At 37.3% G+C, this 107838-nt stretch overlaps 2 protein-coding genes across 3 annotated transcripts; both read left to right on the top strand.

The window, feature by feature from the left end:
• Positions 1 to 14479: 14479 nt before the first annotated feature.
• LOC127852764 (E3 ubiquitin-protein ligase HACE1-like) lies at positions 14480 to 78286 on the top strand. Of its 2 annotated transcripts, none has more exons than XM_052386724.1 (26): positions 14480 to 14652; positions 17956 to 18010; positions 18548 to 18637; positions 19719 to 19823; positions 22903 to 22978; positions 24191 to 24268; positions 24991 to 25044; positions 25442 to 25524; positions 30560 to 30824; positions 36974 to 37086; positions 37774 to 37903; positions 40247 to 40412; positions 40710 to 40839; positions 41435 to 41500; positions 43850 to 43937; positions 44976 to 45087; positions 46638 to 46735; positions 47512 to 47599; positions 59523 to 59672; positions 60149 to 60210; positions 70688 to 70822; positions 71673 to 71804; positions 73620 to 73715; positions 75767 to 75837; positions 76460 to 76573; positions 77188 to 78286. In XM_052386724.1, the coding sequence occupies exons 1-26, from the start codon at positions 14580 to 14582 to the stop codon at positions 77288 to 77290; spliced, it is 2733 nt and encodes a 910-aa protein (XP_052242684.1). In that variant the 5' UTR covers positions 14480 to 14579; the 3' UTR covers positions 77291 to 78286. The 2 variants fall into 2 exon arrangements, with proteins under 2 accessions (XP_052242684.1, XP_052242685.1); XM_052386725.1 differs by lacking the exon at positions 14480 to 14652 and adding an exon at positions 15255 to 15289.
• A 5661-nt stretch (positions 78287 to 83947) lies between these two features.
• LOC127853015 (frizzled-4-like) lies at positions 83948 to 97923 on the top strand. Its single transcript, XM_052387132.1, has one exon. The coding sequence runs from the start codon at positions 84298 to 84300 to the stop codon at positions 86014 to 86016; it is 1719 nt and encodes a 572-aa protein (XP_052243092.1). The 5' UTR covers positions 83948 to 84297; the 3' UTR covers positions 86017 to 97923.
• The last annotated feature ends 9915 nt before the right edge of the window (positions 97924 to 107838 follow it).

Below are 107838 nucleotides of genomic sequence, written 5' to 3'. Positions count from 1 at the left end.
GATCCACCTATGGACCTCTCTGTTTGTCAAGTTGTATGTGTTAATTAAGTAAGTATACCTATGTGTTTATGATCCACCTAAATACTTTTGTGTTAGTCAAGTTTTACGATCCATCAATAGACCTATGCCAACAGACAAAGGCAGAAAAACCTAAAGCCACCTTTTGGTTTAAAGCAAACACAATCTTGATATAAAATATTCTGGGACAACATTCAACATTCAACTTGTACAAAAATAATTATGTAAGAATTATTCTGGAAATTATCTGTGGATATAAATGGCAGAAGATTTGATCCCATACTGACTGGAGACAATAGCATTAATTTGCCACCCTGGGGCTGAATTGCTATTTCCAAACTTTGCTGGATGTTAACGTCAGCTAAATATAGATATTTCTATAGTCTCTATGACAACTCTGACATCATGGTCACAATTAAAGCTCCAGCATCGATATTGGTACAAATGAAGTTGAATTTATTGACTTAAAAATTCTATACAAATAAATATGGTAAGTTCTTTGTGAAAAGTTTAAGTAAACACCAGGGAGAGAGGGGGGGGGGGGGGGGCTATTACAATAATCTGTTAAATAACAAAGCTATAGACATATGTGTAAGTCAAGTTTGATGATCCACCTATGGACCTATGTGTTAGTCAAGTTTTATGATTCACCTATAGACCTATGTGTTAGTCCAGTTTCATGATCCACCTATGGACCTCTCTGTTTGTCAAGTTGTATGTGTTAATTAAGTAAGTATACCTATGTGTTTATGATCCACCTAAATACTTTTGTGTTAGTCAAGTTTTACGATCCATCAATAGACCTATGCCAACAGACAAAGGCAGAAAAACCTAAAGCCACCTTTTGGTTTAAAGCAAACACAATCTTGATATAAAATATTCTGGGACAACATTCAACATTCAACTTGTACAAAAATAATTATGTAAGAATTATTCTGGAAATTATCTGTGGATATAAATGGCAGAAGATTTGATCCCATACTGACTGGAGACAATAGCATTAATTTGCCACCCTGGGGCTGAATTGCTATTTCCAAACTTTGCTGGATGTTAACGTCAGCTAAATATAGATATTTCTATGGTCTCTATGACAACTCTGACATCATGGTCACAATTAAAGCTCCAGCATCGATATTGGTACAAATGAAGTTGAATTTATTGACTTAAAAATTCTATACAAATAAATATGGTAAGTTCTTTGTGAAAAGTTTAAGTAAACACCAGGGAGAGAGGGGGGGGGTACTTCTGCCTGGAATTGTATCAATCTCTATTCAAGTCCCTGAATAAATAAAAGCGCTGATGGCACTGAATTTGTTCGCTGTTGTATAATCTTAGACGCAACTCAGTTTTCAATATTATGTTATAGCTTTTTATATCGCAAGTTTGAAATGACCACAACCAATTCAAATTTATAAAGAGTGTGTCTTAAAGCACAGGTTGAGATGTGTTGTTTTTTTCCAAATAATTGATACAGCCAATCAGTGTGCACAGGCTAATCTTATTTGACATGCATTAAGCCCCATTTTCCCTGCATGCAGCCAATATGTACAGATTTCAATGATAAACACTAGACTGGCCAACTTTGTCTTACAAGCTGTTAAATACTTTTGAATACATACACACTATGTGGTGTACCAGTGGGAACTATAAACAGGCAGATGCGGTGGTTAGAGCAGACGCTCCTAAGCATTCGTCGTCTGCTTAATTTTAATGCAGTTATCCATACAGGCAGTCACCGGTTCCGGTTCCTAGTGTAGTTAAGCCCATACTGATTTGCAAAATTGCCTCTACAACGCTCACAAATAACAAACAGCCAGTAATTTAAGCACTCAGTGTTCAACCGGATTGCTGAAATTGGTCAATATGTATTCAATATGAAAGTAATGAATGAGTGCAGCAGCGCAATTGCAACTCCACAGGGGATTTGTTAAATAAAGCATGCACGAGATTTTTAAATAAAGCCAAATATATCAAATAATCTGGATACAACTGCATTAACATACAGACATGGGAAAATCAATATGGGTACAGACGAAGTTGAATGCATTGACCTGCAAATTCTCTCTCTATATATGGAAAATTAAATGTGAAGAGTGACCATTGATAAGAATTTAGTAAACATTAGGGGGAGGCTGGATTTCTGCCTGGAATTAAATCAATCTTTATCTAGTCCCTGAATAAATAGCTAGTAAATTAAACACTCAGTGTTCAAACAGACTGCTTAAATTGGTCAATATGTATTCAATAGGGAAGAAATTAATGAATACAGCAGCACAATTACAACTCCACTGGAGATTTGTTTAAATATGCATAAAATACTTAATTTTTTAATAAGACCACAGTTTGAAAAAATAGGAATTGCAACTATCATTAATCATGTTAATGGAATAATGACTATGTTGACAGCCTAGCGACACGTGTTGATTGCTAGTTGCCACACGTTCGAAGAATTGTACCAAAGACAACAAGTAATTGCTCTTCCAAGGGATCGGAATCAAGAGTCAAACCATTTTAAATTGTTTTCGAAATTGAACATTTAACATGTAAAAGTATAAAGTTTTAAACAAGCCGTCATTCAAGCAGTGGTAGCGTGGCCTCGATTTAATGCATTGCATTCCAACCCGCAAGGTATCAGGGTCATTTCGTAACCAGTAAAATAATCGTTATATAATATAGACGCGATCGCGTGAACTAGGTGAACTGGAATTTTCTTTAGACCAGAAATATGTTAAATGAAGATATTCAGCCATATAGTTATGGTATGTCAATAATAGATTCTTAATATGTTTTCAACAATACCATGATAAATATTATTTTTGATTAATTTAACAAGAATTATTCCACCATATTGACTTATGTATTTAGCATGAGCTCGATACTCTCGATACTGTTAATAATCAAATCAAATAGCAATGCCTGACAAAACACTGAATTTGTTCGAGTAAATATTTAAAATATGTACGGATACTTCGCATGGCGCCGGTTGACTCATATGTTTTAATTTCACTTCCATTCTTCTTTTGGTTTTCTGTTTTGTACCTTAGATATAATAGGTCAGCGTTTTTTTTTCCTTCTTTAACTAGTACCGGGGAACGGTAACTTTCCCAAAGCCTACCTGAGGCTTCCCAATTTTAGCACGGGACCTTTCCCAATCTCGATATCTACTGTTCCAAACGATTCTAGGTGCCGTTCCCAACCGCCAGTGCCTTTTATTTTCGCTGGAAATATCTTTTGAAATCGTCAAGCCTTTCATTTTCGGCCATTTATTTTTGCCGGACATTGTTGCGTAGAAAGTAAACAAAACTTTTCAAAGGGGCGCAACTCTAACCACTGTGTACATAACAGCGGCGAGTGATCAATTTTTCCAGTGAAAGAATTCCATCGTAAAGACCAGTCTTCCTTACATCAATAAACTTTCTCAACACTAATTTTTGTTGACATTAAAAAAAAAACATAACCGTATTGAGTTAAATGCGCATATTACTTAAGATCTATGTATAGTTATTTAAGTGTCAAATCCGGACAGAAACTATTCGGATACAGATATAAAGAAATAAAAGTTTAACATAAAATATAAAATAATGAGACATGGGTGTAAAATACTATAGTTATTTACAACATATACATTAGCATTTTATGGCAGATGATCTTAATATCTTATTTGATGATTTAAAATAAATCTAAACAAAATATAAGACTTACCTTTGAAAATAGTTGTTAAAGCATTCCACTCTAAAAACTCATTTTGGTTATGTGTGACTATTCTCACTGTCTATTGTTAAAAGATTTCAAACCAGTACAAGTTCCATTGTTGTTGTTTTTGTTTTGTTTTTAAGTTTTAAATTTAACTCACATGAAACATTGCAGGGCGTTTAAGACTTTTAAGAGCTAAAACAAAATTATTAATATTTTTTATGCAACCTCAGTGCTTATGCCTAGCACTGGAAGATATTTTTTTCCATTGACAGGCACATTCCTACTAAGTGGCAATAACACAATTTTCACATGACATAATACCATAGTCAAAATATCATCACTAGTAGTTTTTCTGTTAAAACATAGAGCTTAAAATGCTTTGTAATGCAGAATATAGCCCTTAATGATAGATAACATGCATTTTAAAGGTGTCCAATTCATCAATTTTGCGACTCGAATTTTTCCCAATTCATTGATTTCGCGACTCTTTTTTATCCCAATTGTCAAGGTACAGGTTCCTTTCCGCTTTGGGGAAAAAAAACGCTTTAGGTTTATGACCAGCAATATGCACTAATGTAAAATAATCGCAAAAACTCCGCTTAACATCCCGTAGTGCGTGTGATGCAGCTAAGAACTGCACAGAAAAAGACATTTGCTATCTTTGATCTCACTGGCATGAAAAGTAGGGTGGTTGTAAAGAGAAAATTTTAGCCCATGTTTTCTTGTCCAATGACAGATGTAAATATAGTTAATATACACTTAACCAGGGGCGTAGCTGGGCATACGCAAATTCACACGTGCGTACGCTGTTTGGAAAAATTACAAAATTAAAGTGATCGAAAAATGAAATAAAATGTGATGCCTAACCCAGGTTAGGCATTTTTTCTATGCGAGAGATGTGTTTTCATATCGAAAACATTTAAACAGTCTGAAAGTTTGCATTCGACTTCATAGAATACGCATGATTTAGCTACCATTTTCGAGGTCATGTTTCTTTTGGTGGTGACTATCCAAAACACTATTATCGACTGCGCTTTATTGTTGATTTCTACTATGTATCTGAATGAATTGTTTACAAAGCAGGCAATTTTAAGAATGGCTGCTAATTTGACGGCGCCCCAGTACAGAGATGTTTTCTACGAAAACTTAGACCAGCCAACATCCAATACAGTCGTTCTGCTTCAATTTATGGCGGACGAAGCCACTGATGCTGCCACTATGGAGCAAATGGCTCTCTGCCTTCGATTTTACGATGCAGAGAAAGCATGTCTCCAGTAGGAGTTCGTTGGGTTTGCAGAGTGCAAGTCTACCAACGGCAAAGCTCTGGCTAATGCCTTCCTCGAGAACCTTCAAGCTCTTGGAGTAAACATTCAGAAAATGCGCGGCCAAGGTTATGATGATGTGTCGAACATGTCCGGGAAGCAGAAGGGGGTCCAGGCTCTTATCCAAGCCATCGTCGCCAGATCTGTATACACTCACTGCAAGGCGTGCTGGTTAAATCTCGCCATTATACACGCCTCTGACTCGATGTATGTTAAGAACATGATGGCAACTGTCCTAACAATAGTTTTTGCCTTTGACTACTCTGCCAAACGGCTTTTGCGGTTCTATGAGAACTTGGAAACTGACGCCGTGGGCACAGAACAGATGGGTAGAAGAAAAAAATTGCAATGTCTTCACGTTCTGTTATGCATGCCACTATTGACAGCAACAGCGGAAGGGTCTTTTTGTACAATGAGACGGGTGAAGACATACCTCCATAGCACCATGGGAACGGAGCGCACGTTTGGTTTTGCTCTGTTGAATATAAACAGAGAGCAAGAGATCGATCTGGAAGAGGTCGTTGACGTATTTGTTAGACAAAAGGAGCGCCGTTGTCGCTTTTATTTTGTGTGTAATGTAATGCATGTAATACAGAAGACCTTGCATTAATTAGAATGTATACAGTTTACGTATATTGTTTTTTACAAGTATTTTACTATAGGTAGAGAATACAAGACAAGATGTAAGTGACTAGAGTTATAGAGTAAATATGATAGACATAGTTGCTATCTAAAAGAAGGATATTTTGCATAATTATGCCTCTTTATTTGTGTTTTAACAATACAAATTAAGCTTTAGTTACTTTCATCCAAAAGTGTTATGTCCTATGTTATACCATACCATATCATGGTTTTATTTAGACATACATTAAATGATATACCCCGACAAAATTCTGGAATACAAATCTTAAAGGAAAATCACATGTTTTAAAATTGAACACAAATGGTATCAAATTTTGACCATTTTTTGCACTATGATATTGTCTGAAACCTCTCAAGAATGCACGTACGGCTATGTAGAGATAAAAAAAAATACGGGGGAGCATGCCCCCGGACCCCCTAGCATGTCGTTTGGGTACACAGAAAATCAGTCCAGCTACGCCCCTGTTAACAATTGTCATTCATAGACTAGGATGTGCTATATCTCGCCAGCATTAATCCATTTATGTCTAGTTGTCTCTCCCATCCTTTTGAATTAGATCAATTAATTTCCAAAATTAGGGATGTCTAGTATATTTATTTCTATATTTAGAATATTTCTTACAGAAATTTCTTTAAGCAAACAGCGCAGACCCTGATGAGACACCGCATCATGCGGCGTCTTATCAGAGACTGCGCTGTTTGCCAAGGCCTTTTTTCTAGACGCTAGTCATAAATGGGTTAACCTTGCAGTGACCTGTTTGCATGAACATATTTAAATACAGTTATGATTAATCATTTCTTTCAGTACTAAAAGTAAATCAATTGAAGGGGCCCTGACAAAGTATAATTGTATGGCCTTCTTAAATTTGGTATAAACTTGCAGGAACAAAACTGAATGCAAATAGTAAACAATCCAAGCCCATAATTTTAGCTAATTTAGTTCATTAATGCCAGGTCAATATAGTGGAAGTAAATTATCAAAAACATCCCATTTCTACATTACAGCACAGAGGTTAATATTTTTTAAACATAAGGACATATGCATTTAATATTTTCCAAAGTGCATATGGTCATGTTTGTGGCTTTAAAATGAATGGAAATTAATCCTTTAACAATAGCTGAGTAGGTTTTTTTTTACATTAAGGCGCTAAAACCAGATCTTTTTCTGGGTATGAAAAGTGGACAGATAAGCCATTGCAAATATTACACTGCTGCCAGGAGTAACCCGTGTGTTTCCATATTCAAGTCACATATAACTATGTATTAATTTATTGACTAATGTACAGCTGGTAAGCTGACAAGCTTTAAAGAATTAAACAATCTTATATGTGTCCAACCTATGTTTTTAGAGCTATGAATGGCTCTCATATTGAATTGTATTTATATTGTCCCAAATAAGTTTAACCCTTTGCATGCTGGAAATTTGTCGTCTGCTAAAATGTCGTCTGCTGAATTTCTAAAATTAGCATTTTCTTCGATTTTTTTCAAAGAATACCATTAGAATAGCAACAGTTTGGATCCTGTCTGATGAGTTCTGTGGTGTCTCATATGGATCCAAACTGTTTGCAAAGGCCTTTAAAATTCGGTTCCAGCACTGAAAGAGTTAATTGTCCTAAGTTTGTATATTTTCTGGCATGTATCAACAAAAAACAGCTAGCTGTTATTTGAATATATCTATAATAAGAGACGCTCCCACAAATATCGATCATACTAAAATTAATTAATTTGCAATATTGTCCAATTATCCCTTGTGGATGTCATGTGTTTTGTGGTTTCACCTTTTTATACAGTAAGCACATGGTGATGTTTGTGATGTCAGATAAATGGAAAATATAATTATATTACATAACCAGGAGAGGCTTTCATTAAACTTATCTTGGCACATCCCAGATTTATCCTTAGTTATCACTCCCCTTAGATCATTGACAGCAAGGTTCAACAGCATGTGTAACAGCAATGAAGTAAGTGCAGTAAGTGCAAAATAGAATAATACTAGTCTAGTGTGAACTAAATGTTTAGAATCAACAAACGTATGTGCTGAATTAATAAAAAAGAAACAAGACAATTTTATTATGAAGAAGACTCCCACTATGACTTCAAAATGCTGAATCTGCAAAATGAAAATAATTGCATACTTTTTGAAAGATATACATTAAAAATGACTATTGAAAAAAGATACCAAAGCATTTTAAATCTTAAGAGTGATTAAATGATAATTAATCTCGGACATTAAAACATCTGTTTGTTTACATTTCTCAGGTTATCCGCTTGCCATAATGCATGTTAGAGTTCTCGGAGCTTTCCATGTATGTGTATTGTTAAAACGTAAATGGGCTGTGCTCTGTGAGAAAGGGGTTTAATGCATGTGCGTTAAGTGTCGTCCCAGATTAGCCTGTGCAGTCTGCACATGCTAATCAGGGACAACACTTTCCGCCTAAACTAGATTTTTGCTAACAAAAGACACAAAATATCATAAAAGCGTAAAGTGTTGTCCCTGATTAGCCTCTGCAGACTGCACAGGCTAATCCTGGATGACACTTTACGCACTTGCAGACTGCACAGGCTAATCCTGGATGACACTTTACGCACTTGCAGACTGCACAGGCTAATCCTGCACGACACTTTACGCACATGCAGACTGCACAGGCTAATCCTGGACGACACTTTACGCACATGCAGACTGCACAGGCTAATCTGGGACGACACCTTACGCACTTGCATTAAAACCCCTTTTTATAGAGTAGGCTCAAATGTAAAGGAAACGCCATCAAAAATATTTCCAGAGACAATCGTCAAAGCTTTCAATTGAAATATAATGAAAAATGAAAAAAAAATAAAAGGCTTGCATATTTTTTCCACTTTTTATATTGCCCTAGAGATTTATTCATATTTTGTGGATTGTGAAAAAGTGCAAACATTATTTTTGTAAACACAATATATCAATAAATTTCTAAAAAGATTCAGCGCCTTGTATTAACACCATGCAACACTGCAGCAGGCTTTCCTTACTCAGGGAAATAATGAACATGAAATATGTCATTACTAACAGGAAAAAATGAAAATGAAATATGTCATTACTGACAGGAAAATAATGAAAATGAAATATGTCATTACTGACAGGAAAATAATGAAAATGAAATATGTCATTACTGACAGGAAAATAATGAAAATGAAATATGTCTTTACTGAGAGGAAAATAATGAACATGAAATATGTCATTACTGACAGGAAAATAATGAAAATGAAATATGTCATAACTGACAGGAAAATAATGAAAATGAAATATGTCATTACTGACAGGAAAATAGAATTGCAGTGTCTGCAACAAAACATAGTTTTATCTTTGTGGTCTGCTGTTTCTTTGGGTATATGTGTGTAATGTCAAGTCTGGTGTAATAAGATGGAAATATTGATGATGTTAAAAATGGGCAGAAATAACTGTTGTTTGAATTATCATGTTAATTTACCCATGATTCTGTCTTCTTGTTCTGTGGATAACACAGCTCTACCAGTAGTTAAGAAATGCTATCACCAACTGCAACCTGAAAAAACATATATAAATATCATATACATGTAAGTAAAAAAATTAAGAACAAAAATATGGGGAAAGGTTCAGTAAATTGTTGATGCGATGGTGAATGAAAATTGACCAGAGAAGCTCTTCAAGCTAATAATTGTATTTCCTACAATAAAAAAGTTGTTGTTGTATTTTTATGTCCATTGTGTCATTGTTGTAATTGTTTTTTTGTTTTTTTTTGTGGGTTGGGGGATATAGGAAAGAAAAAAGTTTAATTTGTGAATAAACACCAACAGTAATTTAATTTTTCTCAAACCAAGAAATTGCTTAAAGTGATGAATGTTGAATATGTACATGTTGTATTTAATAATGTTCACATTTGGTGGTTTGGTCTTTCTGATTGGGAATTTTATGGTCAAAAGTTCTTCTTTTTTTTTAGAACAGCAGCTAAAAATTTAGGCTACTTTATAGTTTCTTAATGTCAATCGTTTTATAAAAAAAAATCTTATGGCAACTCATATTTTTACCAGGGAGTCCATATTTGTGTATTTTTTTTTCAAATATTTTTCAAAAGAATTCTTCACTCTAATGTGAATTTTAAGATAAATAACAGTTTAAATTATACATTTTCCAGCTAATATATTAGGCCAAATGGCTACTAAAGAGCACCTTATAATGGTCATTTTACAAAATGCTAAACCAACATGGACATGCTCTCATTCTCTCCATACACAATGTTACTACTTGGTCAGTTCAGCTGTCTCTTTAGTTGACATACCCTAAAAAAGTTATCTCAATGTAAATCTGAACTAAGACCTGGATCTTTTTATTCCTCAGCTATGTTTTTTTTTCCCCAAAAATACAAAAAAATAATTCTAGTTTTCTTTAAAATGAGGGCATAAAGCTATTAGCATAAGGAAATCATTTTCATATTCAATCACCATTAAATAATTACGTGGAACACAAATCATGCAACATAATTTGTGTGCTCTTTAAAACATAAGAACTTCAGACTCAATGTACATGGTTACCGGTACTGACAAAATAAAGGCTGAACTTGCTGGGTAGTAATGCTATAAGAGGATAAAAACAAAAGATTCATTATATCTGTCCTGCTATTTTCCAGAAAAGCAGCTTATAGCTCGTTTGATACTTGGACCGAAATCAATAGTCATTTACGTCATCATTCCTGTTCAATAACTGTCTTATACCAGCCATGGCCAGCCACCAACAATGACATAAAATGAAGATCTATAAACCTGTACAGAAGTCTTCGATTTGAATCCTAGGCTTTTGTTGTAGCATTCTCTGCCACTCATTTTGAAACTAGAAATCGAAAAGCAAACGTCCACATAGAATAGCGAAATAGAATTTTACAACCAAAGAAAACAAAGAACAGAGCATTGGGGAATTCCTGTAATAACAAATGAAGGCTTGGAAAGTACTAGAAAAGACTGATCAATACAGTAAGGAAGCACAGTCAACTTAGTTGGACTCAATACTCAATCAACCTCTTAAAGCCACAGGTATTCTGCGCGTGGACAAGTAACTTTTACACTATCAATATGTAAAAAAACAACATTTTTCATCATTTTGACCAACAACAAAAATCAAAATGAAGAAAAATGTTGTTTTATGACGTATTGATAGTGTTAAAGTGACTTAGCCAACCTTTTGGAAGGTTACACCAGGACAGTTTAAATAGGAAAATTATAATTCAAAAATATAGTACACTAGTAACATTCATAAATATAATTAGATTTTGTTCCGCCAGTGTTTTTGCAAAAAAAAGGAAAAGTATGCCCCTAAAAATATTTTTAAAGCGGGTATATACGATTTTGTCAAATATTTATGAATTTATATAAAATGTGTAAAAAACTAATTATATATATATTTCAATATAAATTAAAATAAAAGTTAAGAAGAACATGTGTCGAAAAATGCGAAATAAGCCAGATATTTAATTCCCAAATTGAAAACGGCTGTACAGCCGAATTCGCCAGCATGTATATCATACATGTACAATGTGAATCTAAACTTAGTTTAACGGTTTATTTGAATTTCTGCAATGAATTCTATTCATACGACACACGAACACTAACTCCAATCCTTATACAAAGACGAATGCTTCGGTTATTGTAGGAAAATATGTTAGTCACAATCGGCTCGGGCCGCTAATTTGTCTTTGCTGCATTTTATGAAATTCGGCTTTAATGTATAATTTTCTTGTCTATTTTGTGTAATTGTAACATATTTTATCAATATATTACAAATAAACACATATTAAAAATTGTATATACCCGCTTTAATGCTAGATTAAAAATACATACGTTAATAAGTTAGACAATACGCTACAAAACACTATCATGAATGCTACCTAGGTTACAAACTGTTACATTTATGTCCACTTTACAAGCCCTTTGTAATTTTTATACCTAATTATTATCCAGTGCATAATTTTCTAAGACCTTGAACATTCTACAATGTACTCAGTATCCTCAAATAAAATGGGTTCTTGATGAGATTAATGTGTAAACCTGTCATCACAGAAACCAGTTGAAAAAAACATACATAGCCCACAGGAATAAATACTTATTTAGTGCAATTTTAATTATGATTTACCGTTAAATGATTTTTAACTGAATTTAATATTTTTAGATTGTGTCATTTCGTGATGTTTTAATTTCAAATTGGTATAGCTTATTTAATGAATATTCAATCATGGAATTGTGGATCATGTGAATACAATTCGCATGATACATAATAAATGTATGAATTTATGATTTTATTTACAGATATTTTTTCATTTCTTCACATTTAAAATTTCAACAAAACACATTGATAAATAATAAGAGACATTACAGTTAGAACAGCTTGTGAAAATGTGTTGGTTTTTTTACTTAATGTATGTGATTTGTTCTAAAAGGGGATTTGAACATACAATATCATAGGAAAATGTATTACTGTGAATATAAAGAAAGACATGGTGAATTTAAGAAAAAGGTTGCACACTTATTGCTTTAACATACACACACTCTGCAATTAAATTTGTCTACAATAACTACTGGTGGGGCCGAAATTAAATGCAGAAAACTTGTACCATGGGAATTTATTCTTTGACTGTGCAAGTAATTTTCCAATACACTGATGTTGGACATGGTGACTTGCCTTTGGTTAACCAATGAAAACTCTTCAAACATGATCAATCAATATTTCACAACTCAAGTTGTAAAGGAATAAAAGCAATAAAACTGACTTAAAAAAGACATTTTATGACACAAAACATCAATGAAATTACCGGTACTTATTGCTTTTTTCTGACTTGATACATGTTTGAGCTGGAACCATGTTGTGAAACAGAGTTTACATTGTATTTTGTTGACATGAACGTATATGTATTGATAAAATAAGGCATATTTGTTTGATGTTAAAGATGTTAACCAGCAAAATACATGTAGGTAGGGCTTACCACCTGTATTATAATGATAATACCGTAATTACTCTATGTTTTCGGACACTCTAAGTTTTTCGGACACCCCTTTTTTTAGCAAAAGTAATTATTTTTCGTGACTCTTAATTTTCGGACACATGAGTTTTCGTCAATAATTAATGTCTCTAAGTTTTCGGACAGTATATTTTACAGTGCTAATTTACCAAATTTCGGTCCTGTTTTGGATATCTAATGACACTTTGATCATGGAGTTTTACAACCAGATTAACAACGTAAAACATGGCAGGTGCATGCCTGAGAGCAACGGACCATTACATTTGCGTTATTGGTAAATAAACAATGGTTTCGCCCGATAGCATAAGCGTTATGACAATTATCAGGGGTAGTGCCAATTAACAGTTCAATTATCTACCGCAATGTAGATGACAATATCAATATACGCTCTGTGCGCAATGGTACTACCCCTTCTCAGTAAAATAACTGTAACAAATACTAAACTCTTCAAAGTGTGATGCACCCTATTGCAAGTTTTACGAACAATGGAAGGTGTTAGACAACAACTATCAGAAATGAACAAACAAAAATTTCATAGTTTGCTTTTTTTATTGCGTTAATTACAGGTTCATACTAGCGAGTTTTGGTACATCACATGCTCATATTTGAACTTGTTGGTCAAAGAACAACATTGTAATAACTTTCTGTCAAATAAATTGAGCATGTAAAATTATTTAAAATGCAGTGCAAACATATATAACTGTAATTTATACTACACGGCATGGTATTTCACAAGTGCATGCTATTACCGGTAGTCGTTGACACAATTGACGCTATTTTCGAACACTTCAATTTTCGACTCTCAGTTTTCGGACACCTGTATTTTGTGAATATTTTTCGTATCTAAGTTTTCACACAAGAATTTTTTTAATTATTTTTAAGTGTCCGAAAACATAGAGTAATTACGGTTATCAAGGGTCTGTGGGTTCACTTCTCTTAATTTAATGTTATATGTACAAGGATTGATATTGAAATAAGTTCTATGGCCATTCTCCCTGCAAATATTGTTCTTGTTGAGTATGCAGGGTTTTTTCCCACCATTTTGGGAAAGTGGCCGAGTCCTTTTGGATTGGGAAAAATCGCGTTGTTTTCACTCATATTGTGAAATAAGTGTTTATGATTTTTTGCTACTAATTACTCTACAATTGAGACAAGTGATTTTAATAATATATTTACTTAAGTTCAACTTATAGAGCTTGACTTGAGATGAATTAAATGTTTATTCTGAATAAAAAAAATATATTTGTTTTTTTGGAAACCTTCAATTGGGAGATTTTAATAACCATTTGGGAAACATAAATTATACTTTTTTCCATTGGGAATGGGTCTCCCAACTGGACCAAAATTTGATTTACCCCCCCCCCCCCCCCCACGCACTAAGAATGATATTGATTGTGGTAGATCGTCATAAATGGAAACTTTATTTAAAAAATAAGTCCTCAATAAAAATGTTAAAAAACTTAGATCATTTAAACTCAGAAATCAATCCGAAATAAAGCATCCGAAATACCGACAAATCATACATTTACGCATGGCCTGCTCTGTAAGTGTTATTCTAAAACGCCATTTGAATGATTCATATTCTAAAATGCATAGTTATTTACATGAATTTATCTTTAGCGTTGTTAATGCAGTTATCAGTCTTCTAAACAGGAATGGAAAGCTCGCTGATACGGACGCTCTTTTAAAGAACGTTTACATCCATTAGTGGAATGTAACCATTGTTGTATATGTTTACAGTACTTTAGCTGAGTTACCTCCCATTGCGTTACAACTTCCACCAAAAAATTAGATTTATTATGAGCTATTTCAAGCTATTATTCATGTTAGATTTCGATTTCACATAATGCCAAGACACATCTTTGATATTCTTTGACACATGTCCATGATGGCATTTATTCAACGACTAGCAAGAAGTCTTCGATCAGCTCGATCAGTTCAGTTGCCGGATGGTAAACTTAATTTTTGTATTATGGTGGACGAACCAGTTATCGAACACTGAAGAAATGACGTTAAATTACCTAAAAATTGAAACACTTAAAATGACAAAAAACATTTTGTTTTAACAAATGACCAACAGTTCAATCATTGAATGATTTATCTGTAAAGTTTTCGGGCAAACTACCTTCAAGGATTCATAACAATGATTTCCTGGTTATTGTCACCTCTAGCAGACAAAACAAAACAAAATGGCGGCCGATGTAAACGTGACCTATTACCCGACACTTCATAAATACTACTCCAGTATATACAAAGTCACATGACTATCACGTGACCCAGACTCGGCGAAAAAATCTGCGTCTGCTGCAATCAAAATTGCAAACGGAAATATGCTTTTTGGTGTGTAAATGCACATTTTGATAAATGCATTCAAAAAGTAATAGCAAAAAACACATAAAACGGTGTAAATTTCAATAAATGCATTCCTTTAACCTGTTTTCAGCACATTTGTTTCAAGCTAAGTAGGCAAGTAGGTCATGGACTTCATGTGGTACCATTAGTTTATCAATGTGACTTCATGCGCACTTTTGCTCATGTGCATACATAACCGAAACAAAACGTCCGATAATAGGTGCTGTTCGATAACAGGTACTTACAGGATAATCCTAAATGCCTGATTGTCTTCTTTTTCTATCAAGTCCACATTATTGATATCAGAAAGAACAGTTGACAATTTCTGATTCGGGTTTTCTATCGAATACAAGATTGAATGACTGAAATGGGGACAGTCTTCCTGTACAAATAAGCACTGAACTAATAAACATATTTTAAATGTTCGAAAAGAGCCTAAGCAGGGTTCAAAATTAACACTCCCAAAATGCCAGTGAAAAATACCGATTGCGAGTTAAGTTTTAAGCCACTAGTATTTTTGTGCGAGTAAAGAAATAGTAAAAATATATATATCTAAATGCGCTCGACGTCAACAATGCTAAACCGTAGGTCAATATATAGAAAGCCGAATACCCGTATGCGGTAGCGCGCACCTTGTATGTAGACAGGTATACTTGTAATACAGATACGCGGATTGTATTGGTACAAAGAACGTGAAACAGTCGACAATTCACACGTGTTCATTGGACTTGAACAGACGCGGTTTTGAAGCAAAAAAAAAACTAGTTTCTTTATGCCCACAGACGAAAATAACAAATGAAAGATGTAGCAAAGTTTACCGTTGAGTTAAAACAAAAACGGAAATTTAATCCTTGTACGAAAACAGCGAAAAAGTGGGAAAAAGAACTTAATATAAAACTAAAACTTGTAATCGATGAAGATGATCACGTAAATCAAATGTTCTACTAGGATTGTGTGCAGTTCATGATTGACCAGACGTCATTGCTATGTAATATATCGAAAAGTACTTACAGTTAATACATAAACAATTCATTTCATTGGTGTAATTGAGCTACTAATAATTATATGGCTTGCATTGAAAAAAAAACGCTGTATACCCGTCAAGTACAATAAGTATTTTGTAGAAGTGCCCACTCAACAAAGGAGCTATTTTTTTTCAATAATCGAAAATCCAGCAAAATTTCAAGAAAGTTTTTTATTTTGTGAGTTGGTATTAAAGCTGCTCACAATATTTTGCAAGTAGAAAAAAAAGTTAAATTCGAGCCCTGCTAAGCACTTTCTATATGGTATGTTCATAATTAGCTATTGAGCCGTGGATCCTTTTTGAGTTATGGTTTTAGAGATCGTTTGCAAGTACAACATTCCCACATGATGCAGTTTGTAACAGAAAATAAAGTTTTGACACCATGGTTTTGATGATAAAAATGCAACAAAAATAGGTAAGTATTGTAATTCATCATAACTCGACACGTTCGTATCAAATACATACAATATTTCTTCCTTTATGTTTTGTTCATATAGTGTTTCTAAGTAGCACAAAATCAATAACATATGAGTATTTTCTATGCTACATCGTCTCGTCTGTTGACATTTGTTTCAACAGAAATTAATCTCCCCTGTAATGTCAGTTTTGAAGCTATTTATAGCATGCACATCTTGAAATTGGAACAGCCAATTAGAATCCACGACTGAAGAAGAACTGTGGTCTGTATTTTCAAAATGGGGGTTCGACACTAGTATCATAACAATCGATTAGTTTGATGTTTATAAACATTTAAAAAAAAGCAACAAATATAAAGATCGAAGGTTAATAATTATGTTTATAATGATTCATAGTCATATATTTAGAAAATATTTCGGATGTAACATTTTAATGAAAATAAACCATGACTCAATAGGAATATAGCATATTTGAATAAATGTATTTTTACACTGCTATGTGATATATCTTTGAACAATTCTACTTTGAATTTTCAAAAATGCACTGTTACGCTATGCCCGCGATCTTTTGAAAATCCAAGATCTATGTTGGTGTTAGAGCCACAATAAAACTAGGGTACCATAGAACTGCAAATCTAACATAGAATTTTATTATTCTGCATGCTTAATATGGAATGTTTTATAGTAGGCAACGATAAAAATCTATAGTGTTACGCACAAAACTATCATTAGCAGATGAAAGCACAAGTACTGTTTCCATGAGAGAAAACTTCTGTGCTTAGGCCTTATATATGGACTCTGTATGACATTTGACAATGATATTTACATTTTCAAACAGAAGAAGCCCAGCTTTACACAACAACAATCTCTTTTTTGAAGTGATACTTATGCAGTAATTTATATAGAAAAATGTGAAAAAAACACACATAGATACTACTCACCAGTTTATTTTTATTGGCCAGTCTTTTTACAAGTTGTATGGGACCACCATTAGCAGAAGGGTGGCAGATAGATGGGTTGTTGGGCGGACACTGTTTCTGCTCCCTTAGTCATACAGTTTTCATTGAATCTTGCTAAACTTTCAGGAAATGTTTGTTTACATTAACTAGGGGCCAACTTTACAAAATGTAATAATTAGTCGATTGGCACCATGCTATTCAGAGCCTGTTCTTTGGTTATACAAATTATAAATTTGTGGTTTCATCTCATGTATTCATAAAGTTTTCACATAGTATTCACACTAAATTCTGCAAAAGTTGTTTGATATAAATTAGAGACCATGTTTGAAAACTAGGCACCTCAGAGTTATTGCCTTATCTTAATACAAAAAAACGCAGATTTTATCCCTTTTTTATGGGCTTACATATATGTCGATGACCCTTGTATTCATAAATATTTTATTATATTGAATACTAAACAAGTAAAAACTAATAAAAAATACAGTAATGATTTTCCTCCTATAGATGAGGATGCTGCCTATTCCATGCTGATGTCCCTGGTGATTGCTGATAGACACAAGTGAGTTGATAGCAATTAAAAAGAAAATTTATTGTAGTTGTGGATGTGCTGCCTTCTATATTATTAAAAAAAGATAAAAGCTTGTGATATTTTATAATTAAATTTGGTAAGCAAAGAAATGCCTCTAACTCTTAATCAAACACTTAAGTATGGACTATATGAACAAGTATTATTTTTGTCAATTTTTTTTCGTTTTAATTGGTATTGATGAATGTCATGTATCTGTTTTTTCAGCATTAATTTAATTATGCATACAGAGTATCTATATTAACAGTCATAAAATAAATTGTTTGTTGATAAAAAGAGCTGATTCTAAATTGAAGTGCAATACTTCACAAATTTCTTAATATTAATTTCATTTAAATAGAAATACATATGTGTATGACCTCAAAGCTTAAATGATAAATTGAAGTTATGCTACTATACATGTTGTAAGATAGTAAGATACAGATATGACATGTCTTATCTGGACATCATGTACTGTATATTCTTTTAATTGAATTGTATCTTATCTTACTGCATTTATCGTTAATACAGGACGTTGTCAGAGCTGATTTCGAATTCAGAATTTGACATTAATCACAAAACAGACCGTGGTCACAACACCTTGCTTCATCAGGCAGCAAAGTAAGTTCACATTTTTATTTCTTATGTTTTGTTTGTTCATGTACATATTTTGAGTCAAAGACTGGACATATTTGAAGTTGTTTGGTGGTTATACACAGTTTTTGTTGTGTAGTAAATTATAAATAGACCATGCTCTGTGAAAAAGGGGTTTAATTCATCTGCGTAAAGTGACGTCCCAGATAAGCCTGTGCAGTCTGCACAGGCTAATCAGGGACGACACTTTTATGGTATTTTTCATTTTAAAAAAGTCTCTTTACAGCAAAAATTCAGTTAAGGTGGAAAGTGTCATCCCTGATTAGCCTGTGCAGACTGCACCGGCTAATCTGGGACGACATTTACGCAGATGAAATAAACCCCTTTTTCACAGAGCACGGCCCAAATAGTGTAAAGCTCAAGCATTATATCAGTATTTTTAGTGATTCTTTATGCAAGTAATCCTTTTGAAGCCTGATGTGATTATCAGATATTATTTCCATTAATATTATAAAGCAGTCATAATATTCAAATGTGCATAAAGTGTCTTCCCAGATTAGTCTGCGTCTTTTCTTAACAAAAATCCGGTCCATGCTGAAAAATGTTGTACCTGACAGGGCCCTCAATCCATTTTAGGGGAAGCGGGTCGCTACCCATAGCAGGGGGAATTTTCGCGGCGTTTCCGTTTTGGGGGGATTTTTTACTTACTCTCTGATTATAACATTTGTACATGTTTGCACTATATTCATTGCTTTTTTCATAATTTAGTATGTTTGACAAGATTAAATTAAAATAGAACTGTGATATAATAATCATGAGACACATCTATCTATAAACATTAATTTTTTATTTTTTTTTTTGTTTTTTTTAGGGGGAATTTTTCCCCAAAAAAGGGGAAAAAAGTATACTTTCAGGGGGAGGAATGCGGCCGAATTTCGGCCGTGGATTTGACAGATTGAGGGCCCTGCCTGATTAGGCAGCCAAGTAAGGACTGCACAGGCTAATCTGGGATGACTATGCACATGCATTAAGCCCTGTTTTCCCAGGATGCTGCGCAGATCTCATATTTAAAATGTATTTCTGAGGGTATGTGTGTAAACTGTTCCAGCATGGGTGCATATGAATGTCTGTGTGTTCTCATCAAGAAAGGCGCAGATGTCAATGCACAGGACACCTCTGGAAACACCGCACTACACCGGGCGGCAAAAAATGGGTAAAGAAGCTCTCAGGTGTTTGAAGACTTTCCAGTGTACACATAATTCAGATAACTTTTTTGTTTTTTTAATTGCTCTTCGTGTTTTATTGACCCCTCTCTAGAAAGTGGAAGAAGGTGCTAATAGGAATGACCTTTGTCTGCAGTTGAGAAAAATGTGCGTTTTCATTTCACGTCTCCTATTTACTTCTCAAGGATTTTCAGGACAATTATATATAAGTTTCAAGGTTAGTGAAATCATGTGCAGAATTCATATTTGAAGGTGAAACATTTAAGCCTTTAAGTTTGTCTGCTCCATATATATAATATGCCTGTTTTTCATAACTTGACTCAAATGTTAAGTTCATTGCGATATGTTAAAGGGACCTTTTCTCAGATTCTGGCATGTTTTGAAGTTTGTCATTAAATGCTTGAAATTGATAAATGTAAACATTGGAACTAAAGAGTTCCAGTAAAAAGCAAAAAGCAAATTAAAGAAAGAAAAAGTATTCCACACCTGCGCTCAAACCACTGACCCTTGGAGTAAAAATCTAGCGCTTAAACCACTCAGCCATCCGTGCTAACATAATGTTATATGAAATTTATTCCTAATATAAAATATCCTCATGATGTCACAAACTCTAACATTAACATCAGAACTTTCCAAATTATACCATCGTTTCGCGTTTGTAATGCTTTATAATTTTTATGCCCCCCTTCAAAGAAGAGGGGGTATAGTGCTTCGCACATATCGGTCTGTCGGTCGGTCCGTCCACCAGGTGGTTTCCGGATGATAACTCAAGAACACTTGGGCCTAGGATCATGAAACTTCATAGGTACATTGATCATGACTCGCAGATGACCCCTATTGATTTTGAGGTCACTAGGTCAAAGGTCAAGGTCACAGTGACCCGAAATAGTAAAATGGTTTCCGGATGATAACTCAAGAACGCTTAGGCCTAGGATCATGAAACTTGATAGGTAGATTGATCATGACTCGCAGATTACCCCTCTTGATTTTCAGGTCACTAGGTCAAAGGTCAAGGTCACAGTGACCCGAAATAGTAAAATGGTTTCCGGATGATAACTCAAGAACGCTTATGCCTAGGATCATGAAATTTCATAGGTACATTGATCATGACTCGCAGATGACCCCTATTGATTTTCAGGTCACTAGGTCAAAGGTCAAGGTCACAGTGACCCGAAATAGTAAAATGGTTTCCGGATGAAAACTCAAGAACGATAATGCCTAGGATCATGAAACTTCGTAGGTAGATTGATAATGGCTGGCAGATGACCCCTATTGATTTTCAGGTCACTAGGTCAAAGGTCAAGGTCCTGTGACCCGAAATATTAAAATGGTTTCCGGATGATAGCTCAAGAACGCTCCTTTGAAGAAGAGGGGGTATATTGCTTTGCACATGTCGGTCTGTCGGACGGTCCGTCCACCAGGTGGTTTCCGGATGATTACTCAAGAACGCTTGGACCTAGGATCATGAAACTTCATAGGTACATTGATTATGACTCGCAGATGACCCCTATAGATTTTGAGGTCACTAGGTCAAAGGTCAAGGTCACGGTGACCCGAAATAGTAAAATGGTTTCCAGATGATAACTCAAAAACGCTAAGGCTTAGGATCATGAAACTTGATAGATAGATTGATCATGACTCGCAGATGACCCCTATTGATTTTCAGGTCACTAGGTCAAAGGTCAAGGTCACAGTGATCCGAAATAGTAAAATGGTTTCTGGAAGATAACTCAAGAACGCTTATGCCTAGGATCATGAAACTTCATAGGAACATTGATCATGACTCCAGATGACCCCTATTGATTTTCAGGTCACTAGGTCAAAGGTCAAGGTCACAGTGACCCGAAATAGTAACATGGTTTTCGGATGAAAACTCAAGAACGTTATGCCTAGGATCATGAAACTTCGTAGGTAGATTGATAATGGCTGGCAGATGACCCCTATTGATTTTCAGGTCACTAGGTCAAAGGTCAAGGTCACTGTGACCCGAAATATTAAAATGGTTTCCGGATGATAACTCAAGAACGCCGATGGCTAGGATCATGAAACTTCATAGGTACATTGATCATGACTGGCAGATGACCCCTATTGAATTTCAGGTCACTAGGTCAAAGGTCAAGGTCACAGTGACAAAAAACATATTCACACAATGGCTGTCACTACAACGGAGAGCCCATATGGGGGGCATGCATGTTTTACAAACAGCCCTTGTCAGGTTTTTAAATTGTCAAAGGATGCATATAATGAATATAATAGAGCATGATAAGCATTCAATATTACTGTTTCCTAGCAAATAAAATAACTATAGCGAAAATTTGCAAATCCGACACTCTCTTTTTTCAATTTTGTCAATTTATCCAGTCATGAAAAGGTCCCTTAAAAAAGGCATAAACCTGTCATGCTACCTGGCAGTTAAGGTCAAATGTGAAGGTTGATTGTCTGAGCCTGTATCATATTGGTCATTTTATATCTCCTATACTCTTGAACCCGTACCCACTCAGAAATGCGCTTTGACGCATTTGAAGTCTTTTAGAAAATCAAATTAAATTTAAGTCCTTTCTTAATATAATCAAGTTTGAAAGGCTTCATTTCCACCCCTAAGATACTGATGAGTAGCAAACAGCATTACAACCTGAACAGACTGAGTTACTAGGAGGATGTTCTGGTTTTATGCTGTTTGCACATAGCCATTTTTACTTTGCTTCTGACTGGGAAAAGGTTAAAGGATTTTCATGAAACTTGTGAGGTCACACCTGCTGGTCAAAAGATAATTAAATGGGTTATAGCTAACCATGGTAATATAGTGTCAACCTCTTCACGAAGCTATAGAATTTTTTATTTTTTTTAACTGTCAATGGTGTGACTTATACAATGTCATTTTGATTGTAAATCCCATAAAATGGCATCAATTATAACAGATTTTTGTTAGAGGTGATACATATTGGATTGACCATTTAAAACTACTGCTTTGTCCATACTTGTATGAAAAATGTTTGATGCTGATTAAAATTAGTTTATTGTGACTGAATTAGCATTTATCAATTAAAATGTAGATGTTTCTGCATTCAGGCACAAGAAAATTATAGTGAAGCTCTTGGAGAATAAAGCAGACATCAACATACAGAACAACGAAGGGTTTACCATGGTTTGTGTAGCAAATTATTAATGATGAAATGTTTTTTTGTTTTGTTGTAAATGTTTTGCTGCTCCGAACAGTATTTCAGTCAATTAAAAAACTCACACTTGTCCTGGGTCAGCTGGTTTATAAGTACTAATATAATTTGGAACATATGATGGTCAAATCTTAATTACCAGTGTTTTTAAATAACAATACAGCATTAATATGAAAATATTTTATAATTGTTTGTGTGTACTGTATATTTTTAGCTCACCTGAGCACAACGTGCTCGTGGTGAGCTTTTGTAATCGCCTTTTGTCTGTCGTGCGTCGTCCTTTGTCCGTTGTGCGGCGTATACATTTGCCTTGTTAACTCTCTAGAGGCCACATTTATTTCCAATCTTCATGAGATTTGGTCAGAAGATTGGTCTCAATGATATCTTGGATGAGTTCGAAAATGGTTATGTTTGCTTGAAAAACATGGCTGCCAAGGGGCGGGGCATTTTTCCTTATTTGGCTATAGTAAAATCTTGTTAACACTCTAGAGGCCACATTTATTGTCCGATCTTCATGAAACTTGGTCTGAAGATACATCCCAATAATATCTTGGACGAGTTCGAAAATGATGCCAGTTGGTTGAAAAACATGGCCGCCAGGGGGCGGGGCATTTTTCCTTATATGGCTATAGTAAAACTTTGTTAACACTCTAGAGGCCACATTTATTTTCGATCTTCATGAAACTTGGTCAGAAGATTTGTCCCAATAATATCTTGTTATCTCAGGTGAGAAAGTTTGGGCCTTTCAGGCCCTTTTGTTATGTCATTTATCATTACTGATTGAATAGGAAAGGCTACTGACCTAATTTGGAAAAATGCGGTAAGCTTGTCACCTTAGCTTAGCCAGTGCAAAAAGATGATTCTGTACGAGCTTAGATAGAGTCACAAACTGTTAAGCTCTTACTTAAGCATTGTTGGTCTTCACCACTGACTGTAAACTTAACTCTTTCAGTGCTGGAACTGAATTTTAAAGGCCTTTGCAAACAGTTTGGATCCAGATGAGACGCCACAGAACGTGATGTCTCATCAGTATCCAAACTGTTTGCTATTCTGATAGTATTCTTTGAAAAAAAATCGAAGAAAATGCTAATTTTAGAAATTCAGCAGACGACATTTTAACAGACGACAAATTTCCCAGCATGCAAAGTGTTAACATTGATGCTGATGCCCCAATATGTTGTCAGGTTCACTGGCTGGCAGCCAATGGGAGACATCAGGTGCTGGAGGAGATTGCCAGTCTCATTGGTAACCTGGATATAGAGGTACGCTGCTGATGGTCTTCTGGAATTTTACCCTTTCAGCGCTGGAACCGAATTTCGAAGGCCTTTGCAAACAGTTTGGATCCAGATGAGATGCTAAAGAACGTGACATCTCATCAGCATCCAAACTGTTTGCTATTCTGATTATATTCTTTGAAAAAAATCGAAGAAAATGCTAATTTTAGAAATTCAGCCGACAACATTTTAGCAGATGACTAATTTCCCAGCATGCAAGGGGTTAAATAAATATAAGAAAAATTTTAACAGCATTAGCATAGTTCCACAACTACAATTTTTTTTCATATTATCTAATAACAAGGCTCAATTGTTAACATTAAACCAATCAAAATCAAAGCTGAAATGTAACAAATGTTCTCATTGGTCAATATTTTACATGAACATTGAGACAAAGTTTGAAATGTTGTTTAGTTGTAGGACCAGGTGCTGTGTTAAAAGCAATGAAAGTGTTCCAAACGTTGTTATTGCTGCATTTTTACAAATCTGTATTCATAGCATCAAGATACAGGTGCCATTACCAGCTATTTACTGTCCAATGAATATGACTCATTGAATTTGATGTACAAATGTATATTTTGTGACTTGGACCATTTTTTCTTCAGTGTAAAGCAGTTTATTTTCACCAGAAGTTTGTATAAGAATTAACTTTGTCAAAAAAGATGTCGAATTAAATTCACAATTTAATGACCTTCATTATTTCATTGCAGGACACTCAAGGTCAGACTGCCCTGCATGTTGCAGCCCAAAATGGGCACATTCCAGTAAGATTATACATCACTATTGTATCAATAAATTGTTTCCAGTTTCCATATTCTTTTTCATTCAACTGTTTCATCTGTAGATTGAAAAAATAAATATTTGTATCTGTTATCATTTGCATTTTAACGACCTGCATCAAAACCACCTGTCTCTTTTACTTATTTCTTTAGTGTAATTTGTAAAAAAGTTGATCCTATTTGAATATGAGTTAAGTAGTATCTATATACCATTTGCTTTGAAGAAGAGATGTGGTATGAAGGAATTGTGTATCCATTTATCTGTCTGCACATCTACACAAACTTTTTTTTTTGTCTTACAAATGATTGTTGCAATTTTCAAAGTGCAACATTCCTACTTGCATGCATTGACCCTTATTATATAAATTTGTATATTTTTCAGACAGTTGAGTTTCTACTTAATAACAAAGCAGACATCAACAAAGAGACAAGCTATGGGTGGACGCCACTCCATTTTGCAATAAGGTCTGAAACATCTGGGAACAAAATTTTATATTTGAAACATAAATAATTGAATATCAAGGCTCTTTATACTATACTGTGAAACCATTTATTTTCGCCATTATGAAATTTCATAGTTAAAAAAAGAAGACTTTTTTGTCCGCACATGAATTGGAATTTTGACGAAATAAGGAATATGCCTTGGCCATTTTCACATTGGTTTGTTATATTCGTCAATGATAAATCACGGTAGGGAGATGGTGTTAGTTTTAAGTCACTTGCAGGAGGTGAGCAAGTGTTTAACATGCCAATTTACCGTTTGCATGCTGGGAAATTTGTCGTCTGCTAAAATGTCGTCTGCTGAATCTCTAAAATTAGCATTTTCTTTGAATTTTTTTCCAAAGAATACTGTCAGAATAGCAAACAGTTCGGATCCTGATGAGACGCCACGTGCTGTGGCGTCTCATCTTGATCCAAACTGTTTGCAAAGGCCTTCAAAATTCGATTCCAGCACTGAAAGAGTTAACTAGTCCATAGTTATGGTAAGCGGATGAGTGGGACTGAATGACCCTTAAGCAGTGAATGACGCAACAAAGCCAATATCCCATTAGTCTTATTCAATTACAATTGTAGCCAAACTGACGAAAATCGTACTGTTATCTGTGCCAATTGGAGAAAGTGATAATATTATGGGTTGTAATTAGTGAAAATAAATACCGTAAAAGCGCAGAAACTATTTTATCCCAATTTTACAGCGAATTCGGTTGATAAAGCCCCGTTGATTTAATTTCTGCTATAAACAACAGCACAAAATGACGTATTTTTTTTGACAAAATTATGTCATAAATTCAGCGAAATTATCCAGTTAAACTAATTTTATTTATATAAAAAGGTTTATTGAATAAAAAGTGGGATAAATAGAATAATAGATTAGTGTTGATTTTAGATCAGGTTTATCATGTTCGGCACAAAAACGAAAAAGCACTCGCCAAGGCTCGCGCTTTTTGTTTTCTAAACCTCACATGATAAACCTAATCCATAATCAACACTAACCTATTATTCTCTATTCAATCAGGTGTTGATCACTCATCGGCATCTTTTATTTACGTCCATTGTCTTTGATCCGCCGCGTGTTGGCTGTTTACCTGCAAAATTCCTGAAAAACACTACACACAGTTGGTAGTGAAGTTGTTAACAATAAGCTCTTATCCGTACTTCTCTACCTGGACGAAGTCAACGCTATCGATACAGCTTTACTGGATAAGCGTTTTACAGGAAATGTCAAATGCCAGTTTAGAATATAGAATCATGTACTCCCATTTGTGTATTAACCAAATTTATCTAGATTGTGAAAAAAGATGCAGGATGTATGCGTTGGATATTAATGTCTTTCATACTTAAGGTAATTCAGTCTTTTTTACAATTGAATGATTTGTTACAAATTTAAATTCATCAATCGATCTACTCAAGAAATATACAAAAATTATTGCCTGGTGATTAATAATTGTTGAACAGAATATGTGGTATTGAAGTTATATCTTTTTAGCTCACCTGATTGCTCAGGTGAGCTTTTGTGACCGGTCTTTGTCCGTCGTATGTCCATCCCTCCGTAAACATTTGCTTGTAAAACTCTAGAGGCCACATTTCTTGTCCCATCTTCATGAAACTTGGTCAGAAGCTTTGATCCAATGAAATCTCGGCCAAGTTCGAAACTGGGTTATGCCTGGTCAAAAACTAGGTCACTAGGTCAAAAAAAAGTAAAACCTTGTAAACACTGTAGAAGTCACATTTCATTCCCAATCTTCAAGTTTCTTTGTCAAAATGTTTGTCTTAATGATATCTTGGTTGAGTTCAAAAGTGGTTCCGCTCCGTTGAAAAAACATGGCCGCCAGTGGGAGGGGCAGTTTTCCTTATTTGGCTATAGAGAAACCTTGTAAACACTCTAGAAGTCACAATTTTTGCCCAATCATCATGAAAGTTGGTCAAAACATTGGTTCAATTGATGTGTCAGATGAGTTCGAAAATGGTCGAGATCGGTGAAAAAACATGGCCGCCAGTGGGCGGGGCATTTTTCTCCATATGTATTTAGTGGCAGTTTTCCCTTTTTGACTATAGAGAAACCTTGTAAACACTCTAGAAGTCACAATTTTTGCCCAATCATCATGAAATGTGATCAAAACATTGGTTTTATTGATATCTCGGACGAGTTTGAAAATGGTGGGGATCTGTGAAAAAACATGGCCACCAGTGGGCGGGGCATTTTTCTCTATATGTATATAGTGAAAACATGTGAATACAGTAAAAGTCACATTTTTGGCCCAATTTTCATTTAGTTTGCTCAGAACATTTGTTTCCTTGATATGAGAGTTAAGTTCAAAAATGGTTCCGGTCAGTTGAATAACATGGCTGCTGGGAGGGGGGCAGTTTTCTCATTATGCCCCCCCCCCCCCCCCCATTTCGAAGAAGAGGGGGTATATTGTTTTGCTCATGTCGGTCCGTCCGTCCACCAGATGGTTTCCGGATGATTACTCAAGAGCGCTTATGCCAAGGATCATGAAACTTCATAGGTACATTGATCATGACTCGCAGATGACCCCTATTGATTTTCAGGTCACTAGGTCAAAGGTCATGGTCACAATGATCCGAAATAGTAAAATGGTTTTGGGATGATAACTCAAGAACGCTTATGCCTAGGATCATGAAACTTCATAGATACATTGATCATGACATGCAGATGACCCCTATTGATTTTCAGGTCACTAGGTCAAAGGTCAAGGTCACGATGACCTGAAATAGTAAAATGGTTTCCAGGTTGATAACTTAAAAACGCTTAAGTCTAGGATCATGAAACTTCATAGGTACATTGATCATGACTCGCAGATGACCCCTATTCATTTTCAGGTCACTAGGTCAAAGGTCAAGGTCACGGTGACCCGAAATAGTAAAATGGTTTCCAGATGATAACTCAAGAACGCTTATTCCTAGGATCATGAAACTTCATAGGTACATTGATCATGACTCGCAGATGACCCCTATTTATTTTTAGGTCACTAGGTCAAAGGTCAAGGTCACAATGACCCGAAATAGTAAAATGGTTTCTGGATGATAACTCAACAACGCTTATGCTTAGGATCATGAAACTTCATAGATACATTGATCATGACTTGCGGATGACGCCTATTGATTTTCAGGTCACTAGGTCAAAGGTCAAGGTCACGGTGACCCATAATAGTAAAATGGTTTCCAGATAATAACTCAAGAACGCTAATGCCTAGGATCATGAAACTTCATAGGTACATTTATCATGACTCGCAGATGACCCCTATTGATTTTCAGGTCACTAGGTCAAGGTCACGATGACCTGAAATAGTAAAATGGTTTCCAGGTTGATAACTCAAGAACACTTAAGTCTAGGATCATGAAACTTCATAGGTACATTGATCATGACTCGCAGATGACCCCTATTTATTTTCAGGTCACTAGGTCAAAGGTCAAGGTCACGGTGACCCGTAATAGTAAAATGGTTTCCAGATGATTACTCAAGAACGCTTATGCCTAGGATCATGAAACTTCATAGGTACATTTATCATGACTCGCAGATGACCCCTATTGATTTTCAGGTCACTAGGTCAAGGTCACGATGACCCGAAATAGTAAAATGGTTTCCGGATGATAACTCAAGAACGCTTATGCCTAGGATCATGAAACTTCATAGATACATTGATCATGACTCGCGGATGACCCCTAATGATTTTCAGGTCACTAGGTCAAAGGTCAAGGTCACAGTGACCCAAAGCAGTAAAATGGTTTCCGGATGATAACTCAAGAACGCATATGCCTAGGATCATGAAACTTCATAGATACATTGATCATGACTCTCAGATAACCCCTATTTATTTTCAGGTCACTAGGTCAAAGGTCAAGGTCACGATGACCCGAAATAGTAAAATGGTTTCCAGATGATAACTTAAGAACGCTAGGCCTAGGATCATGAAACTTCATAGGTACATTGATCATGACTCGCAGATGACCCCTATTGATTTTCAGGTCACCAGGTCAAAGCTCAAGGTCACGGCGACCCAAAATAGTGAAATGGTTTCCATATGATAACTCAAGATTGCTTATGCCTAGGATCATGAAATGTCATAGGTACATTGATCATGACTTGAAGATGACCCCAATTGATTTTCAGGTCACTAGGTCAAAGGTCAAGGTCACAGTGACCTGAAATCGTAAAATGGTTTCTGGATGATAACTCAGAACGCTTATGCCTAGGATCATGAAACTTCATAGGTACAATGATCATGACTTGCAGATGACCCCTATTGATTTTCAGGTCACTAGGTCAAAGGTCAAGGTCACATTGACCTGAAATTGTAAAATGTATGTGTGGATGATAACTCAAGAACACTTATGCCTAGGATCATGAAACTTCATTGGTACAATGATCATGACTCGCAGATGACCCCTATTGATTTTCAGGTCACTAGGTCAAAGGTCAAGGTCACTGTGACCTGAAATAGTAAAATGGTTTCTGGATGATAACTCAAGAACGCTTATGCCTAGGTTCATGAAACTTCATAGGTATATTGATCATGACTCGCAGATGACCCCTATTGATTATGAGGTCACTAGGTCAAAGGTCAAGGTCACAGTGCCAAAAAAAGTATTCACACAATGGCTGTCAAGGTCACGCCGACTCATCTTAGAAAAATGGTTTCCGGATGATAACTCAAGAATGCTTACGCCTAGGATCATGAAACTTCATAGGTACATTGATCATGACTCGCAGATGAAATAATGATGAAACTTGACCAGGATGTTTGTCTGGACAGTATCTAGGTCAAGTTTTACATTTGGTAAAGATTGAATGAACCGACTCCTCTCAGGTGAGCGAACTAGGGCCATCTTGGCCCTCTTGTTATATTTATTGCTGGCTATACTTTGTACAGGTACTTAAAAAAGTAGTCACATTGCTAAACTGTTTAAGATTATATCACAATTGTGTTTTGATTTTCACACGTTGGGTATCTTGACATTTGTTAATTTTGCAATTCAGTCACGGCCAGCATGACACAGTAAAGTACCTGCTGGTTAGAGGAATCCGTCTGTTAACAAGGAGTAAAGCTAGTCCCCAGAATCCACGCCCAACAGTGCACTCAAGGAATTCAGAGGCTAGGAACCACCTACATGCTAAGACGCCACTGGAGCTGTGTGTGGAGGGGGGCTATTCTGAGACAGTAGACTTGTTACTGAAGCATTGTCCTGTGATGTATCCACAATTAATAGAAATAGTGACCTCCAGTACAATCAGTGAAATTGTGGTAAATCGTTATCTGACTTTTATTAGAATTGTATGCTCTTGTGGTATTAAATAGATTTTCAAAATTTGATAAATCTTGTTTTTTTTGTCAAATTTGATTATTTTGTGGAATTTAATACTATTTAACAATAAGTTTATTCAATGTTGATACATTTTTAGCTCACCTGATTGCTCAGGTGAGCTTTTGTGACTGGTCTTTGTCCGTCGTCCATCCGTCCATCCACATTTGTTCGTAAACACTCGAGAGGCCACATTTACTGTCCGATCTTCATGAAACTTGTTTTAATGATTTGTTGGTTGAGTTCAAAAGTGGTTCCAGTCCGTTGAAAAACATGGCCGCCAGTGGGTGGGGCAGTTTTCCTTATTTGGCTATAGAGAAACCTTGTAAACACTCTAGAAGTCACAATTTTTGCCCAATCATCATGAAAGTTGGTCAAAACATTGGTTTATTGATATCTCGGACGAGTTCGAAAATGGTCCAGATCAGTGAAAAAACATGGCCGCCAGTGGGCGGGGCATTTTTCTCTATATGTATATAGTGAAAACATGTGAACACTCTAGAAGTCACATTTTTGGTCCAATTTTCATGAAATTTGGTCAGAACATTTGTTTCCTTGATATTAAAGTTTTGTTCCAAAATGGTTCAGGTCAGTTAATTAATATGGCTGCCATGGAGGAGGGCAGTTTTTCTTATTTGGCTATAGAGAAACCTTGTAAACACTCCAGAAGTCACAATTTTTGCCCAATCATTATGGAAGTTGGTCAAAACATTAGTTGCATTTATATATCGGACGAGTTCGAAAATGGTCCAGATCGGTGGAAAAACATGGCCGCCAGTGGGCAGGGCAGTTTTTCTCTATATGTATATAGTGAAAATATGTGAACACTCTAGAAGTCACATTTTTGGCCCAATTTTCATGAAATTTTGTCAGAACATTTGTTTCTTTGATATGAGAGTTGTGTTTGAAAATGGTTCCGGTCAGTTGAAAAACATGGCTGCTGGGTGGGGGGCAGTTTTCCATATTTGGCTATAGAGGAACCTTGTAAACACTCTAGATATCACAATTTTTACCCAATCTTCATGAAAGTTGGTCAAAACAATGGTGTTATTGATATCTTGGACGTGTTCGAAAATGGTCCAGATCAGTGGAAAAACATGGCCACCAGTTGGCGGGGCATTTTTCCCTATATGTATATAGTGAAAACATGTGAACACTCTAGAAGTCACATTTTTGGCCCAATTTTCATGAAATTTGGTCAGAACATTTGTTTCCTTGATATGAGAGTTGAGTTTGAAAATGGTTCCGTTCAGTTGAATAACATGGCTGCCGGGGGGGGGCAGTTTTCCTTATTTGGCTATATAGAAACCTTGTAAACACTCTAGAAGTCACAATTTTTGCCCAATCATCATGAAAGTTGGTCAAAAATTAACATTGGTTTTATTGATATCTCGGACGAGTTCGAAAATGGTCCAGATTGGTGAAAAAACATGGCCACCAGTGGGCGTGGCATTTTTCTCTATATGTATGTAGTGAAAACATGTGAACACTCTAGAAGTCACATTTTTGGCCCAATCTTCATGAAATTTTGTCAGAACATTTGTTTCCTTGATATGAGAGTTGAGTTCAAAAATGGTTCCGTTCAGTTGAATAACATGGCTGCCTGGGGGGGCAGTTTTTTTATATTTTTATAGTAAAAAAAGCTTGTGAATACTCTAGAAATCACAATTTTTGCCCAATCATCATGAAACTTGGTACAAAGATTGGTTTTATATATATCACATAATTAATGCCATAATTATTGCCCTTACATTTTCCAAATTTTCATTATATTATACAAACTCCTTGTAAACACTCAAGAGGTCACAACTTTTTTTCAGATTTTATGAATCTTGGTCATAATATTTATTTTTGTAAGCAAAGTTTGATGTTTGGTAAGGGGGGGTCAACTCAAAATATAGGTCACCAAGTTTAATCTTACAAAAACAAAAACACTCCATATGCCAGAGTTTTGGTTCAATAATGATGAAACTTGACCAGGATGTTTGTCTGGACAATATCTAGGTCAATTTTGACGTATGGTAAAGATTGAATGAACCGACTCCTCTCAGGTGAGCGAACTAGGGCCATCTTGGCCCTCTTGTTTTTAATCAAAGCGGCACATTAGGGGGGCATTGTGTTTCTGACAAACACATCTCTTGTTGTTTTTAGCTCGACTATTACATATTAAATATATATAGTGGAGCTATCCTACTCACCCCGGCGTCGGCGTGAGCGTCTGCGTTAGCGTTAGAGTGCAAATGTTAAAGTTTGCGTACTACTCCAAATATTTTCTTTGTCCCATGACATATTGCTTTCATATTTTGCATACTTGTTTACCAACATGACCCCAACCTATAAACAAGAGCATACAACTGTATCAAGCATTTTGACAGAATTATTGCCACTTTAATACTTAGAATATGCATATTATTGATAAATCTATGTTAAACTTTGCGTACTACCCTATATATTTCCTATATCTTTTGACATATTGCTTTTATATTTTGCATACTTGTTTACCAACATGACCCCAACCTATAAACAAGAGCAGACCACTGTATCAAGCATTTTGACATAATTATGGCCCCTTTTACACTTACATAATTGAACATTTTGCATAAATTTCCATAACTTCTTTATTTATGATCACATTTTATTATTACTTTGACAAAACAACACTTACCTGAATACCACAATGGATTTCACCCAAACAATACCCCACGCCCCTACCCAGAATCCCTTCCCCCCGACCTCCCCCAGCATCTAATAAATTACCACAACCCACATTATACCCCCCTCTCACCCCCCCTCCGCTATCCCCTCTTCCAACCTCCCCCCCCCCCCCCCCCAATTTTTTTTAACATTATCTCATAAATTACCCCCTCCCACATTATACCGCCCTCTCACCCCCCTACCCCCCCCCCAAAACCTCCCCCCCCCCCAATTTTTTATATATATTTTTTTAACATCATCTTATAAATTACCCCACCCCACATTATACCCCACTCTCACCCCCCCCCCCCCCTACCCCTCAACCCCCAATTTTTATGCCCCCCTTCGAAGAAGAGGGGTATATTGCTTTGCTCATGTCGGTCGGTCTGTCTGTCGGTCCGTCCACCAGCACCCGATTGTATAAACGCTGGTAAAGTTACCGCTCAGTAGCATTCAAACCTTGGTAAGTTTGCGGTTATTCAGGTATAGTAACCCTAAAGGTAACTCGATTGTATAAACACGATATACCGCAAAGTAACCTAAACGCGCATAGTAGAATTTAACCACCGGTAACTTTAACCAAAACATTCCCACAATGCATTTTCTAATGACGTAATTTTCGCGCGAAGTGTCACGCTTATAAACAGCGACATGTATTTTTTTATCAAATTGATTTACAAATGAATTCACAATAAAATAAAGTGTAAATTTTAACTATGAGTTCATCAAAATGACCAGGGACGAATTGATAATGATGTCGGGATTTGCATCATTTAGCGGAATCCCTGGTGCTTCCAAACTGCAAGAGAGTGCTTACAAAGACGTCTATTCTTCTAGTTGTTCTAGATGTAACATAAAAATTATACATGGTCGTCGTAACATGCTAGACTTTTCTTCTAATTTGGCTTATGTTTACATAAACTTACTTACTTTCTTGTACAATAAGGGAATTTACCATAGACAAATAAAACATTGTTCAAGTTTAAATATATCTTTGTATGCGGAAATCTGCAAATGCAACCGAGTTCACCAACGGCTATTATTTGTGTCGTGTTCTGAGAAAACTGGGCATGATGCATGTGCGTAAAGTGTCGTCCCAGATTAGCTTGTTAAGATCGCACAGGCTAATCAGGGACGACACTTTCCGCTAAAAAATGATTTTTGCTAAGAAGGGACTTCATTTAACAAAAAATGTCATAAAAGCGGAAAGTGTCGTCCCTGATTAGCCTGTGCGAACTGCACAAGCTAATATGGGACGACACTTTAAGCACATGCATTATGCCCATTTTTCTCAGAACACGACACATTTGATAAACTGCTCCGGTTCATTTTAACAGCAGTAATGCACATAGAGTACATGACGTAGCGTGTGACGAAGAAGAAAGTTTATTGAGTTCTCATTTGAATATAATGATATGATGGCATAAGGGTCTTTATTTAACTATGCTAAAATAATTATCAAAGACCCTAGATGCAAACTCGTCAATTATTGAATTAAATGGATCATTTATGGATTTTAAAGGACTATTAAAGGTAAGATACTAGTTCGAACATGTTTTGTTTTTTGTTTGTACTTTTGTTGTTCCCTGTTCTCGGAGAAATGATTTTAACATGGGCGCCATTGATGCATTGGATCACACACGGCATACCCATAACAGAATATAAGAAACACGTTCTGTGCATCCTTAAATTCGTCGTCCGAAGTCGGAAATCGTATAGCCCTGTAAATTAAGTCAAATAAAGTGTCAGTCGCTGCAATTTGTTGTTTACTCGTCGAAATTGTGAAGGTCGTCGATGGTTCGCTTTTATAATGTCGCGCGCCGCGGCCATTTTGTGTAAGTTACTCCTCGGTTACTTGTACTTACCCACCTAGGGAAGCAGGGTATGTTTTAACTGGGTTTTAACCGATCGGTATAACTAACCAAATTTTATACAAACGCTTACCGACCAGTAACCAACATGTTACCGACTTTTAACCGCCGGTATGTGGTTAACCGCCGGTTTAACTGTTTATACAATCGGGTGCTGGTGGTTGTCAGACGATAACTCAAGAACGCTTGGGCCTAGGATCATGAAACTTCATAGGTACATTGATCATGACTCGCAGATGACCCCTATTGATTTTGAGGTCACTTGGTCAAAGGTCAAGGTCACGGTGACCAGAAATAGTAAAATGGTTTTTGAATGATAACTCAAGAACGCATATGCCTAGGATCATGAAACTTCATGGGTAGATTGATCATGACTTGCAGATGACCCCTATTGATTTTGAGGTCACTAGGTCAAAGGTCAAGGTCACGGTGACCCGAAATAGTAAAATGGTTTCCGGATGATAACTCAAGAAGGCATACGCCTAGGATCATGAAACTTCATGGGTAGATTGATCATGACTCGCAGATGACCCCTATTGATTTTGAGGTCACTAGGTCAAAGGTCAAGGTCACGGTGACCCGAAATAGTAAAATGGTTTTCGGATGATAACTCAAGAACGCATATGCCTAGGATCATGAAACTTCATAGGTAGATTGATCATGACTTGCAGATTACCCCTATTGATTTTGAGGTCACAAGGTCAAAGGTCAAGGTCACGGTGACCCGAAATAGTAAAATGATTTTCGGATGATAACTCAAGAACGCTTTTTCCTAGGATCATGACACTTCATAGGTACATTGATCGTGACCCGCATATGACCCCTATTGATTTTCAGGTCACTAGGTCAAAGGTCAAGGTCACAGTGACAAAAATCGTATTCACACAATGGCTGCCACTACAACGGACAGCCCATATGGGGGGCATGCATGTTTTACAAATAGCCCTTGTTATTTTTTCCTTTTTTTATTTTTGAAAGATCGTCTAATAAATTATTGAATATGAACAATTTCCCCATGATGGCTTACGTTATACTGTCAAGCACTCAAATAGTCGAGCGCGCTGTCCTCTGACAGCTCTTGTTATAATTTCATACTTCTGTCAAACTTTATATTTTCGACAAAGTTTATTGTTTCTTTTATATTTGATTTTTTCTTTCTCATTCTTTTATATTTGTTTTTTCTTTCTCATTCTGTATACAAATCCTGTTAAAATATTACAGTTTCTCCCCCAAAATTGCAATTTTGTACACCGGTTGAAGCTAAATAATTGAAAACCCCTACAATTATACTGGGACATGCTCCGAGTTCACTCTTTTCCATTTAGAATTAATTGGTATAATTGGTCAAAACATGTTACTAAATAAATGCTTATGATGAAATTATGTGCTAACTAAGGTAAATATAATTATATTATATAGTATATATTGATTGATACAAATTAAACAAAAACAGGCTATGTGATCAATCTTATAATCTTCATGAAAAATTAAGGACATATGTCATAAATTATGCCTGATTATTGCAGGTATCACGGCTATTGGGGCACCTGTGTAATAAAAAAGGGCAACCAGACATGACAGAAAAGCTGCTTCGAAGCATAGCCGCTGCCGTGTCACATTTAGGCCACACAATTTTGAGGTAATATCATTATGGATTAATCTTTTGGAAATGAGAAATTCATTTTCTTGGTCTACATTTCTTCTATAATTGTAGTGTGAAATTGATAGTGGGTAGCAGATTTTATATTTTTATGTCCCCCAGTCTATACTGGGGGACATATTGTTTTTGCCCTGCCTGTTTGTTGGTTTGTTTGTTGGTTTGTTTGCGTCAAACTTAAACATTGGCCATTACTTTTGCAATATTGAAGAAAGCACTTGATATTTGGCAGGCATGTGTATCTCATGGAGCTTCACATTTTGAGTGGTGAAAGGTCAAGGTCATCCTTCAAGGTCAAAGGTCAAATAAATGATGGGGGGGGACATAGTGTTTCACAAACACATTTTGTTATGTTTTTTATGTTTATGTATATCTCACTTCCACTCTTTAAGTTCCTTACACACATGTTAATGGCCTTTTTACAATAGGATACAAAGTTTAAATAAGGTAAGCATGATGTATATAAACTTACTTTGAGTCCAATTTACTCCATTCCTTGGTGTCTATCAAATGTTCTTTATTTCTTTATTTCAAAATCATACCGTTTTTTTTAATTATTTTATTTCAAACTGCATTATGCATTTGTAACTTAACCTTAATATGAAATCTTAAGTCAAATTGGGCCTTGCATTTAAATTGATTGCATAAAATAAAACTAATTGTTTATAGTGCCTCGTATGAATCCAAGATGGAGGAATCGCACCTGCTACGCTGTGTGACAATCCTCTCTAATCTGCAGACGGCCATTGCAAATTCTTCTTTTGGCTTGAATGAAGATGGGCTGAGGCAAGCTTTAGAGGTAATGCATTTTGTTTAATGTTCTGCTATACAATAAGGTTGAAAAAGTACATCAAAGTGTTGTTTTTTAAGAAAAAGTAGTCTAGCAACTAGAATGATATGATATGCATCATGCAAAAATAGGTTTTATGCCATATGCGGCCATCATAGCACCAGACCATCCTGAGCATTTCCCCAGTCTGGTTGAGAGCTATCCTGTCACCATAAGTCACTAAAGGTTCTGTGGTCTCATTAGCAGACAGGGTAGTCCCGGACATGAGTGCGGATTTGCAGGCTGCTTTGGAGCAGCTTTTGTCTCATATGGCTTCAGGCCCATTTTTGAATTACACGGGTCATATGGAAACAGGAAACTCTAGTAGTAAATGTGGTTTTACGTATTTTGATATTAAGTTTAAAATAAAGTCACTTAGGCCAAAAAAAAGGTCCGTTACTGGTCTCCTTGGGGAAAAAAACAGGGAATTTTTTTTGGGGGGGGGGGCTTTCGGGTTCTAGAACGGAAGGCTAGTAAAGCTTATAATAAAGCTTTGTCATGTTAAAATATGTGACTGTGACATAGAATCCAACAAAAACAAACAACACAGTGCTTATTACAATTTTATGGAAAGTGTCACACCATTTTAGAGACAAAAGTATGGTATACCTCTCTTATTTATGACTTATTATGCTACCCCAAAATTTTTGGGGGAGCATATAGTCGAGGCTTCATCTGTCCGTGTGTCAGGCCGTCGGTGCACAATTTTTGTCTGGGCTATTTCTCAGCAATTAATGACCGGAATTCAATTAAACTTTATGGGAAGCTTCACTACCAACGGGAGATGTGCATATTATCAGCCGGTTATGGTCGGATGAATTCTCACAGAGTTATGGCCCTTTGAAATTTTCTATAAACTGTACATATAGTGCAATTCTTTTTCCTCTAACTTCTAACTGGAATTCAATGAAGCTTTATGGGAAGCTTAACTACCTTGAGGAGATGCGCATGTTATTTGTGGGTTCTGGTTAGATGATTTATTTAGAGAGTTATGGCCCTTTGAAATTTTTAAGTTGCTACACCATCCATTGTATTATTTTGTCCAAAGTTATGCCCCTCAAGATGTTTCCTTTTATCTGAATATAAACATGTATAGTGCAATATTGTGACAAAGAAAAACTTTGGGGAGCATCACCCATCTCCGACGGTTTCTTGTTCTTTGACAGCCAATAGTGTCATTAGAAATAACAAATACGTTTGATATAAATGTTGATTGTTTATAAAAAAATTACCTTCCACCTCAAAAAATTATTTTTCTCTGCCATCAACTTTCGTGGAACACCTAATCTTACACTCCGGGGATTTTGAGCTAGCGGCACCATCATTCGTATTAGCAGTATGGAATTCCTTGAAAATGTCGGCTATGAATTTGTGGTTTGCAATGGGAGTGAATAAGTTTCTGCCTTTTTGGTGCGAGCATGGTATAATAGTTAAAGCCAAAATCGAGGAGGCTAGCAATTGTTGCATGGGCACAGCCATTTTGTCAAATAATAGCACAATGAAAGCACAATGAAGCAGAAAGTTATGCAAAATGAACAAAAATGAACATTTTTATGTCCCCCACCACTATAGTGGGGGACATATTGTTTTTGCCCTGTCTGTTGGTTGGTTGGTCTGTTGGTTGGTTTGCACCAACTGTAACATTTGCAATAACTTTTGCAATATTGAAGATAGCAACTTGATATTTGGCATGCATGTGTATCTCATGGAGCTGCACATTTTGAGTGATGAAAGGTCAAGGTCATCCTTCAAGGTCAAAGGTAAAAAGAAGAGTCAAAGCGGCGCAGAAGGGGACATAGTGTTTCTGACAAACACATTTCTTGTTTATTTATTTTTTTGGCGACCGCAATAAAAAGTTGAGGGTCGGAGCCGATTCGGGAGACACGATCGGGCGACCGGAAACGGACCTAATTTTTTTGGCATTTAGGTTCTGTGGTCTAATAAGTAGACAGGGTAGCCCCCGAGTGCGGATTTGCAGGCTGCTTTGGAGCAACTTTTGTCGCATATGGCTTCAGGCCCATTTCCAAATGACACGGGTCATATGGAAACAGGAAACTTTAGTAGTAAATATGGTTTTTTTCGTATTTTAATACTAAGTTCAGAATAAATTTGCAGTTGAAAAACAATAAGTATATAATATAGCTGATAATCATATAAGCCTTTTACTTAGAAAACTGGGCTTAATGCATGTGCGTAAAGTGTTGTCCCAGATTAGCCTGTTCAGTCCACACAGGCTAATCTGGGACGAAACTACGCACATGCATTAAGCCCTGTTTTCCCTGAAGGAGGCTCAGTTGACCACCACTGTTGCAGCCCCTGTCCCAGCTATGGCAGTTACTAAGGGACTGGATGGCCATACTTGGTGTGGAGTATGAGAACCAGGGGGACTCCTGTCTGATAGAGAACTTGAGGTTGAGAAGTAGCACATCGTCTGAACCTAGTCCTGGCATCCATGACAACAATGATGGACATACAGAGGGTATGGATGTTGTAATGCGTTTTTCTTTTACCTAATTGTAATTGATAATAGTTCCCGCAATACTATCTTCTGAGTCTATGAAAGAAATGGCAAGTAACAGTCCCAGTTAAAGAAATAGTTATAAATCTGTTTAAAAGAAGCTTACTGAGAAAAGACGCTTAATTTCATCGATCTAAAAGCAGTTTAAATTCCTGTGTCCCCTTTTGGTCCAGATAATTTTGGATACAGAACAAAAATGTTTTTGATATTTAACATGAACAAACCTTATCAAACATTTTGTTACATGTGACAATGTAGCCACAGGTAAAGAATCCCCGAGACCTCGAGCCCAGACGGAGGTCAAACGTGGCCCCCCACTGATAGAGGTCATGCCACCCAAAGTCTGTTCAGTCATACATGCCTACTACCTAGTCTGCAGTTATACCAGGTGACTACCTTTTAGTTTAAATATATGAGGTCAGTTTCTAGAAAAAGAATAAGGCAGCTATTACAAATATTTACGATTACGAAATGATTTGTTTGCAATTTAGCAGCCAGAATAGCGTTGTATCAATGTATAACGCGCACAAACTTTTTTATTTGAAATTTGGAGATAAAAACCGCACGCTATACAAAGGAAAATACGGTAGCGAGTCTCATTTATTTTGCATTCATAAGTCTTGTATGTTTTAATTAAACATGTGTAATGCGCTGTTTTTAGTCCCCTACTGGTGAAACCGAAGGGGACTTATGGTTTGTGCTCTGTGTGTCCGTCAGTCTGTGAGTTTGTCACACTTTTCTGGATCCTGCAATTACTTTAAAAGTTCTTCATATTTTTTTAATGAAACTTGAAACATGGATAGATGCCAATATGGAGATTATGCATGTCATTTAATTATGTTCCTACGTCAAGAATTCTGGTTGCTATGGCAAAAAATATATGTAAAATAATTTTTTTAAATAAAAAAAATTCTGAAAATGCTGGAGTTCACCGGTAGGGGACTTTTATTGCTTGGCAATAGTCTTGTTTAAATTGTTTTCAGAGCTTCAACAGTGTTTGCACAATTTGTGAGAGATCATATGGCAGTGATACAAGCCCTCATTCTTAGGTATGACTGGTCAAATTTATGACAATGGTAACATAATTATGTTTTATTTAAATATTTAAATATTCACTTTTTTATAAATTACAGTGGGCTTGGAAGCCTAGTAAATACAAATGTAACTGCTATGGCATACCGCCTTTAAACTGCTTTATTGCATTGAAGACATGGTATTTAGCAAAAAAAATCTATGTATTAAAATTTATAGAAATAAAAATGAATAGAAATGTATAATGATAAATATTAATTAAAAATGTGTGAAAACTGCTGAATTGCTCACCAGATATCATTGCGGAATAAAATTATTTTTATCATAAAGTTGATTAACACAATCTAACCACTGATAAAGCCCTGGTCCCAGGCATGGCAGCAAGTAAAAAAGATAATCTAACTGCATTAACCCTTTCCCACTCAGAAGCAAATTACCGGTAAAAATGGCTATGTGCAAACAGCATAAAACCAGGACAGCCTGCAAGTAACTCGCAGTCCGTTCAGGCTTGATATTGTTTGCTGCTCATTAATTTAGTATGTAAGGGTTGGAAATGAAGACTTTAAAACTTGAATCTAGTAAAAAAAGGTCTTTAATTAAATTTAACTTTCTAAGGGACTACATATGCATCAAAATACGTATGGAAGTGGTAAAGGGTTAAATACATATCTAAGTGGTAAAGGGTTAAATACATATCTAAGTGGTAAAGGGTTAAATACATGTCTAAGTGGTAAAGGGTTAAATACGTGTCTTAGTGGTAAAGGGTAAAATCAATTCTTAGTGGTAAAGGGTTAAATACATATCTAAGTGGTAAAGGGTAAATGTTTACCACAGCCTCTAAAAATCAACGTTTAAAACAACCTGTTACAGCTCAGAAAAATAGTGAATAAAGAGCTTTCTCTTCAGTGCATTTACTTCATGAATGCAATCTCAGCATTTCATGGGATCAAAACGTGGGTTATTTTGTACAAATAGAGAATATAAGGTTTTCTGTTGGAAAGAGGAATGTTTATTTAATTAGCTAGCCATAGAAATGTTAACCTCCTTGGCGCTCTCCTTGTACTTGATTTATTTATCAGTGTTGGTTGAAAATTAACCCATTTATGCCTAGTGGACACTCCCATCCTTCTAAATTGGATCAATTTATTTCCAAAATTAGGGATGTCTATTATATTTATTATGCTCCCCAAAAAATTTTGGGGGGAGGATATAGTCGCCACTTTGTCTGTCCGTCCGTGTGTCCGTCTGTGTGTCCGTGTGTCCGTCCGTGCACAATTTTTGTCTGGGCTATTTCTCAGCAACTAATGACCGGAATTCAATGAAACTTTATGGGAAGCTTCACTACCAAGAGGAGATGTGCATATTATCAGCTGGTTCTGGTCGGATGATTTTTCACAGAGTTATGGCCCTTTGAAATTTTCCATTAACTGTTCATATTGTGCAATTCTTGTCCGGGCTATTTCTCAGCAACTTATGACCGGAATTCCATTAAACTGTATGGGAAGCTTCACTATCAAGAGGAGATGTGCATATTATCAGCGGGTTCTGGTCGGATGATTTTTCACAGAGTTATGGCCCTTTGAAATTTTATATAAAAAAATTCTTTTCCTCCCAACTACTGTGCCCTCAAGACGTTTCCTTTTATCTGAATATATAGTGCAATATTGTGACAAAAAAAACTTTGGGGAGCATCACCTGTCTCCAACGGTTTCTTGTTTCTATATTTAGAATATTTCTTAGAAAAATTCCTTTAAGCAAACAGCGCAGACCTTGATGAGATGCCACGTGATGTGGGTCTTCGCTGTTTGCTAAGGCCTTTTTTCTAGACGCTAGGCATAAATGGGTTAAGAAAAGACAAACATGTAATTTGCCTGAGTATTGAACAATATTATGTACAAATAACAACAAACGAGGTCTTCTATGTATGTTGTATGATAGTAACCACAGTACAAGTAGAGCTATGATTATCCTCTAGGGTGTTATTTGTCTATGCAGGATCGAGGAGGGACAAATTAAATCTTAATGAGAAATATTAAGATCCAAGTATTTTCAGGGAATAACATTTTTCTGTCCCCCACCACTATAGTTGGGGACATATTGTTTTTGCTCTGTTTGTTGGTTTGTGTGTTTGTTTGTTTGTGTCAAACTTTAACATTGGCCATAAATTTTGCAATATTGAAGATAGCAACTTGATATTTGGCATGCATGTGTATCTCATGGAGCTTCACATTTTAAGTGGTGAAAGGTCAAGGTCATCCTGCAAAGTTAAAGGTCAAATATATAGCTTCAAAGCGGCGCAGAAGGGGACATAGTGTTTTGACAAACACATATCTTGTTATTATTGTATGTATTTGTCTCTATTTCAGAAACCCAACTCTGATATTTGAACATCTTCACTTCGTTCTGGACTCGCCAGAGCTTCTCACATCTTTCCTGTCTGTGATACACAAACAGGCAAGTCACTGCATACAAAGATCTATAAATACACATAGATCTGAAACATCTATTTGGACCAATGGAAACTATCAGAAATTTTTGCTGCAAATATCAGATCTGCATCACTTGACATCGATTCCGCAGTCGCTCATCTCTATCTGTTATCTCGAAACCAGAATTGCTATGGCAGTGTGTCCGCCCCTTTCATTCCAATAAACAAAATTTCATGAATTTGCACAATAAAACAACTGAAACACATGAAACCTAAAAAGTTCCCATATTTATAGTAGCGTTGATGTATTAAAAGTGAATTAAGAATAAAATGTTATAGATTTAAAAAATATGTATCTCTGAATCAATATTAATCAATAATATGTTATAATTGTATTTAAGGCCAAATTAGCTTTTTTTACAAGTACACGCCTTTGCCTAAAACTGTATTGTTTCTTTATAAATACTTCTGATTAAGGTACAAATGTATCATTTTAAAGGTAATATAAAAATGTACACAACAACACACAAATTTTAATTTTAACATGAATAGTCTCAGAGATATTCATAAGGGAATCTTTGTATAATTTCAGGCTGATGCAGATTTCCTTATTGAAAAGTACATATCAGCCTTTGCCTTAAACTGTATTGTTTCTTAATAAATACTTATGATTCACATATCATTTGGTAGGTTATATAAAAGTGTACACGGCTACGAAAACTAAAACTTTTTGATTTTAACATGAATAGTCTTGGAGACATTCATGAGGGAATCTTTGTATAATTCCAGGCAGAGATATTCATAAGCAAATCTTTGTATAATTCCAGGCAGATGCAGATTTTCTTATTGAAAAGGTCATATCCGCCTTTGCCTAAAACTGTATTGTTTCTTTATAAAAATTTATGATTTACATAAATTATTATTTTTAAAGTTATATAAAAATGTACACAGCTACGAAAACTTTTTTATTTCAACGAGAATAGGCTCGGCGATATTCATAAGCCCTATTCATTATCATTGTTTTCAAGCTTATCCATAAAATGTTTCTTATCACCTATTTTCAGCCATTTGAGTTACGGCGCAAGTGGTTTTATGAACATATCAGCAAGAGAAAGGATGCTGAGAGTGTCGCTATGGAAACCCGCCATAGTGGAGATCCTCTCATAGTGGACAGAGGTAGGTATTGTTATGAAAAAAAAATTGAAGTGAAATATATTCAGGCCTTTCTCTGTGAAAAAGGATGCATGTGCATAAAGTGACGTCCCTGAATAATCAGGTAAGACACTTTCCACCTAAACTGGATGTTTGCTAAGAAGAGGCTTTCTCCAAACAAAAAATATCATAAAAGCAGGAAGTGTCGGACCTGATAAGCCTGTGTGGACTGCACAGGCTAATCTGGGACGACACTTTATGCATATGCATTAAACCCCCTTTTCACAGAGCACGGCACATTTATTTGTGTCTTTAAAGTTCTAGTGGAAATAACTGGAATTGTGTCTATAAAGTATTGGTTTTAAGCAAAACAGTAAGTAATTCATTCTTTCATACACTTCCATAAATAAGAGTCATTTTCATAAATTATGACCCAATCTATTGTACCATATAGTTTGGATAAAAATGCTGTGCAGTTTTGTTATTACATTTACTGCGTGTTTCATGTAATCTATTAATTGAATATATCACCGAGATGTTCAAGTAACACTGTTTAGATAAAACTAAAGATAATTTTGCACTTTGGCAATTTCTTAATAGCTGTGAACCCATGATGGAGCAGACATTTGTATTTATATGATAAAAGCATTTATTGGTTTAACCTCTGCATATGGACATTGTCTCAAGAAACCCTAGCAAGTTACTTAACATTTCTATACCAGTTGCATTGACATTTTGCAATACAAAATATTTAAGTTAGGAGAATAGCAACTCTCTAAGTTGTTTATCACTGACCTAAGTTGATTAAAGCGGTCATGATAGTTGAATTGTGACCACAATGGATCATATACACATATTTAACCCTTTCCTCCGTTAGATGCAAAGTAAAAATGGCTTTTGCAACCAGCACAAAACCAGAATAGCCTGCGAGTAACTCACAGTTTGTTCAGGTTTTATTCTGTTTGCTGCTAATCAGTAACTAATGGTTAAAATGAATCTTTAAAACTTGAATCTAGTAAAAAAATGTCTTTAATTAAGGGACTACAAATGCTCCAAAATACGTATCTATGTGCTAAAGGATTAAATATGTCTATAAGTGGTAAAGGATTATAGAAATCAAAAGGTGCATTATTTCCTCAATTGTTCCACACTTCAGGCACATTTGTTCCACACTTCAGGCACATTTGTTCCACACTTCAGGCACATTTGTTCCACACTTCAGGCACATTTGTTTCACACTTCAGGCACATTTGTTCCACACTTCAGGCACATTTGTTTCACACTTCAGGCACATTTGTTTCACACTTCAGGCACATTTGTTTCACACTTCAGGCACATTTGTTTCACACTTCAGGCACATTTGTTCCACACTTCAGGCACATTTGTTTCACACTTCAGGCACATTTGTTCCACACTTCAGGCACATTTGTTCCACACTTCAGGCACATTTGTTCCACACTTCAGGCACATTTGTTCCACACTTCAGGCACATTTGTTCCACACTTCAGGCACAATTGTTCCACACTTCAGGCACAATTGTTCCACACTTCAGGCACATTTGTTCCACACTTCAGGCACATTGTTTCACAGCAGCTGCAGCCAACTTCTGGGCAAGAATCCTGAAGACTTGAAGCATAACCTCAGTCTGCAGTTCCAAGGAGAAGAAGGGATGGTCAGTTATGCCTTCACCCCTTAGAAACGCACTTATGCCTAGCGTCTAGAAAAATGGCCTTTCAAACAGCGTAGACCCAGATGAGACGTTGCATGATGCGGCGTCTCATCAGGGTCTGCGCTGTTTGCTTAAAGGACTTTATGTAAGAAATATTCTAAATATAGAAATAAGTATATACCAGACATCCCTAATTTTGGAAATAAATTGATCCAATTTTGAAGGATGGGAAAGTCCACTAGGCATAAATGGGTTAATATAAACGCACTTTGATTGTTTTGTAGTCCATTAAAAAAAGTCCAATTAAATTTAAAATATTCTTTACTAGAATCAAGTTTTAAAGGCTCATTTCGAATAATTAGATATTGATGGGCAGCAAACAGCATAAAACCTGAATAGACTGCGAGTTACTCGCAGGCTATTGTAACCTGAACAGACTGTGAGTTACTCGCAGGCTGTTCTGGCTTAATACTGGTTGCAAAAGCAATTTTCTCTTTGCTTCTGATGGGCAATGGGTTATGGTAGAATTTAAAATAAGATTGCCCAGCACACATGTGTCTGAGAGGGAATCAGCGGCTGCAGACTTTAGTATAATGTATTGTGTTGTTACAAGATTTGAAAATAAATGCAGGGCAATCTTTTTATTCGTATAACCCAATCTGGCTATGACCGCGGCAATATGTTATAGTATGACGATAATTTGTATAACCTCAGGCTGAAAGTTAAGCTTTTTGCGCAGGCTGATGGTTTGGATGAAGGATATTTTTTATCTATTTTAGGGTCAGGGCGTGGTCAGAGAGTGGTTTGATGTGCTATCCAGGGAAATCCTCAATCCAGACTATGCTCTCTTTACTCAGTCAGCTGATGGTAAGTGAGTGACAGAGAGTGGTTTAATGTGCTATCCAGGGAAATCCTCAATCCAGACTATGCCCTCTTTACTCAGTCAGCTGATGGTAAGTGAGTGACAGAGAGTGGTTTGATGTGCTATCCAGGGAAATCCTCAATCCAGACTATGCTCTCTTTACTCAGTCAGCTGATGGTAAGTGAGTGACAGGGAGTGGTTTCATGTGCTGTCCAGGGAAATCCTCAATCCAGACTATGCCCTCTTTACTCAGTCAGCTGATGGTAAGTGAGTGACAGATAGTGGTTTGATGTGCTATCCAGGGAAATCCTCAATCCAGACTATGCTCTCTTTACTAAGTCAGCTGATGGTAAGTGAGTGACAGAGAGTGGTTTGATGTGCTGTCCAGGGAAATCCTCAATCCAGACTATGCTCTATTTACTCAGTCAGCTGATGATAAGTGAGTGACAGAGAGTGGTTTCATGTGCTGTCCAGGGAAATCCTCAATCCAGACTATGGTCTCTTTACTAAGTCAGCTGATGGTAAGTGAGTGACAGAGAGTGGTTTGATGTGCTATCCAGGGAAATCCTCAATCCAGACTATGCCCTCTTTACTCAATCAGCTGATGGTAAGTGAGTGCCAGAGAGTGGTTTGATGTGCTATCCAGGGAAATCCTCAATTTAGACTATGCTCTCTTTACTCAGTCAGCTGATGGTAAGTGAGTGACAGAGAGTGGTTTGATGTGCTATCCAGGGAAATCCTCAATCCAGACTATGCTCTCTTTACTAAGTCAGCTGATGGTAAGTGAGTGAAAGAGAGTGGTTTGATGTGCTGTCCAGGGAAATCCTCAATCCAGACTATGCTCTCTTTACTAACTCAGCTGAGGGTAAGTGAGTGACAGAGAGTGGTTTGATGTGCTATCCAGGGAAATCCTCAATCCAGACAATGCTCTCTTTACTCAGTCAGCTGAGGGTAAGTGAGTGACAGAGAGTGGTTTGATGTGCTATCCAGGGAAATCCTCAATCCAGACTATGCTCTCTTTACTCAGTCAGCTGAAGGTAAGTGAGTGACAGAGAGTGGTTTGATGTGCTATCCAGGGAAATCCTCAATCCAGACTATGCTCTCTTTACTCAGTAAGCTGAGGGTAAGTGAGTGACAGAGAGTGGTTTGATGTGCTATCCAGGGAAATCCTCAATCCAGACTATGCTCTCTTTACTCAGTCAGCTGATGGTAAGTGAGTGACAGAGAGTGGTTTGATGTGCTATCCAGGGAAATCCTCAATCCAGACTATGCTCTCTTTACTAAGTCAGCTGATGGTAAGTGAGTGACAGAGAGTGGTTTGATGTGCTGTCCATGGAAATCCTCAATCCAGACTATGCTCTCTTTACTCAGTAAGCTGAGGGTAAGTGAGTGACAGAGAGTGGTTTGATGTGCTATCCAGGGAAATCCTCAATCCAGACTATGCTCTCTTTACTCAGTCAGCTGAGGGAAAGTGAGTGACAGAGAGTGGTTTGATGTGCTATCCATTGAAATCCTCAATCCAGACTATGCTCTCTTTACTCAGTCAGCTGAGGGTAAGTGAGTGACAGAGAGTGGTTTGATGTGCTATCCAGGGAAATCCTCAATCCAGACTATGCTCTCTTTACTCAGTCAGCTGATGGTAATTGAGTGACAGAGAGTGGTTTGATGTGCTATCCAGGGAAATCCTCAATCCAGACTGTGCTCTCTTTACTAAGTCAGCTGATGGTAAGTGAGTGACAGAGAGTGGTTTGATGTGCTATCCAGGGAAATCCTCAATCCAGACTATGCTCTCTTTACTCAGTCAGCTGATGGTAAGTGAGTGACAGAGAGTGGTTTGATGTGCTATCCAGGGAAATCCTCAATCCAGACTATGCCCTCTTTACTCAGTCAGCTGATGGTAAGTGAGTGACAGAGAGTGGTTTGATGTGCTATCCAGGGAAATCCTCAATCCAGACTATGCTCTCTTTACTCAGTCAGCTGATGGTAAGTGAGTGACAGAGAGTGGTTTCATGTGCTGTCCAGGGAACTCCTCAATCCAGACTATGCCCTCTTTACTCAGTCAGCTGATGGTAAGTGAGTGACAGATAGTGGTTTGATGTGCTATCCAGGGAAATCCTCAATCCAGACTATGCTCTTTTTACTAAGTCAGCTGATGGTAAGTGAGTGACAGAGAGTGGTTTGATGTGCTGTCCAGGGAAATCCTCAATCCAGACTATGCTCTATTTACTCAGTCAGCTGATGATAAGTGAGTGACAGAGAGTGGTTTGATGTGCTGTCCAGGGAAATCCTCAATCCAGACTATGCTCTCTTTACTAAGTCAGCTGATGGTAAGTGAGTGACAGAGAGTGGTTTGATGTGCTATCCAGGGAAATCCTCAATCCAGACTATGCTCTCTTTACTCAGTCAGCTGATGGTAAGTGAGTGCCAGAGAGTGGTTTGATGTGCTATCCAGGAAAATCCTCAATTTAGACTATGCTCTCTTTACTCAGTCAGCTGATGGTAAGTGAGTGACAGAGAGTGGTTTGATGTGCTATCCAGGGAAATCCTCAATCCAGACTATGCTCTCTTTACTAAGTTAGCTGATGGTAAGTGAGTGAAAGAGAGTGGTTTGATGTGCTGTCCAGGGAAATCCTCAATCCAGACTATGCTCTCTTTACTCACTCAGCTGAGGGTAAGTGAGTGACAGAGAGTGGTTTGATGTGCTATCAATGGAAATCCTCAATCCAGACAATGCTCTCTTTACTCAGTCAGCTGAGGGTAAGTGAGTGACAGAGAGTGGTTTGATGTGCTATCCAGGGAAATCCTCAATCCAGACTGCTCTCTTTACTCAGTCAGCTGAGGGTAAGTGAGTGACAGAGAGTGGTTTGATGTGCTATCCATTGAAATCCTCAATCCAGACTATGCTCTCTTTACTCAGTCAGCTGAGGGCAAGTGAGTGACAGAGAGTGGTTTGATGTGCTATCCAGGAAAATCCTCAATCCAGACTACGCTCTCTTTACTCAGTCAGCTGTTGGTAATGAGTGACAGAGAGTGGTTTGATGTGCTATCCAGGGAAATCCTCAATCCAGACTATGCTCTCTTTACTAAGTCAGCTGATGGTAAGTGAGTGACAGAGAGTGGTTTGATGTGCTATCAAGGCAAATCCTCAATCCAGACTATGCCCTCTTTACTAAGTCAGCTGAGGGTAAGTGAGTGACAGAGAGTGGTTTGATGTGCTATCAAGGGAAATCCTCAATCCAGACTATGCCCTCTTTACTAAGTCAGCTGAGGGTAAGTGAGTGACAGAGAGTGGTTTGATGTGCTATCCATTGAAATCCTCAATCCAGACTATGCTCTCTTTACTCAGTAAGCTGAGGGTAAGTGAGTGACAGAGAGTGATTTGATGTGCTATCCAGGGAAATCCTCAATCCAGACTATGCTCTCTTTACTCAGTCAGCTGATGGTAAGTGAGTGACAGAGAGTGGTTTGATGTGCTATCCAGGGAAATCCTCAATCCAGACTATGCTCTCTTTACTAAGTCAGCTGATGGTAAGTGAGTGACAGCGAGTTGTTTGATGTGCTATCAAGGGAAATCCTCAATCCAGACTATGCCCTCTTTACTAAGTCAGCTGATGGTAAGTGAGTGACAGAGAGTGGTTTGATGTGCTATCCATGGAAATCCTCAATCCAGACTATGCTCTCTTTACTCAGTCAGCTGAGGGTAAGTGAGTGACAGAGAGTGGTTTGATGTGCTATCCAGGGAAATCCTCAATCCAGACTATGCTCTCTTTACTCAGTCAGCTGAGGGTAAGTGAGTGACAGAGAGTGGTTTGATGTGCTATCCATTGAAATCCTCAATCCAGACTATGCTCTCTTTACTCAGTCAGCTGATGGTAAGTGAGTGACAGAGAGTGGTTTGATGTGCTATCCAGGGAAATCCTCAATCCAGACTATGCTCTCTTTACTCAGTCAGCTGATGGTAATTGAGTGACAGAGAGTGGTTTGATGTGCTATCCAGGGAAATCCTCAATCCAGACTGTGCTCTCTTTACTAAGTCAGCTGATGGTAAGCTTGTGACAGAGAGTGGTTTGATGTGCTATCCAGGGAAATCCTCAATCCAGACTATGCTCTCTTTACTCAGTCAGCTGATGGTAAGTGAGTGACAGAGAGTGGTTTGATGTGCTATCCAGGGAAATCCTCAATCCAGACTATGCCCTCTTTACTCAGTCAGCTGATGGTAAGTGAGTGACAGAGAGTGGTTTGATGTGCTATCCAGGGAAATCCTCAATCCAGACTATGCTCTCTTTACTCTAGTCAGCTGATGGTAAGTGAGTGACAGAGAGTGGTTTATGTGCTGTCCATGAAAATCCTCAATCCAGACTATGCCCTATTTACTCAGTCAGCTGATGGTAAGTGAGTGACAGATAGTGGTTTGATGTGCTATCCAGGGAAATCCTCAATCCAGACTATGCTCTCTTTTACTAAGTCAGCTGATGGTAAGTGAGTGACAGAGAGTGGTTTGATGTGCTGTCCAGGGAAATCCTCAATCCAGACTATGCTCTATTTACTCAGTCAGCTGATGATAAGTGAGTGACAGAGAGTGGTTTGATGTGCTGTCCAGGGAAATCCTCAATCCAGACTATGCTCTCTTTACTAAGTCAGCTGATGGTAAGTGAGTGACAGAGAGTGGTTTGATGTGCTATCCAGGGAAATCCTCAATCCAGACTATGCTCCTCTTTACTCAGTCAGCTGATGGTAAGTGAGTGCCAGAGAGTGGTTTGATGTGCTATCCAGGGAAATCCTCAATTCCAGACTATGCTCTCTTTACTCAGTCAGCTGATGGTAAGTGAGTGACAGAGAGTGGTTTGATGTGCTATCCAGGGAAATCCTCAATCCAGACTATGCTCTCTTTACTCATGTCAGCTGATGGTAAGTGAGTGACAGAGAGTGGTTTGATGTGCTATCCAGGGAAATCCTCAATCCAGACTATGCTCTCTTTACTCAGTCAGCTGAGGGTAAGTGAGTGACAGAGAGTGGTTTGATGTGCTATCCAGGGAAATCCTCAATCCAGACTAATGCTCTCTTTACTCAGTCAGCTGAGGGTAAGTGAGTGACAGAGAGTGGTTTGATGTGCTATCCAGGGAAATCCTCAATCCAGACTATGCTCTCTTTACTCAGTCAGCTGATGGTAAGTGAGTGACAGAGAGTGGTTTGATGTGCTATCCAGGGAAATCCTCAATCCAGACTATGCTCTCTTTACTCAGTCAGCTGATGGTAAGTGAGTGACAGAGAGTGGTTTGATGTGCTATCCAGGGAAGTCCTCAATCCAGACTATGCTCTCTTTACTAAGTCAGCTGATGGTAAGTGAGTGACAGAGAGTGGTTTGATGTGCTATCCAGGGAAATCCTCAATCCAGACTATGCTCTCTTTACTAAGTCAGCTGATGGTAAGTGAGTGACAGAGAGTGGTTTGATGTGCTATCCATTGGAAATCCTCAATCCAGACTATGCTCTCTTTACTCAGTCAGCTGAGGGTAAGTGAGTGACAGAGAGTGGTTTGATGTGCTATCCAGGGAAATCCTCAATCCAGACTATGCTCTCTTTACTCAGTCAGCTGAGGGTAAGTGAGTGACAGAGAGTGGTTTGATGTGCTATCCAGGGAAATCCTCAATCCAGACTATGCTCTCTTTACTCAGTCAGCTGATGGTAAGTGAGTGACAGAGAGTGGTTTGATGTGCTATCCAGGGAAATCCTCAATCCAGACTATGCTCTCTTTACTCAGTCAGCTGATGGTAAGTGAGTGACAGAGAGTGGTTTGATGTGCTATCCAGGGAAATCCTCAATCCAGACTATGCTCTCTTTACTCAGTCAGCTGATGGTAAGTGAGTGACAGAGAGTGGTTTGATGTGCTATCCAGGGAAATCCTCAATCCAGACTATGCTCTCTTTACTCAGTCAGCTGATGGTAAGTGAGTGACAGAGAGTGGTTTGATGTGCTATCCAGGGAAATCCTCAATCCAGACTATGCTCTCTTTACTCAGTCAGCTGATGGTAAGTGAGTGACAGAGAGTGGTTTGATGTGCTATCCAGGGAAATCCTCAATCCAGACTATGCTCTCTTTACTCAGTCAGCTGATGGTAAGTGAGTGACAGAGAGTGGTTTGATGTGCTATCCAGGGAAATCCTCAATCCAGACTATGCTCTCTTTACTCAGTCAGCTGATGGTAAGTGAGTGACAGAGAGTGGTTTGATGTGCTATCCAGGGAAATTCCTCAATCCAGACTATGCTCTCTTTACTCAGTCAGCTGATGGTAAGTGAGTGACAGAGAGTGGTTTGATGTGCTATCCAAGGAAATCCTCAATCCAGACTATGCTCTCTTACTCAGTCGCTGAGGTAATTGAGTGACAGATAGTGGTTTGATGTGCTATCCAGGGAAATCCTCAATCCAGACTATGCTCTCTTTACTCTAGTCAGCTGATGGTAAGTGAGTGACAGATAGTGGTTTGATGTGCTATCCAGGGAAATCCTCAATCCAGACTATGCTCTCTTTACTCAGTCAGCTGATGGTAAGTGAGTGACAGATAGTGGTTTGATGTGCTGTCCAGGGAAATGCTCAATCCAGACTATGCTCTCTTTACTCAGTCAGCTGATGGTAAGTGAGTGACAGAGAGTGGTTTGATGTGCTATCCAGGGAAATCCTAAGTCCAGACTATGCTCTCTTTACTCAGTCAGCTGATGGTAAGTGAGTGACAGAGAGTGGTTTGATGTGCTATCCAGGGAAATCCTCAATCCAGACTATGCTCTCTTTACTCAGTCAGCTGATGGTAAGTGAGTGACAGAGAGTGGTTTGATGTGCTATCCAGGGAAATCCTCAATCCAGACTATGCTCTCTTTACTCAGTCAGCTGATGGTAAGTGAGTGACAGAGAGTGGTTTGATGTGCTATCCAGGGAAATCCTCAATCCAGACTATGCTCTCTTTACTCAGTCAGCTGATGGTAAGTGAGTGACAGAGAGTGGTTTGATGTGCTATCCAGGGAAATCCTCAATCCAGACTATGCTCTCTTTACTAAGTCAGCTGATGGTAAGTGAGTGACAGAGAGTGGTTTGATGTGCTGTCCAGGGAAATCCTCAATCCAGACTATGCTCTCTTTACTCAGTCAGCTGATGGTAAGTGAGTGACAGAGAGTGGTTTGATGTGCTATCAAGGGAAATCCTCAATCCAGACTATGCTCTCTTTACTCAGTCAGCTGATGGTAAGTGAATGACAGAGAGTGGTTTGATGTGCTATCCAGGAAAATCCTCAATCCAGACTATGCTCTCTTTACTCAGTCAGCTGATGGTAAGTGAGTGACAGAGAGTGGTTTCATGTGCTATCAAGGGAAATCCTCAATCCAGACTACGCTCTCTTAACTCAGTCAGCTGAAGGTAAGTGAGTGACAGAGAGTGGTTTGATGTGCTGTCCAGGGAAATCCTCAATCCAGACTATGCTCTCTTTACTCAGTCAGCTGATGGTAAGTGAGTGACAGAGAGTGGTTTGATGTGCTATCCAGGGAAATCCTCAATCCAGACTATGCCCTCTTTACTCAGTCAGCTGATGGTAAGTGAGCGACAGAGAGTGGTTTGATGTGCTATCCAGGGAAATCCTCAATCCAGACTATGCTCTCTTTACTCAGTCAGCTGATGGTAAGTGAGTGACAGAGAGTGGTTTGATGTGCTATCCAGGGAAATCCTCAATCCAGACTATGCCCTCTTTACTCAGTCAGCTGATGGTAAGTGAGCGACAGAGAGTGGTTTGATGTGCTATCCAGGGAAATCCTCAATCCAGACTATGATCTCTTTACTCAGTCAGCTGATGGTAAGTGAGTGAAAGAGAGTGGTTTGATGTGCTATCCAGGGAAATCCTCAATCCAGACTATGTCCTCTTTACTCAGTCAGCTGATGGTAAGTGAGTGACAGAGAGTGGTTTGATGTGCTATCCAGGGAAATCCTCAATCCAGACTATGCTCTCTTTACTAAGTCAGCTGATGGTAAGTGAGTGACAGAGAGTGGTTTGATGTGCTGTCCAGGGAAATCCTCAATCCAGACTATGCTCTCTTTACTCAGTCAGCTGATGGTAAGTGAGTGACAGAGAGTGGTTTGATGTGCTATCCAGGGAAATCCTCAATCTAGACTATGATCTCTTTACTCAGTCAGCTGATGGTAAGTGAGTGACAGAGAGTGGTTTCATGTGCTATCAAGGGAAATCCTCAATCCAGACTACACTCTCTTAACTCAGTCAGCTGAAGGTAAGTGAGTGACAGAGAGTGGTTTGATGTGCTGTCCAGGGAAATCCTCAATCCAGACTATGCTCTCTTTACTCAGTCAGCTGATGGTAAGTGAGTGACAGAGAGTGGTTTGATGTGCTATCCAGGAAACTCCTCAATCCAGACTATGCCCTCTTTACTCAGTCAGCTGATGGTAAGTAAGTGACAGAGAGTGGTTTGATGTGCTATCCAGGGAAATCCTCAATCCAGACTACGCTCTCTTTACTCAGTCAGCTGAAGGTAAGTGAGTGACAGAGAGTGGTTTTATGTACTATCCATGGAAATCCTCAATCCAGACTATGCCCTCTTTACTCAGTCAGCTGATGGTAAGTGAGTGACAGAGAGTGGTTTGATGTGCTGTCCAGGGAAATCCTCAATCCAGACTATGTCCTCTTTACTCAGTCAGCTGATGGTAAGTGAGTGACAGAGAGTGGTTTGATGTGCTATCCAGGGAAATCCTCAATCCAGACTATGCTCTCTTTACTAAGTCAGCTGATGGTAAGTGAGTGACAGAGAGTGGTTTGATGTGCTGTCCAGGGAAATCCTCAATCCAGACTATGCTCTCTTTACTCAGTCAGCTGATGGTAAGTGAGTGACAGAGAGTGGTTTGATGTGCTATCCAGGGAAATCCTCAATCTAGACTATGATCTCTTTACTCAGTCAGCTGATGGTAAGTGAGTGACAGAGAGTGGTTTCATGTGCTATCAAGGGAAATCCTCAATCCAGACTACACTCTCTTAACTCAGTCAGCTGAAGGTAAGTGAGTGACAGAGAGTGGTTTGATGTGCTGTCCAGGGAAATCCTCAATCCAGACTATGCTCTCTTTACTCAGTCAGCTGATGGTAAGTGAGTGACAGAGAGTGGTTTGATGTGCTATCCAGGAAACTCCTCAATCCAGACTATGCCCTCTTTACTCAGTCAGCTGATGGTAAGTAAGTGACAGAGAGTGGTTTGATGTGCTATCCAGGGAAATCCTCAATCCAGACTACGCTCTCTTTACTCAGTCAGCTGAAGGTAAGTGAGTGACAGAGAGTGGTTTTATGTACTATCCATGGAAATCCTCAATCCAGACTATGCCCTCTTTACTCAGTCAGCTGATGGTAAGTGAGTGACAGAGAGTGGTTTGATGTGCTATCCAGGGAAATCCTCAATCCAGACTATGCTCTCTTTACTAAGTCAGCTGATGGAAATGAGTGACAGAGAGTGGTTTGATGTGCTGTCCAGGGAAATCCTCAATCCAGACTATGCTCTCTTTACTCAGTCAGCTGATGGTAAGTGAGTGACAGAGAGTGGTTTGATGTGCTATCCATGGAAATCCTCAATCCAGACTATGCTCTCTTTACTCAGTCAGCTGATGGTAAGTGAGTGACAGAGTGGTTTGATTTGCTATCCAGGGAAATCCTCAATCCAGACTATGCTCTCTTTACTCAGTCAGCTGATGGTAAGTGAGTGACAGAGAGTGGTTTGATGTGCTGTCCAGGGAAATCCTCAATCCAGACTATGCTCTATTTACTCAGTCAGCTGATGGTAAGTGAGTGACAGAGAGTGTTTTGATGTGCTAACCAGGGATATCCTCAATCCAGACTATGCTCTCTTTACTCAGTCAGCTGATGGTAAGTGAGGGACATAGAGTGGTTTGATGTGCTATCCAGGGAAACTCCTCAATCCAGACTATGCTCTCTTTACTCAGTCAGCTGATGGTAAAATGTTTGCATAGACCTTACTTTGAGGGATTTAAATCATCAAATTAGTTAACATTACATCTCCTATTGTATAAAATGCCTGTTGATTCCCATAAACTAATTATTTAGTTTAATTAATCTTGAATGTTTCATGATATTCATTATAGCAAAAAAAATATTACAAAATGGAAATCATTATAACAAGCAACCAAAAACCTTTTCTTCTTAGAAAATGAAATAAAGCTGCAGTACTAAACCGAAAAATTCAGAAAAAAAAATCCATAACCTATTTCAAAGAAAAACAACATCATGAAACTAAACTTAAAAGCCAAAACCTGGGCATTGAATGCAATTCCATAACTTGATTAACTTTCAATTTGTTCTTTTCAATTTTGATTATGAGTTTCTTGTGTTTCCTTGCGGTTTTGAGTGCTAGAGGTTCTAGTAGGTAATAAAACTTTATATAAGCTATATTCATATGAACATCTTTGATTTCTGTATATAAGCTATATTCATATGAACATTTTAGATTTCTGTGTATAAGCTATATTCATATGAACATCTTAGATTTCTCTATATAAGCTATATTCATATGAACATCTTAGATTTCTCTATATAAGCTATATTCATATGAACATCTTAGATTTCTCTATATAAGCTATATTCATATGAACATCTTAGATTTCTCTATATAAGCTATATTCATATGAACATCTTAGATTTCTCTATATAAGCTATATTCATATGAACATCTAGATATCTCTATATAAGCTATATTCATATGAACATCTTAGATTTCTGTATATAAGCTATATTCATATGAACATCTTAGATTTCTGTATATAAGCTATATTCATATGAACATCTTAGATTTCTTTATATAAGCTATATTCATATGAACATCTTAGATTTCTCTATATAAGCTTCATTCATATGAACATCTTAGATTTCTCTATATAAGCTATATTCATATGAACATCTTAGATTTCTCTATATAAGCTATATTCATATGAACATCTTAGATTTCTCTATATAAGCTATATTCATATGAACATCTTAGAATTCTCTATATAAGCTTTATTCATATGAACATCTTAGATTTCTCTATATAAGCTTTATTCATATGAACATCTTAGATTTCTCTATATAAGCTATATTCATATGAACATCTTAGATTTCTGTATATAAGCTATATTCATATGAACATCTTAGATTTCTCTATAAAAGCTTTATTCATATGAACATCTTAGATTTCTAGAATTCCAGCTTTATGGGCTAATCAGGGTCAACACTTTTTCACTTTTGTGGAAATTTTTCTTACAAGGAAGTCATTTCTAAACAAAAATCCAATCTAGGCAGAAAGTGTTGTCCCTGATTAGCCTGAGCAGACTGCAGTCTAGGCAGAAAGTGTTGTCTCTGATTAGCCTGTGCGGACTGCAGTCTAGGCAGAAAGTGTTGTCCCTGATTAGCCTGAGCGGACTGCAGTCTAGGCAGAAAGTGTTGTCTCTGATTAGCCTGTGCGGACTGCAGTCTAGGCAGAAAGTGTTGTCTCTGATTAGCCTGAGCGGACTGCAGTCTAGGCAGAAAGTGTTGTCTCTGATTAGCCTGTGCGGACTGCAGTCTAGGCAGAAAGTGTTGTCTCTGATTAGCCTGAGCGGACTGCAGTCTAGGCAGAAAGTGTTGTCTCTGATTAGCCTGAGCGGACTGCAGTCTAGGCAGAAAGTGTTGTCCCTGATTAGCCTGTGCGGACTGCAGTCTAGGCAGAAAGTGTTGTCTCTGATTAGCCTGAGCGGACTGCAGTCTAGGCAGAAAGTGTTGTCTCTGATTAGCCTGTGCGGACTGCAGTCTAGGCAGAAAGTGTTGTCTCTGATTAGCCTGTGCGGACTGCAACGGCTTATCTGGGACAACATTTTACGAACATGCATTAAGCCCTAACTTCCAAGATTGAGCTTCATATGTTTTCAGGCTGCACGTTTCAGCCAAACAGCAACTCGTCCGTGAATCCGGACCACCTGAGTTATTTCCGGTTTGCAGGTCAGTGCCTCGGGTTGGCGCTGTACCATCAGCAGCTGATCAGTGCCTGCTTCACGCGCTCCTTCTTTAAACACATCCTCGGTAAGTCAGTTGTGAGAGATGGGTAGCAAGCCATTGTTCTGTGGTAGATATAAAGTACACTCCATTTATAAAGATGTAGCATATAGCGAAACTTCATTTATGACTATGTGTTTCTTATAGGGAAATCTAACAAAGTTGTGATGTACACTTAACCTATGACTATGTTGTTAATAGCAATATATCTCACAAAGCTATGTTGTTAACATCATTTATAATGATATAACTTAAAGTGATATCTAACAAAGATGGGTCGATGATATTTGTCAATATAAATCATGTTTAATATTGCTACAAGTGAAATATATTTCAGTGAATGAGTTGAACATGTTCCCTTTATTTGTGTTCTGTCATTTTGTGTGAGTTTAACACAAGCAATAAGTGTATTCCTGGCAAGATAAACAAAAAAGGTTTTAGAGAAAACTGTTATTTTGTCTTTTATTGTAAACATTATATTTTCTAGTGAATGTCTATTGCAGGTATACCATTGAATTATAGAGATGTTGCATCTATTGATCCTGAATATGCACAAAATCTGCAGGTAAGTTAATTTATGCCCAATTTGAACAATATTATATAAAGTCATTTCTTCATATGAATTTCTTTGACAGTCTGCTGATGGGTCACAGAAATTGCATGTTTAATGCTAAGAACCACACATGGCATTGTAGATGCATGTGAACCAATAGGAATCACTTGAGAGACCCAAGAACTCGTTTTAATTAAGAAATATAGAGATGCAAGTACATGCACTGCTTACTTGATAGACCCAATAACTTGTTTTACTTAAGAAATATAGAGATGAGAGTACTGCTTACTTGAGAGACCCAAGAACTTGATTAACTTAAGAAATATAGAGATGTAAGAAGTGCTTTCTTTAGAGACCCAAGAACTTGTTTTACTTAAGAAATATAGAGATGAGAGTACTGCTTACTTGAGAGACCCAAGAACTTGATTAACTTAAGAAATATAGAGATGTAAGAAGTGCTTTCTTTAGAGACCCAAGAACTTGTTTTACTTAAGAAATATAGAGATGAGAGTACTGCTTACTTGAGAGACCCAAGAACTTGATTAACTTAAGAAATATAGAGATGTAAGAAGTGCTTTCTTTAGAGACCCAAGAACTTGTTTTACTTAAGAAATGTAGAGATGCAATTACTGCTTGCTTGAGAGACGCAAGAACTTGTTTAACTTTAAAATATACATATGTAAGTACTGCTTACTTGAGAGACCAAAGAACTTGTTTTACTTAAAAATATAGAGATGCAAGTACATGTACTGCTTACTTGATAGACCCAAGAACTTGTTTTACTTAAGAAATATAGAGATGAATTACATATACTGCTTACTTGAGAGACCCAAGAACTTGTTTTACTGAAGAAATATAGAGATGCAATTACTGCTTGCTTAAGATACCCAAGAACTTTTTTACTTAAAATAATATACATTGTAAGTACTGCTTACTTGAGAGACCCAAGAACTTGTTTCACTTAAGAAATATAGAGATGCAAGCAGGATCATATTTTCCCGCAACCTCAATCGGTCTGGATATAAATGGGTAAAAAGTATCCGAAAATTTATGTCCGAAATAATGACAAAATTACGCTAAAATATATACCATTGATTTTGCCATTTATGAAGGTGGTATAATAAATGTACAAGTAAAAATCCCTTAGGAATTTTTTTTTAAACGGAACATACGAGTTTTCTCAACTGGTTTTATCATTTGCTATTTCATTGTTGTTTCGTGTGCTGTTTTATCAGACTTTTTTTCATCGTTGTCAATATTATTAATCCGTGTAAGTCTATACGACTTTCCAAGCATAAATGGGGAACTGAATAAGCACCAGTTTGCTCATGCATGCAGGGATAATTGCAATGACTATTTCAATCCACTTTTCAAATTATACCATCTGCACTCTCTTGACAACAGCTTTATTTTATTGGCAACGTCAATGAAGTTAAGGTTATTAACTCAACACTTTCAAAGACTATGCTGTAAATGTAAGTGTTTATGTAACTTCAACGTTCCTGTTTTAAATTCCAAAATAATTCCTCATTTCTTACTTTGCCCGGCTGCATTTTAACATTGCATTAATCCACAGTTTAAACACATTTTAAATCGAAAACTGCCTATCCGAAGGTTGAGCCTCGTCATTTCGGATGATGACCGAGTGAGGCATATGTAAAACACAACCTTGAACTGTATTGAAATAATCAAATTATTTTGTTGATGTCGAATGAACAAAACATATTGTTTTCAATGTTATTTTAATTTATTTTGGTATGTGTGGTTTGTTTATGCAATAATAGCGAAAATACACATTTTCTTGGACATGATCATCTGCGCACTCGGGCAGGAACAGATTTTTCGAGCGCTCGCAGATGATCATGCCCTCGAAAACGTGTATTATCCCTATATTATATTATCGTATTATAACGCTGGTAGAAAATGTTTTGTTTAGTTACAGCGCGTGCTTTCAAACGCGTCTTTTCGGATGCGTCTTTAATCCGCTGTTCACAAGTTTTTTATTCTTGGTCTGATGTGCAATAAACCGGTCCTGACCGGTTTAGAGACAGCAGCGAATGGTTTATCACACCTAATCGAGATAAGAATGTCATAAGGGTGTGTTAGCATGTACACTGTGTAATCGATTTCATGACATGGGCATTTTAGCAAACAGAATCGGACCGACTGTTTGGGATTTTCAATCGGTCTTTCATGACCCCAATCGGTCTAGGACCGACAAAACTGAAAAAAAATCCCTGGATGCAAGTACTGCTTACTTGAGAGACCCAAGAACTTGTTTTACTTAAAAAAAATATAGAAATGCAAGTACAGCTTACTTGAGAGACCCAATAACTTGTTTTACTTAAGAAATACAGAGATGCAAGTACTGCTTACTTGAGAGACACAAGAACTTGTTTTACTTTAAAATATAGATATGCAAGTTCTGCTTACTTGAGAGACACAAGAACTTGTTTTACTTTAAAATATAGCGATGTAAATACTGCTTACTTGAGAGACCCTAAAACTTGTTTTACTTCAAAAATATAGAAATGCACCAACAGCTTACTTGAGAGACCCAATAACTTGTTTTATGTAAAAAATATAGAGATGCAAATACTGTTTACTTGAGAAACCAAAGAATTCATTTTACTTAAGAAATATAGAGATTCAAGTACTGCTTACTTGAGAGACTCAATAACTTGTTTTACTTAAGAAATATAGAGATGAGAGTACTGCTTACTTGAGAGACCCAAGAACTTGATTTACTTAAGAAATATAGAGATGTAAGTACAGCTTACTTAAGAGACCCAAGAATTTGTTTTACTTAAGAAATATAGAGATCCAATAACTTCTTACTTGAGAGACACAAGAACTTGTTTTACTCCAAAAATATAGAGATGTAAGTGCTGCCTACTTGAGAGACACAAAAAACTGTTTTTACTTAAAATATAGAGATGTAAGTGCTGCTTACTTGAGAGACCCTAAAACTTGTTTTACTTCAAAATATACAGATGCAAGTACAGCTTACTTAAGAGACCCAAGAACTTGTTTAACTTAAGAAATATAGAGATGCAAGTACTGCTTACTTGAGAGACCCAATAACTAGTTTTACTTAAAAAAATATAGAGATGCAAGTTCTGCTTACTTGAGAGACACAAGAACTTGTTTTACTTAAGAAATATAGAAATGCAAGTACTGCTTACTTGAGAGACCCAATAACTTGTTTTACTTAAAAAATAGATGCAAGTACTGCTTACTTGAGAGACCCAATAACTTGTTTTACTTAAAAAAACATAGAGATGCAAGTACAACTTACTTGAGAGACCCAATAACTTGTTTTACTTAAAAAATATTGAGATGTAAGTACTGCATACTTGAGAAACCCAAGAACTCGTTTTACTTAAGAAATATAGAGATGTAAGTTCTTCTTACTTGAGAGACACAATTACTTCTTTACTGAAGAAATATAGAGATGAAAGTACATGTACTGCTTACTTGTGAGACCCAAGAACTCGTTTTAATGTCATAAATACTGACCTGTTATCGTATGCTTATACTTTCCAAGGGGAAATAACTCATCCGGAATTTTAACTGGGAATCCGCCACCTCAATACCGTAATACAGGCCAGGTTAAACATAGTGCAATGCAACCTAGCCAAAAATCGGTAACCAACCCTCAATATTCTTTCCGGATCAACCAGGTGTATACGTGTCTTTTACGGCTCTGAATTAAAATATTGTTTTTCACTTGGTTGATTGGGGTTTTGAATAGATAAATTGTGTTATTTATCTTTTTATTTCTCATTCGGATTAATTTGTGTGGATTTAATGGATTTTGTTTCATTTGTAAAAGGTAAGCCATGCTTGTTTTTATCGAACAATGGTTTATTTCTACCATGCTGGGTGTTTTCAGGCGCGAACGACCACGTGCAAAACGTGCTCTTCTAATACATTGCTAGAACGTGCAAAGCATGTTCTTCTAATGTGTTACGAGATCGTGCAAAGCGTGTTCTTCTATTGACAGATTGTTTATCATTTGCCATTGTGTGCAATAATGATTTTAACGTTCCGTATGACAATCTAATTGATCGTCATTTTATTTTTCATCTGTTTTGAATTAAACTTTTGTTTAATTTATGATCTACGGCAGTATTATTATAATTTTCATTATGGTCAAATAATGATTTTATGTGCCGTATGATAATCTGGTCTGTGACCAGTTTATGGTTGAATATGCTTTGCTCTTGTTTTTCATATATTCGACTACATGATGGTCGCAGAAACAAGAGTGGATAAATACCCGGTGACTTCGCAGATCATGGATGATAGTTGCAGTATCAGTCACCGGGTATCGGGCACGATCGCGACCGTACTATGCTAAGTCTCTTAGACAGTCGGTCAACATCAGACCATATGGCGACACCCGTCAGCCGGTCTTTGCCCGATGGCATTGGTCAAGGACATCGACCAATGCCGGACCATTTGGCATCCGCCATACGGTCATTATCCGGTGACAACACTGGTCATGATATGACCGGTACGTCACCGGGGACGTTGATCACGGACCATTGATCGACGTCTGACCGGCCGGTCCGGTCACCGGTCATGTCACCGGTCCGGTCCGGTCCGGTCATTGATCACCGGTCCGGTCACCGGTCATGTCACCGGTCCGGTCCGGTCACCGGTCATGTCACCGGTCCGGTCACCGGTCATGTCACCGGTCCGGTCACCGGTCCGGTCATTGATCACCGGTCCGGTCCGGTCACCGGTCCGGTCATGTCACCGGTCATGTCACCGGTCCGGTCACCGGTCCGGTCCGGTCACCGGTCCGGTCATTGATCACCGGTCCGGTCCGGTCCGGTCACCGGTCATGTCACCGGTCCGGTCCGGTCACCGGTCATGTCACCGGTCCGGTCATGTCACCGGTCCGGTCATGTCAACGGGTCCGGTCCGGTCACCGGTCCGGTCATTGATCACCGCTCCGGTCACCGGTCAACAGTCATCAGTTAGGCCTGCCACCGATAACACCAGTCACCGGTCAAGAAGAAGAACTCGGTCTTCTTCATTGAATTATTCTCCTATTCTTTGTTGAATACATCGTCTTCATCAAGGATTAGACATCGGACACGCTCTTCTTCGTCGAGCAGTTCTCATCGTCGCGGCTCTCGTAAGCGATCACGTCGTCACTCACGGAGACGTTATTCTAGAAGATCTCGGTCTCATCGCAGCCGATCCACATCTCGGCCGATCCAGATCTCGACATCGCAGGAAACGAGGACGTCGTCAACCTTCACGTAGACATCAGCGGACTGCATTGAGCACCACTGGATATTTATCGAACATACCTCTCCTTCATTGAGCAGTTCTCGGTGTTGATACGCTCGTAAGCGATCATGTCCATGCTCACGGAGACAATATTGTAGAAGACAATATTTCCAGCGTAGCCGAACAATATTTCGGCATCGAAGTTATATGGATGTCGCCACTTCTCACGTAGGCGTTAATGAACCTACTGGTCATATCGACGTTCTCCATTTTATTCCTTTAGGAATATCATGTCTCCATTCCACGTGTGATGGTTCTTCTTATGGCATCCACACATGTTGCAGTCACCGAGCCGTAGTTGTATACGAACACTAGTTCGTTTAACATTCAGGCTTCGGGATAAGCTGTTCTTTTCTCCACTACGACTACAAGGACACTTATGCCTATTAATACTGATAATCTACCGTTGTTTTCCGGTTAACATTATCAGATGACTTCGTGGATGGTCATTCTTCTGCACCAGATATTTCCATTCTGACGCAGTTATATTATACCGGTCCCGATCACCGGACATCGGTCACCATTCATCGGTCATATCACCGATCACTGATCACCGGTCAGAATAAGTGATGTCTCATCGCCATCGGATTGGATTTTTTTGGCATGATCTTCTTTTCCGAGCAGTGCTTGACATTGATAACAGACCATATGGATTCCACCATTTTTCGGTCTTTAACTGGTAACGTCACCGGTCATATTATGACTGGTCCGTTCACCGGGCTACAGTTACCGGTCATTGACCGGTCCGGTTCGGTCACCACTTACCAATTACCGGTATTCCACTGTGTTTTCATCGGTCAATTTTTAGTATCACGGGTATCGTCTACATTACATATTTGTATACCCCTGGCTATGATTGTATTGAATACTATATTTTATGGATTCAACAATCTACATGACTTTTTGTGTTTTTCAATACTGATGTTCTACTGGCGACGGTTACCAAATCATGCTATATCTGTTATTTGTACTTCTATCTCAACCGGCTACATGCAGACTACTGGTCTTGCAGATAGATAGGCTGAAGTGGGCTCGGAGACTAGCATTGAGGTCGAACATTACTATTTGACCTCTATTAATTTATGTTCGAGACCCGAAGGATGAATTGTTTTAACCGCCTTTACCTGTCGGCTACAGACTTTGCAGTCAGTGTCACGGAACAGTTGGGACACATTAATGACGCTAGCAGGATTAGCAAGACGACATTTGTATCGACTTCTGCTTTTCTATTGCTCCTACGGCAGTGCATATTTTCAAGCTACTGGAATCAACAAGAGTTCTGATACATAGGATTGCCTATCAGATTGACCGCATAGCGGCTACAGTCTTGTAGATGGCTTAGGACCTATTGAACTCAGATCTTAGATCCTAGGATCTGGAGGGACCTCATCTTAAAGTTATTCTTCTATTACACTTCTGGCCATAACAGGCCGTCTTCCTATAACTGGTCGTATTCCTTTCGGAATTCGTCCAGGTTAGAAGTCTTGAAGTAAATGGATTAATCAAGTCAGAATTTAAGACTTCCATGCATTCTACCGGCAAGCGTGGACCCGCTTAAGGTTACCCCTAGGGTTTTCACCTTTTCTGCCATCACACCTCCGATTCCGGAGGTACCACTATCAATCATATTTCCGTACTTCGCAAATCGATGACTTCGCGACCTGTATTATCCAGGATTTTAAAGGCGTCTGTTATTGGTTCAAGAAGAGGCTATATTCTGTAGATAGGTCATAAACTTATAAGTGTTAAACACTGTCCTATTCTACCAATTTTCAAGTGTGTTTGGAGTGGGAAAGTTCGGCTTGCCGTGGTTTCTTTGCCCACCCATCCTTGACAAATGGTTCCGGTCACCGGTCGGTATTTACCGGTCCGGTCACCGGTCCTTCTGCTGAGACGTCTTTTCTTACGTCCGTTTCAGCTTTATTTTTAAGATAATTGTATTAATCTCGGGATTATTTAATGACACAGATTTCCATCTTTTGTCATTATTTACCACTATTCAGTGGTGTCTAGACTAGAAGATTATCTTGGCAAGAATATAGTTTATTCTACCACAACCTTCCTTACATCTTATACAGATGTGAGCAGATAAGGTTTTGGACGATCACATAGAACAACGTATCTTGATTTTCTCAATTATGTGGTATCCTAACGAATATCACCTGCACATCTACATCTTGAAAAGCGAAAATTCTTTTTAGCTGTTTTTCATTTACAACACATTTTCACGATTCCTTTGTGATGGTTTCAACTATCACACATCGGTCGTGGTTTACTTACAGACACGGAGGTGATCATATTATCACTCCTTGTAACTGGAAATCAGGAACTTATTCGTTCTTTGCAAGAACAACAAATTTTCTCTATCGTCTTTCTCATACCAGTTCGTCTCAACGCCCTGTTGGACCTTTTGTCCTGCAGTTCTTTCTTTCGAATTATTTTTCCGTTGGGTTCAATAATGTAATTGCGCATGCGCGGCAGTGAAGTTGCAGACGAGTTGCATGGTGTACGTAGTATATCAAAGAATGTTGTTTATCATCAAACGCTAGTTATTAGCGTTATGCGATCGTATATCGCAGTGTATACCGGTATGCTGAACAACGTCAACAATGCAGTTCACAGAAATCGATCCAGCAGGGTGTGCGATTGTTATAAATTCGTCCATTGACATAAACTGGAATATCTTGCCTTCTTGGTGAGTTTTTGCAATAACTGAGTTTTTGCCATAATTTCATGAAATATACTTAATGAACCATGGGATTATGGTTCTACGACCTTTTAAGTCTCCTGTACAATTATTTTCAGGAAACTTCTTCACAGGTCAAATATCATATCTCACTGAGACATATTTTTACTGATCCAAACATGTGCCACTTCATGTCTGGCCATTAATAACTTTTAGTTATCTCTACAGAAGAACGTTTTTCTGTTAGAGTTTCAATCCTTGTTACTTGTGCAAGGATAATTCCATCAGAACTGTATAAAGGTTCTATGGAAATTCATTTTTTACTGGGTAATTGAGAGCATAGTTATTACCTTAATCACTCTGCTAGATACATAGAGGTTTTTTCTCATCTTTTTCTTGATGATAAGAAATTTGTTCTTTTCTTCATCAAAGGATAGAGATTATGTTTTCGTATACCTTGTTTTGTGTAAGTCATCGCAACTTTGTGCTGTCTTACCTATTTTGGAACTGATCCAAACTATGGAACGTCAACACTATGTTTTTCGTTCCTTTACCTTCTTAAGTGGTTTTGACTTGTGTAACATGTTGGGATGCTTAATGAGCTCCCTATGAACCTTTTTCTTCAGGCTTATTAACAGTTCCAATATAATTTTAAGACGGTTTTCCTTCTTATTATGGCTTTTACCATACGGAGAAGTGAAATTCATGCTTTTTCTGTTGAATACGACCAATTCCAGTTGGATCTATTGTCGTTTTCACTTTGTTGTGTCAGCCAGGATTCCTTGCTTAATATCAAGTCCTCTATATGGCTTCTACCTTCAAGTTTCCAAGTTTTCTTAAACTGGTAGTCATGAAGATGAGGATAAACTTCTTTGGGCAATCAGGGCTTTGAAGTTCTATCTCAGCAGTGTTAGTCAGAAGTCCATTCGAGGTTCTCAAAGACACTCTTCATTTCCCCAAAAAAGGGGGGGGGGAGATGTGTCTGCGGCTTCTATTTCTCGGGGTTAGACCTCGACTAAGGAAAGTTAATCTTATCCTATCTAAGGATTCATTCCTTTTTAGGATCTGACCGCATGAATTAAGAGCTCTGTCTGTTTTGTGGGCATATATTAATCACACCCCACTTTTTGATGTGCTCTAAGCTGTTTACTGGAGGAATCCGACCACCTTGTCATCTTTTTATCTTCGTTTTCTGAAGTGCCAACAATACAATTTGTATACGTTTGGGCTTGTTGTGGTTTCACTAACGGTAGTGTCTTCTTTACGACATAGACATATTACTCTGTCCGAGAAGTCATAATTAATACCGTTTTGACGAAGATTACTTGATATCATTAGCTGATAACCCTGTTTATGGGTTCTACTGTGTTGGGAAAATATATACGAACCTTCCCACCGCAGCTGCAAAATCAGCATACGATAACAGGTCAGTATTTATGACATTAAAACAAATTTTTTAAATAAAATTCATTTTAATTATTAAATACTTACCTGTTATCGGTAAGTCCCACCTCCCACCCCGCTATTCGATTAATATTTTTGTATATATATTGAAAGAATATTGAGGGTTGGTTACCGATTTTTGGCTAGGTTGCATTGCACTATGTTTAACCTGGCCTGTATTACGGTATTGAGGTGGCGGATTCCCAGTTAAAATTCCGGATGAGTTATTTCCCCTTGGAAAGTATAAGCATACGATAACAGGTAAGTATTTAATAATTAAAATGAATTTTATTTAAAAAATTTGTTTTAATTAAGAAATATAGAGATGCAAGTACATGCACTGCTTACTTGATAGACCCAAGAACTTGTTTTACTTAACACATATAGAGATGCAAGAACTGCAAAATTTCCCAATATGGTCTAGGTAGTAACATACAGGCCATGATAAAATAGCAGATTTGGCAATCATAAAGTAAAAGCGAAAACAATCAACTCTAAATAATATCATGTTTTTTGTAATTGCTTAATGTCAAATAACTTGTGGATTAGATTCATAAAAATAAATTGTAAACAAATTCAAAAGAACATGACGTACTAAAAATGTTTCTAAAAATTTAGATCAACAGTTTGAAAAATAATGCAAGTGAAAGCTATTAATTACATGGATGAGGCATTAATGGTATTTTGAAAGATATCTTTATATACAAAAACATATTATTTAGACTACCACGCCCTTTCTCAATCATATGTTTTCATTATCAGCAAACATTTAATTGACTTTACTCGTGGATTTATTATGCTCCCCCAAAATAAAATTTTGAGGGGAGCATATAGTCGCCTCTTCGTCTGTCCGTCTGTGTGTCCGTCCGTGCACAAATTTTGTCCGGGCTATTTCTCAGCAACTAATGACCGGAATTCAATGAAACTTTATGGGAAGTTTCACTACCAAGAGGAGATGTGCATATTATCAGCAGGTTCTGGTCTCTGACTGGTTCTTATTTTGGTATATTTTTGCTACTTGTTAAGTCAGTAGTATGCTTGTTTTGTTGTCAGTGGATACTAGACCACGACATCACTGACCTTGGCCTTGACCTGACCTTCAGCGTGGAGACCGATGTGTTCGGGGTCATGGAGGAGGTGGAGTTGACACCAGGAGGGAGCACTCTACCAGTCACAGAGGAGAATAAGGTGATACAGACTTGTCTCCCATAATACAAATTGTGTTATTGTGTATGAATAATATTTATATTCAAGTAGGGTGGGGGTAGATTTGTGTCACTTTATAACCCCACAGGGTGGGGGTAGATTAGAGTTACCTTCTCAGGCTCTCAGTGAGCATAAAACGTTGCAAACTACTGCAACATTTTGAATCAAAGCCTCAATATGTCATCACCATGATATGTTCATGTGCAAGACATTTTTCTTGTTCAATGATCCACACATTCTTTAGTAATTTGCCCTTGAATATAGCTGACAATAAGGTGAGAGGGTATAAGCCACGCTTGTGATGAAGCTTCTGTGAGGGGAAAAACATGTATTGCTTTATGGAGAACAGGAAGATGTATTTTGGGGTCCTTTTTCAGACTTAATATGAAGCAGAAATGAGCAACTGATTTTGATAAGCTATTTTTTGTTCAGAACAATACTATCAATCGTAAAAAATCATGATGGATTCCTGGTCTATTGAGTTTATTATTAATAAATGTTGTAATGTAACAATCATCACAAACATCTACAATGTTATATATTCCTAAAGTGTCAGTGGTCTTTGGATTCTCTAAAAGAAATGGAGAAGTGCACTGTCAATGATGATTGTACGAGCATGATGCTGAAATTGGTCAAATGCCATATGCGGCCAGTCTGGTCAGAAGCTGCCCTGTCTGGGTATGAGACTACGAAACCTTGCATGACTTTGAGTGGACAGCGTAGCTCCTGTCCAGACTCCGCATATGACATGAGACCCATTTTCGCATGACGTGGGTAATATTTCTATCTAAATTAAAATGGGAATGAACATAACTGCTTTTGTTCCAAATAGGCCGAGTATGTACAGCTAGTTACTGAACTTCAAATGACACGAGCTATCCAGCCCCAGATCGACAACTTCCTGGCAGGATTTAACCAGTATGTGCCGCAAAAGTTGGTCAGGCTCTTTGATGAATATGAACTGGTAAATAACAGCTTTTATGTCTAATTTGCATGAACAAAATGTTTTTTCTGTTGTTGAGATGTTAGGCAAAAACAATGGTTTCATATTTAATGTACATGATTTTATGTGTATGTGTCAATTTAAGAGAATAAAATTATTCCTCATGTATGTGTCAAAGTGTCTCTTATTTTCATTAATGATTTCAATGTTTTGACAAGTATGTTTGATTTTTATGCTCCCCAAAAATTAATTTTGAGGGGAGCATATAGTCGCCGCTTCGTCTGTCCATGTGTGTGTCCGTCTGTCTGTCCGTGCACTATTTTTGTCCGGGCTATTTCTCAGCAACTAATGACTGGAATTCAATGAAACTTTATGGGAAGCTTCACTACCAAGAGGAGATGTGCATATTATCAGCGGGTTCTGGTCAGATGATTTTTTACAGAGTTATGGTTCATTGAAATTTTCTATAAACTGTACATATAGTGCAAGATTTTTTATTATTTAGAGAGTTATGGCCCTTTGAAATTTTTAATTTGCTAAACCATCCATCGTATTATTTTGTTCAAAGTTATGCCCCTCAAGACGTTTCCTTTTATCTGAATATATAGTGCAATATTGTGACAAAAAAACTTTGGGGAGCATCACCCGACTCGGAAGGTTTCTTGTTACTTTATGATGTAGAAAATAATAGACCTAGACTTGATGACAATATAAGTCGTGTTCTGAGAAAACTGGGCATAATGCATGTGCGTAAAGTGTCGTCCCAGATTAGCCTTTGCAGTCCGCAGGTACGACACTTTCAGCCTAAATTGAATTTTTGCTAAGAAGAGACTTCATTTAAATGAAATATGTCATACAAGCTGAAAGTGTTGTCCCAGATTAGCCTGTGCAGACTTCACAGGCTGATCTGTGACGACACTTTACGCACATGCATTATGCCCAGTTTTCTCAGAACACGAATCATATGTCTTTTGGCAGGAGAGATCTTCTCAATTCTTATTTAAATTTAAGTTTTTTAACATGACCAATTTTAGGATAATGTCTTTAGATGTTCATGGGAAATTTCCTATTGCATTTGCAATAGAATTTTCCCAACATAAATAACAGAGAAATGACCAATTTATTGTCATTGTAAATTTTAACAATTTTAAGGCAAAGGTATGTAAAAATATTATTTTGAGATTTTTGAGGAAATTGTTCAAGTATATTTGCAAATGACATCTACTAATGATTTACAATGTTAATGTTTCTTTTGTATTTTAAATAAATATTAAATTATTTTCAAGGTAGCCCATTAGATTTTTAATTTATAAGCCAAATATCCTTAGTGAAAGATCAAGAACACAATCGCAGGATTCTGTATCCTTTTTGCCGTCTCTGCTTCCCATCTTGATTGGTCAACTAACTAAGTGTCATTTTTAATGTCAAAGGCACATTAATAACTTAAAATAAATGTTGAGGGAGTTATTGCAATTTAATTGTTTGTATAGGTAGCTAAAATGCAGACCTAACGAGGAAATGCATTTGGGCTAGTAGGGGTAAGGTCAAGGTCACTGAAAGAAAGGAAACAGGTGGTTTAAAGTTAATAACTTTAAATTATATGGACCAATCTTGATATATTAAAGTTTGAATATAATAACTTAATAAGTTGGAACAGAGACCTAGCACACCTAACAAGGAATAATATGAGCCGCGTTCTGAGAAAACTGGGCTTAATGCATGTGCGTAAAGTGTCATCCCAGATAAGCCTGTGCGGTCAAACGTTGGCTCCTTGTCATTGATAAGATTTCCCTCTATCCCATAAATGCAGTAAAGCACATGTGTTTTTTTCTCCAGGAGGTGCTGTTGTCAGGGATACAGAAGATAGAGGTGGAAGACTGGAAGGCTAACACAGTCTACACTGACTGTGATCCTGCAACACCTGTCGTCCAGGTAAAATACGAGGTCTTGTCATTGAATTGCAGTCTTTTATCATGAATTTTAGTGATTGTAGATTTTTTTCTGGTTCATATTTTGACCGGACACACACATAGTACTGTAAAATCATTTTTATTTGTTGACATGAAATTTTGTGGTTTTCAAAAACATGTTGCAATTTTTGTGCAGACGTTTATATTTTGAGTGGACACCCACACAATAATACTGTTTAATCATTTACATTTGTCAACATAAAACTTCAAGTTTTTTCAAAAAATGGTTCTGTCAAAATTTGTGTGGAGACGTAAATTTGTGGATTACAGATATTTGACAAAAAATTGTTAATGAATTTGCCTTGGTCATTTTTCATGTGTTTTTAATAATTGCCTGCAATAAACAGCGGTGAAGGAGAGGGTGTCACCTTGCAGGTGTGGGCCCTTTTTACCACATGCAATTTAACCCATTCCCACTTAGATACGTATTTTGGCGTGTTTGTAGTCCCTTAATTTAAAAAGTTACATTTAATTTAAGACCTTTCTTACTAGATTCAAGTTGTTAAGGCTTCATCTCCAACCCTTAGGGTTGGAAATGAAGTCTATAAAACTTGAGTCTAGTAAGAAAGTTATTTAATTAAGTTTAACTTTCTAAGGGACCACACATGTGTCAAAATACGTATTTGAGTGGTAAAGGGTGAAAGAATTAAATGGATCAAAAATGCATGGATTAGTCTACACAGGAAATGAACACAAATTTATGTCCCACAAGCAATAATGACTTTACAGTATTCTATGGTGAAGTTTTATAATCTTGAAAAAAAGATGTCAAGATAAAGTTGTGCAACCGTTTCCATTTTTGGCTGAATATTTCTTCTAGCAAAATCTTCTAACATGATAGCAGATTGTTGCCTATTTCAGTGGTTCTGGGAGGTTGTAGAGGAGTTCTCAGACAGGGAAATGATAGTAGATTGTTGCCTATTTCAGTGGTTCTGGGAGGTGGTAGAGGATATCTCAGACAGGGAAATGATAGTAGATTGTTGCCTATTTCAGTGGTTCTGGGGGGTTGTAGAGGAGTTCTCAGACAGGGCAATGATAGTAGATTGTTGCCTATTTCAGTGGTTCTAGGAGGTTGTAGAGGAGTTCTCAGACAGGGAAATGATAGTAGATTGTTGCCTATTTCAGTGGTTCTGGGGGGTTGTAGAGGAGTTCTCAGACAGGGCAATGATAGTAGATTGTTGCCTATTTCAGTGGTTCTGGGAGGTTGTAGAGGAGTTCTCAGACAGGGAAATGATAGTAGATTGTTGCCTATTTCAGTGGTTCTGGGAGGTTGTAGAGGAGTTCTCAGACAGGGCAATGATAGTAGATTGTTGCCTATTTCAATGGTTCTGGGAGGTTGTAGAGGAGTTCTCAGACAGGGAAATGATAGTAGATTGTTGCCTATTTCAATGGTTCTGGGAGGTTGTAGAGGAGTTCTCAGACAGGGAAATGATAGTAGATTGTTGCCTATTTCAGTGGTTCTGGGAGGTTGTAGAGGAGTTCTCAGACAGGGAAATGATAGTAGATTGTTGCCTATTTCAGTGGTTCTGGGAGGTGGTAGAGGATATCTCAGACAGGGAAATGATAGTAGATTGTTGCCTATTTCAGTGGTTCTGGGGGGTTGTAGAGGAGTTCTCAGACAGGGCAATGATAGTAGATTGTTGCCTATTTCAGTGGTTCTGGGAGGTTGTAGAGGAGTTCTCAGACAGGGAAATGATAGTAGATTGTTGCCTATTTCAGTGGTTCTGGGAGGTTGTAGGGGAGTTCTCAGACAGGGAAATGATAGTAGATTGTTGCCTATTTCAGTGGTTCTAGGAGGTTGTAGAGGAGTTCTCAGACAGGGAAATGATAGTAGATTGTTGCCTATTTCAGTGGTTATGGGAGGTTGTTGAGGAGTTCTCAGACAGGGAATTGATAGTAGAGGAGTTCTCAGGCAGGGAAATGATTGTAAATTGTTGCCTATTTCAGTGGTTCTGGGAGGTGGTAGAGGAGTTCTCAGACAGGGAAATGATTGTAAATTGTTGCCTATTTCAGTGGTTCTGGGAGGTGGTAGAGGAGTTCTCAGACAGGGAACGGTTTCAGCTGCTGCAGTTTGCAACCGGAAGGTAGGCAATTGTTTGAAAGGACACACAAAGGAACAATTGTTTTAGGAACAATATATAAATGTTTGTAATGGTTATTCATGTTTTGCAGTTTGTTGAAATTTTGTCAATAATATAATTTAAAAAAGTGTTGTATCTTTTAATGGTAGCATTGTCAATTGTGTGTTTACTTAGAGATTACCATGTCATTGGTTTGATCTTTACTCTTTAAAAAAAAAAAAAAAAAACTGAGTACTGGTGCTACCCAGGAAATGGAGTCTTGAGCTTCTCAAAACTCTTAAATGTTTTTTGTTATGTACAGCTAACATTAATAATAGCAGGTATGATAATATGGACTGTGCTCTGAGTAAAGGGGGTTTAATGCATATGCGTAAAGTGTTTGTATTTGTTTCTGTTTGTATGTAGTTTTTTCATTTAAATAAAGTCTCTTCTTAGCAAAAATCCAGTTTAGGCTGAAATTTTCTGCACAGGCTAATCTGGGACAAAACTTTACGCACATGCATGAAACCACCGTTCCACAGAGCACGACCCATATCAATTCTGTACCTCTTAATTCTACACAATGTAGTTCATTCTCACTATATGGTATGCAGTTGGTCCTATGTGTCTATGATTTTTCTCACAGTTCAAGGCTTCCATTTGGAGGGTTTGGTAACCTTAGAACAGACGGGCAGACACAGCAGTTCACCATCAGTCTTGTACCCTATACACCTGGCCTCTTACCTACTGCCAGCACTTGGTAATGCTATGCGTTTGAGCTGTTCTCTGTGAAAAGGGGGTTTAATGCATGTGCGTGCAGTGTCGTCCCAGATTAGCCTGTGGAGTCCACAGAGGCTAATCAGGGATGACAATTTCTGCTTTTATGATATTTTCTATATAAAGAAAGCATCTTCCTAGCAAAAATCCAGTTTTGGCGGAAAGTGTCGTCCCTGACTAGCCTGTGCTAATCTGGGACGACACTTTACGCACATGCATTAAACCCCCTTTCACAGAGCACAGCCCATTTATTTGGAAAATAATCATTTTGAACACCACTTACCATGTAAAGTTTACCCCATTGTTTTGCATTTTACCCTTTTATCAACACAATTGACATTTTTTGCATTTGATCTTTTCATCACCAGAAATAATTGGATTTAGAAACTGAGATTAATTGACCCATAATTCTCTCATAATAAGCTACTTTCTCTATGAACAGCTTTAGAATTAAAAACTAAAATTTGAATAATTTCACAGACCTTTCAGTTTTGATTCTTTTTTAAATATACTTATAATATTAAGTAATAATTGTAATGCTTAAGACTGTATAACCTACCTTTTCTACAATTGATTTTCTTCATATATCTTTTTCAGTGTGAATTTCCTCAGGCTCCCAAACTACCCTAGCAAGGCTGAGACTCGTGACAGACTGCTGGTAGCTATAGAGTGTGGTAGTCAAGGTTACGCTAGGGCATAAAGGAGGACACTTTTAGAAAATTGAATAAGGGGATCCGTGGTCTAGTGGATACACTCTAGTGCCAAAACTCAGAGGTCGCAGATTGGATCCCCTTGCTCAACCTTTATCTACTAGCTTGTCTGAGATGTTTAATCTTAGTACAGTGCACTATGTTCTTCACAGCTGAATATTTAAGTTCCAAGGTTGTCTCTGGAATGGGACATCTCCTGTATCTCGCATTGTCCCTTGTAACCAAACTAACAAGTCTTCTGAAGATAATGCACCAAATAAAGCGCTTACTAGGTTAGCTCATACCCCTGGGCTACATATCCATTGATTGCAGATCTGATCTCTGGCGCGGCCTCATAACGTTTGTGGATATTGGTCCTGAAATCTTTTGTACAGCCTTGTTCCCCTTACCTCTGATTCAAGCAGATCAGTTTTATGCCCCGCTTCGAAGAAGAGGCGGTATATTGCTTTGCTCATGTCAGTCTGTCTGTCGGTCCGTCCACCAGGTGGTTGTCAGATGATAACTCAAGAACGCTTGGGCCTAGGATCATGAAACTTCATAGGTACATTGATCATGACTCGCAGATGACCCCTATTGATTTTGAGGTCACTAGGTCAAAGGTCAAGGTCACGGTGACCCGAAATAGTAAAGTGGTTTTTGGATGATAACTCAAGAATGCATACACGGCCAACAGGGCGAACTCTGAACAATATAACTGAAGCAACTGCTCTGTAATCCTAAATCTATAATTATCAGTCCAATGAAACATCATCCTTTGCGTAAAATAGAGTGGATCAGTAAAAATATTATCAGAATATGATTTTTTTTGTATATTTTGTATATTAAATATTGTGTTAATGTTTAATTTTGTTGATTAATATAAATATAAGCAGGACAGGGGAGGTAATACACTATTATATCTTTCTTATATACAGGGGAAACAAATGCAATAAGTTAAAATTTCATGTTTAATGAATAGAGGATATCACCCCCCCAATTTTTTTTTAAACAGCATCTAATAAATAACTACACCCCAACATTAAACCCCCCTCTCACTCACCCTACCACCCCTAAGCCCTCGCACCACCCCCCATCCCCCCCAATTTTTTTTTAACATCTAATAAATAACCCCACCCCACATTAGACCCCCTCTTCACTCCCCCCCTACCAACCCCCACGCCCCCAATGTTTTTTAAACATCTAATAAATTACCACATCACACCCACATTATACCCCCCCTCGTCACCCCCCCTACCCCCCCCCCCACCCCACCCCCCCACAATTATCTTTTTCAACATCTAATAAATTGTACCCACCTACCCCCCACATTACCACATTGTTACCCCCCTCTCACCCCCCCCCACCCCCCTACCACCCCCCACCCCCGCAATTTTTTTTTTGAACATCTTTACTAAATTACCACACCCCACATGATACCCCCTCTATCACCCCACCCCCCTACCGCCCCCCACCCCCCCACCCCCAAAAAAAATATTTTTTTACAACATCTAATAAATTACCACACCCCACATTAATAACCCCCCTCTCACTCCCCCGACCCCCCACTCCCCCCCCCCCCCCAATGTTTTTTTTAAACATCTTATAAGTTACCACATCCCACATTATACCCCCCTCTCACTCCCCCCCACCCCCCTTACACTCCCCAACCCCCTACAACCCCCCCACCCCCACACCCACACCCCCCCCCCCCCCCCAATTTTTTTTTATTTTTATTTTTTAAAACATCTTATAAATAACCACACCCCACATTATACTCACTCCCACCCCCACCCCCCAATTTATTTTTTTTCCCACGCCCCCCATCCCCCCCCCCCATTTTTTTTTTAAACATCTAATAAATTACCACACCCCACATTATACCCCCCTCTCACTCCCCCCTACCCCCCCCCACCCCCACCCCCCACCCCCACTCCAAAAAAAATAATTTTTTTTTAAACATCTTACCACACCCCACATTATACCCCCCTCTCACCCCCACCCCCACCCCAAAAAAAAGTATTTTTTTTTTTTAGACATCTAATAAATTACCACACCCCACATTATACCCCCCTCTCACTCCCCCCTTGATCATGACTGGCAGATGAGCCCTATTGATTTTCAGGTCACTAGGTCTAAGGTCAAGGTCACAGTGACTCGAAATAGCACAATGGTTTCCGGATGATAACTTACATTAGGTCAAAGGTCAAGGTCACAGAGACAAAAAATGTATTCACACAATGGCTGCCCCTACAACTGACAGCCCATATGGGGGGCATGCATGTTTTACAAACAGCCCTTGTCATTTCTGGCATAAGTATGTGTACTAACTACTGGTAAACTGGCTTACTTAAGTTGGTTACCTGACTGTTGTGATATGAAGCGTGTGATATGTAAAACAAGAGATGTGTTTGTCAGAAACACTATGCCCCCTACTGCGCTGCTTTGATTTATTTAATGTTTTTTTTATCATTTGGCAGGTACAGATAATTTTTACAAGGGAAGTAATATTTTTTAAAGGGATATAATAAAAAAATAATACTTTCCTTGTAAAAATGATCTGTTCCTGCCTATTGATAAATAGAAATTATCTCGCTTTAAGCTTGTTACTTCCCTTGGATATTTTTTACCTTTGACCTTGAAGGATAACCTTGACCTTTCACCACTCAAAATGTCCAGCTCCATGAGATACACATGCATGCCAAATATCAAGTTGCTATCTTCAATATTGCAAAAGTTATGGCCAATGTTAAATTTTTGGACGGACAGACAGACAGAAAGGGGGACGAACGGACTTACAGACAGTTCAACTGCTTTATGCCATCCTACCGGGGGCATAAAAAGGCGAAAATTCCAACTTCACAAAAAAAAATTTTTTTAATTGGACCTTTCTTTATACTTGTTTATAATATCCTTGACACCATTTATGATGTCATTGTTAACAAGTACATATTGTGCCAAGTTGCAGGTGTTGACAGAGATTTTGGAATAGTGGACTTGTTGATATCTAAATAAGTCCCAAGTTTGTATGCATCATTTGATTTTATTATTTTTGCTTTATTTTTGTTCAGTGTTTTTCTCTGAGTGCCTTAGCTTAAAGAGACTAGTATTTTTAATATAATGTTGTTGATTTTTTTACAAAATGATTGTTGTATAACTAAATGATGTAAAATAGATATAAAAGTATATATCCATATATCTATATTTTTGTATGTTAACAAAATATTGCTGTTGACAATATTTTTATGAACTTGTTCAAACATGAAACAACTTAGACAACTTTTATGTTAAAAAGGCAAACATATATTTTGATGCCCTCCTTTGAAGAAGAGGGGTATATAGTATATATTGTTTTGCTGGATGTCGGTTGGCCGATTGGTCTGTCTGTTGGTAGACCAGTTAGTTCCCGAACAATAACTTGTGAACGGATTGACCAATTTGCTTGATACTTCCCATGTATTCTGGCCTTTGCCAGTGGATGACCCCTATTGAAATTGGGGTCACTAGGTCAAAGGTCAAGGTCACTCACTAAGAGTGAAAGTTGTTTCTGATCAATAAATTGTGAATGGATTGACCGATTGGCTTCCCATGACTAGTACTTCCCATGTGCAGTGGTGTTGGACAGTAGATGGCCTCTATTGAAATTGGGGTCACTAGGTCAAGGTAAAGGTCACTGTCACACTAAGTGTGAAATTGTTTTCAATCAATAACTTAGTACTTCCCATGTGCATTGACCTTTGACAGTAGATGACCCCTATTGAAATTGGGGTCACTAGGTCAAAGGTCAATGTCACAATAAGTGTGTAAATCGTTTTCCATCAATAACTTTCAACAAATGGATCAATTGGCTTGATACTTCACATGTGCATTGGCTTTGGGCAGTAGATGACCCCTATTGAAAAGGTTGTCACTAGTTCAAAGCCCTGTTGTTGTTGTTGTTTTTTTGATGGGGGGGCATATGTCTCTGACCACAGAGCACTTGTTTATGACTTTTTGTTAATTTTTTTATTAGTTTACACCTTTAATTGCATATATCCATTTTGTAAATTTATAATATTTCATACTATGTGTAAGGATATTTGTAACACTTTATGTGATCATAATACAGTTTACCTTTTCAAAAAATGTTTAAAATTGTTGTTTGTTACCTGTTACATTTCATGCTATATTTATTTTCATTATCCTCAGATAAGGCTTAACTAATCTGGTATCTGCACGGAAGCTCATCTTTTAAGAAATCAGTTGGAGCCATGATGATTCTGATAATATACAAACACAATATTTATAAGTACACTTGAGATCTGTGGCTTTGCTTTGTTGTTGTTTGTTAGGCAAAAAACTGTGATTATATTTATTGTGTTGTTTTCAAATTGATTTTGTCTTGACTAAATTTGGTCTTTCATTTTATGTACCAAAAAGCATACATATGGTTGTTCATATGTAAATTATTATCACATAATATATTTTTGTGTAGTTGAATAAATTTGTTTAGATAATTAATTAATCATATATGTCTCTATGCAAATTACTTTTATTGATTGTTCGACATTATATTCATATGTGATATATTTTTTAACTCTTTTAAATTATGATACTGTGTAATGTATGTATGCTTCTGTTTCCATAGAGATGTTAAGGTTATTAATATTGTAATAACATGACTTTGTTTATGTAACTTTCTTGAACAGTATACTTATTCTATCAGTGTATACCTTCACAATATCGTAGTATTTGCTTATTGCTCACTTTTATTTGGACCTGAACAATATTTTTTATAGAATTTATCATTAAAAAATTCTTTGGTATAAATCTGTTTATATTTTGTCTTTCTTATCCTAAAATAGAGTTGTTCACAGTATGGCAAAATGACAATTAAAAAATCGTCATAGATTCAAAAGCGAATGTATGCGTTATATTCAAACAAAACAATGTCGCTCCTGACTAAGAAAAATGTTTCAAATATATGCTATGTTGTATAAATCTTAATCAAAATAAGAACAATAATTATGCGTTTAAAACGCTGTTAAAAGATAATTTAGAAAAAAGACATGTATTACCAGAAAGGCTTATCATGACCTACAGAGACAGGTCCCTGGGCTAATAGACATATACCATCCAATTTTTTTAGGTTAATGGAACCGCACCTGGGACTTTTGAAATTGCTTATGAATATCAGTTAATTTAATAAATTATTGATTCGAAAAGCATCAACAGCACAATCATTACCAGTCCTGTAAGGACGTGAAAACATTGGATGATTGTAAGATAGACAACTCCTTCCTCTAGAATAAATTTTGAGAAATTATTATCTCCCTTGTTAAGTTTGCATTTAAATGGTTATTAAAGCTCAGACCTTTTGCCGATCAAATGCATCCTAAAGGAGTTCACTGTTGCTCGATGACCTCAAAACGCAAAGTATGTAAGAAACACTAAGCCAACACAACAGTTTTTTCGGGGTGCGGTTTCACTGGCGTAGGGTTTCAATGGGGCACTCATCAAATAATGTATTAGTTACCTTCTGAGAACACTTAGGTTCCTTACATGATACAATCTCAGATGTGTACATACTTCAACAACTTTGACTGCAAGGGGCAAAACATATTTACAAATTATAAATATTTTATCCAAGTGAAAAACACAACAACGAACAAAAACAGTTTTAACAAACTCTAATCACTTTATCGACAACTCTGGTTACCTCATACAAATTATACATTGGTGGGTTGCTTCCCTTAGAGAGGAGGACGAAAGCATCTTACTTTCTTATTGTATTGTCGCTATGATCGGTACCATTTTAGTCTCATTTATAAGACGCGCAAAGAATTTAGAGATACTTTTTATATGGGCTAAAGACTAGGTACCATTTTAACGACTCGCATCGACCATGTTCCTTTAACAATTTTATTCTGTATCGCATGCAAGAAATGGAAACCTTACTCAGAGATGTAGATAAGAATGAATTCTCTCAAAGGGGCTGGCGCATAAGGCGGTTGGTCTACGCGAACACTGTACGAGAACCTATTATTTGTATTTTGAACCTATAATTTTTCCAGCCCGATTACACAAAAGTACTGATTATAGTCTAACCTCGGAGCGAAACGAGGCGGAAAACACAACGTATTGTAACCCGACGACAATTTTAATTCCATTTCGTTGAAATTTTAATTCCTAACACTTGCTATCATTTATATGCCACCGAAATGACATAGCCACATTAATCATGATTTAAGAGTCTACGTATCCCGTTACAGTTTTATACAAAGTTTGTCTTTTTCGCTTACTGTTTGTCAACGGTAAGGCATTGTCACGTGCATGCCAGGTTGTGAGTTAGCTATTAAAATAATCACACTAAACTGCTTTCAAAATACAATCTAAGCAAGAGGTGAGATTCGGATCATTTCGCCCAAACAAACGCCTTGAAAAGCGGTATTATAATATTTAATGAAACCGTATACAGCCCGTATCTTTTGCAGCGCTACAGAAAATAACCGCTGAAATGGACACCTCGGGTTGATTGACACCAGCTTACTTGATTGACTGAAATGCGCCGTTATCGCGCTAAAACCCTGGGCGGAGCAGACGAACTCGTTCTCGTCTGCTATTGGAGAACAGCGCGCTGTAAATCCACGCTACGTTCCATACAGCACATGTCAAACAGTTATAATACCGCTTACACGACTGACGATAGATAATAAGCGAATGCTACGCACGAAATAGGATCATACTGAGAGAGTTTAACGAGAAGTATTCACATATAAACACAAGTTTAATGTGTTACCTCATTGTTGTGTGAAACCGTTTCCTCATAGAACGGAAGTTTTGTTTTTTGGAGGAATATAGCGACACTCGGACTACGGAATAAAACGTATTAGACGAAGAGAAGTATGGAATTTAATGAATATAACACAATGATGCTGGCGAACTGCCATGCCCAAATGTAAACTGCCTAATTGTATACAGAGGCCTCGCAAGAGCAATTTTAAACTTTTCATGACTGATTTATAGCGGATGAACGGGAAATATGGCCACTGCAGGTGTATTGATGGCATTGGTGCTTATCAGCACCCCGTGCTTCCGGGCGGGCGCTGCACGGATGGAAGGGACGGGGATTGTGCGCTCCTGCGAGCCCCTTAAGATTGAACTATGCAAGGACCTCGCCTACAACGTCACGGGAATGCCAAACGTGGCGGGCCACGATTCCGTCAAGGACGCAGAGATCAGCATGCGGACGTTCTCGCCGCTCATCCACTACGGCTGCTCCAGCCGCCTCCGCTTCTTCCTGTGCTCGGCGTTTCTCCCGATGTGCACTGAGAAGGTCAAGGAAACGATCGGTCCCTGTCGGCCGCTATGCGAGGGCGTCAAGCGGAAGTGTCAGCCGGTGTTGGAAGACTTTGGCTACCCATGGCCGGATGTGCTGAACTGTTCCAACTTTCCAGTGGAGAACAATCAAGACCACATGTGCATGCAGGGGCCAGACGAGACGGTTGAGGACGAACTTCCGGTGAAGAGCCGGACGCCTGTGCCCGGCTACGACAACTCCAAGTACAAGCCCAACAACGATGTGCAACCGGAAACCCAGGAACGCAAGCACGTGGTTTGCGGAGAGTTCCGCAACCCAGATCACTACCATTACATCAACAGAACGCAGAGATGCGCTCTAAAATGTGACCAGGACGAGGCTTTCTCTGCAAAAGACAAGTATTTCGCCGACATCTGGATGTCTATCTGGGCCGGCCTGTGTTTTGTGTCAACCTTATTCACTGTCTTGACGTTCTTAATTGACTCTCAGCGGTTCAAATACCCGGAAAGACCGATCATATTTTTGTCAATGTGCTTCAATTTCTACAGTATTGCTTTCATCGTGCGCTTGATCGCGGGACGCGACTCCATCGCGTGTGATACGATAGACAGTCAGAGCAAGAGCAGGATTCTTATTCAAGAGGGCCTGGACAACACAGACTGCGCCATAGTGTTCCTTTTGTTGTACTTTTTCGGGCAAGCCAGCTCCCTCTGGTGGGTGGTGTTGACCCTGACGTGGTTCCTGGCGGCGGGGCTGAAGTGGGGCCACGAGGCGATCCAGCAGCATAGCACCTTTTTCCACGCGGTTGCGTGGGCACTTCCGGCCATAAAGACAATAACTATTTTGGTCATGCGGGATGTGGACGCGGACGAACTGGCGGGTATTTGTTACGTCGGAAACCAGAACAACGCGACGCTGATCGGTTTCGCCATAGCGCCATTATTATTTTACCTCATTTTAGGGTCTAGTTTCATCATAGCAGGAATCGTTGCAATGTTTAAAATCCGGAGTCGAGTACGGAACAGCGGCGTACAGACGGACAAATTGACGATACTCATGATCCGGATCGGAATATTCTCCGTGCTGTACACTGTTCCGGCCATGTGTGTAATAGGGTGCTTGTGTTACGAGTTCGCGCACCGAGACTCCTGGTACTCCGCCGATGGGCATAGTTCACCGAAGATTGAAGTGTTTATGCTTAAAGTGTTTATGAACCTAGTGGTTGGAATAACGAGTGGCATGTGGATTTGGTCGCAGAAAACCGTCACTTCCTGGCAGACATTTTTTACCAAACTCTGTTTCCGGTCCCAGGAGCGGAAACACGTAAAAGCCTGCGCGGTTCCGGTGTATCATTACCAGCAGATTCCAGTTAAATCAAACATTTGTCGAACACAACGTCACGAGAAATCCTTGCGACCGGAGAATGGCACGGTGGTATAGTATATAATGACATTTAAAACAATGGCGGATTGTGTTTTGACCATGATAAACGGCGTCCTCATTTTGTCATACATCGCTGTACGAAATGATCATAAAAGTGACAGGCTGAGTAATATACAGCTATACATTTACACAATGTTGTTAGCATACTCGTTGTCATGCGTTCTTTCGTGGAAAGCATGCCTTCTTTTGATTCAATTAATTATCTCGACGTTCATAGTCGCCTTCGTTTTGGCTCGCCATTAATTTTATAACAACGTTTTGCTCACTTTTGAGATAAGCTTTCCGTTCGTTATCAAGGTTATGCCCTCCAAATTCACTTACCTCGGAGTTTTACTGCCGTTGTTTTTGTTTTTATTGTGTTGATACACAACCAAGTCCTTTCCGTTGTCATTGCGCGACTGCCGATCCGGTTTATTACAGCGATTTGTGGCATGTGTCCGCAGCAAAACGTCATAAAATCAAATCGGATTCACAAACAAATACCTACGCGGCGAGTAACATATTTTGTTTTTACAGCCTGGTAAATTATCAGAATGAACATGTTCGTAATACACTTAAATATTCGTCTATGTAACATCAAGTTCAATTTTGATCATTTTTACTAGAACGTTGAGAAAATTAGTATTATGAGTTGGCTAAATTACAATATATTTATTAAGACACGTGAAGTCGAACATAGCCGTTTATAGTTCGTTTCTTATTTGACAAAGCATGACATCCTTATCATGGTCAAACGGTTATTGTCAGCATCAACAAAGTATTATTAAGTGTAGTAGTTAAATGTCCGATTGTCTAGCCTCATTTTCGCTAGTGTCCGTGTTTCGCAGCTGTTTAGGTCGTTTGTAATTCAGTATCTGTAAAAATTGTCGGGATAGTAAGGATTGAGTTTCAAGTTTGGGTTTTTTAGGACGCTGATAACCCGAAAATGAGGCTTTACATCGTGTTTTTGTACCAAAGAAATTTGTACATAGTTTTTCAGTCAGCATTCAGCATTGTTCTTTACCGCATTGGCCGGTAGGTTATATTAATTGATGATATTTCTGGTGCTTTTGTCTGTGTTTTCATTTGTTTTACTCTTATCTTATCAACATGTGCAAATCCGTATTTAAAATCTATGAACATCATACATTTTTCCGAAGAAGTTTCTGCTATTCATTAATTGTAACAATTGTTTTTTACGAGTGTATCAAAATGATTAAAACTGGATTAGAAAGTTAAATCGCCGCACCAGAATGTTAAAATGGGACAAAAAGTTGCAATCCTAAGTGACAATATACTGGAAACATAAATGATACATGTCATGCATTATCATTTTGTGCACGAATATTAATGTTATATTCCTTTAATAATTCAAAATCTGTTTTGTATAGAAATGTTAAACCAAGTTAAACAATTAAATATGTTCCGAATTACTGTAGATTCTATTCAAAGTGCAGTTGGATGTTTGAATTCCGAAGAGCAACCAAAATTCTTCAGCTATAAAACACTTACAGATGTTATGGGTTTAAATACGACGTTGTCAATAGCCCTGAAAAGAGATATATTGCCATTAAAATTTGTCTTTCGCTCCATAAATCAATAAGTTATTGATGGTTTGACAGCTGTAAAATTTACACACGGGTCATTTAACCTAGTGTATTTTCGCCGATATCAATTTCCTATAACCCGTCAACATTAGACCCAAATTAATTTCAACGATGTGAGCGTTATAATCCGTGCCACTATGAAAGTTCATAAATCATGCATATTTTTGCATCTACAAGATTCAATTATGCATAAATACGTATTACTTCTGGACTCAGTTGATAGTTTAAGACGCACTAAATAATTCGTCGGTGTCGACTTAAGCTTTGTATAGAAAACTCCGCTACATATGTTAATTATTATGAAAATAACTGCGACTTTATGCTGCTTATGTTAAACGAATGTACTGTTGTGAACAATAAAGTACAGATCCGGTTAAATAACACGAGCTCAACTGGAAATTGTGTACATTTTAAATCGCAATTTTTTAAATAAAAATATGACAGTTTCAAATAACATACACGAAAATAGCCTTTTTGAAAATAACAAAAAATGTGATAAGCGTTACTGCAAACTCATAAAAATTTAGCTGCTTTTACACGTATCATATCAAACCCCGTCTCACGATATATTCTGACAGTAAAAAATGCATGTCAAAACGTTGACTGATATCGAAGAGAATGAAAATAATCACTGGATAAGCAAAAATGAAAAGGCTATGCAAGACATAGGATGTATGGTTATTGTATCATCGTAAAACAAACTAATTCAAATGATGGATGGCCCGTTTCGAAGACAACTTATTTCTTCGGATAACAAAGTCTATAACTAGATTAGCACACGCCATTCGTTCAACGATTTCAGTTGAATCATCTTAAACATTCGCTGTTCGTTCCATTAACCATTATTACGTGGTATTGTTCGATTGATTTATCCCCACGGACGCGAGCTATGAGCGATGCGTTCAAAAACAAACTGTCCCAATCGGGCAAAAATCGCTATTAAGTGAGTTACTGCATGTTCGCCCGTATTTCTAAGCCCTTTGCGAACAGCTCTATAGCATCTTGTTTGTTCTGAACGCGTTAATTTCCCACAATCAATACATGTCGATGCGGCGTGCGTTTAACAACATAATCTTTATTGATTTCTGTAGAAAGTAAACTGCTCCTCCCACTTCACGCTGCCTGACTCTCACATTAACAAAAGCTAGACGGGGCTTTAATTTCAAAGTCGAAACATTCTCTGTGTGGATTCTCTGTGGGATATAAACCGTTATCATTTACTAGATATTTGTGTTCATTTAAGGCAAGGGCTCTGGTGATGGAAATTCGACGAGTTTTTTCCCAATCTATCATGCAAACTGCAAGTATGTATTTAACACTGTTTTCTCAAAGAGAGGCTCAAGTGAAAAACGTAGTCTGGCTCATCCACCTAAAATTCTTCACCGTCGATTATAACAGTTGCTTTGCATTCTTATCTTACATCCAAATCCTCCGACTAGTTATATAGCAGTGGGTTAATTACGAATTAATCACCGTGCACTATCAAGAAATTATTATTGCGTCTCGTTAAAGCCATTCCGTGCCACCCAATGTGATATTTATTATGCGAGTTGCAACTAAATTATCAAAATTAACGATGATGTTGTATTTACTTTAGTTTTTTGCCTCATTATCATCTGTATTTACGTGGCTGCAAATTACGATTCCATGTTTTCATAGGTACCGGTACGCATAGAAATAAGTCTGAAACGGAATATCCATTAAATTAATTGCTCGAGTTGAACGGGATTTTTTCTTGACACACTAAGCCTTGTTCTCAGAACACTTGGCTAAATGCATGTGCGTAAAGTGTCATCCCAGATTAGCCTGTGCAGTCCGCACAGGCTAATCAGGGACGGCACTTTCCGCCTAAACTTAATTTTCGGTAAGGGGGAACTTCCTTGATACTAAAAATTCCATAAAAGCAGAAAGTGTCGTCCCTGATTAGCTTGTGCGAATTGCACATGCTAATCTGGGACGACACTTTACGCACATGCATTAAGCACAGTTTTCTCAGAACGCGGCTCAACTATTCTGGCTTTACCTAACGCGGAGTTGGACGTTGACGATATGGTTTGGCGAGGCTATTAATTACGTAATGAGTGATATATTGCGATTGTTCTTTTTATTGACAACTTGATAGATTTTTATTAAGTTATTCCCTGATTATTTTTCTGAGCGACATTGAACGATAGGCAATGCGAGTTTTACGGGTTATAAACGTTGATGTACTACTGATCGACATATGCGGATCGACCGTGTTTAATAGCTATTTTGTTGGTCCGTTATAACTTATAAAAATTGCCTGTTTGGATTATAACAAAATAACTGTGACACTGAAGTATGTGTATATTTTTGCCTGTTTGTAAGCGTGTTGTGCTCGGACTGCAGCACTTTGTCTAAGCCGCGTGTCAATAAGTATTACAAACATCATTAGCATTTTCTTATGTTTACTTTTTGAGTTTAACCCATTTATGCCTAGCGTTCTAGAAAAAAAGGCCTTGGCCAACAGCGTAGACCCAGATGAGACGCCGCATGATGCGGCGTCTCATCTGGGTCTGCGCTGTTTGCTTAAAGGGATTTCTGTAAGAAATATTCTAAATATAGAAATAAGTATACTAGACATTCCTAATTTTGGAAATAAATTGATCCAGTTTAGACGGATTGGAGAGTCCACTAGGCATTAATTGGTTAAACATTGTTTCACATGAACACACTCTGCTGTTTATAAATCAGCTAACATCCATTGACGTATTATACACAAGTAATAGAAAAACAATAAGAACATAAATTATCAAATATGATTTTTGTTGAAATTTAAGCAAACCGATGCCAAACATTACAGTTATGACCAAAGTAGCACACATATATATACCTTTTTGATAAAATTTAGTGACCACTTGACTCGCGACTTGCGATATTTATTTCCTATTGAAATTGCCATTTAAAAGTGAAGATAGTGGAAAGTTATTGCACATTTGGACAGCTCGGTTGAGAACGCTGATAAAATTCTACACGGTTTCCAGTGCTGAATAGGAACTGATTATAAATATTCGCTGCGTTATCGGTATACTGGCGGATTTAGAAATAAAACATTGTTCCAATTCTGTCAAACACTGTTATCGTTTTTATCTCGTGGTCTTAAGAGAAAACTGCACGGCAGGTATTTGCGTATTTATTGTAAACAAAGAAATAACTCTCGAAGCTGTTAAAAGTTTTAAACGCTCAAAATTAGTTTAACTTTAACATCATGAAAAGGGCTATCGAATTTTTTACCATGTACGTAGCTTGGTAAATAAAACATGACTGCTGATATTATTCAGTTGTACTGCTTAATCGCTTTGGGCTCCTTTAGCTTTTGGTTCATTTCAAATAATTCGAAATCAAGATTTGAAATTCCTGTGCGAAGTCTGGGCATGAGGAATTCTAGGTGAATAATGTGTTTACATATTTTTGGAATCGCCTTGGCAATGGTTTGGAGGTTTTTAGTATTTATAGAACAACACTCGCGTTCCAGTCATGCAGGCAGGCGGTAATATACATTATTGTAAACAACAACATGTCGCGTAACACTAAAGGTCACCTGCCTTAAATAAAGCACCAACAAATTGTATATAACGAGAATGCAATACTGCTCCAACAGCTGGAGTTTCACTTCTTTACAATGAGTTTGTCCGAATGTCCGATCTATGTGTCAAGATGATTGATCACAATGTCGGTATGTTTTCAAATGGTTATCATAAACGTATGGTCAATATATAAAAGCATGGTTTTAGTTTATTGACCGTGTGATTTCTATTTCTTTATTTCATGAATTTAAGTGGTGATGTCAAGTCTGTGTGTGCAGGTACATAAACAAGGATCAAACATATAATGTATCCACACTTACCTCACAGTCATTATGCACCCGTCACTGCCTTTTTCCCATGCCACTCAACGCTAGGTCGCTGGTAACAACACAATAGCATACAGTTCCCTTCTGCCACAGCAGGTTTTCCAGGGCAATCGCACATATTTTTCCTCTAAGTCTCAATTTATGGACGAAACCTGCTGCTAGGAATCATTATTCAGTCAAAAGCCAGAAGCAGGAGCGGGATCTGTTATGACTTGAAGAACCAATTAGCCATGCCGATTTGGTTTCTGTTTTTCCAACAAGCAACGAACATGCGTGTCTTTACTTCCCCTCCCAGACCTACTGTTTTGTTAGCGGATGCTCGGGTGAACTTAAACAACAGTTCCGAGGCTATAATCGTATGTACATGTTTTTACCAGGACGTCATTAAATCATGAGAAACACATGTTCAGCAGTGAAGTTCACTTTTGTGTTTTGAAAAATAATAATTTCAGATGAACAATTAACGTCCACAGTAAAGCCATAAGGGATTATCAGTTTCTGCGTATGCTGAAAGGACCTTTACATTCTTGGAAATATATTGGCGTCATCTTTGTATCGGACAACAATTTGTAATTGTTAATTGCATGCCTATCCGTTTTCAGCTTGTTGGCTCAAAAGCTATTCGTTACATGTCAGACTCATTCCCGTACATGTTCAAAAAAATTAAAGATCATAAAGCATATAAGGCATACCGAATGACCTCACTTGAATGTGTGCACGTAATAAAACTAAAACGAAAACACACCATTAAATGGATATTATAACGCCCTTGCCTGTGTGCATTTTAAACGCCGATTCTGTGACCATAATCTTATCTGAATCCATTACTTTATCAAGAAATTCTCATTTTGCTGCCTTCTGTCTTCGCTCAGTGTAGTTCCCAGTGAACATACCCCGTTGTGTTTCTTGCGGCTGACATTTGTACAGAGAACGGCTCCCCCTATCGCGAGTGATATACAACCATGTGGAAACTTTGTTCAGAATATTTGGGCCAAAGCTGCGTCAAATTAACATTCTTTTAGGCGTTCCGGCGTGTAAGAAGCTCTCTGTTATAGTTCTCTTGGGTTGCGGTTTTAATTCCAGTTTTGTGTTGATTTTCATTGTTATCTAATGTTTTAAGCTATTAAAAGTAACGAAAATAATTCCAGCAAACCGGGTGCAAAAGGTGTAACGAACCAAATATGGTGACGTGCATAACATGCAACTAACATGCTACACATACAAACATGAAGTATGACTACTTCATCGCAACTAGTTAATCATTTAAGTTGTTGATTATAATGCATGTTATTTTATATGAATGCGATATATGCAGATATATTTCCAAGCACAGCGCTGGCAAAACGCACACAATATTGTCAATTTGTCAATGAAGTACAAAATAGTTGATGTTTACTCTACCGATACATCGCCCAGCTTTTCCCCCCGATTTCAGCGTACACATAGTGTATGATATTATTGATTACATTCCTACGCTATAAAATACCATTTATCTACTGTATCACATCGTTTCGCTTAGTTAATGTTGATAATTCAATGACATAATGATTTAATTAATGCGATATTTATATGTAGCCGCGTAATTACGTGTGTGTATTTAATCGCGAACGACGTCCTATGTAGGTCGATATGTTTTAATGTGTGTTGAACGCGATTCTAATTATTTCTCAATTGTGGTTTTAAACGCTAGTTAATTAATTATTTTCTTCATTAACTTAACAATACAAAGCCTTGTATGTTCACGGAAATGCGACGGTAGACTTATTTTTTATTCAAAACGTGATTATTTAATAACAATCGCATACAAATGGGCTATTCATTAACCACGGCGCACACTCTGCACTCAAAGTAGATTTCGTTTTACCTTTATGTACAATGTATATATTAAGATTGCCATGACAAATATTCTGTTACTGCGTTTCGTGGGTTTAAAACAATAGGTACTAACTGCCGTTGAAATCAAAAGAAGTTTCAGAGTTTTTTTTGGACTGGTATTATTATTCAAATTATTAAACATTGTACTATACGTTTTTTAACAGAAGCATAAATGATAAGCATCAACAACCATTATTTTAGGTCAAAATGGTTTTTTATTTTTTTTTGCATCCTTAACAGACATGTCCTTAATTTTGTGGAACGTTTGGTCCTAAACTATTGTTTTTAGAATACTATATATTCAATAGTTATTTTAACACAATCTTGATTTTTGTCTCTTTGTACGATGCGTGGGTGAAGGGGGAAGGGGCGTCTCCGCTCCTTTCAAAAACCAGTTTGTGAGTCAATATCTTGTAGTTATATGAAACAAAAGATCATAATAGTCTATGATAAGCACGCAATTTAATAGAATTAATAATCGCTAACAATTTCACGGAGATTAAGTTTGGATGCCAGTGTTGCGTTTGCATGGAAATGTTAAAACGGGAGAGAAAATTGTTGTAACACCGAATACATTTCTATAGATGAAACTTTAAATTTCTTTTACCAGTTTTTTTTTTTTTTTGTAACCGTGCGTCCGTTTACAAAAAAAGAAATTGTCGTACAGAAACATGACTGTGATACGAAGTTTATGTTGAACCAATGCGTACTTGGGACGGGCTTGTGTCATGTACTGTAAACTTATAATTTATGAATATAGAACCCATAAATTGCCGATGTGTGTGTTTTGCGTTACTCATATGCAAATCGTACACGAACTTTTGTAATTTATACTCTTGCAAACCACAAAAGTACAAAAACGCTGTTTGTTCGAGCGAACCAATTTCATTTGACCCAATCTAATGCAGTGTTAGAGCATTAAATCAAAGGTATGCATTTTATAACTTGACCACTTCATCACAAGTGGCTCCCATTACGATATATCTCTGAAATACAAACTAGCAAACTTGTGTGTAAAGTGTTCTACATCTGCTTCAATACCAGAGGGTAAAATCTATTTTAATATTGCACGGTTTGTTTACAACCGGTGGCAAACTCTTAAAATTAGTTTCAAATTCTTGTACATAATGACGGGGATAAAACTATTAGAATGGGTCATAAATAACAGCGGTTAATGCTCTCTACGTCGGTTTTCAGCGATCACAATAAAGAAATCCGATGCTTCGGTAAAGCGGCAGTTGGAATTTAAAACACCGCTTACAACGATATGAATATTCTGAAGGTGTCACAATTTCAGACCCATGAACGATAGCAAAGATTGCTATTTTCTATTTCATGGTAATTGAATTTATGTTGTTTTTCAAGGACGTGACACAAAGCAGGAGTTAGCCATGGTGTCATACTTTCAGATATAACGGGCAACACATTGCACGAATATTCTACTTTGCGATGGCTTCTGAATATGATTTTTTTATCATTTGGGGTTTCTCCACGTTTAGTGACATGAAAACGGTTAATATGTTAAGGAATACTGATACTTAATGTCACTAAGCAGTTTATGTTAATGTTAAGTCTTTACAACAATCTTCTCTACTAAGGTTGCGCTTGGCGAAAAGTATACTTACATTATATTATTCTTAAGCCATTTAATTCAAGCTGTCAAGCCATATTTGCGTTTAAAAATACCTGACACCGACGATTTATCATCTGTTCCCTCTCGTCCCTTCTATTATTGTATTCACAAAGTGGCTGTTTTAAATGAGGACATTAAATTCGCCAACACAAATAACAGTGTTAGCAGTTTGATCTATGGGTTGCAACCGCTATGGGCGCTTTGTCAAATGAAAAATGTTATCAGTTCTAAAAGTAATAGTAGAAGGCCAAACGAATGATTCGTGCGTTCATCCATTTGTTTAGACTATCATCTTATTTTCCTCGGAAACCTACTTTCTTGTAAACTATTTCAACAATAAATGTGTCTTGCAGGCGCTTGCAATAAAATGCGTTCTTTAAGCCAGATGTTACTATTTTTGTTGCGAATAAAAATTTCATCATCGAATCTTACATATTTTGTTCAACTACGTCGGACCTTAAAAGCAGATAATGCAGCTCTCGAGAATTCAGGGCTTGAACATTAAATTATTAATCTTGCAGGGCCTTACAGATAAGATTCAATCTAAAATGGTCCCAAGATGATCAATCTGCAGAGAATGCATGTGTACACAGCGTTTAGACGCTCTTTGTTAGTCCAAAATGGGGTGAGTCGGGTTCATTGGTTCTTAAATTTATTGAAATATTAGCCTTGCACGTAACCACTTGGTGGGTCTACCATTAAAGCGATGCACACGTTATCTTTAACAATTAAATGCGAAGGAACTTCTTTGGAATATTTTGATGATTCTGCCCATATACTGTTGTTTTTATGTTAACTTAATCTTTCATGTTGCAGTTAAAATTGTAATTGCTTGTTTGTTTGTTGTTAAGTTGCTTTTATGAGTTTTACTCAGAATATTATTAAAATATGTGTTCTAATATTTTTGAAAATCAATTATCTTCAAGCTGCATGTAAAATATTAATAGTTTTTGTGCGTTAAATATTATAAAATACCATAATTATAATACCGTTGTATAAATTTCATGTGCTTCCTTTCAAAATTGTTGAGACTAATTACGAGATTTTGTTTGGGGATTTTGTTGAACTGTATGTAAATTTTGTTCCTTTGCTTCTTTTTCCAATTATGGAATTTACTAGTCATAATCTATCGCCGTTTATAAGTGAGTATGATGGAATTCAAACCTTAGAATATAACCTTGACAATGCATGAATTTCTACTTTCTCATATTTGTTAAATTGTTATCGGTTATCGAGATCTTGAGTTTTGATTTAAAATGGCTATTTTCTTTTTTTTTTAATCTACAAAAAGACGTTTACAGCGGTATATAAAATTGTATTGCCATACGAATAGCAAGTAAAGTTGGCATTTTGATAGCACCAATTAAATTTGTTTTGACAAGTGCTATCATTTATTAAATGTAATAAATTTCACCGTTTCCTGTCATCTGATCATTTGTTATGAAATTAAACTTTTCTTTCGCAAGACTAGTAGTATTTTGGATAAAGATTATGTTGCTATCATATACACTTGTCAATGCATGTATTACTTAGCATATAAGTGACACTTTTTTCTGTATTGATGGTAATTTATAATTCATTGATAAATTTATCTGTTTGCCCTACTTACATTTATTCGAATAGTACATATTATCAAAAGCATTATTATTATTATTGTTATATTATTATGGTTATTTTATTATTATTATTGAAATTTACTTAACTACGGATTTGCACATCAAACATCTGATCTTACTTCATAATCTTACTCATCTAGAATAACTTACTTCATAATCTTACTCATCTAGAATAACTTTTTCGGGTAAAATACCACTTGTTTAAAATAATCGAGTCATCGTTTTCTAAAATGTTCAACTACGTACGTGTCGAAAAATTTAAGACATCACCTGAATAATATTAACTTTCATTTTAATTGCTGACATCATGACTATATTTAAGAATTTATAATGTATAGTATGTAAGGATTGTTTCCCGGTTGATTTATCTCATTATATTCAGTCTTATACTACAAATGAACGAAATCCGATGTTGATTAATAACGAAAAATGATTCGAACTTAACTCTTTCAGTGCTGGAACCGAATTCTGAAGGCCTTTGCAATCAGTTTTGATCCAGATGAGACGCCACAGAACGTGGCGTCTCATCAGGATCCAAACTGTTTGCTATTCTGATAGTATTATTTGAAAAAAATCGATGAAAATGCTAATTAAAAAAATTCAGCAGACGACATTTTAGCAGACGACAAATTTCCCATCATGCAAAGAGTTAAGTGGGAAACTATATTGTTCTCGGAAAGATTGTTGAAATGTGTCATAATATTTATCAAACTCTTTTGATCTAGAGATGTACCAAATATGTACTCCTAGCTTTTGAATCAGATAGGCTTATCAGTCTCTTAACGTTATCTGCTGAAAGGGCCTCCTGTTTTTAGTGACCAGATATTTACTCCAAAAAAGACTAATAATTATAATAACGTTATAGATCAGTTATTGATATTCTGTTATTATTATGAAGGTGTGCACTTATATACGACCTCGCGTCATGCAAAATAGCGTCAGCCATGCCTGCGCCTTTGGCACCGCGAAGCTGTAGGTGACTTCACTGCGAACAAGGTAGCTACTAGCTACTGACCAGACTGTGCGAATGCGCAGGCTCGTCTGGAGCTATGCTGGTCGCATATGTTAATGTACCAAATTCTCGCATGACGCTGGTTATACAAAAATTTATAGCATTTTTGTACATTTTTTACCCATAAACCGCTATTGTATTTGTTATAAAATTCACTAGGCATCATTTATTGGAATGCAACTACTTTACAGCATTTATGTGCGCTATCAGGGGCTTGAACAATGTCATTATTGTGTCATTTCGTGTTAAAATACTGTTATGTTATTTATAATTATGATGATAAAATATTAAAATGTTTATAAAAATATCGTTATTATTTGTTATTTTGTACTTATACTATACAATTTTTGCAGTAGCTTTTAACCCTTTCCCCCATAAGAAGCAACGTGAAAATGGCTTTTGCAACCAGCATAAAACCAGAACAGCCTGCGAGTTTGTTCATGTTGTATGCTGTTCGCTGCTCATCAGTAACTTAGTATGATGGCCGTGATTCGTTTGAACATATTGTGCACACATCAGATTTCTCACATATGTGACAAAGATAAGTCTCATTCATCACACTTGAACATTGGAATCATTTTCTTCACCAATCACGATGTTATTATTCACATTTTCGGTAATAATGTAAAACAATCACACCGACATCACATACAGTGGATTTATATGAGCCGTACTCTGTGATTAAGTGGTTTAATGCACATGTGCGTACAGCGTCGTCCCAGATTAGCCTGTGCAGTCCGCACAGGCTAATCAGGGACGACACTTTCCCTTTTTTAATGATATTCTTCGTTTCAACAAAGTCTCTAATTAGCAAAAAACTAGTTAAGGTGAAAAGTGTCATCCCTGATTAGCCTGTGCAGTGCACAGGCTAATCTGGGACGACACTGTACGCGCATGCATGAAACCCCCTTTTCACAGAGCGAGGCTCATATGTTCGCGGATGTTTGAACATACTCCGTTTGTAGTCTTCACATTTAAAATGTTAGATCCTATTCTACGTATGAATGTAAACAAAAAGTGAACCATATAATCCTCCGATCCATGTTTTAATGGATTTTCAACTACAGCTCAACGTTCCAATATTGTCATAATTTATAATTTTCCATATATATGATAGAAATAAACATAGAATGTTATAAAGTTAAGACGCAGCTTAAACGATAAAAACAATTTAATTTCTACTTTGTATTTGTCAACTTCTATTTTAGCAATTTATTAAGAGCTATTAATGCTCACATAAACGACATTCGACATCCCCGTACTTATTTACGCAAATAGGGATACTATGCACGTAGAAATCGAGGCATCCGACCGACCAGTACGTTGTTAAATAATAAAAAAAATCAAATCATAACCTGGTTTTGGATCGTAAACTTGTATGTAATTTTATACCATCATTCTGGCATGATGTAACGTACTTGTTTTGTTTTTTATTATTTTCGAGGCATTTGAAAATCAACTCCTAAAGTATCATAAAGCTATAAATTTCGAAAATTTTCTGTTCATTGGAATGGAAGTCATTGTGGATGACGCTTTAACTCTTTCAGTGCTGGAACCGAATTTTGAAGGCCTTTGCAAACATTTTGGATCCAGATGAGACGCCAGAGAACGTGGCGTCTCATCAGGATCCAAACTGTTTGCTATTCTAATAGTGTTCTTTAAAAAAAAGGCGAAGAAAATGCTAATTTTAGAAATTCAGCAGACGACATTTTTGCAGACGACAAATTTCCCAGCATGAAAAGGGTCAAAAGAAATGGTAATATAAGTCCGAAGTTCGCTGATAAACGTATTTTCGCGGTTGTTCAGTCATGCCTAATCCCTTCGTTTACAAGAAGTTTTTTTTACAAAAAATACTTTAAAATAACCATGACTAAACTTTCTTTGGTATTAAAATATTTGTTTTGTTTGAGGACGTCATTAATTGTGTATTTAAGGACTAAAAGAACAATAATGGTCGGTGGTCGACAAATTTTTGGACTGTCGAGAACGACTAATTTGTGTGATAGTGACGCTGCCTATGATGTATATACAAGACATTTAAAGCGGCTTTATAAAAAATTGCGTTTAATGTAACATTGATGTATTATCCTAGGTTGTAATGAAAAGGTCATAGACCGAACTGACTCGTATGTCATTAACAAACACAGATATAGCTGATTGAAAATGGTATTTATTATAAATTGCCTTAATGTAGATAAAACAAGACCAGATTTTTGTCTGAATGGCATAATGGGCGGCAAAAACTTGCCCAAAAGATGTATAAAACAGATATATAAAACACGTTCTTACAATGTATACACAAGGAAAAAACTTTAATCGGTTATAACAATAAAACAAGATGAAAATGTTATATAGTAACACAATGTCATCTAAATATAGAAAGTACACGAATCAACAGACAGACAGACAATTTATTCGGACTTATACAATACTACATCGTCTTCATACTAAACTATGCATATTGTTTTCTGTCACGTGAGTGCGAATAATAACTTAATATTATAATATATAAAAGTATAAATTAAACATACAAATACAAATAAGCACAAAATAATTATAGTAAGAGCACGTCACACTATGGCAGAGAAGTGGTGTAGGTGAGTGTACGTTTTAATCGTAATAAATGTCGAGGTGGTTGCCTAATTATTTATATTACATTTATTACAGTGGTTAAAATCCGCCACAATTAACAAGTATGTTACCATAATTGAAAAAGAAGCCAAACGGCACACATCTTCACATAAAGCAAGAAAAGTTTTAAATCAACTTGCTGGCTTTTTTTTTAACATTTCGACTATTTTGTATCGAAAAGGAAAATACATACAAGGCTTAAAATCACTGTGATTGATTAAATACCCCACCACTCTTAAACATAGTTCAAAAGGATCTGAAACAATATTGTTCACGTTATCTGTTTTTATAGCAACTTCTTTTAAGTTTTGAAAAGAATATCAACATTTATTTATACTGTCCATTTTATATATTTTAAAGGGGCGTTGTTGAGTATAATCTTAAATAGGAAACCGCGATGCGCGTATTCTACCTATTGTTGAGTGTGTGTGTTTTCATTCAACCATATTATGTTATGTCAAGATGATGTTGCAATGCCTTTGAATACTTGTAAACGCTTAAAGGATCATTGGTAGAACTATGAAGGTGATACCCAGAGTGCGGGTACATGGTAATGCGCTTTTTCAACAACGTGATTTTAAATAATTTATAAAATCAACTGTTCTGTTACTAGCTTTATTTCCAGTTTTCCTTATTGTAATGTAACTATAAACATCGTTTAATGACAAACAATAATATGTATGCACAAAGCGCATACGGTACATTCTGTTGTATTTTTGACACAACGCGGGATCTCAACATTGCGCATGCGCGGTGTTATACAAAAAGTTTCCCATCACTATATAAAGGATCGTATAGAAAAAAGGCTAAAGTATTGATATCATAGCAGAAATCAGTATTGATTTGTCACTGTTGTTAATCAAACCACATGTCGTTTATTCAAACCAACAAAACATAATCGCTGTTGTTAAAATGCTAATTTGGATGAGGTTGCGAATTTAGGCACTGCACCAGAAGGTCAAATTGCAAAATTCATTTTACCAGACTGTTATTATAATGAAACAGTCTCGCCTAACGACACATTGTTATCGAGATTCAGTATGTGATCTATGTTTTATTACATTAACAAATAACAGAATCGTGAAGTATAGCTATTTGAACTGCCATTTCTTTGTGACTAAAGCAACAACAACACAAAAGTAATTCATTAAATTATAAATATATGATAGACATTGCCAACACCAAGTTTATTTTGCGTTGCGGTTTAATTTCTTCATAATTATAAATACAAGACGCATCCTTAAACAAAAAGTTATATTTAGATTTTCGTTTGTGAACTCTGGTCAATAAGATGGAGAGATAAAAAAAAAGCGCAAGAACGTGTTAAATAGCGGATTGGGGGTGTAGTGGCGGCATATATATATAGCTAAGGGGTCGCATGTTCGATTCCTCCACAACCCTAACAAAATTAATAAACTCGTCTTCCGCACGAAACTGTTAAAAGAAGGTGCAGTGCAAGGACGGACCTCACAAACTTCGCCCCCCGCACGCGAGTCTCGGCGCCAGCGTCTATCAGCCAGGTATGTTCCATGCCCGAGCCTCGGACGTTTATAGGTTTGATAAACGATCTAAGGCGGCTTTGTGGCTTTCCGCTTGACATCCGAACGCCTGTTCGAGATAACATCTTACGAAAGGTGGATTTCTTAGAAAATAATAAAACCCGACTTTTCCTGTGTTTATTTTTGTTTAAGTGTTATTCTGTGTTATTCATGCGTCTGTCATCGCGCGTTGTGCATCGTCCACATTAAACTCTAGAAGCATCATTGTTATCAGGTCTTTATAAACTGTAGGCCAAGTTCGAATCTGGTTCATCTACGTTCAAAAAAAGCTTTAACACCAGAAGACATATTTTATAAAACTTGCTACCTATCTAGAAGTTACATTTATGACAATCTTGATAAAACTTGGTATAAAGCTTGTTTATCTTTACAATATCTCCGCGACAATTGAATCTGGGTCTCGCGCGTCAAAAACTAGATCAAATGAGTCGCGTTCTGAGAAAACTGGGCTTAATGCATGTGCGTAAAGTGTCGTCCCAGATTAGCCTGTGCAGTCCGCACAGGCTAATCAGGGACGACACTTTCCGCTTTTATGACATTTTTCGTTATAACAAAGTCTCTTCTTAGCAAAAATCCAATTTATGTGGTAAGTGTCGTCCCTGATTAGCCTGTGCGGACTGCACAGGCTAATCTGGGACGACACTTTACGCACACGCCTTATGCCCAGTTTTCTCAGAACACGACCCAAATGTTTGAGGAACATTGTTACAACCTTGAGGCCATATTCTTGACTCAATCTGAATAAAGGTCAGATTATCTTGGTCATGTTCAAAGTTAGCAATATGTATTATTCAATCGTAATGAAACCAGAATGTTTATCTTTACAATAATAAGGTCAGAGTTGAATTTTAGACACGTGCTTCCAAAAACTAAGTCACCACGTCAAATCTTTAAAAAAAACGTATTTACTTCCCTGCAGGCCACGTATATGGCTCAATCGTGATGGAACTTGTTCAGCATGTTTATCTTGACAATTCTAGGCCACACATAGGCCATATCCAGTCTTGTTAGACCACACATGGGCCATATCCAGTCTTGGTAGGCCACACATCGGCCATATCCAGTCTGACAATTCTAGGCCACACATGGGCCGTATCCAGTCTTGGTAGGCCACACATGGGCCATATCCAGTCTTGGTAGGCCACACATGGGCCATATCTAGTACTTGGTAGGCCACACATGGGCCATATCCAGTCTTGGTAGGTCACACATGGGCCATATCCAGTCTGACATTTCTAGGCCACACATGGGCCATATCCAGTCTTGGTAGGCCACACATGGGCCATATCCAGTCTGACAATTCTAGGCCACACATGGGCCATATCCAGTCTTGGTAGGCCACACATGGGCCATATCCAGTCTTGGTAGGCCACACGTGGGCCATATCCAGTCTTGGTAGGCCACACGTGGGCCATATCCAGTCTTGGTAGGCCACACATGGGCCATATCCAGTCTTTGTAGGCCACACATGGGCCATATCCAGTCTTGGTAGGCCACACATGGGCCATATCCAGTCTTGACAATTCTAGGCCACACATGAGCCATATCCAGTCTGACAATTCTAGGCCACACATGGGCCATATCCAGTCTGACAATTCTATGCCACACATGGGCCATATCCAGTCTGACAATTCTAGGCCACACATGGGCCATATCCAGTCTGACAATTCTAGGCCACACATGGGCCATATCCAGTCTGACAATTCTAGACCACACATGGGCCATATCCAGTCTTGGTAGGCCACACATCGGCCATATCCAGTCTTGGTCAGAATGTTTATCTTGACAATTCTAGGCCACACATGGGCCATATCCAGTCTTGGTCACGCGCGTCCAAATAATGCGCACCATGTCAAATCTTATAAAAAATTGTTATGAATCTAGAGGCCACAGGTCTGACATCAAACTTTATGAAACTTGATCAGCATGCTTATCTTTACAATATCTATTTAAAGTTAAATTGGGTCACGTGTGTCCAAAAAACTAGGTCACCATGTCAAATCTTTAAAAAGATCACTGCAGAAGCAACACGTATGACTCAATCTCGACGAAACTTGGCCCGAATTTTTATATAAGTTCGAAAAAGGGTCACATGCATAAACAATCTAGGTCACAAAGTCAACTCTTAGAAAAGTCTTGTAACCATAATAGTCTGTTGTTGTTAATGTTGTTTTACTGGTTTCGTCGTCTTCTTATTAGTTGGAGGTGCTGTCAAATTAACGCGAGAACTCACATACGGTTTTCTTTTAATTTAATAATGCGTTGAACTATATATCTGGTGTTATATTACACACAATGGAGCAGTGTGCGGAAGCTTGTATTTAGGTCATCATTGTTGTCTTTCGTTTTACGAGAATCTCTCGACAAAAACAATTACAAGAAACAAAATATTCCAATTTGGTATATTATCCAGTGCACATTTACAATGAACAAGTAAACTTAAAGGTTGTGCCATGTACATGCAATTAATATAAATGTCGTCAGTTTGGTTTAAACTCAGTTGATTGAAACAAAGTAAACATTTTTAAATACACATTTTGTCGATCAGTCAAAATCTATTATTTTAATTTAATATTCCTCCTCCCCAATCCGAACTCAATAAATATAAAATCGTTGACATGAAGAATACGGAAGTCGTGCGAAAACCCAGTTACAATGAACTTGCGTACTCTAATCAGTCACGTCTTTCCTTAGAGTATTGAGCGTTTGATCTTAAGTATATAATAAACTCGACGTCAGACAGACAGTTCTAACTTACATTGTATTTATGAAATATGAGTACATATATGGTATTTTGTTTAGCGAAAATTAAGTGTTGAAATGTGTACATTATAATAATGTATTTCAAGTTTTTAAACTCTAACTTTGTACAATAATGTACGCGGCTGTTCTTGTTAACTTCTTGTTATTGTTATTGGTCGTGTTAATTACGCTATGGTAATTGTTTGTGTATTTGTATATGCGTGTGTATGCGTGTGTGTAAGTGTGCGTGCGTGCGTTAGAGTGTGTGCATATGGGAAAATGTAATGAACAATAACTTTATATTTTTAAATACTTTCTGTTAATAAATATTTGTTCATTGAGATAATTTCAATATTGAAAGAGATATTAATAATATAAGAGAAGTCATGTAATAGACTTGCTTTTTATAACACTTCTATTACATTGTTTAAGTACTCTTATGTCCGTCAAAGTCTACATGTTTTCATTTTAATGCACAAATGCATTATACATACCATAGTTGCTTGAAGGCCTCATTGAAAATAAGATTGCCATTGTTAAACTGTTTGCATAACTTTGTATCAATGTGTTGTCTTAATGAGTTACCTTCAGAAAATAAAGAGATTATTATTATTATAATAATATTTTTTGCGAATTACATGAAGTACTGTCATACAAAACTATTTGAGATCGTTTTCTAACATCTTTTCATTATCGAATTTATTGGTCTATTTTCGTAAAAACATATCCATTCGCATGCCATGCGGTCTTCTAAAATAGCTTTAAATCGGATCAAACAAAAGCGCTGAACGCACATTTCATACTAGCACGTGTCGCACGAACATCGTGAAGGCCCACAGGCGTAATGAGCGAAAGCACGGAATTATAATTGGCTAATTGCGCGTTCAATGTTACTCAGACGCTTGTCGTGGCTCGTTCCTCGGTGTCACAAAGCGTTTGGACACGACTTTCTCGAGCTTCGACTATTCGCAAAGCGCTATGTAAGCCTCGCGTCAGCCATTCAGACGTAATCCGGAACTATTTGTATATTTTATAATAGGATTATATGGCGCGCTCAATGGGCTGACACTTTTATTAACACATAGAAAACGGGCAGGGTTTCTACTATTTTAACATTAATAACGCCATCTATGACGTATTTCATGACTTGAGTGGGTTGACAGCAATTTCTTTTACAAAGTGGCTTAAACGTTTTTTGTTGTTGTTGTTTTGTTTTTTTTATGTTTACCGAGCACAGCAGCTGCGCACTCTTCATCTATGGCCGGTGCGTTAGGCTGAAATAGTGACTGCAACAAAGTGTAGCTCTTATGAACAATGTTTAGCCTAAGCTTTTGATAGAGATACCGGTAGTTGCGGTGAAGTACATTTTAAGAATTGGACTAAGTACAAATACATAATTATGTTTACTCGAGATTGAAAGTAGTGACGAAAAGCCCCATTGTCGACTGTCGTAATGTGTTGCAAGGTGTAACAAACATTGTGTTACACAAATTCTAAGATAAAAAAGGGGCATTACTTTAGTCATTTTGAACGTAGGTAAAAACAAATTATGCACGTAGAATTTCATGCCATAAGTAGCGATGAAAATGAGTTTGAATATTTCACGTTGACAACGGGAGAACTTTGGCGGGCAATTTTGTGTCGACGAACAGGCAGTCGGACACAAAGACGGACACACGGCCAAGGTGAATCCAGTGGACCGATTTGCAATAATTAGCATGTACTTAGTTGCGGGTATTACTTAAATTACAAACAGTACCTGCGTGATAAATGTATTACAAACAGTACTTGCGTGGTAAATGTATACAAGTCAATTGCAATCACGATGTTTAATGTAAATGCAGTTTAAAGATATTTGACACGAATTCAAATTGTGCAGCAATTACGAGACTTAACCAAAATTAGGGAATTTTCCAATTTATTTCGAGTACTCTTTTGACAAATGTGTTTCAATAACTATCATAACCATTTTTACTGTCATGAATATTGAAAAATACAAAACAATAATATGAGACAGCGTTATACATTATGAATTGTGTAGTGATTATGAGAAAAGTCAATATATAAAGCAAATAAAGTGGACACTTTGTAATGACACTTGAAAACGAGCTATTTTTTCCGGTTATGCTAGACGCTTCAAGTATCATTAAAGTTTGAATCAAGTTAGATGTAACATTGAACGACAAGCACTGAATAATTATGATCAGAGTGGTATCATCTTATCATAGTTTTAAAGTGGTATAAGTATGCTTAATTTTGACAGAGACGACTGCAGCGGTCTAACATGCATGCATGGTCTTGTGAAGAAATTTGAGGCTCTTTATGGGAAAACTGGGCTACATGCAAGTGTCGTCCAAGATTAGCCTGTGCGGCCTGCAGGCTAATAAAAACGACACTTTTCGTTTAAACGAGATTTTCGTTAAGACAGACATCATGTTAACGAAAAATTCTATGAAAGCGGACGAAAAGTGTAATCCGTCCCTCATAAGTCTCTGCCAATAGAAACGGCTGCTTCATTCTGACTATGCATTGTATTGCAGAGACAATTTATTACTTGCAGAATATTTCAACAGCATTATATTTAGTAAAACGATGTATACAAAATCTCTGTCTCAAATACATAAGTATTGTCCTTTAACCAACACAAGAACACAGAAAGTAGAATTCCTGAGTCTTTGCAAATCGGTGAGGGATGTTGTTCATTTTAGCGTCTTACAACCATAGTTTTGTACATAAATACATATACTAGTATCCATTGATCTTCATTAATATCCATTAAAAAACTGCCTCGAACTCGATTAGTCGCTGCTTAACCAAAATGCACTGTATAAAAACTAATTTTGTATGTCTCAATCGCCTTAAATTATATCGCTTTTTAAGCACACAAAAGTGTCCAGGCCCATGGCCAGAATTTTGAAAAGGGGGGTGTGAATTTTCCCACCAACGATTGTGGTGGAGGGGTTGTCCCCTTCCTGCAATCGGGGGTTTGGAGGTCCTCCGTCTAGAACATTTTAAAAATGAAAAGTGAAATCCATCATTTTGGTGGCTTTTTATCTGAATTCAGAGACTGAAGTTAAAGAGCATTTTTATATGAAAATTCACGTTCATTGACTATACTCAGTGACTGATCGACATGAATATAACATACATGTATTCCCCACTGCCGTTTTTCAATAACCACCTTTTTTGATCAGTCACGAAAATACATTATTTTATACCCGAAGCTAGTGTGCGCGCACACACTTTGTTTACATATGCAACAGCACATTGATAGAATATAAAATCAGCAAT

The sequence above is a fragment of the Dreissena polymorpha genome, chromosome 12 (genome assembly GCF_020536995.1).
Source record: "Dreissena polymorpha isolate Duluth1 chromosome 12, UMN_Dpol_1.0, whole genome shotgun sequence".
NCBI lineage: Eukaryota > Metazoa > Mollusca > Bivalvia > Myida > Dreissenidae > Dreissena > Dreissena polymorpha.
This window is presented reverse-complemented; position numbering and strand designations above follow the sequence as displayed.

Excerpts from the sequence above, each read along its gene's own strand:
- LOC127853015 (XM_052387132.1), top strand. The coding sequence starts at position 84,298 with ATGGCCACTGCAGGTGTATTGATGGCATTGGTGCTTATCAGCACCCCG.
- LOC127852764 (XM_052386724.1), top strand. The coding sequence starts at position 14,580 with ATGTCCATGATGGCATTTATTCAACGACTAGCAAGAAGTCTTCGATCA. Across the intron at positions 18,638-19,718 it reads TTGCTTCATCAGGCAGCAAA|CATGGGTGCATATGAATGTC; the intron begins GTAAGTTCACAT and ends AAACTGTTCCAG. Across the intron at positions 30,825-36,973 it reads GTACAATCAGTGAAATTGTG|GTATCACGGCTATTGGGGCA; the intron begins GTAAATCGTTAT and ends TGATTATTGCAG.